The sequence below is a fragment of the Squalius cephalus genome (assembly GCF_949319135.1).
Source record: "Squalius cephalus genome assembly, chromosome: 15".
Taxonomy (NCBI): Eukaryota; Metazoa; Chordata; class Actinopteri; order Cypriniformes; family Leuciscidae; genus Squalius; species Squalius cephalus.
Genome location: NC_137136.1, coordinates 12,191,857 through 12,321,519, shown reverse-complemented (window position 1 = coordinate 12,321,519; position 129,663 = coordinate 12,191,857). Strand labels below are relative to the sequence as shown.

The following is a 129,663-nucleotide window of genomic DNA, read 5'->3' as shown; positions in this document are numbered from 1 at the left end:
CAACTACACATTCTCTCACAACTGTTGAGACCAACGGGTCAAGGTTTGGCTGGTTAGCATGTTACCTTGGCTGTTGCTGGTTGATGTTGTCAACAAGTGTATTTCTTCACTGACAGCCATTAAAAAGTAGCTTCTTTTATCATTTGTTTTCTTTTTTTTACTCTATTCTGATTGGCTGGAAGGTGTGCAATAAAACAGTGTAATGCACAGTTAGTTCCAAGTCAGTCACAATCATGCTCTGTTTTCGTTGAAGCACACACTCAAATGTCACTCACACAGAGATTGGAGATCGCGCTGTGCTCACACAGAAACATTCAGGAGCACAGAAACTTATCAACGCTGCCCTGCGACTTTTAGTAATAAAATAGCTTTGATACTGAATCGCTACATTATATTTCTCAGCATGAGGGGGTAACATCGCTGGTTTTTGAAATAATTAAACTCACAGCTTCATTGTTAATAGAGAGAGGCGCTGAACAGATGCAGGTAATTCACACATGCATCTCTCATCTCTCTCTATCTCTCTCTCTTAATTATTAATTCAAATAAATGGTATATTTCATTAATTCAAATAAATGTCATCTTAAGCACCACTTTATCTCTATAAAGCGGGCAGAATGCTAGATCTAACGAGATGTAACTGATGAAAATAACTGTCATACTTACCCTTTTGAACAAATATTGCGCTGCAAACATCAATAACAGCTTTAAGCTGTCAATTCTGGCAAATTACTATGGTATAAGCGGGATAATCCACGGCTTTATCCATGGCTTTTATCTCCCCTTTGCGTCGTGCGGTTCTTTACCTCCACGTCCTGCACTGAAATCGTTTAATGCGCAGCTAGCCATGGATTATCGATTACATAATTTATTATATTATACCTGCCAAATGCTTAATTCTGATTGGTTGACGAACGTTATAAGGCGTGCAATTATTTTCCAGTAAATGCACAGCTAAAGTAGTTCCAGGCAAGTCTCTCCATATCACTTCGCCAAATTATTTGACTCTAGTTAAGGGGTGTCAAACTCAGTTCCTGGAGGGCCACAGCCCTGCAGAGTTTAGCTTCAACCCTAATTAAACACACCTGATCAGCTAATCAAGTCCTTCAGGCTTATTTGAAAACTGCAGGTGTGTGTGTGTTGAAGCAGGGTTGGAACAAAACTGTGTAGGGCTGTGGCCCTCCAGGAACTGAGTTTGACACCTGTGCTCTAGTTCTTTGAATTATAAGTATACACCATTCAAAAGTTTTGGGGCAGTATGTTTTTTTTTTTTTTTTTTAAATGAATCCTTTTATTAGAGGTACAATATGAAAGAATTTTGTATCAAAATATCCAAAGACCACTTGCACAGTGTTATATATTTTTTTCAATTGTGTACTTCCGTTATCCTAAATGATAAATTCACAATTTTAAAAAGTTCCCGTCCCTGTTCACTTCTGTCGCCTGTCAATGACGTAATATCCGCGTTATCCCTGGTTTCCGCTTGTACTGTCATAGTAACCATGGCGACAGATGTACACAACTGCGTAGTGCGTAACGTCTAGCGGCACGCTGTTGTTGTTTCGTTCAAACATTATGGACCATGGCAAGCAGACTTTGGGACAAAAGGAGAACTAAAACGAGAATCAATATCAGCGTGGCATTTTCGAGATGCCGAGAGCTCCACGTCCGCGACTAACTTGGACTTGACAGAGCTTCACAAGTCACGACTTGACAGGAATGCCGCTCTTGTATGTACTTTATTAGACAGGTGATAAGATGATAAGAAGGTAATATGATCAGTATAATGTTGGTCTAGCTTAATGCTAGTCTCATATAGCAAACAAACTAACAAACTAACACATAGAATAACATTATAACTTTCAACACACTCAAATGCTGTTTAATATGATAGTGTAAAAAAAAAAAAGTTTAATTCGACAAATAAAGTGACCTGTGTGAGTAGTAATTGAGCACTTGCGGGTAATTCGGTAGAATTAAATGTCCTCATTCCTTTATATCCGCGGGACTCGCGTGTGGCTCTGATATCTGTCTCTCATTAGCAATCGTGACCTGCTTCATACCACAGTCATGTTAAAAAACATGAATGTTTTCATTCATCCATAAACATTATTAGATCCATCAGCATGACAGCAAGTCATTCCGCTTCATTCCGAAATCATTCTGCTTATCACTGCGTCATCAACCTACACCTTTGTTATTGTAAGAGGTTAGCGGCGAAAACAAATGACATATTGTACCTTTAAGCAAGGATGCATTCAGTTAATCAAAAGTGATTCAAAATAATTTCACATAAATGTTCTTTGAACTTTTTTTCATCCATCAAAGAATCCTGGGAAAAATAATGTATCATGGTTTGCAGAAAAATTTTAGCAACTGCTATTGAGATGAATGGAAATTCAGGCTTAAAGTGTAGATTGGTGAAGAATGCGGGTTGCATTTTAATGCAGTGTAAGAGTTGAGGACAGTACACCACTGTGGTAATAAATCCCACAGAAACCACATCTCAGACTGTTACACCTCTAAGACGGTCAGGAACAGCACGGACACTGCCGGAGCACTCATCTGATTCCCTGAGAAATGTGGCCTACTCAAGCAGCTTTAAATGGCACAGCACAACTCTTCTGTGCACAGCAGTGCTTTGTTTTTTTGCTGGCCTGTGCTGTGCTAGTTTATGTCTTGACTATGTAACCTTTTTTGTTCAAAATTAACAAGATGTGTTTACACTCATTTCAGGACTAATTGGTGTTTTCACGGAGAAGGAGTTGGATATACATTAAAGTCCACTTGTGGTGAAAATCAAGCTTTTAATGTTGTTCATATGTCTATGTAATGTTGTTAATATGCTAAACAAACCATGTGCAAATTCATAAGTCAGCACCATTGCTGAGTATTTTCTCCTTAAAACTGCAGTGAACCAAAGGCAATCTCAAAAACGTGTTTTGAAATCACTGGTGTTTCTGACATCACAACCTTGTAACCAATCAGGTCAACGTGTGATCGTCAACGAGTGGATCTCTGAGTTGGTGTGAGTGGGGTCATGGAATCACGTATACTAAATGAGGCAAGGGTGTAGAGTTGCATTCAAGCTAAGGCATTACATTTTTTTCAAGAAAAAAAAAATGTAAATATGTAATTTTGGTGATCAAAGATGAGTTTTAAGGGATACAATTATTCTTTTTCACAGTAAAATCATGTAAACACATTGTTTATGTCTTGTAGCTGGACTATTGAAACAATGAGTATTTTAACTTTTACAGATTGGCCTCATTCACTTGCATTTGTAAGTGCTTCACTGTAATATATATATATATATATATATATATATATATATATATATATTTATATATTTATTTATTTTTTAAAGTGGAAATCAAATGGGCTTATTAAATTACAGTAAAAGTAGACTGTTGAAAGGGCCGGGATCGAACCTGCATCCCCAACATGAGCGCCACAGCTCAACATGTCAGGACCCTGTGTCCCAACCATGGCAAATGACAGAAACATTGGTGTTACTCAAATAATCATCCCAAACATTATAATTGAGCATCCAGTTGTGCGAGTGCATGTCAGATCTCCAGCAAACATAGCGTTTTCACTGATGCTCTTTTTGCTGGATTTAAAAGTGATGACTCCCTCTTTTTTTTGTGCGAGATGGTGTTTCCTGCAACTGTCAGGCTTAAGACCTTCGCAGGATGACGAATAGAGAGTGTGAACGACTGTGGAGCAAGAGAAGTGACAGTTGGAGACCTGCTGCTGTGGGCACAGTGTGCGTTTGAGATTGCTTACATAGCAGTGAAGCTGCAAACTAAGCAAGAGCAAAGGACGGAGAGAATTACAGCAAAGACTGCACGAATGAAATATACATCATGGAGAACAAGCGATGCAAACAAGATATGATGTGAGGATAAAAGTATGTACGGAGAGACAGTATGAGTCAAAAGCAGGAGTTCATGAGATGTAGCAGGCTGCACCAAGATGCATTAAACAAAAGATATTTTGGCACAAACTCTGAATGCACTTCCTGCTAGACAGCATTATAGTTGCATCACTTGCTTAGAGAACTTTTTGTGCCGTTTTTTTGTTTCAGTCTGTTTCTTGATCGCACAAACTCTCTCTAAATCAAGTGTCGTTCCACCCGTTACTTATTTGAGCTTTGGATCTAAACCAGTAGATTCCCTTGCAGCAATTCTCATTTAAATCTTCACCATTGTCCAAGAAACATAAACTGAAAAATATAAAACACAAAAGAGCCATTATTCTCTTTAGGTGAAGGTGATGTCTCAAGGATGCTGAATAAACTTGCTGTGTTTTTTTTTTTTTTTTTTGGCTTTTATTTCTATGATTAACACTTCTTGGATTAACCTTTGATGTCAAGCAAAGTTGTGACCTTGTCTTTCAAAGTTTTCTGGTTTTGGAGCCTTTCCGCTGTTTTCTCTTGTCAAGGGCAATCACTGCATTGTGCCAACACCTGTGGTGATGGGGTGGTTTTACTGTGTGAAAACATTTTGTACTAAGAGCAAATCAGACAGGACAAGCACCTCTGGCCATTAGCTTTTAATCCTATGGCCTCGTTTCTCTCTCTCTCGCTCGCTCGCTCTCTCTCTCTTCTTTTGTCTTTATCTCTCGTATTCTTTAGAGTTATGCTGTACTATTTTTGAAATAAATGGATATTCATTTTTTCTTCAGCTCTGTGATATTCAGTGTTTTGTGCTAGAAAGTTAGAAAGTGTGATTCCCCTCAGGTAAAGAACATTACTGGGCTGTGGATGTTCCAATTCAGGCCACACGCCATATTTTGGTTTCATTCATTCTAGTGCTGTATTATCATACCTATCATACCATATCATAAAAAAATGTACACTACCTTTCAAAAGTTTGCAGTCAATAGGATTTGTTTGAATGTTTTTGAGAGAGGTATCTTATGTTTACCAAGGCTGAAAAATGATTACAATTTAAAGGAACTTTTTAAAGGCAATACTAAGGCCTGTTTTCTATTTTGATATATTTTAAGTTGTAAATTATTCCTGTGATGAATTTTCAGCATCATTACTCCAGTCTTCAGTGTCACATGATCCTTCAGAAACCATTCTAATATGCTGATTTGGTGCTTAAGAAACATTTCGCGAAAACAGTTTTGCTACTTATATTTGTGGAAACCGCAATACGTTTTTTTTTTTGATGAATAAAAAAAGCATTTATTTGATATTAAAATCTTTTGTGATAAAATATCTTTACTATCACTTTTGATTAATTTAATACATTATACATTACATACTTAAATATATTGATTTCTTAAAAAAAAGAAAGAAGACTCCTAATGACAAATAAAACACTCTCCTTGCCTATAATGTTAGCAATGCATTAGATCTGTCATGAAAATGTTTTTTTTTTTTATTTCCTGCTGTGCATGACGAGCATCTTTGTTAAAAAATTTCAAGCATATGCTAATTTTTTCAACTATTGTGGTTTTTGTTCTGAATGAAAAGGTCTGTAAACACATTTTTTTGTGGTATGCAGACATGACTTCTGTGCTGCCCTTGCAATATAAAGGCAATTTAATTAAAATTTAGGTTAACTTATTTGTATAATCATATATTTGCCTTTATTTATGGACAATGGTAGATGTGGCACAGAGAAATAACCTAATCCTTTTCATACCCTCTTAATGGAAAAGTAATGGTTAATGTGTTGCTTTCCATAAAGAAAACAATGTTACTTAATTAACAAAAATAATTATAAATGATTACTTTTTTTTAAATAAGAAATGAAATTAATGAATAACTTTTTTTTTTTTTTTTTTGGAGCAGAATGAAATATGTTACTTTTAAAAGTATTCCTCCCTGACACTACTATTTCCCCCATAAAAATAAGAGTTTTGGTGTGTGTTGCTGACTGTAGAGTTCATCCTCTCTTCAGGAGGAAGAAATGTAAGTGTTAGTATTGTGTAATCCACAACTTTTTCTTGCCTATTTTACTCAGATTACCTGTTGCTCAATCAAATGTCTGAATTTTTTGCTGTTATTTGGAACATGAGAAGTCTTCAAATCTTTGATAGACACTCACAAGAGAACATTTCATTCTCTTCCTCTCGGATGCATCTTAAATCTACAGATATAATAGTCCTATGATTTTTTTTCCACACGTAAGCTGTAATTGGTATGCAATTTGCCTTTTGGTTCCTCTCTCAAATTACATCCATTACTCTTCAAGTCACAATGTCAAAAAAAAACATGAATGAAATTCATGCTTATTGCTGCATGATAAGCTTTTAAGTCAGCCTGGTACATGATGTGTACTCTTAAAAACTCTGTCACCTTGCCTGTTCTTTTTCTTTAGTGTATTAAATCAAAAATTGTTCACTAATTCTTTTCTCAACTCCGTCAGACAGAATATTTCTCTGTCATTATTATATGACATGAAAGGAAACGTATTTTAGAAGGAGCGCTGTGTTTGATGTAGACTATATGATGTGTTCTTATATGGCAGACAGTTAATTGTTGTTTCCCGTTCTTTGTGCACCTGACAGCTGTTTTTGAAGAATGCTAGTTGCTTGTTTTGCAGTGATGTCTAATTCGTCCACTGACGGTCTAGTTGGGAGGCACTGGTGGAGACTGTGATTGGCTGATGTCAAGAAAGATCCTTTTTTCATACTTCACAGTCTCAAAGAATGAACTGAGGATGTGTTGAAGGGTTCTGATAAGTGCTTCATCTGTTTTAAATGCCTTTTTTGTCTGCAGGGTTGAGAACAGAACGAGAGAAAAAGAGAGAGAGATATGGATAAAAATATGCAGAGCAGAGTGAATGGACAGAGATGCACAGGGAATGCGGGAGGAAGAGGAGGGTCTGGTTTAGTTTCGTTCAATGAGAAAAGTAGTGATCTGAAGCTGATTTTCAGTCTGAATGTCATAAAAGTGTATATGATTTGAAAACAATATGATTTGTATCAGGTGTTCATTGTTTTTTTTTTTTTGTTTTTTTTTTTTGAATTGGGAAAGATTCAATTACAGCTTAAAGGAATAGTTCACTTAAAAATGAAAATTCTGTCATCATTTACTCACCCTCAATTGTTTCAAACCTGTATGAATTTCTTTCTTCTGCTGAACTCAAAAGAAGATATTTTGAACTGTCATTTTTAAGTGAACTATTCCTTTAAGAAGAGAAGATATATATTCTGTCTCTTGACATGTTTAGAAAAGTGTACAAAAATATTAGGTAACACTTTCAATAGTCTACTTTAGACATTTCTACTAACTAACTTTGCAGCTACATGTCAACTACCAGTCATTTGAGCATTAATAATATAGTCTTCTTAATATCTGCGAACACTTTATTTCGATGGTCCTCCAACAGACTTTTCAAATATATCTCAACTTATTTTACTAACCCTAACTTAAGTCTACTAATACTCTAATAAGAGTGTTGACATGTAGTTTCAATTTAATGATAGTTAGTTGACATGTAGTTGCAAAGTTATTATAGTTAGAATATATATATATAGGCCTATATATATATATAGTTAATAATAATAAAATTAAAGTTCAAGTTAAAACTTCTAGCCATAGCCATTGGATATTCCGCATGTAGACAAGAACATGCAAGAGAGTTTAGTAAGTTTGAGGTCTTGAGGATTTTGTCATTTAGCAGGATTGGTCTGTTAATGAAGTTTTTATTTTATTTTGTGTGTTTATTAACCATGATCACCCTTTACATTATGAAACAGGAAAATAAAGTGTTAAGTGCCCCTATTATGGATTTTTGAAAATGACCTTTCATGTAGGCTAGTGTGTAACATAGATCTAAGTGAATGAAAACATCCTGCAAAGTTTTAAATCTGAAAGTGTACCATATAAAGTTATTGTCTTTCAAAAGTAAGAGTCGACTCTGAGTCAATGAGTCATAAGCCGTTTTTCAAACGAGTCATAAGCCGTATCGTTGTCAAGAGGAAACATTAGCATATTGCCCACCCACTTATTGCGCGCGCAGACACCAGGGATAACTTCAGCCTCAAACAAACAGCTGATTCCTGTGGATACTGGACAGCATCATGTTGAGAAGACGCTGTGCTCTACAATGTGAAGGTAAAGCCAGTTTTTTTCACTGCTCAAGGACGAGCATGTGAAGAATCAGTGGTTAAAATTCATCTTTACCACGATACCACAGCAGTATAATCCTAAACTTTTGCTGTGTTCCCTTTATTTTACTGACGACTGCTTCTCAAATCTCGGAGTTCAATGTAGGATTCTCAAACCGCTTGCTCTTGAAAGATGGTGTTCAAAATACTTAGTTTTGAGTTTTATATTGTGTTGGTCTCCTGCTAACTGTTTAACTCACATTATTACATGTCTTAACTGAAATACTTCTGCTAATCAGTTGTGGGCCACTATTACCTAAAACTGTGTCTATTAATGCAGATTGTCTGTCATTCTCACTACTTGAGGAAAGATTAAGCATGGAGCAATTTTTTTTTACCAACGTTTATGTTACATCAGTCATTCACGCTAGAGCTGGCTAATGTATGCACTGTTATTGATAGTTTCCACATGTTTACCGCAATAAATTAGAAAAAAGTACATGTAAAATAATCAGTTTGTTGATGGACATGCACTTGTTAATGCTGATAGTGAGGAATTACAGTTGCAACATCTCATAATGTACCTCAAACTGAGTAGCGTGTCACTGAGAAACGTCCTGCTCGAGTCGTCCTTGCCATGGAGGTTCAGGTTGAATGACTAGATCTTCCAATGTTTCATCATCGGACTCGCGGTCGATTGATATGGTAAAATCAACGTCATTGTTTGTTACTGTGTTTAGTTTACAGTGTAGGAAGCCTCGGGACAAGCAGAGCTGACGTTTTTATGGCAATGGACGTTTTTGTTTTCGACACGCGATGTACAAAGTAGACCAATCACAACAGACTGTGATCACTGGCCTGATCAAGTGAGGTGTTATTTAATGGCACAAACACACTGTCCACCTCACCTCTCCTCTGTTGAAGTGATGGAGGTATAGGACAGTGGAACTGGGAAGCTATGTGTTGGAGGGGGGTGGGGGGCCTATAGGACGAAGGTCAAAGGGTGCAAAGGGTTTAGTAGGGGGTAGAAGGTAAAATACAATTAAAACCAAGCAGGGAGTCAAGGGGAGTGACCTAGGTGAGAGTACTGTGTGTGTGTGACACATAATGAAAGGTTGAACCCTCCGTCGCAGAGATGGCATACCAAATCAACTCACCCTGGGAGAGAGAAGCCACAGCGAGAGAGGGAGGAAGAGAGAGAAGGAGGGAGGGGGAGCCAGAGAGCGTGGTTGCCACGGGGCTGAGTGACAGAAATTAATAATTAGTGACAATGATTGACAGCGCACTCTCCATCTGCGGCCCGCCGCTGCCTCCGAGCGCTTGCCTCCGCCGGCGACCGCGGGCACAATGAGCTCCAGCGGGATTCTGAGAGACGCTGATGATTGACAACTGCCTCCTGGAGAGATGGGGACAGCCAGTGTGTAGGGGTGACGTGGAGAGGGGAGCGAGAACGAGGAGGAGGAGGAGGAGAAGGAGGAGGAGGGTAGGTTTGGGAGGCTTGTGGTGATGTGTTTGGTCAGGATGGGAAACGAGAAAGCTTACCTCAGTGCCAGCCTGACTCGACCCACCTCCTACCGGTCCACAACAAGACGCAGCCGTTATGCAAAGCAGTTGCGCTTTCTCCGGGGAGGGGGCTAAGAGCGAGAGAAGAAAGAAGTGAAGAAAACAGAAATAGAAGAGTTTGTGTGAAGGAAGGGTCAGTGAAAATTAGCCAGCTGTCTGATGCTGCGTCCCCTCTTTTGACTGATTTGTCTCTCAGAGCTCTCCTCATTCGGTCTCATTATTGGCTATTATTGTGCAATTATTTAGCCTTCATCTTATCGCTAATCTCAGTAATTGTACAAAGCGAGAAAGATTTAAACAAGCTTGCCTTGCATATTTACAGATATTAATATTGTTTCATATTCATGTGAATAGGATGTCGCTCAGATGTAATTTTCTTTCTTTCTTTCTTTCTTTCTTTCTTTCTTTCTTTCTTTCTTTCTTTCTTTCTTTCTTATGCATGCCATTAGCTGGCCTTCAGAGACGGCCACAAACTATTCCCATATTCTGTGTTCATGTTGTTTCATGCATTATACCTTTTAAGACCAGTGTTGGGGAAGTTACTCTAAAAAAGTAATTAATAACTAGCTACTAATTACATATTTAACAGTGTAATTAGATTGCTGTACTAATTACTCTCTCTAAAAAGCGTTGCATTACTTCTTACTAATTACTTTCTAAATCAACATTGACCAGTTGAACTATACAAGGACATGAAACTGTTTTTTTTTTTATTATTCTAATTAAGTAATTTAAAAATTACATAAATTATTCCTGAATTGACCAAGTATTGAAAGGGAGAAGGTTACATTAAAAACCTACATTTTAATATTAGACATTACATTTTAATGTTAAATCCACTATTGTGTTATATTTAATTATTCTATAGTCTATACAGCATAATGCAATTACATCAGAAGTAACTAATTAAATTACAGAAAATGTAAAAGCAATCCCTTACTTTTTTCAAGGGAATAGTAATTAAATTACAGTAAATAATCACTTAGTAATGCATTTCACCCAACTCTGTTTAAGAGAAGTTTGTTTTTATTAAAATCATCAATTTACATTGAGCAAATGTCATTGTCACATTGATGTGATTGCATTTGCATACAAATAAAACAGTGAAAAAAAAAAGAAATAAATAATACTATATAGGCCTATATAAAAATAAAATTATATTTTATTTAAATTCTTACATTTAATTTTTTTTAGTAAGATTTTTAACATTTTACTTTATTTTAATATTCAAAGTTTTTCATTGATCTTTATTTTTTTTTCAATAAATTATTTTATAATTAAATGACAAAACTCTTCCTTATGATGAATCTATATATTAATATTTTGTGAATTCTGTCAGATTTAACTTTTCTTCCCCAGCATTTAGCATTTCTTTAGTGGCTAATCACAAGCAGTGTACATAGAACAAATGTCAATTAATTAAGTATTTCAGTTATGTCTAATAATAGCAGTTTTGTTTTTCTTTGTGGTGCTCCTAAATTTTTTTTTAAAGATAATTTTGAACAAATATAGAACATTTTGTCACGCAATAAGTCAAAAAAAAAAAGAAAAAAAGTTATATATATATATATATATATATATATATATATATATATATATATATATATATATAATATACTGTATATATATATATATATATATATATATATATATATATATATATATATATATATATATGGATGAACGTCTTTAGAATCAAATTTGAGAACTGGAAGTATTGTGTAACTAGTATTAAAAATAGCAGAAAAATAGAAAAAAAGTCTTGTTTTCTATTTTCAACATGTTCACAATTTGATTAGGTCACCATTCGGAATAATTGTGAAAATAATGTTCTGCGATTGTGAGTAGCGGAATGTCAGTTTGAGTGGAGCACTATCTGTTCTGACATCACCATGCAGCAGTTCATATATGCACATCAATTCAGATAAAAGAAAAACAGCCAGACGAACTCTGACCTGTTGCACCTGGCGGGGGCGTACAGGTATCCATGGTGTGTTCTGCAGAGGTCCGGCGTGTGGAGAGAATAGCCCAGTGGAATTTATCCAGTGCCATGCGTGCTTTAGCCTGCTTTGACATGGGCTGCTCTAATACATTCCAGCACAACTCCAGCCTAGAAAGAGGTCTCTAAGGCTTACACACACACACACACACACACACACACACACACACACACACACACACACACACACACACACACACACACACACACACACACACACACACACACACAAACACAAACACAAACACACACACAAACACACACACTTGACCTCAGGGGAAGAAAACCGGATTGCAAAGCAGAGATAGTCCTGCTGGGAAATGATTCATATCAGTGAACATTATTGATTTTTCCAAAACGGGCAATTTTCCCCCCCTCTGCCTTTGTTGTGTCTCTTTCTATCTTCCTCTCTCTCTCTTCCACAGCAGGTTACACATCTGTTGTATTCTGCTGTCAGATGTAGAGAACACCTGTCCATTCTATGATTATCTCCATTTTTCCCTTTTTTCTATAAAGAAATACAATGGCGAAAAATGGACTGAAATGTTTACACTTTTGTACTATTTTAACACTTCACCAGATCATATTTCTTAAGGGGCATTCACACCAAGAACGATAACTATAACGTTAACTATATTAGCGTCCAGACCAGCACACGATATCGTTCTGTTTATTTTAGGCACGTGCTGCAGTTTTAAACGCTCAAGCTCTATCAAGCAGGCTGGATTCTGATTGGCTGTCATTGTTTTAACGTTCATCAGCTGGGAAAAAAATCGTTCTGAAATTGATTCCAACGATATCGTTTCTCTGTGCCGTTATCGTTATAGTTGGTTTGTGGACTACAACGATTTTTATTGTCATTGTTATAGTTATCATTCTTGGTGTGAACGGGCCTTTAGGCATGAAAATATTATTTTATCAGTAGAAACTGGGAAATCATTGACTTTTAATACCTCTGTTCCAAAACCCAGTGAGCTACTTTGCTGTCTACATATGGCAGCTGCCTTCTAGCATCCAAACTATCATGGAATCTCATATGGAAAACCTTGCACGCCACCAAACAGCACTCTGCATGAGAGACTTCACTCAGTTAATTTCAATAGAGTTTGGTGAAACCATTTTGCTAAGCTATTTGTGTTTAAGCATAAAAATGCATAGCATACACAAATGTTTGGCAAGGTTTGGCTCAGGCTCACTTTGTCTGCCATATTAGTGTAGATGATGATGAGTTGTGATCCTCCTTAGTAACATTAAACTCTGCTCAGCTGTCAGATTGGCCCTGGGAGAGCTCAATCAGAAGTGACTGCTGCTGTGTTCTGTAATGGACTGAAATGGTTCAGGGTGAGAAGACCTGAGGTGTGCTGAGAGTCCCTGAGACCCGTCTGTCTCGTGTAGATGAGGGTGTTCACCCATTCCCCATCTCTAGAGGTGAAACACTTTACATGTTACATGTTATTATTACTATAATAACATGTAACATGTAAAGTGTTTCATGTTATTATAGTAATAATAACCAAATTAAGCATAATTACATGCAACTAACCCTAAACCCAACCCTAACCCAATAATAAGTACTTGTAGTTAATTAATATTACTCAGAAAGGGTTAGTTCACCCAAAAATGAAAATTAATTTACTCACCCTCAGGTTGTTCCAAACCAAACCTATGAGTTCCTTTCTACTGCTGAACACAAAAGAATATATTTTGAAGAATATGGGTAACCAAACAGTTGATGGACCCTATTAACTTCCATAGTGAAAAAAAAAATACTATGGGGTCCATCAACTGTTTGGTTACTGATATTCTTTAAAATATCTTCTTTTGTGGTCAGCAGAAGAAAGACATTCATTCAGGTTTTAAACAGCTTAAGATGAGTAAATGATGACAGACTTTTCATTTTTTGGGTGAACTATCCCTTTAAATGTATAATTACACCGTAACAAGGAGACCTTAAAATAAAGTGTAACCTTCTGTTTATTATAAGCGTGCAGTTATGCCGTCTGCTGCTTTAAATGCACAAGCTTTTTAAACTTTAATTGGCTGTCATTTTTTTTATCGTTCATCAGCTGGAAAAAATAGTTTTGAGAATGATTCCAGGGATATTGTTCTTCTGTGTTGTTGTAGTTTAGTGTGGACTTCCCAATTATCATAGAATTAGAATGATTATTAAAACGTTATTAGTTATCGTTAGAGTTATTGTCTTTGTGTGTGACTGTGAACAGGCCTTTGCTCTGATCAATTTACTTTAAGACAGTTAGATCTATCTATCTATCTATCTATCTATCTATCTATCTATCTATCTGTCTGTCTGTCTGTCTGTCTGTCTGTCTGTCTGTCTGTCTGTCTGTCTGTCTGTCTATCTATCTATCTATCTATCTATCTATCTATCTATCTATCTATCTATCTATCTATCTATCTATCTATCTATCTATCTATCTATCTATCTATCTATCTGTCTGTCTGTCTGTCTGTCTGTCTGTCTGTCTGTCTGTCTGTCTGTCTGTCTGTCTGTCTGTCTGTCTGTCTGTCTGTCTGTCTGTCTGTCTGTCGATCTATCAAATATTTTTCTGATCTATCTATCAATCGATCCATCGATCCATATATCCATCTATCATCTATCCATCTATCCATCTATCTGTCTATCTATCAAATATTTTTCTGATCTATCTATCTATCAAACTGTCTGTCCGTCCCGACTTCATATAATTCCTTAGCATTAGTTCTTTCAAACAGGAACTGTTACCATGTAGTTGTATGTGTTTTGTTTACAACAAAAGCAGTTTCTGCCTCTGCTCGCTTCTTCTCCTTCTACAACTGAGTCATGTAGCCTAACTTTCAAGTGAATCTTCTCTTATTTGCATTTTCGCTTTTTCTATCTTTTCGTCCCTCTCTCCCCTGGACATCGTCACCCCTCACCTCTAGAGAAACACACACACACTTACATAGAGTCCGGTGCACATGTGAGCTGACAGCTGGCTTCCGCAGGGCCCAGCAGGTGCGGTGACAAGGCCCCAGAGGCCCCTGACTCACAGAGCCTGTGTGTGTGTGTGTGTGAGAGAGAGTTTGCTTGACTGATAGATAAAAGCCTGGACATATTAGTTGTGATTTTTATCTACAATGCTTTTGTCCTTTAAACAAAGTTATTTATTTTCGTGCAGTTTTTCCCCTTAATTTGCAGTTTATCTCAGTGACACGTGCGTTAGACCCGGGGAGAAATGCGCATAGAGGAAAAAAGTTTACCCCATTGTTCTCTTTGTATTTCCAACTCTCTTGTGTACGTTTTATGCGCTCCTAAATGTAGAATTAACCCTTTTTCCTAACACATGGGAGTTGACACATTATAAATAGATTAATTCGTATATCTATGGAAAGTAGAAAGTAGATGCTTAATTATCTTGATCTTTGCTTTGACGCTCCATTTCTCTCTCTCTCTCTCTCTCTCTCGCTCCGTAACATGGCTGATATTGGTCAGCGTGGGATGTCTGCACAGTATGAAGTTGAAAGGCACCGCGCACACACACACCTGGCTCACCGGCTGCCTCTTTGGTCTGCGTCACCTTTTGTCAGGCTCATGTTAATTAAGCCCCGTCAACGACAAACACACGCACACACATGCACCCTCACCGGGGTGCCTTTTAATGAGCCAGCCATTTGATAGTTATAGACACCAAACCAATGTGCTTGTTTTATGTCTTGATGTGTCTGTGTGTGTGCTTTCTGAAGAAGAAGACGAAGGTGAAAAAGAGGAGGAGGTTTTGGGGAAGATCAGCTGATGAGGGATTGTTTAAGGTAAATAGGGAATATGTCATCTTTCTTTCACTCTCTCTATGTCTCTCGTTCTCTCTCACACTTCTCCTTGTTTTGCGTCCAAGTGAGCCGTGACTCTCGCTTTTCAGCGAGATGAAAGAAACCCGGCACGGGGCTTCCAACAAAAGTGCCGGCAATCACAAACAAACCTTCAAATGAAGAACATCAAAGGCGCTGCCCCAATTGTTAGCCTCTCGTGTCCGGGGAAAATTGGCTCATTAAGGCCAAAAAATGACATTGTTTACATTAACCGAGGCCCCTGATTAGATGCAACCATGTTTGTTATGTTGTGTTGTCCGCCTTCACTGTTGCCGCTACCAACAGGCCACTTCAGCCCGCCGCCCGCACAATCGTTCCTTTGAAGGCTTTCTCTTCGCTGATAAAGAGAGAAAGAATGGGACAACAAAAAAAGAAAGCAAAGGAGAAAAGGATAAACACGGTCACAATTGCAAACGCATACAGAAGGACATGATAGGTCCATTCTCTCTGTTTCTTTATTCCAGCATCAGTTTTCTCTCTTTAGGATTAATTAGCTTGCCCGTGGAAAGAGTGGCGATTTGAGAGGACAGTTCAGGCTGTGATGGATCTGTTTGTGTGGTAATTGCACTGATAAAGAGTGGGGTGTTTTTGGAAGGAGAGAAAGAAAAGGACCAAAGTGGGGTGTTGGGGGGTGGGGGGTTGGACAGATGGGGGGGGGGGGGGGGTACTGTTGTGCCGATGGCCTAGGCTCATCTTGTAAATGAAAATGACCTATTTTGCAAAAAGCCTCTAGACGCATTCACAAGCTGAAATGGTGTCTAATAACTGTACGGTGGGGGTTTGACAAGTTTGTGCTGTCATGAGAGATGTGGTATTGGAATCTTTTTATTAGTTGCATGTATTGATGAAAAGTTTGAAAAAGAATTAAAGAATTACTTAAAGCGATAGTTCACCCAAAATGAAAATCGTCAACATTTACTCAAGTCGTTACAAACTCGTGTGACTTACTTTCTTCCAAAGGCCCTGTTTACACCTAAGATGTGTTGAGGTTGATCGGATCACAAGTGGACGACACTAAATACAGGTGTAAACGGGGTCTAAAACATTTTGAGCTTGTCCACTTTCGACCACTTCCAGAGGCAGTCGAAAACAAATTAGAACGGATTGCTTAGTAGTGTAAACGTTCATGTGGTAGAATGTGTTCGAAAAGCCACAAAAGACCGCCTACTCTCCACCTACTAAATTAATGCGTAAACATTATGGGAAGTGGGGATTTAAACTTTGTCGGCTGAAGACCCAAGTTTGGTTTGAAGATGAAAAACGTACCAAGCACAATGTTCTCTCACCATTCCTGATTTTTAACACGCACACGCCACATTAAGCGTGGTCTTGCGGCTATCAGAGCAGAAATGAAAGCTGGTGCTTTCTGTATATTTTCCGTCGTCTCCGGTCACGTTTCATTTCGTCCAATAGATCGAAAGATTTTAAATTCCACCCATAAAGAAATCAGGACATAAGTAGTTGAAAGTGGACAAAAGAGATGGATTAAAATACCAGGTGTAAACAAGGATGTGTCTGCCTCGTCTACTTGTGATCCGATCGACAAAAACGCATCTAAATACCAGGTGTAAACAGGGCCACAGATATTCAAGCTGCTCTTTTCTATGCAATGAAAACAAATTGGCACATATTCAAACTGTTCATTGATGTCAAATGTGGCATGACGCTTCTTCATGTGCCAAATTTGAATAAAGAACTTTCTACACTTCCTTTATTACAAATATGTGTCTTCTTCATACCTGTCAACCCTCCCGTTTTTACCGGGATTCTCCCGTATTTTACCTTGCTATCCCGTAATCATCCCGTTTAAATATTTTCCCGTATTTTTAATCTTTCTATATAAAAAAAAAAAAAAAAAAAAAAAAAATCCCACTGGGCGCAAACCAGTTAATTTTCAAATCCCAATGTTGACAGGTATCATGGTCTTCTTATGCAGTATAAGTCTGAAAAAATATTCTCAAAATTTCTGCAACACTTTACAATAATGGTTAAATAATGTTTTTTTTTAAAACATCTTTTAACAATTTTCATCATAACAAGAATTTTTTTACAGCATTATTAATCTAGGTTCATATTAGATCAATTATTTTTTTTAATACATACATTTATGAATTATATAATTTTAATTATTTGTGTTATATATTAGGTATATACATATAAAGAATTTATTTAGAATATATAATTCAGTTTGTTAATTGTAACAAATATGTTAATTATATTCATATATATAAAATTATATTCATATAATTTCCGACCCGTGGAACTTCTTGCTGTGAGGCAACAGCGCGACGTGAGCCATAATATACACAATATACAAAAATTAACAAATGATTTAATGTTAGCTATTACATTAACTAATGTTAACAAATAGAACCTAATTGTAATGTTTTATCCAAGTATCACTCGTAACTGCAGTTTATTCTATATGGTATTGTAATGTGAAGCATTTATGAAGCTTACTGTCCTGTCGCTGAGCAGGGGCTGGGACAGGGCTGTGTCTGTGTTTAAGAGAGAGAGAAAAGGGTGAAGAAGAACTGTTCTGCTAACCACACTGTAACCTCCTAACCCTTCCCTCCCTTCCTCTCCAGGCTCCCTCACCTCTGCGTTCTCAGGGAGAGTGACCTAACCTGAAAATAATTACAACTACTGAACTGTCACTGCACCCTTCACCTCATCTCCAGTCCTTATCGCCAAAAACACGCACCCCACAGGTCAGGTCACCACATTAGATCACCCATACACACTCACACACCACCCCTGCTTCACAAAAGTGCCTGACTTCCATTAACATATTTTCACTTTTTCCTGTTTTTCAGTCCACTCTCTTTCTCTCTCTATTCCCGCTCCCCTCCTCAGCGGGGGCCCCAAAACTGTCGTAATTGCCTTTTAAAATAGTTTAGCATCTCCCTCAGAGAGCAGAAAAGTTTCCCCACTATGGCACTGGAGGAAGAGTGAGTTGTTTTGCGGCGCTGCCGTGGAAACAGAGACGAGATGAATTGAAATGATCTTGACTTCTGACCAGCTTCGTCTCCTGGGGGGGAAACAGCACAGGATAGAAGAGCGCACTATGACTTCTCTTCACTGTTTAAGGACTTGTTTTGAAAAGACAAATAGGCTGAGAAAGATGCATTGCCTTTTGGTTTGCCTGTAATTCCAACTCATGAAAGTCTTTTTCTTAGAATATATTTTAAATGCAATTTTGTTTCAAACCTGAATGATTTTGCTTGTTTTTTTATGATTGGGGTTACTTTTTTTCACTGGTGCCCAAAAAGAGGTTTGGAATTAGTCCATCTTTATGCAAACAAAATGACTACCTTTGAGGGATGTTTTTGTGGCATCTGAGTTTTTTCATCCTTTACTAGTAGAAACAGTTGTAAAGGAAAACAAATGCAGATGCAGATTTTTCTTCTTCTTCTTCTTCATTCATTATTCTACAGTCAGTATTTTACAGGCATTATTGTTCAGAGACAAAAAGGTTCAAACTTTTGTACATTGTATAACATTTTAAACATCTAAGTATAACACAGATTCTTTATACTTGGGACAGGACAGGCTACATAAAGGGGAAAAATGATTATGAACCAAGGAATTATACATTTATTTCTAATTCATTTTGTATTTTTTCTATTATTGTTATCATTGATAACACTTTATTTTAATGGTACACTTTATGCCTGGTACACACTGTACGTTTTTGGGCTGTTCCAGAGGACCAATCGTTGCGATTTCTGTGTTCTTGGCTCCTTAAAGTTGGTCCTACGTCGTACAGTGAAATGGGTTCAAATACGGCTGTTGTCACGCTCTTGCGACCAAAGATAGCCTGTGATAATTTTCTGAAAGTGTCAGAAATTCAGCATGATCATCTCACAGTGTGTTTGCTGCTACGACCTACGTCTACTGACTAGCCAATAAAATTGCAACATGGCGTATTGATCAACGCGACATGGAGCTCCATTTGCAAATTGGCATGCCAAATTGGCCTCTATTCCATAGCCATGACCGCGTACATGTTCTCTTCTTTCGTTTCCTCCTCTTTTTTTCAGTGCACATAAAAAACACAATTGCCAAAGTGTGATACATCTTGCTCTATTTGTTTACCACTAGCCCATACTGATGACGTTTTATTCTTCTATTCTAATTTGCATCGTAGCCTACGATTCAATAGGTGTCATCATCGTACAGTTTATGTTGTGCCCAGGTTTATTAGATCTGTGTCTGTAGCAGGCATTAGACATTCTACTAACTATACTTTGCAACTACATGTCATCTAACAGTGGTTAGAGTATTAGTAGACTCTCTGCTTAATATCTGTTAGGAACTTTCTAGTGATTCATTTCATAGTTTTTTGAAAACGAATAAATCACATGTTTTTGACCCATGTTTCAAGATTTACTGACATCTGATTAGTTGTAATGATTTCATAGTATTTGTTTTTAAGGATAATTTGGCAAAATATTATTCCCAAGGCATAGGAAATCTATGGGATGGAGAGGACCAGTGAGCCAGAGAAAAGCATTTACAGACTTATAAAAGCTCCCCAAAGAGTGTTTTATTTATTTAATTGTTTTGCACGGTAGTGTCATGTAGCCCTAGGCATCAAGCATCTTCCACTCCTGGGAAATAAAGGAGAGAGCGTGGTTAGAGGAAGCCCAATTAGGATATTGATAAGAGGCTCAGAATCTGCTCAGAGGAGAGAGCCATATGAATATTTGCATATATACTCCTATTATGAACCACACCTCATAAGCTTATTGATAGAATTTGTATTTACCATAATGCAAACAGTGGAATTTGTTTCTGTGACTTTTACTCAAAATTGCCATGCTAAATTATGGGACAGCCTCCCACCACGCCATACCAACTAGAATTTAAATGCAATTAAAGTTGCATGATAGTAAATGGCTGTCAAATTTACTTATTTTTGTTTTTTTGTTCTTGTCTTAGGGCGGCAGCAACTGCTAAGCCTGTTTCCACCTCAGAGTAAAACCTAAAACAAATAATTACAGTTTAATGTAAGAAATTAAGTCTGACTGTAAGGAATAAAGTTGCATTTATATAAAAAAGGATGCGTTTGTGAGTTACAATTGCCTTTTAATTATTTTTATTCTGAGATGGTAACAAGCTTTCATAGTCACTTCAAAAATTAAAGAGACATTCTTCTTTTGTCAACCCATTAAAGGGTCTGATTCATTTAAAGGCACATGATATGAAATTTCCAATATCACCTGTTTGTACTTTTCCACTTTTACTAAGTTAGCAGAGCAGTGATTGAACAGAGAGAGGAGTGGAGGTGAGAAGAAAAGGCTGCAGTGAGAGTATGTGGACGAAAAAACAGTACAGACAGGCAAGTGTTTTATTGAATCTGTGGTGTCCACAGAATCGGCTAACTCACTTAGAGGGCGTCTCTAAAAGCATTCAGTGTGTGGAGCCCTATGGGCAGTGTCACTCTCAATCTACAAAACAGAGGACCGGAGGGGTTGCTCTTTGAATAAGAAAACTACTTTTACAATACAGACGGATTATTTCATCTCTGACTGGTTCCTCCTGAGACTTCAGCCGCTTATTTCGGGGGAATGAAAAATAGGGCTGTGAATGTGTGTTTGGTCAAATCTGATATCAATATCACTTTAGAGAGATTATTTCCCCATATATGTCTCTCAGAAGCTTTTCACTCTGCTTGGCTCATGAGGATAGAATTTGCTTCTAAATTAAATGCGACGGTCGAGGGCACCACATGGGGTCTGGATTCCAAGGCATATATCTGAAGTTGCTCAAAAAATCTAAACAGGCTAAAAAGTAAAAACGCCACAAACAAATCTGATCTTTCGAAGCAAATCATTAAACTTAATTGCACACTTTAAGATTAAGTTTATTAAGTTAAGATTTTGCAAACTTCAAGGGATGAAAAATGAAAATTCATAATTTACTCACCTTCATGTCATTCCAAGCCTCTATACTTTCTTCTGAGGAACACAAAAAAGTCAATGGGGTCCATTGTTGTTTTTGACCCCATTGACTTTCATTATATGGACAAAAACTTTCCTCAAAACATCTTATATTTGGAATGACATCAGGGTGAGTAAATGGACAAACTTTAATTTTCAGTTGGAATATCTCTTTAAATAACGCCTTCTTTGCACTATATTTACATAATCATCACTTTAGGTCTCTGTTAAGTTTGATTAGCACCTTAGAAAAACAAAGACGGACACTTATCAGATGACGGTTGTAATGCGTTATGCCAGACTTCCCATTGATTATCCCACAGGATCCCCTCAGGGTTTGCTAAATGGTGTCTGTGTATTGCTATTACGGGGGTTACCAATTATTTTCCCCCTGAAATTAAGGGCAATGACCCTAATATGAGGCCACTTAGAGCCTGTAATAAGATGATAATTGAGTTTGATGATAGACCCCCATCCCCTCCCTCACAACTTCACAGCCCTATTCATGCTAACTCTCAGTTCTTAGTAATGGATTACAGTGGCATTACTTACATTTATCATTTCCTGCATGATAGACTGTGTGTAGAATATGATAGCAGGAGGAAAAGATAACACCCAAGATCATCTTATTTCTCTCCGTTTCATTGTTCTGTTTCCTCTTTAGTGCCGTTCCCGAGATCCACTCGAATGAGCTGTAATTGTATATGCACAATTCCCTCAAGACTTTCAAATTAAAAGAAAGTTCCATCCAACCATTCAGCCATTCCTTCTTATTCTTTCCCGGCCTTCTCGCACATAAAACCTGGCCTGGGGACAGCAAGCTTATTTGAACAGAGCCTTACATCTCCCTATCCAGCTTTGTGTTACTAATAAGGAGATGCACATACACTTTCACTGAACTGACTTTCATGCAAGGGTGCCCCTCACTGGATAAGACCGTTGTGAAAGAGAATGTTGTGTTATCAAACCATTATTTAGAGCTATTTGTTTACATGCATTTGGCTGGCACTTAATTTACATTGAATTCAAGGTAGAACTCCATTTACAGCAAATGTGGTTTACAGATGACCTTACTTTTTAGAACTTTCTTTCATCCAAGTAACACAAAAGAAGATGTTTTGAAGAGTGTTCATGCTGCAGTCTTCCATACGATTGGATGGGAACCAAGGGCTGTAAAACTCCAGAAAGGGTTTCAAAAGACATGAGGCTGAAAAAACGATTAATTAATTTTGATTTTTGTGTGAATTATTCCTTTAAGCAACCCAGAGTCAATACTACAGGATAGTGATTACATTTCAATCACAATATGACACCAATCATAAAAGATAATAATCTTCCAAGAATCTATTAAGAATTATATTACTGTTCAAAAGTCTGGGGTTAATTGGTAGGATTATTTAATGTTTCTGAAGTCTCTTATGCTCTCCAAGTCTTCATTTATTACAGTAAAATAGTAATATTGTGAAATATTATTACAATTTAAAATGAGTGCTTTCTGTTTTTATATATTTTCAAATGTAATTTATTGATGGCGAAGCTGAATTTCAATTTTCAGCAGTCATCACTCATCAGTGTCACATGATCCTTCAAAAATCATTCTAATATAAAGATTCTTCTAAATTCTAAATGTCTTTTGAACAGTAGTGTAAATAAAATACTTCTGCTTAAACCAAAAATGTCTTTTTTGGTTTATTTCTTTCCAGTAGGATTTTTCATTGGAAGGGACTTTAAAATACAAAGAACAGGTTGGACATTTCAGTGAATTCTTTAAAAAATATTTTAGGGCTAAACAGTTACATGAATGATTCTTACACTAAAAACAAAAGCTAATTTGAATTAAATACACTCCTGTTGGCCTGTTCTTTGAATTTTGACTATTTTTTTTTTTTTCAGAATTGGCCTTAAAACGGTTTATACAAACTCTAAATCTTGATCACTGTGATTCTTTGCCATGGACCATAAGAAAGTTTTTGATGGTCAGTTTCATGAGCCATTACAAATATTTACATTTCAATCACAATTACTAAACCCCTGGTATAGACTTGGGCAGCTGAATTAGAGTGAACAGAAAAATCTGTGAATCAAATCCCTGAACTTGACATAAGAGGCAATTGTTAGGCGAGACAATACAAATCTGGTCTGCATTGGCTTATCAGGACATATTGCCAGATATAAGCAGAATAAACAGAGCCATAAGACTAGTGAAATCAGTTGTTTTATCAACTATATGTTACTTTATATATTAATACAAAAATGAAGAAGAAGCTAAAATGAATGTGAAATGATGTTTGATGTAAATTTGCCCTATAGTGTGATTTTCATCCTTTGTCATTTGGAAATTATATCTGAATTTCTGGTGCCAATGAGCTTTCCACTGCCATGAAGAAGCCAAAATAAGAGTGGCTTTGAAAATGTGTGGTTAATTAGATCATAATGGCCTCATCAATTAGGAGCAAATCATGGCTTGGCCTTGGCTGGACGTTTTAATGAAAAGTTGAAATGGGTCGCCCCTCAGGGCACCAAGTGTCCAAATCCGCTCTGCCGGTCGTCATTTATCACTGTAGTACGCCACAGACATCTTTACTCGTTAAAACAACTAATTCCACCTGGCCGAAACAGACATGTTTATTAGTCTATACTCTTGCAGTGACTCTTACGTTTTTAACATATCAAGCCACCTTGACGGTTTCCAGAAGCTTCTCTACCCCATGCAACCTTGGAAAAATGCTTGTCAATCCTTGATAAAGTGCTTAAATAAAATCATTATTTGACTGTATTGATGTTTTTTTTGTCCCCATGCAAGGCTCAATAGGTTATTGTGGATTCTGCCAAATGGGTCTGTGAGAAATCATTAGAGTGGGCTGATGTGATTTACGTCCTTGGTAGCGAGGGGCACCCAAATGATCTGCCTCTCAATCGGCATCATCAATCATGCAGAACCAGCGGGCACCTCAGGCAGCCAGAGCTGGCGTTGTGTTGGGTGGGACAGATATGTGTGTGCAGTTGAGGGGTTTGATGACAAATATGAATGTTTGGGTTTGTGGGGCAAGACTGGCAGCATACTTGGCATCGCCCATGTTTGTGTGTGTGAGAGAGAGACTGTGTGTATTGTCTTTGGCAGAGCTCCATCTTGGCTTGATGTTAATGTTTGTGAACTGACTTCCTTAAAAGACATCCTAGCTCCCAATATCAGTGTGTCAATTTCATAAATGCATCAGCAATTAATACCATTTCGTTTTTTTTTTTTGTACACAGGATATCAGCGTTCTACTTTTGTGGAGTTTTACATCCTGCAGCTTCATCAGCATCCTGGCCTCTGCCTATTAAAATGATGGAAGTCAATAGAATAAACAACAAAAGTGCATCAATGAATCAGTGCCAGCAAACAGCAACATTAATCTCTGTAGTCCATCACTGGTTTATAAAGACAAACAGGTAACACTTTACAATAATGTTGTATTTGTTAACATTACTTAATGCAATAGATAACATGAAATAATTAATCTTTTAATGAATTTACAAATATTTATCGACACAAAAACTACTACTTTTTTTCTCCATTTCAAGTTGTATAAATTAACATCAGTTAATTTATTATAAGAAAAAAAAAAGATTAACAGTGAACAATATATTTATAAATTAGAACCTAGATAAATAAATGCTGTAAAAATGTGTTGTGTATGTGTTACCAACATTGACTAGAAAGATAAAGGTCTTCCTGTGAGACTGTAGTTCTGTCTGATTGTAAAAACTGCAATTTGATGTTAGGAAAAGGGAGATACAAATAAAACAAGCACAGGTTGGATGCTTAAATTTTGTCCATTCGTCTCACAACATTATTGTATGGCTGCAGAAGACTTGGAACATAAAGCACAGGTTGTATGGACTATCTTTATAGAGCCTTTTTGTAGCTTGACATCCTGTGCCCCCCATGAACTGCTGTCTTATGGAAAAGATCTGTGAAAATCCACAGAACAAAATAATAGCAGGTTTGGAATGACATTAGGGTGAGTAAATAATGACAGAATTGTTTATCTGAATCAACTTATCTGAACTGTTTCTTTAAGTGGTGTCCTACAGGCCTTGAAGGGATGTTTTTTTTTTTGGAGCTGTCTATGGTGCTGATGTCAGTGGGAACATTTGATGGTGCTGACTGGACAGCTCTGGAAAGCCAAAAATTGCTACATCCACAAATAAATCTTATAGGGCCAAATACCGTATTGTTAGCCAAATGACTGAGCTGGATAGAGCAAGAATAGTGGCCTATAACAAATTCATTATTAAACTGCAGACTTAGGATTACAGGAAACTTATAATGTAGATTAAAATCATGAAGCACATTCATCTTATTGGTACAATCACCAGTGTTAAGAAGACCCGAGAGAACCAACTCTGTAATATAAAGCAGTTTGCATCACGTGACACGTTCAGGATGTCTGTAATTTGATAATATTGAAGCAGTACCAGCTCAGATAAATCTTTGCAATAATGTCAGACGCAATTGTGAAATCCTTGTTCATCTCTCTTTTACACACAGCGTGACAATGGCTCGTGAATTACGTGACCGTGAAAGTGCCGTGAAATCGCTCGAGTGTTGTAATTAATAAAAGCCCTAAAACCTGATAAACTGCAGCTTAATGATTACACGACTAATTATGGAGGGCGGATAAAAGACATCACGGTGCTGCAGAGACCTGATAACCCTTTAAACAAGCCGTCTTTATCCTTGCCGGCGCACTCTCTATATTAACCGCGTGAAATATCACATGAAAAGACAGGAAAGGAGGGGAGTGGTGGAATTAGCTGGGTTGTATAAGCAATTATAGGGGCATGGTATGTAGCTAAGCACACTAATAGGTATGTAGAGGAGGCATTATTCAATTAAAGTGGCGGGATACAGTGCAAAGGAACAGAGATGCGGTGACAGCGCCGGTGTCTTCTCCTTATGAAACAACCTATTTAAGCTAAATCAACTCCCACTTAAGAACAGCTGTAATAAGCACGGAGGAGACGCGCGGTGGCCCGCGGGGCCTCATCCGTCATGCTGTAATACCCAATCAAAATGAGTGATGACACCTTGCACTGTGCCTGCTGCATCCCCTTCTAGCATTACCCTGCTCTTTCTCTGCGCCCAGTTCCTGCTTGAACGCCGTACTTTTTGAACGTGTTCTCAGAAGTCAGTGTCGGGTCCCAAGCGCTAACATGAATCAGCAACTCTGGTATATAAATGCAGCTTTCCGGTAATGCTGAAACCGAAAGTCATCTCTTTTGAGGAATGCTCACTGGTTTATTTCTGTGACTGTATTGTGACCCGTCTACTGTCTAAAGGGAGTATAGATGGCTGTCTGCCAAAAATCACGTTCTGCTGGGCTTCATTTAGCTTTTGAGGAAGAAGTTAATGAGTTACTGTTTCGTTCCGAATGAATCAGTGTTTTGAATGAATCGCTTGAGTGAACAATTCAATGACTTGTGTATGTGTTACGTTCTGAATGAATTAGTGTTTTTGAATGAATCGCTTAAATGAATTATTCAGTGAATCACTGATCGGTCTGGGCAACGCTGCTTCAAGATAAACACACCTAGTCACTTGTTTAGTTTCTGAATAAATCAGTGTTTTGAACAAATCGTTTAAGTTAATTATTTAATGACTCATTTGTAAAATGTCACTTGTTTCCTTTCTAATTGAATCAGTATTTTTGAATGAATTGCTTGAATTAATGTTTCAGTCAATCTTGTTTAGCTTCTGAACGAATCATGTTTCGGAACTAATCGCTTGAGTGAACAATTCAACGACTCACTCATAAAGACAGTCACTGGTCGTCACTTACTGGCGTAACAATGTAACCAGTAGAAAGAGTCACTGAACAATCCCCACCACTTAGACACAGACTGACAGCCTGTTTGGAACATGCAAGAACTTATGCATAAATGAACTTAATTTTAATAATGAAAAAGCACAGCAAAAACAAAATTTCTGATTAACTCAGAAAAGCAGCGGATATGAAATGCAGCTCATCTGGAGTGTTCGAAGAAGATTCAAAGAACTGTTTTACTTCTCTAATTTTCTTGTTTGTTTTTGCCTCCCCCCCTGCCTCCCACTCTCTCTTTCTCCTTCCTTCTTTCTTTCTTTCTTTCTTGCTCCTCATCAGTGCGTTGTGCTCAGTAATGACTCCCACTGTGGCAGCGGTGCCCCTTTAAGGCTGGGCCCCCCTCCCCATGCATTATTCATCAAAATCAAATGAGGGAACAACAGGAGCAAGAGACATGGTGCATGCCACTTCCTCCTCAACTCCCCAAGGTGCCCCCAGCCTGCTGGCCCATCTCTCCCCCTCTCTCCACCCTGGCCTAGGGGTTTTGGGGACCAACTTGGCACCCCTTTCATGGTTAATTCTATGGACAAGACTTTTCTCTACCAACCCGGCCCTCTTCCACCTCTCTTTCACATCTGTTGCACACCTCAAAGGTGCACTTTTCCTCATTAAAAAGTTTTACAGATGAGAAATGAATAGCAGCCTACTTTTTAAAACAGCTGTTTTAAAATCATGTCCACATGAGCTGAAGACTCCAGACATATCAGCAAGCTTTTTTTTATTTTACATGGGGCGCTTCAAGGCGGCGGCCATTTTGAATCACATGATTTGTTGAATTCTACTTGAATTATGTCAGTATAAATCCCCTGTTATTGGACACTTTTGCTTGCGGAATATATTAATTCTGGCTGACTTCTGTATCGGTTAACACTCAGATTAAATGCTTGCCTTTAACCAATGTTTACAGATATGCTTGTCTTTACGTATGATGTACTTTGAGTTCCTAAGGTCCATATGTGATTATGGACATTGCGATTTGGGGCTAAGCCATGTCTTCTTTTTTTATTTTTATGTTTGGCCTCAAGTATAGGGGCGACTCGATAAAGTGAGCACATATTTACATCTTTATCTTTGTCAGCTCATGCTTTTGCCTTAAGGATTACATTAAAAGTGTGTTGAAAGTGTTGTCAGTGACGTCACAGCTTTCACACACAAAACAATTTGTAGAACTTAGAAGATCCGTTCTAATATTTGCATGAACACGGGAGGGGGTTGATAGACTATCCTGGTGCTGTTGCACAATGCCGGTACATTGATTACTTCAGAGAGAGAGAGAAAGAAGGAGGGAGGCATGATTTGATGAGTGTAGTTCTTGTATCCCCTGCTGTTAAAGGCTGGTATGAGAGCTGAACATTACCACCTGGGGCAACCTGAGTTCTCCTCCTAATACAATCAATTCAATCTGCTGCTTTAATCTAAACTCACCTACACCTTTAATAACTTTAGCTGTGTTCAGACTTTTTTCAAGGCAATGCTCTTTACACGTAGCAGTCTAACATCTTGTGTGTTACTGACATCTTGCATATGGATATTCAGTCTCTGAAGAAATGGTGAGTACTGCTAACCTGTGAAAGTTGGCACCACAATTCCAGGATGTTTCTGGGTGGTTGTTTGAGTGTTGTTAGGCCATAGTTGCTGGGGTGTTCTGGGAGGTTGTTATGACGTTTCTAACGTAGGCCCTTGCTAGGCTGTTCTGAATGTTGTTAGGCTGTTTCTAAGTGGTTGCTTGGGCAGTCTCAGTGGTTGTTGGGAAATTGCTTGGGTGTTCTTATTTTTTTTAATAAAGTTTTTATTATTTAACTCATCTTTTAAATTATATTTAGTTAATGATAGTTTTCACTCTATCATTGCTCATTATTATTATTAATATTTATTTATTTTTTATTTTATTTATTTTTCATGTTTACAGGGTTTATTAGTTTTTATTTTAGTTTTAATATTTTAGGAGCGCCAAATTTAATGTGTTAACTGTATCAAATAGATTTTAAATGTTTAAAAGCATTGAATTTCTCAACAGTCTAATGGAAACATATGTATTTTTTATGTTTTTGAAAGAAGTCTCTTATGCTCACCAAGGCTGCATTTATTTATTATTAATAATAATAATAATAATAAAAAAGAAAAACGGTAAAAACAGTAATATTGCGAAATATTATTACAAATTCAAATTTTATATTAAAGTTTTAAATTTTAATATTTTTTAAAATATCATTTATTCTTGTGATGGCAAAGCTGAATTTTCAGCATCATTACTCCAGTCTTCAGTGTCTCATGATCCTTCAGAAGTCTGATTTGGAGTTAAGGTAACATTTCTTCTTCTTGTTATCAATGTTAAAAACAGATTTCCTTTTAAAAACAAATATTTGATAAATAGAAAGTTCAATGAATAGCATTTATTTGCATTTATTAAATATATTTATTACATTTATTAAAGCAATTATTAAGTAGAAATCTTTTATAACATTATACATGTCTTAACTGTCACGTTTGATCAATTTGATGCATCTTCGATTAATAAAAGTATTAGTTTCTCTCTCTTTCACAAATGTTTAAATGGTATCATTGTTTCCACAAAAATGTTAAGCAGCAAAAACTGTTTTCAACATTGATAATAATAAATGTTTCTTTAGCAGCATATTGGAATGATTTCTGAAGGATCGTGTGACACTGAAGACTGGAGTAATGATGCTGAAAATTCAGCTTTGTTTTCACAGGAATACTTTTTTTTTTTTATTAAAAGAGAAAACAATTATTTTAAATTGTAATAATAATACTGTTTTACTGTATTTTTGTATCATTAGTGCAGCCTCGGTGAGCATAAGAGACATCAAAAAATGGTAATGTTTCCAAACAGCTACTGTATAACTGATAGGTTGCTCTGCCTCTACAAGCCATATAAAGTTAAAGTATAAGTTGGTAGAGGATGAGTTATGTGCTGAATTTGAATACTTAAATAAGCGATTCATTCAGATCTCTAAGCCTGAGTATGAGCAGTAGTAAGGATGCTTGTCCACTAATTTTTTCCCCAACTATATTCTAGGTAGGCTACTGAATTCAAGACAAGCCAAACTGTCACAGTTTCTCAAGGCTCCTCACCTGAGTTAGATGTTCTGGGTCACGCACTGAGTTAAGCGTCCTCGCAGATACAGCTCTGTATATGCGGCCCCATAGGCAGGGTGTGGGCTATAAGTGGAGCAGAATTGGGTTAAGATGATGACAGTGGCTTAGACTGAGTGATGTGATGGGTCTGTCAGCAGGCTAATCTGACTCTAATGGGTCTGACCTGTACAGGACCCATCTGGCCCCCAGGACCCCTCTGATTGGCTCTATTTATTATGGGCTAGAGGGACGGGGACGGTTTGCATAGTCATTCCACTTTCAGGTCCAATTCCTGGAGTCCTGATGAGCTCTGCCCCCCTCCGCCTCCTTGTTTCTCCTTCGCTCTTCTCTCCTCCACACCTTTCTCATCATCTTTTGTTTCTTCCTAATGGTTCAATTAAAGAGGTTAATTTCGAGACGGCCCTCCTCAAATCAGCTCTCATCACCTTCCCCTCTTCAGCCTCCTGACCGCAGCACACAGGCTGCATTTATTATTCATCCCAATCAAATAAGAGCAAAGGCGGGCTGGAGCAAGCTGCTTTTCTCCCCGCACCCCCTTCATCCCGCCATCTCTCCTCTCCGCTCTTTCTTTTCCTCTTTGGGAGAATTGCCTTTTATTGAGTGAGTCGGCACGCACTCTCGCACACACACACACACATACACGCACACTCCCGGACCCCCCAGCTTCCCACAGCCCTTCCCTTTCCTGGAAAATGAGCAATTCTCTCATTGTAATAACGCGCCTCTGTCATCGGCCCATTATCGGCATGATAAAAGATGAAATATTCGCGGCGGCTGGCCTCCTAACCTGATCTGGGCGCGATATTGGAGCTTTGGAAAATGAGTTTTATCTGCTTTAATATACTCCTTGGCAGACTGACCCTTGAAATTAAACATTATTACAGAGCGGATATTTAAAAAACCGGGGCCACAAATTACATCAAAATGAAAATATTAAGGAACATTAGGAATATATCAAGTGGCGCCGAGCTGGATGTGGGGAGCGGTGGCAGGGGCGCAGAAGCGTCGCCGGTGTCACGGCAACGGGAGAGGGGAAATAATAACAATTCAGCCAGTGCCGCTGTCATGTGTCGGGATAAACTAATTATCCCCTCCGACACTCTCATCGCCAGGCTTTATTAGGAGACGAGGATCTTGTAGAAGTGTGTGTGAGAGTGCTTTTGTGGAACCCCGTCAGGTGTGGAGTTGTTGACACCCTTTCTGCCTTATCTCTTCACTTCTTAAAAACTTTCAGACAGACACAAGGTCCTTGCGGTTCCCGAGTTTTATCTGTTTAGGTGCTGAAGGACGTAAACAAAGTACATGCCGGTTGGATCCGGAACTCGAGACTGAGTCTTTCTCCAGCCTTACAGGTGATTTGTCATTTGGTGATGGGATGATGTGCAATGCAATAAAATCCCCGAGAAAATGCGATTTGAATAGATTTCTGACAGAGAGCCTCCTCGGGATGAAGGGATAGAGGGATGAGCGAGCATTCGCCCTGGAGGACAGAATTAGAAACTTTTACTTTTGGCCAGGCCTGTTTCTTTCTCTCTTATCTTTTCTCTCGTCTCTTGGTGATAGAAAAAGGTTGCACCAATGTTGAATGTGTATTCTGCACAGCACTGCCGTCTTGGGATGCTTTGCATACTGACAGGCACATGAACTTAAATATACATGCATGTTCCAAGTCCAAAAAGTGTGTGTGTGTGTGTGTGTGTGTGGGGGGGGGATACCTGGATTTGGCTGTTATCATACATAGTAAACATTGCAGAGATGTTTCACAAGTGTTTGGAGAGCAAAGCGATATCAGGCCAAGGGAACCTGCTGTTGAGCCGTCAAGTGAGTGATACGTGGAAGATCTTCCCCAAGTGAGTGATCGCAGAACGCATGGGAGAGCCTGTGATAAGGAGAGGGACAAAATTAGCATTCATCCCAACCAAAGAGAGAAAAATAAAACAGAGAGACCAAATGACTAACTGAAGGAAGACTAACCGCAGGGGTTTGCTACTGGAAGGGGGGGAAAAAGCGGTGGAGAAAAATGGATCTCCTTTCCTCCCACTCTTTTTCTTTTTTTTCTCTCTTTCTCTACCCCGCTCAGGCACTTGATTCATTATGCTGATATGCACAGTATTTGCTTCCTGAACGGGGCTCCTTCTTTCCCTCCCCACTCTTATAAAGACACACACACACACACACACACACACAAAATAGGTGCTGGTGCCATAAATATAGCAAATGACAGAGCCTAGCAGCAGAGCAAGGTCAGCCACAGCCCCTGATGACAGTGCTGTGAGCACTGCAGTGCGTTCTTGTTAGAAATACACACAGATAGCTCATTAGCAAGGGCCCCTGAGGCCCCCAACCTCTTGTACTCACACACACACACATAAGCGTAATATATATTTCAGTACTGTAAATAAACATACTTACCCTTACGCTAGCAATATAACCGCACAACACAGTAATATGCATACGGAAATATAGCCACAGCTTACATTAATGACTTGATGGCTCGCGCAGACTGACTGAGTGTGAGTGAGACAGAGCAAGAGAGAATCAGGGAGTTTTGATTCGACATGGCCACCGCTGTCACTAGATAAGCGTTTTCTCTGTGAGGGTGTCATGTTTACATTGGCACCCAAATACCCTGAAAGGCATTATGTCAGCACACTAATACACACATGCAAACACATTTCTCACTGTCACGGATATGCCCCCCGGCTGGCAGCCTTTTATTTACCTTTTTCTCAAAGACACACACAGAAAGGTGTGCATGCACACATCATTTGCAACTTTTCCTCTTGAACTTTGTAAGTTGGTGGTAAATCAAAGCTATCACATTAAACTGCAGTTTTTTTTTTCAGTTAAATTTGAGTAACAACATTCTGATCTTATAAAATTAAATTTAAATGTATTCACTCTCAATTTTTCTTTTTTAATTCTGTTCATTTTCATACAATGAAAGTGAATGGTGACCAGGGCTGTCAAACTTTAACTGATAAAAGTGGCTCATAAGACTCATGTGCTATATTTTATAATCTTCTGAAGTCATATGATAAGCATATGTAAGCCTGAATTCGATTCGAACTTTAATGGCTTAAATTTGAGGTCTTTTTCTTACACAAAGCAATTACATGGCTTCAGAAGACTCCGAACATAGTGTAATCTGTAAAAGTCAAATTTGTACTTTTGTGGTGCTTTTTTGTCATCTTTGGAACTTTCTGCTCCAAACATCCTGCTAAATGCCCCTTTTTGTGTTCCACAGATCAAAGAAAATCAAATAAGTTTGGAACAACATGAAGGTGAGTAAATTATTAATTAAATTAACCATTTTTTAATTTATTTAGGTGCTGCTACTTGTAAACTGCTAACATCATGCATTGGAATCATCAAAGAAAACAGATGGTTGAGTCTTTATAGGTTATTATAGCTTACATTTTTGGCATATCAAACCTGTTTTTTGGCTATTTTCATTTCTTCGTCTGGTTGCATCGCACAAGGGCTGCTGTACTGCTAACACACTCACTGAGCAGCTGCCCTCAGGCCACTTTGGCACTGTGTGCAATGTCGGGCACTGAGACTTTTACTCTCTCTCTCACTTTCTCTCTCCCCCTCCCACTATCTATGGGTGTCAGTCTGGCCCCTGGCCCGTCAGACAGGCGGTGGGGTGTGACGGGCGGCCCAGGCTCCTTCCTTAACCCCCTCCTCTTCTTTATCCTCCTCACCCCACGTGGCCTGGCACCCACCACTGACCATCCGGCGACTCCTGCCAAAGGCTACCTTACACAAACCCCCTCCTAAAATGTCCTGAATGACTGTGGCCTCTTGTTCTTTATCACTGAACAATTAAGATCATGTGGGTAATTTACCTCTTATTTAGCTGGGAGTTGGTTAATTTTTAGTTTGTGCAGAGATTCAGAACGAATAAATAATATTCACTGATAAAACACCTTTTAGTTGTGACAAAAAAAGGAAAAGACATTCAATGACAGTTTCATATATTCTTTAGATTTTATCCATACGCTGAATTTAGCTATTTGACTGACCCTATTTAACTATTAGATAGACAAAAGAGAATGGGGATGGTTGTAACACTCTTTAACTGTGATTAGTCCCAGATTAGTCCTGGTCCCAGATCAAGGTACATTTGTCTATTACAAATATCAGTAACTTTATGATCATTATAAAGCATACATATAAATATTGATGTTGAATATGAGGAGTTCCTTTGCAAATGCAACAGGCCTTCTGTCTGCTAAAGCAATCCTGTCTGTCTTTCATCTGTAATGTCTACTCTTGATGAAAAATCAAGAATATACCATAAATTATATATAATAAGTTATTTAATGATTATGAGTATTACAACTTCTCTTTTTACTCCTCGCTGACTGTGTTAGAATAGTGGTATAACATTTAAACAAATAAAAAGCATTAAAATGTATTCGAAAGGCCATGCTTTAATTATAAATAAGTTACAATACTAATGCAATGAAAAGTATACCTTTACTGTTAAAAAAAAAAAAAAAAAAAATTAATACTGGTATTTAGAAAGAATACATATAACTGATCAAAAAAGACTGTAAATTCATTAAAGATTTATTTTTTAAACAAACACTGTTCTTTTGAACTTTATGGTCATCCAAAAATCCTGAAAAATGTATCATGGTTTCAAAAATAAATAAATAAATAAAATTAAGCATTTTACCAATAGCTGCTGAAAAGTCAGCGTTGCCATCACAGAAATAAATTACATTTAAAATAGATTAAAATAGAAAAGTTTTTTTAAATTGTAAATAGGCTACATTTCACAATATTGTGTTGTTTTTCCAACCCCAAAACCTTTGAACGATAGTGTAAGTGGAACTAACAAACGTATTATCTGAATTTTACAATGTCATTTACATGACAACGATGTACTAAAAAAGGAAAAGGTTTAACTTGCGTTTTTCGTGTACAGACGACAACGTTGTCAAAACAATCCCCGTTCACACGAATCCGCGAAAACAACTAAAAACGCTGTATTATGCCTGCCAGACCAGTAGTTGGCGATGCCACTTTGTAAAGATCACTACACGCCTATAGACTCAACACGTAATAAGCATACGCATGACGTCACCGTTTTCACAAATTTGCATTTTTGTAGTTTACACAGAGACAATAATATATAGTCTTCAAAAACTTGCACTTTGAAACGTTTTCAAAAGTTTGCGTTTTCAGGCCCCCAAAACGCTGTTGTCGTGTAAATGAACGTCTAAAACGTTCATAAAAAAACATAAAAAGTTGAAAAGTGTCGTGTAAACGGCACTTCACTTCAGGGTCTTCAAATAATTGTGGCAAGATTGTGATAATCAACCTGACTACCTGCATCCGTTCTATTCTCATTTTTTAATTGTATTGCAAAATAGGCTACCACAGTACCTGTACATTTCTTCTTTTGCCAGTTTCACTTCACAATCCCACATTCCCCAGACTATGAGTGAAGGTGGAACTCTCTGTCGTTCCCTGGGAGGATGATGCGATGGGGTGACAGTGTTTAGAAGGAGGAGAATGTTACTGTGTGTGTGTGTGTGTGCGCATGCCCCGCCCTTTCTTTAGCCCCATGGAGATGCATCGTCAGGGTCAGGGGATATAGAGAGATGAACACAGGGAGGCCGCACTCCACAACTTGAAAGGAATTCTAATGAAGCCAGGCAGTCGTGTAGCCTATTCCCCCGACAACAGGCCTCAAACAAATAGCTGCATTTGATGTCCCTCGTTTTATAGTTTGGAAAATTGCATGTTTGTTTGTGCGTGCGTGTGTGTGTGTGTGTGTGTGTGTGTGTTTATTTAGTGTTTCGTTGTTTGTGTGTTCATTTGGAGTTTCTATGAAACTGGAGCAACACACAAGATGATAATGAGCATTTAAAACATACATTGAGATAATTTATTATACTCATATGCATTGAGCTCTAATCCATCTATAAAACAAATATTCTTTTTAATCACATTTGTAGAAACATGATAGGTAACAAAAGAGAATGGCATGTAATTATTAAGGATGCTTGATCTTTGATATGCGTATGACTACATATTTTTACAATTAATATTAGCGCAAGTGCAGTTTCAGTTTTGTCTCCAAATTCTCTTTTAAGACTCGATTAATATCGCACAAAAACCACACTAAGAATCAGTCTCAGTCCTTAGTATCAAAGGTACCTCTGATGCCCATTTTGCTTCTGTGTAAATGAATTCACTTTGCAATTATGTTTCCATAAGTTTATATTTTGTATTAACACATAATTTAATATTTTCATGTTTTTATTGATAATTTCATATTTAGAGCATTAATGCATTTTAACAGCATTAAACAGTCTGTTAATGCAATACAGGCCATTTTAGATGCAGATTTCCTGTTGCCTTTGTGGTGTTGACTTTGCTTTTTTTTAACAGTGATACAACACCTACAGTGTCATCCTGTTTAAATAGAAGTAGTTTGCTTCAAAATTCACAGTGTTGCTCTTGTGAAGACTGTCAAGGGTTGTCTTGATGTAGTGCATCTAGGAAACTTTTTATCTCTCACATTTGTGATACATTATACTTTATAACTTAAGGCATAAAAAGAATTATAAAAATACTCACCGGTCACTTTTTACCCTACTCCATTAATATTAATATCAATACTCAACACCCACATGTTTAGCCCCATTTTTTTTTTGTTTTTTTTTTGACAACCTAGGGGTGCGTGTAGAACAGCTCGTATGAAGCGAGATGTCTTTCATGTTGCAGTCCAGCAGCTTTGGCTTCGCTGGAGCGTGTAGCCTCACTGCGCTCATACAGACTGAGCTTGTCACTCCAACACAGCTTGTGTAAACAGTAAATAATAAACACGCAGTTTAATACATTATTGAGAAAATCACTCTAGGCAAGCAAGATGGTATGAGAACTGATCTGGAGCAGGAGGAGGCTGAATATGACACTGCTGCTTAATTCACAGTCTGTAATCAGTAGTACATATTTGAATAAAAAGAGCGTAACACAATAGACTGAATAGACAGAAATGTGTAATTGTATTTGTAAAACAACATGCACGTGGGAAATGGAAATATTGTAGCCTATCAATAATTAGGCTGTAGCTATCAATAACAGAGTAAAGGTTTTTTTTCTTAATTACAAATTAAGAATTTTGTTCTCAATTGATTCCGGGGAACAACATAGTGTGGAAAATCTGGATCTGAATTACAGGGAGTTTGGAAAAAGTTAAATCCCCTAATTAAAGGTAGGGTAGGCAATGTTTTTAATAAAAGCTTTGTAATACTGGTTGAAACTCTTTTCACATCCTGATAGCAATCAATAATAGAAGTGGTCTAAATATTAAAAATATATACTGTGGAAGTTTAAGGACCAAAAAAATATTCGTCCAATGATTGCATTCGGTCTGATTGCAATGATAGGATGTCCTGCATGTCACTGTGTATACATCCGCGCACCCTGCTTGCTTGTAGACAGACAGTCATCGAGCGCCGCAAACAAACAGCAGCCACCTTTTACAGTTCCTCCTGAACCAAAACAACAAGGTTATGCCGTGTTCACGCCATGTCGTAACTGTAATTGCAAGATAGCTTAAAGGATTACACTAAAAAGTGAAAAGTTGGATCAAATTAAAAAAATTACTTCAATTGGTAACACCTAAAGAATTAAAGTTTTCTCAACTTAAATTATCACGTTTTACGTGATAATTTAAATTTAGAAAACTTAATTTCTTTAGGTGTTACCAATTGAAGTAATTTTTTTAAGTTGATCCAACTGTTCACTTTTTACAGTGGGTCTCCCAAAAAATCTAATTCTGGCATCATTTACGCACCCTCATGTCTTTCCAAACCTGTAAGACTTTCATTCATCTTCGAAACACAAATGAAGATATTTGAATGAAATCTGAGAGATATCTGCCCCTCTTTTGACAGTCTTTTTGAGCTTCCGCAAAAAGAACCAATGAGGTTCATTCTCGTGTGTTATGCAGCACGTTTGAGCTTCCACAAGAACCAGTGAGGTTTGTTCTCACACCTCAAGCAAGTTCGGTTGAACTTCTGTTTGTGTCCGCTGATCGATATTTATATGTAAATAAAAGCCTAATTTCAATCTGTTCATCATATAAAGCGATCAAATCTCTTCAGAAAAATTGGAATAAACCACTCGATTCATTTGGATTAGTTTTACGATCTGTTTATGAACTTTTTGAACCAACAAAGTAGGTTAAGGTGTCATATGCTATATTTATTTTACAATTATTTTATTCTTGTACAACAGCGTTTTCAAACAACATTTCATCGACAGATTCACGAAATGTTTACACTAGCGAAACTTCTCGCGATGTTACCATAGCAACAACAACCACATCACTATATCTCATCAATATTTATCACTTTATTACATTTTACATATCATAAGCACATAGCAAAAACTTCAGTCTAAAATGTAGCCTATTTAAGATTGTTGATGATTAGCTAGGCACGCTAAAAGACAATTTATGTTCCGAAATTTTTGTACAAATTTTATCTTCTTCTAACACTGTGGAGAATATACCTAAGCCTACATAACTAGAATCAAATTTACTTTTTAAAACATAGTTCTTGGACTTGTACGTGCAGACTGCATCATGTAGTTTATTGAGAGAAATAATTGTATTGTTTTCATATTCTCTTCTCTCCCAGTTGTTAAGTAGCCACTGCTTCATCCCAGCAAACCCTCAGGCTCCAGTATAACTCAATTCAACCCGGCTTATTATATTTACAACTAGTATAATATCAGGGACACTCTTTGAGCTTCCCTCATTCTCATGAGCTCATTCTTTGCAACTTTTATTATGTTGCCGCCTAAAGATACATGACGGAGCAAATAAAAGCTATAGCTAATTAAACAAAAACTTATCTTAAAAAAGACAAATATTGTTGTGCATGTTATATCATGCGCTGTCATATTATTTTTGATGACTTTGCAAATATTCATTATACTAGATTAAACAATATCATAATGCATCTAAAGGACCTCTTTTTAAATTTTCATTCCAAAAAGAAGAGCGCCTTTGACGTAGTGCTGCTTTTTTTAAAAAAAATTTAAGATGGCTGCAATCATAAAAACAGCCTGTAGATGGCAGTCAGAACCTTGGCAAGCAGCACAGCTGAAATCCCATTGACTCTCAGTCAGTCCGAGAAGAACGATTATGCGTTCAATTTACATGCACTCCATTCAGAGACAGCCTCAAATATATTCAGATTTGCATCTCTCGATGTGGAGTACTTTAAAAAAAAAACATAATTCAAGATTCATTCACAAGCTACAGGTATGTACAACAAGTTAGAAGTCATGCAAAAGTAATGAGGATAATGGTGATTAGCTAAGCTTTAATTTGGACCTACATTTTGTACTCTTATAGAGTTTCTGAATAATTTGAATTATGCTGTGAAGTTTTATACTTAACAAATAAAAGCAATTTAGGTTTTCTTACCTGCAAATTACTATTCTATGACAATGTTTTGTCACATAACCTAAAAATAGTGCAGCCAAGGGAGTGTTGTAACACATTTTGTTTCAACTTCTGTAGCTGTGTTTTATTGTGGCATGTGTCTCAAATTTTGATATAATCTGCCATTATTTGTCTGCTAAACATTTAAAGTAGTTTAGAAACTCAGCTTATTCCTAAACAGTATAAATTAATGTCAAGTACAAAGTGCTGATGTTACAACCTAGCTCACTACCATGGTAGGTTGGAACAATAATTAAATTCATGCACATTTTAAAATATGTGGAAGAATTTACTGTGGTAATGAAATGTACTTGTTCAAAATGCTTATTTCCAATCTATTTTAATTTACAAGGGTAAACATATAGGAAACATTTGCATATATATTTTTTTCTTTGAAATCTTTGTCGGTCCAGCACATTGGCAAGTATTACAAACATCCCATTCTTTTTTTTTTTTTTCTTTTTTTTTTTTTTTAAATGTAAATGAAAAGCTTGTGTGGATGTTATAAACAAGGGAATCTACTAATGCAGATGATCCAAATTATTACAAATAAAATGTAAAAATAAAATTTTAAATAATATATATAGACTTACGACTTAGGACATATTGTTACGACATTCCCCGGCCTCTTCTACCTTATTTGTTTATTCGGTAAGTAATGTCTATATATCTTTTTATTTTCTCCCCAAGTCAAATATGTTATTTAATATGACTAAATCAGCCTGCCTATATGGGGTTACACTAATGAAAGTGATTTTTAAAGGTCAGGTAAAATAGAAGCAGCTCTTTAAGGTTCAAATTCACTATACATGGTTCAATCCAAATCATGTTTCAGAACCCAAGTGATTCAGTTCAAGGTGAGTTTAGTGCTGATCACAGAAAAGGGCCTCCGTCTGCAGCATGTGAGGGTCGAGTCGCCCTGTTTATCCCCAACTGAGACAATAGAGGGACGGAAGGGGGCAATGAGGGAGAGCGGCTGAAAAGGGAACGGCTGGGGTGCAGGGGCACAGACGGCAGGAGAGAGAGAAAGCAGGGAGGGGGTTGACAGAAGGGTCAGCGATCGGGGTTAGAATGTGTGTTTATGCGTGTGTGTGTGTCTGCGTGTGTGTGTGTATACGCGAGGGGACTCGGTCACGCCCTTCTCTTCACACTCTACTGCCTCATTATTGACGGGCTGAACTGATACCCCAACAATGAGTCCCGGCTCCCACAGATGTCACGGAGACCAAGCGACCCCTTGACATATTTACCCACGCACCCTAACACTGGCTTTCTCTCTCTTTCCCTCTCTCTCTCCCACTCACACACATCCATATGTACTGTGTGGACACCAACTGCTGGTATTTTGCACATATGTGCACCCACACAGGACAGAGCAGGGCGTTGGGTGAAAAGGATCCCAGTGTAGGGGGTGATATCATGACTGAAATCAATAAAAGAGAAGTCATGCAAGTATAACAAAATCATTACTCTTTGGGAGCCTGTGTGTGTGTGTGCGCGAATGCTTGAACGACAGCTGTTATCTTTAAATTTATCTGCTCTTCCTTCCCTAATGAAGCCCCTGACATCAGAAGCCTCTCGTTTCAGGCTTGAAAGATACATTGACAGAGGTGTTGTTTTGACTGACTTATAAATGAGATAAATGTGTGGTCTATATTTCAATATCTTAGAGTGCTGCAGTCATGTTGGATAGAAATTGATGACGTCCTCTGTTAAGAAAAATGTTCCTGAAAGGATACTTGATTTCAAACGACATGTTCTATGTGTGTAATATAATTATATATGTTATAATATTAATATATTTGTACATATGCACTACTATTCAAAAGTTTGGAGCCCGTATGTTTTTTTTAAAGAAGTCTCTTATGCTCACTAAGGCTGCATTTATTTGATGAAAAAATACAGTAATAACAGTAATATTGCGAAATATTATTACAATTTAAAATAACAATTTTCTACTTAATATATTTTAAAATGTCATTTATTCCTGTGATGACAAAGCTGAATTTTCAAGAAGCCATTACTCCAGTCTAAAGTGTCACATGATCCTCAAGAAATGCTCAAGAAGGATTTCATATTATTATCAATATTGAAAACGGTTGTGAAAAAAAAAAATTGTTTTGTGAAACAAAAGAACAGCATTAAATTGTAAATGAAATCTGAAATCAAAACTATAAAAAATAACTTACTGCCACACACACACACACACACACACACACACACACACACACACACACACACACACACACACACACAACACACACACACACACACACACACACACACACACACACACACACACACACACACACACACACACACACACACACACACACACACACACACAAACAATACTTTGAAGTATTATTAAAATTGACAATACGTGTATTAAAAAATGTAAGGTATTTTGCAAATAAGCAGACATTTTTAAAAGATTTGGTTTAACACAACCTTAAAAACTTGTTTTTCAGGAGTGGGACCACAAATCTGTCGTACTGCTCTTCAGAGAGCAGATTCTGCATAATAAACCTGTGACATCAGACTTTTCCTGGAGATCAGCAGGTTCAGAAATTGCTCCCTGTCCGCCACAGAGTGTTCTTGCCTAGGATGCCTGTGCACATCAACCCTGATGCTTTTGTAAAAGTATTCTTTAAAAGATAGCCCCTTCTGGACTGTGGAAACTGGAGTTCAGGTGGGATTTGGATGTATTCTTTGATGATGTCTTAAAAAAAAAGAAAAGGAAAAGTCATTGCAAGCTCAATGAATCATGAAAAAATTCTGCTAGGTGCTTTTTCTAAAAGGCTATGTTATTCCCAAACTCTGCTCAATAGCTGTGGGCGATAACCTGCATCCACCAGAGACTTTGCCCAGCCTCATGCATGGTGTGCATCATTAAATTTAATGGATGAATTACAGTGACTGGTACCATGTGGTTAGTTAATTATTTAATTAATGAAATCTGGTTTCATGTTGCATGTACAAACTACAAAACTCTGATAAAAACATTATTTTAATCCTTTCAAAGATGTTTATAATTGTAGAATGAAAAAAAATATCAACAGACAGTCTAATTCTGAGGTAATGATCAAAAGCATAACTGTTATCACTCCGTTTCCTCAGGCCTATAGTTGCAAGCCTCAACTGTTTTTTCATGGTCTGTTTAAAGATTTAGTGAGGCCCGCAAACCACTACCTTTAATGACCAATTAACAGTAGTAAGGCTGTGTGTGCGGCAAGCTCCAGATCTCGCAGAGGGTTTGTTTAAGTCAACAACAACGCGGCACTGCTAACGGTATGGCTGCTGCCTCACTTCGCCTTTAAACACCTCTCTCCTGTGCTTATTAAAATCTGTGCAAACACGTGCAACCAGTGCTGAAACAGCCTTGAGAGGGAGAGGGAGAGGGAGAGGCGGTCTATTTAAAATGTGGAAGGAGTGTGTGTGTGTAAAGTTGGTAAAATTGTGTTAAAGTTGGTTTAAATGAGTGAAGGCAGGTTATTAGCATGGCTCAATAATGTAGCTGCGGGGCAGGACACGGCTAGTCAAGGCCTCAGTGTTTCCTGAGCTCCTCATTTAGTTTGTTAGTTTGTAGGTGCTGGCCGGGTCCCTGAAATGCTCCGGAGTTGGTTATCTGTGCACAGCTAATGAGCAGCAACTTATACAGACCTTCAACATACGCACAGAAACAAGTACAGAGCTAAATATCAACCAAGTCTAGTGGATTAATTAAAAAAGAAATCTTTCTGGTAACACTTAGAAAGTTTTGTGGTTCAATTCTGACTATTAACTAGTTGCTTATTAGCATGCATATTACTAGGATAATGGTTGTTTATTAGTACATACTGTATTAAAGGTGCTCTAAGCGATGTCACGCGTTTTGTAGGCCAAAAATTTTTTTTGTCACACACAGCAAACATCTCCTCACCATCCGCTAGCTGCCTGTCCCCTGAACACACTGTAAAATAACGCGGTCTCTGTAGACACCCCAGGCTACACAAACGGCAAGAAAAACAAACTGGGCTAACCCGCACCACGAAACTTAGCAAACTGTTCCAGCCAATAACCGACAAGAAGGATTTGGGGGTGGGGTTTGGGGGGGTTAGTGCGCGGATGAGGAGGAGGGAGGGTCTAGATAGCCTCCGTTTTGTTTAAACGTCAACAAGAAGTGACGTCACCCAACATCACTTAGAGCACCTTTAATGCCTTATTCAGCATGACTATATTCTACATCACTTGATCTGACCCAATTCCTAAACTTAAAGGGATAGTTCACCCAAAAAAATGTTTGTCATCATTTACTCACCCTTAAGTTGTTTCAAACCTGTATGAGTTTCTTTCTTCTGTTGAACACAAAAGAAGATATTTTAAAGAATGTTGGTAACCAGACAGTTTTTTTCCTACTATGGAAGTCACTGGCTGCCGTCAACTCTTTGATTACCAACATTCTTAATTATCTTTTGTGTTCAACAGAAGACAAGAAACTCATTCAGGTTTTGAACAACTTGAGGGTGAGTAAGTTTTGGGTGAACTATCCCTTTAAGAACTACCTTACTAACTATTAATAAGCAGCAATTAGGACTTTATTGAGGCAAAAGTTGTAGTTAAAGGTAGGGTAGGTCAGAATTGTCTAAAAAAAACTTTTATTCAAATTTGTTTAAACTGTCTTTATATACCAATACATAATTAAAATGTAAGTACTTTGAAAAAGAGAGCATAAAAATTGAGTGACTATAGTGTATTTAATCTTCAATAAACACAGCTCATTAATTCCATTCACTCCCACCTAAAAACGGGTGCGCGACTGCGCGCACGTGGGCAGAGCCAGTAATAGCGGCGGTAGTCATGGCGACGGAGAGTGACAGTCGCGCAAGCCAATCACTTGTTTCGTCCCGGTAGGAATTAATGAGCTGTGTTTTTTGAAGATTAAATACACTATAGTCACTCAATTTTTATGCTCTCTTTTTCAAAGTACTTACATTTTAATTATGTATTGGTATATAAAGACAGTTTAAGCCAATTTGAAAAAAAGTTCTTTAGACAATTCTTACCTACCCAACCTTTAATTGTTAGTTGATAGTGAGGACCCTAATCTAATATGTGACAATATATTGTGTGTTTTGAAGGGACACCAATGACAAATCTGTAAAACAAAAGAACAGATTTAAAAAACAAACAAAAAAAACCTTTTTTAAATACAAACATTTTTGTAAAATTATTAATGCCTTTACTGTCACTTTAGATCAATTGAATATATTTTAAAATAGTTCATACTTAAAAAATAAATGTATATATATTATACATTTTAAAATATATTAAATAAATAAATATAATATAATATAATTTAATATATACTTAAAAAAAACAACCATAACTTACATAACCTGACATGGGGATGAATGCAAATAATAAATGTGACCCAGGACCACAAAACCAGTCAAATGGATCCCTTTTTTTAATTGAGATATATACATCATAGCTTTCCATTGATGTATGGTATGTTAAGATAGGACAATATTTGGTTGAGATACAACTATCTGAAAATCTGGAATCTGAGGGTTCAAAAAAATCGAAACATTGAGAAAACCGCCTTTAAAGTTGTCCATTTATGTTCGCGATTGTGCTGCATTCACTCACAAAAATAATTTTGTTATATATTTACGTTAGGAAATTTACAAAATATCTTCATGAAACATGATCTTTACTTCATTTCCTAATGATATTTGGTATTAAAAAAAAATCGATAATTTTGTTGGCTATTGCCAAAATATATACCCGTGCGACTTGTTTTGTAATCCAGGGTCACATATATGTAATATATTAATATGATATATAAGTATTATTTAAGAAATGTATAGACTGTCATTGGTGCCTCCTCAAAAAACAACGAGAGACCGCACACTGAACAGACAAAAATAAAATCCCGCCAGTGTAAAGAACAGCTCTCAGATCAAAGAATAGCTAGAGTGTGAACATTGTACTTCCCATGGCATTCACGCATTATACCATCCACAGGTTTACATGCATTGCTATTATAAGCTCAGTAAACCGAATGCACAATGCTGCTGAGCAAAGCAATGAAAAGTATGTATACTCCACACCTCTTCACCGCATTTGAATATAATTAACTACAAAAAAGAAGTGCTAGACAACTAACAGGGCAGTTCACAGCACAGTTTTGAACGAGCAGAGAGACTAAAAAGGGAACAGAAGCTAAGAAAACCCAAAGCACTAATCAGGATTTACCCTTTGTTTTTAGTGAAGCAGAAGAAAGACAAATAAGATGAAGTGTTTTCATTTTTCATCAAATTGTAGCTGGGGTATTTAGCATAATACGGAACCGTTATCACACAAGGAGAGAAAGGTATTATGTACAGATTTGTTAGCGCATATTTGATCGTTATTAAACATGTAAGCATTAGACAGGTTTAGTGCAGACGAGAAAGAATGGGAGGAGAACGACTGAAAAGGAGAGATATTGTTGCTTTGTTTATAATCTAGCTGTGAGGAGGTGTTCACATGAGCTGATACTGCCGTTGCTGAACACACTTTTAGTGTGGTTGATGTGTGCAAAAAGGTTGCAAAAATGTACATTTTCACCTTGTGCTTGATCTCATAACAGTCTCTCCATCACTGTAAAAATGATTCTTAAATCATGTAAATAATGCAGAAAAACAACCAAACATTTTCTTGCTTATTATAGTTTACTTACTATTCTGAAGTTTTAACAACTTGCTTCTTTCAGGAACACGAGTAATGCATCTTAATGCAGCTTTTCTGTTACAATGTGCTCAGATTGTTCATGTCGAACCAACAAGCTCATCGGGGTAAGTAATTATTATTATTATTATTATTATTATTTGTTGTTGTTTATATAGGCCTTCACTGAAATTTCAGCTTTTTTGTGTATTATTATGTGGTTCAGTCCTGTTCACCCTCTTCCCAGCATGCTCAAGGTCATGAATTGTTCGATCGTTTAACAGGTTTTTGTGCATTGTTGTTGATTTGGTTGCATTTAGTAACCTTTCTTGTGTCAGTTTGTCCCTCTGCTCAAAATGATAATTTATTTGATTATGCGTTACATACTTGATCGATCTATCTATCTATCTATCTATCTATCTATCTATCTATCTATCTATCTATCTATCTATCTATCTATCTATCTATCTATCTATCTGTCTATCTGTCTATCCGTCTGTCCGTCTATCTATGTATACAGTATACACTATGTATCACACAGATCACTCCAATAATCATTTACACAAACATTTTGAAGCATCCAGATTAGGTTTGGATTTGCACTTTGTGATATTTTCTGTTCCGATTCATCAGAGCTCACAAAGGCTAGTTTTTTTCTCTCCAGTAATTCTCACTGACTTCTTCCAGCCCACCGCAGAACAGATCATACAAGAGGCCTATAAGCTGAATGCGCCGTTTTCTATTGCGAATCGTGGATTACAGTCGGATTTCTATAGGCTTCACAGAAGTCCATGTATGCTCAAGCTTCCCAGCTTAAATCCAGTGTATGTGTATTAGTTAACATTAGGAAGCAATGTAAGCTTATTTTCTGCTGAAGTGTACATGGACACTCAGACTGGGGTGGATTTGAATATGTTAGATAAGGATAGATGGACCCAGACTGCAGTTACAGCTTGTGGGACTGGTTTGCAATCCCAAGATGCAATGGAGCCATGCAGGTTCTTATTTAGTTTTTACTGAGAATAATCAATCTACCTGAATGATTCAGTTGGAAATGCACTGACTTATATTTTTAATTGGTATTTATTTATTTATTTATTTTTTGGTAACAATTACATAGCATATAGGCATCATGTTTTATCCAGAACTACAAGAACAACATTAATAACTGTACACTCTTAAAATAAAAAGGTTCAGTTGGGTTCTTGACTCAATTTTAAAGAACACTTTATGCCAAAAAAGGTTCTACATAAGGAGAAATTTCTTAAATGATTGAATATTTCATGTTTAACAGGTTAAACATGGTTTATTTTCTAGTGATAGTGTATAAAAACATGTTATAGTATAGTATAGAGTATTATTTATGTATTTGTTTATATAATATAATATAAATGATAATACAGTACATTTCTGCCTATTTTTATGTATATAAAATAAAAAATATTAATTTAATGTAATTAATTTAAATGTTTTTATTTACTTATATAAAATGAACACTACCATTCAAAAGTTCAGGGTCATTAAGATTTTCTTTTAAAGAAGATAATATTCTTATTCAGCAAGGATGCATTAAGTTCATCAAAAGTGACAGTAAAGGCATTGGTACGAAAAACTGTCTTTCAAATAAAAGCTGTTCTTTTGAACTTCCTATTCATAAATCCTATAAAAATATATCACAGTTTCCACAAAAATATTAAGCAGCACAACTGTCTTCAACTGTAATATTTTATAAGAAATGTTTCTTGGATGCCAAATCAGCATATTGGAATGATTTCTGAAGGATCATGTGGCACTGAAGAAGACTGGAGTAATGTATTCACACACGCACGCACGCACACTTACTTTTTGGCATAAAGTGTTCTTTAAAATTGTATTGAACCCAAATAAAACTTTTTTCTAAGAGTAGTACACAGCAAGAGTACATCTCTCTATTAGTGTCGATGATGGGAAGTGTCTGTATGGTACAGACAGTGTTGACAATAATGTGTCGGACTGTGTTCGTGTGCAGCTGTGCAGAGCAGGTTCAGTATTCAGCTCAGGGCGCATCAGTCATGCTAATTGTTCCCAAGGTCAGAGCCTGAGCTGGGCTTTGCTGAGTGTGTATACCTGTGTGTGCGTCTCAGATCTAGCCTGCTTGAATGGCATGTTTTGATCAAGCCTAATTTGATCAGTCAAAAGTGTCAGGTGCGAACAGGGCCTTATATGGCCTGCTGATTCTGATGTGCACAGTCTCGGTGTGAATGTGTGTAGGCATAGGTAAGAAATTTAAGTTCTTACTTCAAACGTCTGTCCGCTGCTTTCTGCATTTCTGTTTTTATGTTCCTATGAAGTGTGAACACACACGAGTTATATCTCTCTGCATATTTGACTATGTGGATGTGTTAAAGCTTAAGAACATGCACAACCAGTCAAAAGTTTGGACGCTTCATTATTTTTTACTATTTTTCCACATTTTAAATTAAGAGTAGGCTATAATTAGTAAAAGTGTGAAATTTTTTAAATAAAATGTATTGCATAAAAACATGTTATAGTATAGTATAGTATAGCATAGATAAGTATTATTTATTTGTTTGTTTATTTATTTCAAATAATTAAAAATGTAAGAACGGTTTATTTTTTTGTTCATTTATATAAAATATAAGATATTCATTTAATTAAATTTATTGAAATTTATTTATATATTTTTTTTCATTTTCTTGAAAATGTACACTACCGTTCAAAAGTTTGGGGTTAATAGGAAAATAATACTTTTTCCCAGCAAGTACGCAAATCAAAAGTGACAGTAAAGGCATTTCTGTCGGGACCACTATCGCTAAATATGATTGACAATTAGCATGCAGTTTGGATTGGCGGTATTGTTCTGTTCTGGGCGAGAACTCCCTGCGCATCCATGCAGCCTATAGCATGGAAAAGAGCAGGGAGAGCAGCAATAACCCCGCTTAGGGTAAACAGAACAGAACCAACATGAGTGTATTGCAGATATCATTAATTCAAGATCTTAAAGTACAACATAATTCAAGAATTTATTCTGATTCAAGGGGAATCAGAATTCCAAATCCTGACTGATGAGAGGAGGAGCTGGGGATGGAGGAGGGTAATTAGCTCCTGAGAAACGCGATAGCTGCTGGTAATACTGAAGGAGCTTACATGAATGTATACTGTATATATATGTATACAGTGAGTGATAGGCGTCGTATTCCTATAGGTAGACGTGGATCAGCTGAGAGTCAGCTGATGCGAGCTTGACTAACGTGACCTGCCAGAACTGACGCTACACTTGATTACAAAAAATATATATATTTCAAACAAATTCTGTTCTTTTGAACTTGCTATTCATCTAAGAATCGAAAAAAATACATCACAGTTTCAGCAAAAATATTAAGCTGCACAACTGTTTTCAACTGTAATAATAATTTTTTGAGTGCAAATCAGCGTATTAGAATGATTTCCGAAGGATCATGTGACACTGAATCACTGCCATCACTCACAAGAATAAATTAGCCTACATTTTAAAATATATTAAAGTAGAAAACAATTATTTAAAAAAATAGTAACAGTATTTAAATTTGTTTGATTAAATAAATGCAGCCTTGGTGAGCAAAGGAGACTTATTTCAAAAACATTAAATAGTCTCACCAATCGCAAACTTTTGAACAATGTATACGTTTGATTTTGATTTTGATTTGATTTTGAATTGCGTAGACACACACGTAGGCACAGTTTATATTTGTTTAAACTTATGCAATTTAACCTTTACTTGTAAAGCATAACAGATAATATAGTCTCTCTATCAATACCAGGACCGTAGAACTGCCAGCACACATAATGCAGGTATCGAAGAGTGTGGTGATATCTGTGACAGCGGCAGTGATGTCAGGCTATGAGTGAGATTGATAGGGTCTATGATCAGGGACACGCTGCTCTCCTGAATAGCCCAGAGATGGATCACATCACACACATACACACTCACACGTCTCCTTGCTTTCCTAGATGAATGAACTAAAGGGGAATTCATCACTCCCTGCTCCAGAAAGAGAGAGTGAGAGGGAGAAAGAGACAGAAAAAAGGCGTACCACCATCTTCTTCTGGGTCAACCAGCTCCCCACTCCTTCTCCTCCTCCCCCTTTCCATGCGTCTCTCCCTCCGCGCTGTGTGACCGGTTCTCCTCACAGGTTAGGTGTCAGGGTACGGGCCCGGTTTTGTGTTGCGGTGTCATCGGATGATTTGTCAACGTGAACGATTTGCCACTCAAGCGAATCAATCAACCTGCAGGAATGCACCAACAGAGGCAGAGAGACAAGCGTATCCTCTCAGCGTGAGCCTTCGTCGTGACCGGCTCTTCGTCTTCCTCAGGCCCGGCCCACAGACATTTTGGGGGGAGCGCTACCTCAGTTTACCTCCTGCTTGAGGATCATTCCTCATGTCAAGTCTTCGTCACAGTTTCTTAGTCACCGCTAGTTTCCCCTCTCTGTTTCGTTTGCGTACGTTCTCTTTGCTCAAATTAGTCTTTGTCATGGCTGATTTGAAATAAGCACCCTATTGCATTAGCCTATGCTTTATTAAGCAAACACTTAGAGGAAAGACCTTGCTTAACTGGTAGACAACCTCACAATTAAGTCCTCTCTGTGCAAAAATACCAAACTTATTGCCCTTGCAAATGACCTGCTAAGAACTTTAATGCCTGATGTTATTTTCCTGATGATGATGATAATATGTTCATTGATGAATAATTAATGTACCTAAAAATGAAAATACTGTCATAGTCACCCTCATGTCTTCAAAACGTGTATGGTTTTCTTTCTGCTGTAGAGCACAAAGCAGATTTTCCAAAATGCTGGTTTGCATATAATGAAAGTGAATGGGGACCACAGCTGTCAAGCAATATTGTCATTAAATAGGACTTACATTTCAGTATGTTCTTCACACAAAACTATTAAATGACTTCAAAAGTCTTGGAACATAGTGCATAAGTTGCATTGACTATACACTTATGGTGCTTTTATGGTGTTTTTACAGCCTCTTTTATGTTAATTGAAATAAAATGTAAATATTAGATGAAAAAAAATTAACTAAACAAATGAGAAATATTGCCTTGGTAATTAACTGAAATAAGTATAGTTTAATTCACTAAAATTGCTAAAACTGAAATAAAATGTATATATAAAGTTCAAACCTACATAAAAAATTACAAAGCTTATAACAAAATTGCTACAAAATTAAACTAAAATTAAAATGAGAATGTTGGCTTGACAAGTTAAAGCACTAACAATACTAACTGGAAATAAATCAAATAAAAATAAGGTAAACCTAAACTGTAATATAAGTAATAAAAATGACAAAAGCATGTAACTGTAACGGTCACCAGCTGGAGAGCTATACCCTATATAAGCCTGGTTCTTTTTGTCATTCCCTGCGATGTCTTGTTTAGTGTTTATATTGCATTTCTGAGCATTCTCCCTGGTTTCATTGTCTCTTGGTTCTTGGATTTTTGCCTGTTTCTTGGATTCCCTTTTTGCCCGTTTCTTGGATTCCCTTTTTGCCTCTGACCCCTGCTTGTTTGTTTGTTTGTTTGGACTGCCTTCCTGTGCTTGACCCTTTGCCTGTGTTTGATTACGATTCTGGATTACTCAAATAAGCTGCATTTGGATCCTCAACCTTTGTGTCTCATAGCAGTTCTACCAGAAAGACTCGGGAGGCAAAATAACGTTACAAGTATGCATTTATTAACAGTATTATGATATAAAGTTCTTTGGCGTAGGCCCTGTCCGTAGCTCGCAATCCGAGGGTACGGATTCTGCATTTCCTGCCTGAAGACGAAGGCAGGGGCGCAACCGACCCCCTGGGAGGTATGGGAAGGGACCATCCTGGTGGTGGTGGGGAGGATGGAGGTAATTGATGGCTTTAGCATCTGCGAACTCAGACATGTGTAAGTACCGATCTTTTATACTACAAGTATTAGAACACGATTGGATAGATGAGAAGGTAATAAGTAATGTAACAATTGAGTCTTCCCGGCAGAACTTACGCTAAAGCTTTCATTTCGTGACAGTAACAAATTCCAAATAAATAAACTATTGACATGCCTGATGAAGATCATGAGCCCGAAACGTTGCTAGTAAATATTTTTTTATACTTTTTGCAAGTATTGATAGTAGGGCTGTTAACCGATGACCGTTTGACCGATGGTTGACCGTATCAACGTTAACCGATCAAAGTTGTCGGTAGTCGGTAAAAAAAAAAAAAAAAGTGATCTCTAAATAGGCTATAGACAGTGGACTAAACGCTACTACAGTTAGCCATCTCATTCCAAGATCTTTTTGTGTGAAGTGAACAAATCCCTCACACTCAATTTTTCATAACTCGCCTGTTTGTAGGCTACTTTAAACCAATAAAAAGATTTGGCGCGAGGTCACAGCGTTTGGGTTCGCGCGCTCACAAGATTTGCGAAAAGTAAAGGCTACAGGCTAAAACACTCGAGGTTAGAGCCAGGGCAGACGACAGGAATCATCATCTTTCTTTATTATTGTTAGCACTACCTCAAACTAAAGCGGCGTCTCTTCGGAGCTGTCATTTTCTTAAATGAGCCGCGGCAATGTTTCAAATGAGCTTCTAACGCTAGACAAACGCCTTTATTTTCAACGCGATCACCTTGTACCCAAACCATATCGAAACTAAGGAGCCATTTGTCCTCCGATTACATACAAGCTCCTCGGCGCCGCGTTTGTGGGACTCATGTTTTGCGCTGTAGGGGATTTTAAAAAAGTGACGTGAGCGGGAGGCAGAGCGGCAGAGAGATGCGTCAGAGTTGCGAAATTGCAGGCGCGGCTCGAAATGGCTGTTATTTCAAATAGCGTAGCATATTTTAAACTAATCGGTTAACCGGTTTCAACCGGCTAATGAGGCTCAGTGGTCGGTCAAGAAAATTTTTAGTTTTCGCCATCCCTAATTGATAGTGTGCGGGATTTCCTTTTGTTTTTTAAATAAATAAACTATAAACTATATAAAATAAAGCCAATTCAAAAGTCAAAATATGGTAACCGTTTACGATAAGGTTTCATTTGTTATTAGTTAACGAGTTAACATGAACTAACAATGAACTTCTAAAGCATTTATTAATCTTAGTTAATGTTAATCTCAACATTTACTAATACATTTTTAGAATCAAAAAGTTACTTGTGTTACCGAAAATATTAATAAAAACTGTAATAGTATAATTAATGCTAAAATAACACTGTCTTGAACATTCTTCAAACTTGAAGAAAGTAAGTCATAGTGATTTTAATGACATAGTGAGTAAATAATGACAGAATTTTTCATTTTTGAGTGAACTATTCCTTTTAACAGTGGCGTAATGATCCTTATATGAAATGATATTTTATGAAACAGGTTACATGATTGTTGAACATGTTTAAATTTCTATTTGACTATTACAGTCCAACACTACTAATATTACCAATGTTTATATTAAACATCAGTGTTGTTCCAAGAAACTCACCGTGATTTGCAACTAAATATGAAGGTAAAAACTCTGTTAAAGAGCTTTAACTGCTTACTGGTCAAACAAATGTCAAGACTGTTTACTTTACCAATTTAACTTTGCTTGTCAAGGACCTCAGGCCTGCCTGCTGAAGTGCCAGAACCATTTTTGATTGTGCACTCTGCAGAGAGGCAATAGTGTCATTATGAAGTGGCAATTTGTCGGGAACCCAACAAAGAAATGTTGTAACAATTAATCACAGGGAGAATGGGAAATAACGTGTAATTATGTTCATTAGGCAGCAAGTGCAAGGGCAATTATCTTCGCCTACCGTAGCCTGTCAGAGGCATGTCGGGAGTGATGCAGTAATAATTCACAACTCGCTGTGTTTTATAAGTGTTTTATTAGTGCTTGTGGAGATGGACTAGGGACCAGCGGTTCACCAGGTTGAAAACACACGGTTCACAAGGCCATTCTTCTCCTGTGTCCTTGACCCGCAATCGAGGTCTGTAGAGCTGTTTAAAGGTAAAGAACTGTGCATAATGTTTCACTGCAGAGAAAACATCATCGCTACAATTCATGCACATTCTATGACACTAATGTTATTATGTATTCCAGACCAGATTAATGTCTGCAAGATATCAAATTGTCATTTTATTGGATCCAAAATATCAAACCAAGATGTATCTGCAAACAAATTTATTATCAGTTTTTTTATTCTTATCGTGTAGAAGCACAATCGATCAAATAAACATCAAATTCTTTTTTGTATCAGGTAAAAACTGTGGCTCTTTGTCTGAGATGGTTAAACCGGACTATAGCACTGTCTCTTTTGTGTCAGCATTTGTTTTAAACGGTTAAACTCGATTCTCGCTCTCTCTTCCCTGGACTGAGTCGTACTGCCCCGGGCTTCTTGTTTCAATTGGCTCATCAATTAATTGCTCCAGCAGTTCAAAACAAGCCTCACCTGCCAGTCAGAGGACCTTGTTTCTTCTGTAACAAACTGAGCAAGTCTTCGTCTTCTTCACTCGGTATGAATCTAAAACGAAACTTGACCTGCCAGTTTGGTGCATTGTGGGAAGAGGCTTGCCCATATGTGTCAATCAGTCAATGGGAGAGTGAAGAAATTTTTACATTTACATGGCAGGTGTAGAGTGTGAAAACAAGACTCTTGTGGGATGAGAAGTTCAGCCATAATTAGCCTTTTTTTCTCTCTTTGTTTGAAACAAACTCTGTGAAATGACTGATGAACCCTTACTTAAAGAATTGTGTTAAAAATACATTTAAATACTTATTTGAGTGGATCATGAATTGCATTTTTTGCTCCATGGAAGTACTGGCGAATTCTAGTAGAAAGTTGCAAGTATATTTGCACTTTTTTTTTTAATTGTTAGAAAATATGTTCTACATATGTTTGTAATACTAGAAAAAATACCTTCATTTAGAAATCAATCAATCAATCAATCTTTAGATATCTATTTGAACATATTTTACTTATTTATTTATAATATAAAATGTAAGATTTTTGTTTCATTTTATTTGAAATAAAATGGAAGTTTTAATTTTTTTATTTTATTTTTGAAATACTTTTTGGGAGACAGAGTATTTTGATTCCAAACTGTGACATAACCTCTGGCATGCTAAGTTGTGGACACATAATATTCAACAATATTAGTGATCTGACTGTACTGTGTCTATGAGAGCTGGATGATGATAACATTTTTTTTTTTAGAACTGATTTAGATTAAATCAACTAATTTAATAAATGATAATTTTTACAACAAGACTGACTCTCCACTGAACTGACTTCAGCTGAACAACAGCTGAAATGCATAATTTTCCTATTATTACTGTAAAGATTCTTTGAAACAATCTGTATTGTATAAAGCACTATATAAATAAAGGTGACGACATTACAAGTCAATTTTAATTAGGACCACTCGATTGTTTGACTTCATGTATAGCTGAACTTGAAGTAAATCTAAGAATAGCTGTTAGTATACAGTCTCGAAAACAAAATTAGGAACAAATGAATGATGCATATATTTTTCCTGTGTGGCCCTCTGCAAATTTTTTTTTTTTTTCATCACTTTTTTGTTTGTCGCTGCTGTCGTGGCAGGCATCTTTTCAAGCTCCATCCTTCCTTTATTTCTTCTTTTCTCCTCAGGCATCTGTCTCTTTCTCCATCTCTGTCTCTCCGCTCACCCTCTGTAAATTGCAAGCCTATTTGGTTTAGGTTTGTTTTACCCCCTCTCATCCCTCTCAATGTCTCTCATTTTCTCTCACCCTCCCGCTCTTCTGCATGTGTGTGTGTGTGTGTGTGTGAGTGTGTGTGTGCCCAAGCAGCTGCTTGCGTATAACCGCAGGTAATCTCGGCAAAGCGTCCTCATGAGCCTGTGTCTGTGGGAGGCTTCGCCTCATCTCCCTTTTGCCTCCCCGCAGCTTTAATCTGTGACAGACCATTTCTTAATCGCTGCTAAGGGGGTTCTCTCTCTCTCCCTCTCTCTCTCTTCGTCCTCTCGTTCTCCTCTTCCTCATCTCCTCCTTTTCTCTTTTTCCTTATGCTCAATCATTCACAAGCACGTATACCCTCCCACAGTAAGATTAGCACCCTTCGTGTTCGTCCTACATAATCGCTACACAATGGACCCCGCATATCGCCACGGCCCACAGCGCCGCCGAGGGTGGGGGTGCTATTCGGCACCTCACCCCCCCCCCATCACCCCCACACCTCATTCCCCAGAAGGCCTCTCACTTGTCTCCAGGACCACCACCACCATCATCATCATCATCATCATCATTAGTCCCAGCGATAAGACCATCATCTCTTTGAATCCTTCCTTTTCACTGTTGACGGGCCGCTCTGAGAGTTTCGGGCGTGAATTTTGGAGGAAAATGGAATGTCCGAGCTGTAGGCTGGGGGCTGTCTGCAGGGGCGCAGTGGGATGGCATGGACCAGAATATTAATCATGCAAAAGCAGACAAACAGAGCAAACAGCAGAGATGGGCGAAAATCTCTCGCCTTTCAGTTCTTCTTCTTCCCTCCACTGCCTCTGGAAACACGGCTGCTCGGCTTTCAGATCTGATACCTTTGACATTTTTTTGTACATTAAACTCATTCTTTTAAATCCCCTTTGATTTTTTTTCCCTCCTACATCTAATCAAATTTTATAACAAATTTCATTGTAATGACTTTCGGATTATTGTTCTTATCCCTCCTGTCTGATGGATTTGAATGCAATCCGATTCCTTGCATAAGTACTTGCGTGATTGACATTAACACTGTAGATTTTTGAAAAGCTGATAAATATTACAGCTGCAGCTACCAAAGAGCATTATTAGGCTCTTTCGCATGCACAAGCCGATGACTATTGAGCAATTATAATCATCTTCAGCACTTCATTCAGAAAATCTATACAAGCAGTAGTATAGCAGTTGTGTATTTGCATGATACTGATAAGTGGCAATTGATGCAAATGGGATTAGACCGGGCGGATATACTTAGCCATTCTCGTGTGTTAGAATGGCTTAAATACAATAATGTAATGTGATAGTGCCGATTGTTAGTATTACTTTAATTTTTGCATGTACACTACTGGTCTAAAGTTTGGGGTCGGTTAGATTTTTGTAATGCTTGTAAAGAAGTCTCTTATTCTCACGAGCCTGCATTTATTTGATGAAAAATACACTATAAACTGTAATATTGTGTAATATTATTACAATTTAGTTTTCTATTTGAATATAGTTTAAAATGTAATTTATTCCACTGTTGGCGAAGCTGAATTTTCAGCATCATTACTCAAGTCTTCAGTCAAGATGTTAAACTGACCAGAGTTATATTTAATCTCAAGAGAGTTGAATTTATCCCAGAGGCAAAAAAAAAACCACACAAAAAAAACAGGCTTTAATCGATGCTTTTTTTCGATGCATCTAATGGTTTTTGAAAGCCTTTAATTGACATAAATGCATATGAACATGTGAAGCAGTAAAGGAACTTTAAAGGAATAGTTCACCCCAAAAAATGACATTGATGTCATCATTCTAGTGCTATATTTATACTTTATTGCATTAGATTAACTTATTTTATGCTTAAGTACCATAAAAGAATCAGTTGACCTGGTTCACAAAACTGAATGATTAATTTTCGAATGAGATTGATCCAATTCTCAAAATTATCCCAGACACTCAAAGACACACTGACTGTAGGTTTGAAATGACATGAGGGTGTATAAATGATGATAGATTTTTCATTTTTGGCTAAACTATCTCTTAAGTTGTCAGCAATGAGAGTAGCGATGTCTAATCAGTGCACAATTCTTCATTTTTACCTAGAACCTGTTTCCTCTCATATATAGCAAACATGTTGAGATGTTATTTGTCTGTTGTTCTTGCACAAGGCCGCTTTGCCCTTGCTTTTCCTCACACTGACCTTACGTCCTCTCCGGGCGGTGAACTGTGGTTGATGGCGGGGTGCTGGGCGGATCGGCGTCCTCGGAGAGACTCTCAGAGGACACGTGAGGGCGTAATGTATGCAGGGCCAAATGAAAGCGAGGGGCAGTGGTGTGAATTCGGATGGGGGTTAACATGGCCGTGGCATTTGGTTGTGAGCCCAAGGGAAGCGCTGTGTACTTTACTTAGGGTGGGGGGAGACTACGAAGACGAGAGAGAGAGAGAGAGTGATGGAGGTACGTGAGGAAAAGAGCTTATAGTTATTAACTTTTAACCCAGAGAAGAGCGACTGCAAAGGAGGGAGGAAGGCTAATGCGTCTGAGATATTGCATTTTAAAAGGTGTGTAAACAAAGTACCAGGATGAGGAGAGGAAGGTGAAGCAACAAAAATGAGGAAAACTGAAAACATTGAAAATGAGCTGAGGCAATTTTAAGTTTAGGCTCTCTCTCTCTCTCTCTCTTTCTTTCTTTCTCTCTCTCCTTCTCTATGTCAGTGCTCTGATTTATGACTCAGTTTAAACGAAGGCCACATGTCTCTCCCAATGCTGCGATTTGTCCCCGCACCCCTTCGTCTCAGCTTCCTCACAAAACAACTGCACACACACAATCAAAATAATATACCATTCCTAAAACGGGGCTTCAGTTTTTTGGGGTACTGTGTTAGGTCGTTCATTTCACCCTAAGGGACTGTTTGGTTTCTCACACAGAGTTTGATAGAGCTGATCTGTGGCCTGTGTGGTGGTGGTGCTGCTTAGAGAACGGAGGAAAATGCAAGATGAGGGGAGTGAAAAAGATGACAGCTTACAAGGGAGCCATTAATAATTCTCAAAAGCAAGGTTGTCCTGACACAGAGAAAATAGGATATGCAGAGGAAGGCCCTTTTATTTCCCACATAGAATACTGTAAGAGGACTGTATTTTATTTATTTATTTTCACAATTGTGTTTTTAAAAGCCTGTTTCTGGTGTATTGTCGTGCATTTAAGTATGTTCACCTAGAATGTCATGTGTGCTTCAGTCTGTATTGTTGCAATAGTTCACTCAAAAATAAATAAATGTTTTCCTATTATGAAGTAAATTATTGAAATATCTAAATAGTACTTGAACTTGAAGCATAAGCATAACTACTTTTTGTTATATATATTTATAAAACTAGAAATAAAAACAATAAGCCAGTGGGAGAAAAATATATATTTGCTGTAAACAAACCTTATTATCTTATGCGATTTTAGATAAATTATAAGTTTATATATTTCTTTCAGGAAAACAAGACAAAATGTACCATCCATCCATCCATCCATCCATCCAGTAAAACAATTATTAAGAAATGTAATGTCATAATTTACCTGATAGAATAGAATGTCATTGTCGGATCTGCAGCCACATGCTCAATTACTGTGATCTCCTAGGGGTTTGAAAAAGGGGGTTTGACCTCAACCGGATTTGATTTTCAGTCCCTCTATGTTTTTTGTCATTCAACTGCCGGTCTAAAGTGTCCTCACCCAGATCCTAGTCCTAAACCTGAGATTTATTCGTCCGATCTCATGCTTGTTCTCAGATAAGATTTTATTCCTCTGACACTGTGTTACTATTCCTCCCTCCCAGTTAGCTTGATCTCCTCTCCCAGTTGATCCTAACCACAGCTTTCTGCATTTGAAATGGAGAAAAGCCATATTTGTTTACTCTCATAACCTGTCCATTGTTCAGGGTGGAGACTCCCTGTGGGACACGGCACACATGAACCAGTGGTGCTGTAGCAGGAGACACCACAGGAGTCTTAACAGCTTTCTGCAGTCTCCAGAGGGACCAGTCAACTGAGAGAGAACCCCTGGAGAACACAGGAGAGAAGTAAGTGTTTACGTGCATGCACAGTAAAATGAAACAAATGTGTACAAAACACATGGTAACACTTTACAATAAGGTTCATTAGTTAGTTAACTACCTTAGTTAACATGAACTAAGACTGAACAATACTTCAGCATTTATTAATCTTAGTTAATATTAATTTCAACATTTACTAATACGTTATTAAAATCAAAGGCTGTAACATTAGTTAAAGGGATACTCCACCGTTTTTTCATATTAAACTGTTATTCCCTTAACTAAGACTAATACGAACTAAGAGAGGTATGTATCAACTCGTCTTAGTTAAGGGAATAACAGTTTAATATAAAAAAACGGTGGAGTATCCCTTTAATGCACTGTGAACTAACATGAACAAACAATGAACAGCTGTATTTTTATTAACTAACATTAACAAACATTAATAAATACTGTAACAAATGTTTTGCTCATTGTTAGTTCATGTTAGTTAATGCATTAACTAATGTTATCTAATGAACCTTATTGTAGTTACCATTTTAATTTATAATAAGAATACGACTTTACAGAGTCATATGGATGTCTTTTGCAGTTGCATACTTTATTTTATCTCAATCCATTTTAAAGATTTAAAAATAATGAAATCTTTAAAAAAAAAAACTAATCCCCTGCAATCTGTTCCATTTCTCTCCATCTATCTATTTTTAACACAAGAGCATGTCATGTGTGGACCTTGAAATTCTAACAAATCCTGACCCAAAACACCTGGGTCACAAAAACACAATACTAAACTTTAATTTCCTTCACCCCAGAACAATCCTGACGCCCTTGCAGCCGATGAGTCCATCCAGATCCGTCGCTAGGCCCGGCCGTGCCCGAAGCTGGTTTTGAGGTGTGTTGCTGCCTGGGTCAGGCGCTGCCACTGTAGGTTAGGCTGCTGGTCTGATCCGTGTTGACAGTGCAGAAACCTGTCAAGCCCAAGGAGACAGGTAATGCTTCCAGCTAGAGAGTGAACCTTTCGCACTGACCGCTGCTGGAAGGATGGGTGAGTCACATCTCGAGTCTTCCGTTCGATCGGTTCATGTCATGTCAGGTACATACAGGTACATACGCATCAGTGATGGAAAAAGAAAGACATTTAAATGTTTGCCTCAAGTTTACCACCGTTTATCTGAAGCTGATACAGAAGCTCCGCTTGTTTTGCTGCCATCGCCAGTCCTAGAAAGTGGAAAACCAGAGGCTAGACAGTAGCAAATTAAAAAGAAGGCTGTAAAGTTCAAAAGCCCAGTGCCTAATGGCTTTTTAAGGTGAACTGTTTCCCCATCACATTTGTAAACGGGCCCTTATTTACCCACACACACGTGTGTGTGTGTGTCTTGTTGGGGGGGAGGGGTTGGGTAGTTGACCTTTGCGAGCAGAGACAGTGTCTGAGAATGAACGCCACTCGCTGCATCTTAATGGCCACCAAACAGCTACACTGCTATCCTCTGATATTTGCTTAAACATGAGCACAATACATATCAAAGATATTTACAAAGAGAGCACAGTCAGCAGTTACCCAGCAGAGAGAGACAGCCAAGATGGAAAACAAGCAGCCGTCGGGGTTAGTGCAGGGATATTACACACAGCGCTAGGTCTTTTCAGAGCAGGAAATACAGCGCATTAGATGCAAATGCTTTTGATAAACCGAAAAGACAGACAGATAAAAAGATATAAAAAAGAACACTGCACCAATGAAATACTTCTAATGGTTCAGTGCAATGTAAGGCAATAGGTTAACAGGGTGCAAAATCAGACCTGAAACTCTTAAAAATTCATAGTCATCAACGGATGTGTTTTTACTGTTTTATATTAATTTAACATGAGGTTTGCATTTTTTGCAACTTTGTTACCATAATGCCAATTACCATAATTTGTAAACCTAGTAAATATTTGATTTTAATTTCTGATTTTAGTCATATAAATTATAAACATAAATGTAAATACCCTAAAATAATATATGGAATTACAGTGATATATTTATATGATATTACAGTCTGCAGTGTCACATGATCATTCAGAAATCATTCTAATATACTGATTTGGTGTTCAAGAAATAAACAAACAAAAAATCCTTTGAACAAAAAAACATGACTACAGAATTGCAAATTTAGCCAAGAGTATTTTTTTTCTTACATGTTTGGGACTAAATCTGGGACTCATTTTGCGAAATATGTTTTTATTCATTAAAATGATAGAAATGTTGCTTTGATGCAATTAATTGACTTATTATGTAAAAAAAAATGTTGTCAAAAAGATTACATTAATTGATTTCAATTACTGGATAGATGATTTTTATATATAATTGGATCCAGTGGAGGTGGTCTCGACCTCTGAGGGTGGAACAGGCCAAAGGCACCATTTTTGACAGACATGTGATGCATTTATCTAACATATTTAACAGTTATTAAATAGTTACACAATAGTATTTGTGTCCTGAATGCTTTAAAATAAGTAAAAAGTGTACCATATTCATGGAAAGTGCCAAATATGTCATTTCATGTTCCTGGGAGTTTTTGAGCACAGACTTACATATTGTATTTTTGTCTTTAAAACATTACAGGCGAGAGTAGAAACTCATCCTCTTGTGCTTTAACAGTGGTGATAGATTGAGGGGCAGAGGTGTGCTGTTGAGAGGGGTGGATTCTGTCATGTGGCCATAGAAATCAAGAGCGTAACAGATAATAATGGAGCTCCAGAACTGAAGGGGAAGTTTGTCTCTTTAGGCTACGGTTACGAGATTAGCCTCTGCTGCCTCTTTCATATACCTGTCTTACTCTCTTCCTGCCTGCAGCCAAGCCGCATCTAATGTTCCCCTTACTTCTCTGTACACCAGAGCGGGGATGGATCACAAATGCATGAATTTGTCTAGTTTCCTCTCTGCATAACTTCTGAATGTATCAAACTCTGACAGCTGATTCTAGGTCAGTTAATCTATTCCTGGGGGGGATGCGTGTACCTTTGGAGGGATGGGGAAAAAAACACCTCCCTTTAGCGAGCAAATATGCAGTTACCCCTTTTCTTACTTTTTCTTTTTCTGTCCCTTTTTTATGGCCAGTTGTCTTCATGAAGGCAAATAGCTTGCGAGGATTTTAAAAGCACATCACGCTCTCACGGATAAAGACTGCACAGAAAGGTCGAGAAAATTACAGCTGAAACAATTGATGTCAGAGAAACAAATGCGAGTTTCTTCTTGCGTCTGCTCAAAGGGAGTTTGTGTTTATGTCTGAGCAGGAAGGATTTATCATGAGGTTGTTTTAAGTGACAGAACGAGTGACTGTGTATTATAAACGGTCATTGTTAGACAAAAAATTAGAGCATTTAGCTGTTAGATATCGTTTGCTGTTTTTAATGGCTGTTTGCTCTTGCAATATAATCCGGTTCACGTCCATCCATAAGATTACAGAACAAAATGCAACAAGATATATAATGTCTACTATTTTTATTTTGCTATTGTTTTCACAAAAGAATACAAAACAGAAAAAGAAAGTTAAAAAAATAAAAACCCCTGTCTTTTCACCACTTTTTATTTGGCAACACAAACAAATTCACACTCCTTTTTTTTTTGCTCATTAATTATGCAGTTAAGAAAAAGCTGCAATGTAGAGAACGGAGGAAAGGTGAAAATGAAGGATTCAGTTTTCCCTCCTCGCTGAATATTCATAATATATCCCTTTTATGATGCTTTCTGCCGTTGTTTGTTCCAGTTTGGTGCAACGACTTCCCATTTCGAGAAGCTGTTAGCTACCAGGAAATCGTTGAATCCGCATCAGCGAGAGGAAGAAGGTGTCTCAACTCCTCGCAAACAGGTGTTATGTGTCTGCCACACGCTGCGTATGATATTTAAAGCGTGGCTTGATCTTCACCCCCAGCCAACCCCCTGTCAAAACCCTCCATATTGTGTGAAGTTGGTTGTTTTAAGCCAACAATGTGCTATGCTCTTGACACGCTCTGCAAAGTGCATTGCATTTTTTCTAGTCGAAGTCATTAACATTATTTAACTGCGGACACCACCACCATTTTTCATTTTCAGCGTAACTCTGAAAGCACTTAGGCATAATTATTTCACCACGAGCCTCTGTGAGGAGAACTACTGTCCTAAATCCTCTGGCAAATCAGCAGGCATGCTAACCCACTCTTCCTGAAGTCTGAGGTGTACCTATTTATTTATTATTTTTTTATTTGGTATATTTTGTTTTTTATTCCTTGACAATTTGAGTTTCTGGAACTGTTGCCTCTCCACGTTGCACGCCACAATAATTGGTCGGCAGAGTGGGATGCAAATTGCAGCTGATGTTAAAATGCATCTTAAAAGGGGATGGAGATGTCTCTTTGGAAGTCAAAGTATAATTTTTTTAACCACTTTCTCTTACACGTTCTCTCTCTTTTTTGTCAATAAAAATCTTCAGGCTTAGAATGAGGTCAGACACCAGCTTTTTATTCATCTTGTGAGGATTTGCAGCTCTTGTAAACCACTTAAAACTATCCGAAAGGGGGTCAGGGACCCCTTAGTTAATTTAGTTTTATCTTTCTCTCTGTTCTGCCTGACCTCAAGCGCATTGCTTTGCCAAACCGCAGCCTGCTTGTTTCGCAGTAGTTTGTGTTCTTGTGTTTTTTTCAAAATTTTTTTTTACTGTGAAACATGATGGTAGAAAGCACTTAGGAATGCTTTAAGTAATTTCTTTAGTTTCCCCTTAAGATCTTATTTGGATTATAGTGAAACAGAGTTCTTTCAAACAGTTCAATGTTCAATTCTCCTGTTAAAAAAAAATATTCAGCGGTTTTGTGAACTGGTTCAAATGATTCATTGAAGCCATTAAAAAGTAAAAAGGCATTCAGATTGGTGATTTTATAAATCGGTTCAATCGATTTATTGAAAACATCCAACTAAAAAAGAATGAACCAGTAAACTAATCAATCACACTGCTTTTATAACCAATTCAAATGATTAATTGAAACCATCTGACTCAAAAGACTGATTTGTTAGCAATAACCAGTGAACGAATCATTCAGGGGTGCGTTTCCCAAAAGCATTGTTAGCCAACTATGGTCGTAAGTTTCTTTGAACTCTATTGGTAACGACAGAACTTGCGACCATAGTTGGCTTTGGGGAAAAAAAGATCTGGGGAAGATCATTTTTGTGAATCATTGTCAGTTATTGAAAATCTGATTCAAAGAATCATTTGTTAGCAATAATGAGCGAACAAAACTTTTTGTGAACTGGTTCAGTCAAATCATTGAAAACGTCAATGAAAAATTTGAAAGCAACAAAAAGTTGTTAGCAATTGGTTCTATTAATTAGTTCAATCGATTCATTGAAATGCATCCAACTCAAAATAATGATTTGATAGCATTAACAAGTGAGTGGTTTTGTGAACTGATTAATATGTTTTACTGAAACCAACTCAAAAGAATGATTTGTTAGCAATAACCAGTGAATGAAACATTTAGGTTTTGTGAATTGGTTTAATCAATTGACTAAAAGCATCCAACTCAAAGAATCATTTGTAGGTAATAATTAGTTTATCAGACATAAAAGTCTATATTTATTCATATAACTTAAACACTATAACTATATCTGTATTTATAGAAAAAAAGATCCAAGGCACTTCTTAACCAGTTAACAAAGCCTTTATTCAAACCATGGCTCACTCTAGAAACATTAAAAATAACTAAAACATTGCACACTGATGCATTTCAGCCGTTCAGCCTTCCTCAGAGTGTGTCAGGTACCAGGTACTATAACTATATTGTTTGTTGTTGTGGTGGTGTTTGGTGATTGATTATATTGATTGCCTCTGCAATTCCATCTCATGGATTTTTGTTAGGATTAGCTTTGGTTGCTAGGGTGAACACATTGGTCATCTCTCATTTCCTCTCACAGAATCCAGCAGTGTGAGCTTGAAACCCCTCTCTGTAAATCCACCTCAGGGCTTCAACCCCCTCTTCCTCATGCAAACACATCTCTGGTAATCCCGAAACCAAGACTCGTGTGCAGGGGACCAGAACTAATGAAGACAACTGTTCAATTACTAGCTCAATTAATACAAGTGCCTGGGAGCTCAGAGCTCCAAGGAAAGACGTTACGCAGTAGATGCTGTGGCCAAGCATAAACTAAACCGCCGATGGCGATCCCACATCCAATCTCAGGGCTTAACCGCTAATGCTGTGTCCTGTTTAAAGTGCAGTTTGTGTATGTGAGGAGGATTTTATGAACATACAAACAAAGGCTCTCAAGCCCACTATGGCCACTACTAAGAACTGAGATGTGTTTTAGATTTGTTTTGTGCCACAGTGTGAAGTATTTTGTTGCATTAACACTTAGTGTATGTTTCTTAAGATTTGCTTCTTAACTTAATATTCATGTATTTGGACAATCGTTCTTGAATTGCCCTGCTCTTTTTGTATCCCTTTGTTGCCATTGACCTTTGTTTTCCATATAAATTTGGCTGTTTAAAATATGCAATGGCCCATGAGGCTAAATGAGGTTATTCTTACTCTTGCTCTATTGAGATTTTTGCTACGTCAATAGTCGGAGAGGGCTGTATATAATTAATATTTCTCTTGCCACAAAAGGGACTTCCTCTGAACCTTATGGCCCAATTAAGCAAAGGCTTCCAAGCACTGGTACATGATGCCTGGTCAGCTCCAGCATTGGTATGCATCCCTCATATTCAAGCCAATTTTTTGGCACTCCGCATGGACATTCAGCGAAAATACAAGTGTTCCAAAAAAAATAGGTGTAGCGTAACACCTTGCCGCCCAAAGGGGTGCTGCCTCCCAGTGATTAAAGATTAAAGATGCAACACACACACATAATTACAAAAAAACTAATTATTTCCTTGAAAATGAATTTTAAAAAGTGCTTCCACAGGGGAGTTGGCTCTAATTATTTCATTTAACTGTAAAAAAGGCCCTTGGGGATAGTTTTTGCTGTTCGTCTAATTTCAGTTTTTCTTTCTCCCTTGCTCTCTTCGCACTGAAATACGAGCAGGTCATCATGATTAGATTTTCGTCATCATTAAGTATTCATAGTCCAACAAACGTACAGAAATATGGACTTAGTGGCCAGAGTATAAATCTGTCTTAGAGTACCATAATATTTCAAGGTTCATTTTAAAATCCTCCCTGGATTATAAGTTTTGGGGTGTCTGACTCTCTTAATAGCTGTGGCCCCCCAAACAAAGTCAAAGAACAAGGTCCTTAACAGTATTTTCAACACTGTTGAAAAATATAAATATGTTTTAATAGTTAATAGTTTTTAATAAATGTGTATATACTGTATGACTTTTCAGCAGATGGTAAATTGTGTGTTATCTGAGGAGCAGGGTTGGGCAAAAGCATTCTGGGAAATATGTTTTTCTATTTTAATATATTTAAAAAAAATTTTTTTTTCCTGTGATGGCAAAAAAAAAAAAAAATAAATAAATTAAAGTCTTTACTGTCACGTTTGATCAATTTAATGCATTCTTGCTGAATAAAATGATTAAATTATATATATTATATTATATATTTGTTTTTACATAATATATGTGTGTGTACGGTGTATAATTATTTTCTATATATAAATACACACACATGCATGTATATATTTAAGAAATATTTGCATGTATATACTGTGTATATATATTTATATTATATATAATTTATATTAAATATAAATATTTTATATATAAATAACACATTTTTCTTAAATATATATGCATGTGTGTGTATTTATATATAGAAAATAATTATACTCCATACACACACATATATATTATGTAAACACAAACTTTTATTTTGGATGCGATTAATCGCGATTAATCGTTTGACAGCCCTAATATATATATATATATATATATATATATATATATATATATATATATATATATATATATATATATTAAAAAAGTACTAACCTCAAACTTGTAGTGTTGTGTATATAAAAAAATCTATAATTTGCACAGTGATTTTAATGGCAATTTTTCTCTGTAGTTTCTGTAACGTGTAGTGTGTTGTTTTGCGTTCAGTTGTGTGAGCTGCCACAACAAAACAAACCTGCACGGGGGGAGATGGCGGCTGCACTGACATTGTTGGCAATGATGACGGTAATATGTGTTTGTGGTGTAGTGTTTTATCACCTGTCCACCGCTGTGGCTTGTTAGAGGACAAATGAGTCTTAATAAAGCAGATTCCCTCCATGACTCCACAGGGCCCAGCGCAACAAAGCTGTTCGCTGGACCGGGCGGCCTGGGGAGTAGATTGATTACCCGCAGAATCAGGGTACCACCAGCATGTCTGTGGGGTGAGAGCTCTTATTGGCCTCCCCCACCATCGATCCCTATACACGGCCCTCCACTTCAATCCCTTCATTCCTCACAGCCCGGCTGCTGGAGGTGGCGGCGGGTGACAGTAAATCAGGGTTGCACATGGACCGCTCTGCATACTTGTTCTGTGGCGCATCAGTCTTTTATACAAATATAGTGGTCTGGAAAACCCCTGTGGCACATATGAGCTGCAAGTTTATCGTTAATAAATAATTTTTGCAAGAAACTGATATTGGTGAGTACGGGCTGAACCCAGCAAACACAAAACATTTTTACAACCATTCACAATGTTGTATTTTGGTTGCAATATATAATGTTGCAGTACATTGTTTTAAAAACGTTTTAGAAACCACATCTAAAATAAAAGTAACCAAAATAAAATGTTTCCTGTTATGTTTTCAAGTAGTCAAAAAAACTTAAATACTAGACCGAACTGCAACTTAGATGTTTAAAGTAATTTGCACATTGGAATAAGACGTTCAAAAATATCATATCCAGGACCAAAACATAAAACCAGGCTAAATCAGCTTTGGCACATTCTGTTTGTTTAAAAAGGTCTAAAAATGTTTTTTTTTTGTTTTTTTTACATTTTCAAATTTCTTTAATGTGAAATGTTGCTGTTTGAGCATGAAACAAGTTACAAAGCACAAATTCCTCTCCAAAGGGAGTTATCAGTAAGCATTGTTTCTGAATTCCCTGAAACGCCTCGTTTCGTCACGTCACAATATCCCTCATTTAAATAATTCCCGCCCAAGGCACACACACACACACACACACACATACACACACAAAAGGGGTGAGGCCTGGGTGTGTTGAAACTCGTGGTTATGGTAAGGGGCGTGACATTTCCGAAACAAAGCGGTTGACCAATCACAACACACTGGTCCAGCCGACCAATCAGAGCACATTGCACACTTTTCGGAAGGAGGAGCTTCATAGAGACCATGAATAAACAGAGTTACAGACAGACTGGGAAGAGAGGTGCTGTAAAAGTCAAAATCAAGATTTTGTAATGAAGGGCATAATATGGCCTCTTTAAAGAAAATAACATAGTCAGTAAAAATATCAGTAACATTTAAGCGATTCAGTAAATGAGTAACGCATGAGACAATTGGCAGGCTGCCATATCAAAAATGACTTCTGTGAATTCTTGTCTCTGCTTATTTAACTGATGGGAGAAAACATTCAAATTGAATAATCTTATAAAAAACTGAATTTTATATACTTTCTTTGCTGTTTCATAGTTAACTTGACATTACAATTTAACATAGATCAAGCCTCTGATCTCCCATTTGAGCTGCTTTATTTTAACCTGAGGTCTCTTGTTTTTTTCAAGTAGTATATGTCTTCTGGCTGGGCATGAGCGTGTGATAGTCTGACTTAACGGATAGAGTGTGATGATTATACTCATCACAGGCGCTGCAGTGCACGAGCGGCTGCGAACTGTAAGAACAGTGACGGTGATGATGGGTTGATGTCATCGACCCACTGTGAACTGTACTCTCAGTCAGACACCTCATACCAAACTGGCGTTGACATCCATACACGCTGTCACTTCAGCCCCCGAGGTGATAGCACCACTCTCCCCATTATGAGGGTCCCTCAGGAGGCTGCACTTTACTTCCCATGAAGCGGGAACACACTGATAGCCCTGTGACAGTGTAATTAGCAACTTCCCAATCAGACCTGCTTTTCTGAAACAAAGAACTTTGGTGTCAAATAATAAATGACGATGATGCCGTTGGCAAAGACTATTGACTAGCAATTACTCATGACGGACTTAAAAGAGAGTAACATTGTGAGGAAATGCTATTGGATGGTGTAATACTTCTGGAAAGAGTGCAGGTTTTTTTTTCTCAGTCTTTCTGTCTTTTCCAACCAGTCTCCATTACTGACCTCTGTCTTCTGAGCACTAGTATATCACTATACTAGATAGAAGAGGTCTGGTCTGATTTATTTTGCTGCCACTTTCCAGGTCTTCATGGCTGAGCAATTGAAGAAGAATTAAAGTGCTTATATGTACCTATATTAAAATATGATATTTAGTATGTACAAATTTCAGAAATTAAAATGATAGTTAGTATAATTAATTTTATGTAAATGTTATGTTTTAAATTTATTATAAAGTACTGTGTATATATACATATATACACATATACACTGTGTATATATACTGTGTGTATATATATATATATATATATATATATATATATATATATATATATATATATATATATATATATATATATATAATATTGTTTATACTTGTTATAGTGTTAACAAGTATAAACTATATAAAATAATAAAATAACTATTGTTAGCACTTTATTTAAGGCAATTCTAGTCAGTCTGAATTTGCCAGCATAAGGTCTGAGCGGTCATGGTCTGAGCATGTTTTTGGTGCACTTTTTCTGCAGTTCTGGTGGAGTAGTGCATGGGGTAGAAGTGATGAAAGAGGAGAGAGAGCTCTCTGAGATCTGGGCAGTTCAGTCAGCATCTCAGCAGGCCTTATGGAGACTATTGAGGACTCCACTGGCTTTTTAGGTCCCTTTGAACAGGTGCTTTTCTCCCAGTGCTGCTGGCTTCGCTTTGGATTTCCAAACACAAAGAGCTGCTATATCCCATACATATAAAGCCCCCACTTGTTTGTGCGTGGACACACACACACATGCACTTATGAGCACACGTGGAAGCAAATGCACAAGCTCACAAACACTTTTGGGGGTTCTCTCAGAGGGATTTCCTTTGCACCTGTTTATTTGTTCTTTCCCCCCCTCTATATATATATATGAGTGGATCTAACTCACCCATAACAGTGTGGGTGAATTTGAGTGGCAAAATATCCTCTGGGTTCTCCCTATTTCCCACTCTGACTGTCTTTCTCTCTCTCTCTCTCTCTTAAAGACTCCTCCGGATCTCATGATTTATGTATGAGGCTGAGGCGTGATTCTTCTTGGCATGGGGAGAGAAGTTGTCCTTTGTCTTCTGCTCTGTTGGCCAGTAAGAGGTTTTTCTGAGGTCTGGAGAAGGGTCTCAGAGTTCTTCTGGACTCAAACAGGTGTGTGTGTGTGTGTGTGTGTGTGTGTGTGTGTGTGTGTGTGTGTGTATGTGTGTGAAAGAGAGAGAAGTGAGAGTCTTTCTGGAGGTGTGGGAGTTTGCCCCACAGTTATTACCCGACTGGAACTGCTTTAGTATGGTGCTAGAGCCAGATTGCGACAGAGACACCATGTAAACAAATAAACAAACAACCCTAGACTGTCAGATACGCAGCAAGAGGCTTAATCTTATTATTGCTTAAACAGGACCCCGCTGGGAAATATAAAGATCTAACTAATCTAAAAAATTGGAATCCGCTCACATTACAATTTTGTGAATGTTACCTTCTTGCAATAAATATAAGTCAAATTAAAGGGGTTGTCCCAGATTTTTTTTTACCAACCAGACAAGCTTTTAACATGGGTTACACATTGACATAAGGTAGTCAATTGAAATAAAAGATTAGCATGAAATCTTGAATGAAAAGTCTTTGACAAGTAGTAGTTTTAGTAATATGTGAAAGGTGAATAAATGCAGTTTATTTCATTTTATAAAAAATATAGATATGTGTTATGTAATATGTGAAAGTTTTAAATACATGAACAGATTATTCGTTTTTTTCTATTAAAATATATGCAGATTTGTATATATGTATACTTATGACCATTTTATATATTGCGTGTATATGTATCTATTTGCACTGCTGTATAAAATATATAATTGTACAAAAATATTTTTATTTTAGGAGAATTAATTAAGAATTAAGTATGATTTTTTATGACAAATTAAACAATTGTTGACATCCATTATGAGCAGTGTTGGGCAATAATTTATTACATGTAATCTGGATGTATTTGGATTCCAAAATTTAGTACTTGTAATTAGATTATATTTTACGTTTTTAAATGCTCATAATCATATTAGTTACATTTTTTTATGAATTACACGATTAGCACATGTTATTCATACATTGGAAGTAAATTATTCACAATTTATTGATTCTCCCTAATTCTCCGTTTTCCTCTTTTAAATTTTCCTTTCTAAAAAATCGGGGGACAAAAACACCTCTCAATTACACCATGTTTGAGATGAACAATTATGCAAGTTACTAAACACTGCTGATATATTCTGTAGCTGTGGAACGCTTCTAAGTGAATTTTTTAATAATTGAACAACACATTTGCCTGTCACAGTTCTCTGATATCGGATAATAGTCACAATGACATGCAGGTAAACAAATAAAACATTTTTTTTTTTACCATTAAAAGACTGTTTTTATTTTCCAATAATTTTTTTCATTTTACAGTTTTATGATTTAATTAAGAACTTCGCTGTTCTTTCATTAACCCCAGTTTGGGAAACCCTGACATAATGTAATGTTTAATGCATTTCATGTTGTTGATAAAGAATGTCACACACAGCGCTACGCTGTTACACTACGTGAACTCACTCAGAGCCCCCCCCCCCCCCACACACACACACACACACTATATGGTACACAATAATCCCATTCAAATCTAAGTGATAAACAAGTGAGGCCAAAAGTAATCTAAAAGTAATCAAAAAGTGAATACATTACCTAAAATGTGTAATCTATATTACATTACTAACAACTATTTTCTCATGTAATATGTAATCAGTAACAGACTACAATTAACAAGTAATCTGCCCAGCAATGATTATAAGTATAAATGTATAAAATTAAGATCAAATTAATAATATGTATTCCTCATTACAAACATTTGAAAAGCAGGATAAACAAATGTCTCCATTTAATCACATTGCTGTCTGAGAGAAACAATTAAGATATTAAATAAATCTTTTTTGCTTTTTTTAATGGAATGTGTAATCAAGAAGATATGGAAGCCTATAGACATGCTCACTGAAGTTAGGGAAAGAAAAAAACAAACATTTCCGCAAACAAACAAGTGCAGGAGGGAGGTGTGTGTTCCTGTCTTTTTTAACATGACGGGGGATGGACGGATGCTGAGAGGATGATAGCGCACACTTCCTGGGGGTTTTTCCCTTTCTACATCACTCGCTCCAGCCTTTAGAATCTCCAATAGACACATACACACACACACACACACACACACACACAAAAAAAATAGCGAAATCTTGTCAAAGCAAGAAACGAGTACAGATTAGAGATCCCTGTCCGCCTTCACAGGCAAAACAGCGTGGTCATTCCTGGGGGGATTTGAGACATTGGAAGGGAGGAAGACTGGTACAAAACCACCAATTTCATACTACACATGTGGATTAAGTCTCTCCTCATTCAACATCTCCGAAATGCCCATGTAACAAATTACAATCCTGTGACTGCAGCAGGGGCGCCGGGCCTGTATTCAGATGCTCTTGTGCCTGGCAGTGCCCGGCCCGTGCCAGATTGTCTGCAGGCGGCGTTCGCTCCGGCTTTGATCGCGTGCCAGAGCGGCCTCACAGGCGTTTGGCTCCCCGATCACTCCCCCATCAATTCGCTGGCACGCCGTCCTCATATCAAAAATGACCCAATTAGTAGACATCGATGTGTTCTGACAGGCACTACCTGCTGGAGCGAAGCAGGCAGCGCGAGCCGCTTTTCTCTCTCTGCGCCGTTCGCAACCCTCCTGCGCGCTTTGAAAACGGCGAGAGGTGAAAATGCAGTTGTTTGTTTCCCTCTTTCCTACCTGTCTTGGTGTTGACTACCCCCCCTCCACCTCCCCACCCTCAGGGTAGTCTTTGAACAGCGGTTTGGGTGTCAGAGGCGCGTGTGCAGAAAGCAGTTTAACTAAAACTGTAGTGAGGTGATTAGAGTACTTACTGACAGGAAACATTGTTCTCCCACTGACTGATTGTCAGCACTCATCTTGGCAACTGACAGCCCGAATCCTTCTACATACCCACCTCCACGCCCCCTCCCGATGGCTCTGAGCGCTCCGCGTGTGTGCGCGCGTGAGGGTATTTCATCGTCCTTCTTATGCATGCCTATCAAAACCTCTGCCTGAGCACTCAATCTTGCGCGTGTGGGGAGGCTCCAGCAAAGATGGTGGTAGATTCATCAAACATTCATACATCACCCACCTCAGGAATCGGTGCTCAGTGAAGTACTACACCAGATTCCCTTTGATTTCGCTCCGTTCAGACGCCTTGCTATCATTTCTCATGCGCCGCTCTCTGCTTCATCCGCAGACTCGAGATGGAGCTGCCCTGCTAACTCAACAGGCAGTCCTCCGAGCTATACGTTGGCAAATAAAACAGCCCTGCCTTAATGAAAGCCAGTCTGGATATTTCACGCGGCCACCATTAGCTAAATGAACTTACAAGATATCTGGCTGCTCCTGGGAGTTTCTCTCCCCATCTAACGCTCATCGGGTGGGACTACTACAGTTTTGTGTTTCACTAACTTTTAAGAAATGGGTTTCACTTTATTTTGATGGTCCCTTTAACACATTCTGTTGTCTACAAGTAACATTGCACTTACATGTCTACTAACTCTCATTAGAGTATTAGTAGAGTATTAGTAGACTGGTAGGGTTAGGGTTAGAATATGTTGACGTAGTTGCAAAGTTACTTATAGTCAGTAGAGTGTCTGTTGGAGGAGCATCACAATAAAGAGTTTGCCGATATTAAGCACAGTCTACTAATACTCTAATGAGAGTTAGTTGACATGTAGTTGCAAAGTAAGTCAACAGAATGTTCAAAAGGGACCATCAAAATAAAGTGTTACCAAGAAGTGTTGTCAGACAAGAATGTCAGTTTAATGTTACACATCTCATCGTTTTTTAATCATTTGAATTAAGATCTAATAATTTTAAGACTTATGAGGGTCCCCTGGAAGTTTGCTGAGGCCCCCTAGTGGGTTCCACCGCCCTGGTTGACAACCACTGTGCTGAAGTGATGGTTTGACATTGACATATGAAATTTTTTTTTTTTTTACAATTTAAAGTACTGTACAGCTTGTCACTGGTAATAATACCCTCACATGGACACCCTTGTACCTTATCTACACCAAAAGGGGACAATAATAATAATACAAATATGCACTCTTTAAAGGTACAATATGTAAGAATTTTGCATATCCCATAATCTCAAGGCCAGTGTTATATATTTTGTTAAGTTGATTACTTACAATATCCCAAATGTTTCCAACTATTTTTAAATCGTGAGAAAATTGCGATTTTAACCAAGGAAACGGGGCGTTAGAGCAGGGGGGAGCTGGGAGTCGCCAGTCAATTGCGTCATATCCGCGTTACCCTCGGTTTCCGCTCGTACTGCGTGGAGTCCTGGACAAAGGCGGAAGTTGTAGTTGTAGCGTCTATCAAGCAACAAACGTTAGCTTGTTTCTTGCAGTCGTTATGGAACACAATTATTCTTTACCGATTGCAGCTGGTTCTGTCGACAAAGCATGCTTAATTTTATATTTTCCAAATGTAGCATTCGGTAATAGTTATGTTTATGTAAGGGAAGTATTATTGCTTTAGATTTGTGTTTAGTTTATTGACATTGTTTATGGCCATGTAAATAAATATAGCATGTGTTATACACAAAGATTAATCAGTATTTCGGATCACAGCAATAAGACACAGGTGTTCGTCATTTGCACTTGACCTACCGCTCGTCTCTTCTCCCATTACAGACCGCGCTGAACCCACTGATCTATATAGAATGTCATAACACGCCCCCCTCGCCACAAAAAGCATGTCATTATAAAAATAGAACTTAGCCTCATCCATGAACATGATTTTTCGATTCCCGTCTGACTGATTTACATCCACGGTGGAGTTTAAAACGACAGTTCCCATCATTCCACGCTCATTCACATCGTCATCAAGCTACGCCGTTGTTGTTGTTTGGAATGTAGCGCCCTCTAGCGGCAAAAATTCTTGCATATTGTACCTTTAAGGGTAGGAAAGGTACAAAGGTAAAATTTTTTAATTCTGATGATGTACACAATACATCTACATATACTGCATAATATAACAGTCATATAATATTAAGATTGTCATGGTTTATAGTTATGGTCAAGAGAATTAATGTAATCTTTAATTTACTGTATTACAGAAGCCATTTATGCATTTATGATGTGCTTAAGCCTGGTTTAGCATCTTTTTGAGGCTGTCTTTGGTTTTAACAAAGTGGTGCAAACCAAAGGCAGCACAGTCTTAGTACCGGGAACTCACACAGACATTCCTCATGTCTTTGTTAAAGCTCTTTTTTTCTTCTACTATATTTAATGCCTGTATGAGTCCATCTGGGCAGTGAGTGAGTATCTGGGTTCAGCAGCTGATGGCCTGTATAGCTTTGAGCTGGTCGTTGCGAAGGCCTTGCAGGTCTCTACTGCCATGTTTCGGCAAGCTGCTCGCATCGACAAACATTTGGCACAGACATCTCTACCAGCTGGAGCGGGCATCTCTGCCATTCTCAACGTCCCCTAATGTCACTCTCTCTCTCATCTGTCGCACAAGGCTCATGTTAACACACACAGACTTCTCGCCCCATTGGCTTGTACGCAGGCAAGTAAGTGAACTTTAAGAGTCGGTCCTTGGATAAGATCTTGTGTAATTAGCCATAATGGGGGTAGTTAAAGAACTCGGAAGCAGATGTTTGGCAGGGAAATTGAGACGCTGGTACATAAAACAGGTATTTTAAGGTGAGGCGGCCACCTGAGGCTGTACTGTTTCCAGACCAGTCTTACAGATAGCATTCAGTGAGCAACATCCATTCTGTCAAGCTCGATCTGATCTCAGATTAGTCCTACCACTTTAAAGCAGCTTTAAGGAAGCATCTACAGCTGTGAAAGTGAGTTCCTGTGGACTGGAAGGAGTGTTGCAGCTGTGTTTTGGAGCAGGTGTGTGAAAGTGGATGAACTCGGATGTGGATGTTGTCCACTGCGTGGCTTTTAGCTATAGCTACAGGCTACAGACAGTCTAATCTACCCTATATGAGACATGATATCATAAAACATATCTCCTGTGTGTTACTTTACAGTATTATGACTGTTGCTAAAGGAGATCTGAATATATGAGATGCCACCTGATGAGCACTGAGCTTGGCAAATGTGCATATTTTGTATCATTCATGGTAAATTGCGATGATTTGAATGAGTTTTGTAAGGAATTTTGGAGAGTAAATGAATTACATACAGTAGCAATAGTTTTCAATTATTGATGAATGCTGCTTTACGAAGTTGTTTATCTCCTGTTCATTAGCATTCTCGCAAAACAAATACACAGAGTATAGCACTAGACGAATTATATACTTTCTCACCTTGGGCTTATTTCCTTTGCTATTTTTGTCAAGATAATATTTCAAACTCTTAGAAAGAGGCTTTTTAAGGACATTGTTTATCTACGAGTAAAACAGCTGAAAAAAACCGAGGCTAATTTGTACACCTTGCCACATCTTGCCTGCTAGTGGAAGGAGACTCCAATAAAAAATAAAAAAGATTTTCCAGCTTTTACCATTATCTTTTGATATATGTCAGGCTTGCAGGTGCTCATGGCCTGAGGGGAGAGGAGGTGTTTAAGATAAAAGACAGGTTATTACAATGTGACAGAGATTCAACAGGACCTGCAGGTCAGGACACTAATGCAGGAGAGCTCTGTTTGGGCTGTTTATAAACTGAAGTCTTCTTGCATAGTCCTACTACCTATATTACAAAAATATATATTGGCCTCCGAGTGAGTTCACGTAGTGTAACAGCGCAGCGTTTCTGGGTTGTAGGCCTACGTCAGAACGTATAGGCTCACTATTGGCCGACGCTGGTCATGTGTGTGATGCGTGTGATGTACAACTCAGAAGCGCTGCGCTGTTACACTACGTGAACTCACTCAGAGGAAGAAGAAAATGAATAGTTGAATAAAGTTGTTATTTTTGGGGTCCCTTGGACTATTTTAAACATGGTCTTTACTAACTTTTCTGGGATGGCAGATATTGATTACCTAGCAGCCTATGAAGGAGTGAGCCAGCTCTCAGATTTCATCAAAAATATCTTAATTTGTGTCCTGAAGATGAACGAAAGTCTTACGGGGTTGGAACAACATGAGGGTGAGTAATTACTGACAGAAATTTCATTTTTGGGTGAACTAACCCTTTAATCCAGTCCTGGAACAAGAACATAATCCAAACAGAGAAACCAGGAGCGCAACAAATTAGAACAAAATTATCATTATTACTTCCAAGACATGTTAAGAAGCTAACAAAATGTACTGTTGATTAAAATGCTAAATTTGTTATTACATTAGGGGTGGGCTTGAATAGGCTTGGACTTGGACTTTAAATGGAGGGACAGAAATCCAGAAATCTCTCAGGTTTCATAAAAAATAATTTCATTTGCGTTTGGAAGATGAACGAAAATCTTTTAGGTTTGAAACAACATAAGGGTGAGAATTTTCATTTTTTTGGGTGAACTAGGCTACCTTATAAATACAGTAAGCTGAGTCTTGGATAAAAAAAACCCCTCTTTATCACGATAGGCCTACACATCATTCACATCACGATACATATTGTCGCATTTTTATATCACAATATATTGACATAACGATACAGATTGGCAGATTAGCATTAAAAAGGCAAACTCTTTGTGAGGCCTATATATTCAGAACATTTTATCTGCAAAATGCTGGAAAAGTTTTGTTTTAGAATACCTAATGTGGTGTATCATCAGGTGAGCCATGCACCGTCTCTGTACGTACCTTTCGGGAGGAAACATGGCTTGTTTGTTTTTGTGTGGCATGGGAAAAAAATCACTTTCAAAAGTCATCCAGAGAAGCAAAAAAGTAAAACACCTTTCTAGTTAATTAACCCAAATCCTTTCAGCATGGTTTCACCCTGTTTTAAAAGCTTGAAACTTGACCATTAACCTCAAAATGGATGAGAGAGCGCTCTCTCTTCGACTTTTTTCTTCTCCAGCAAAATGTGACATAAAAAGCCTGTGAAATGAAATGATGAGTTTAAAACGTCTTTTTGAGGCAAACCCAATTAGGGCTCGCACAGGTTTTTTTTTTTCACCTCACAAAAAGCCTTACATTAGGACGAGGGCTAGTTATTAGTTCCGCAGTCGTTATTTTACAAATCATTTCTGTTTGCCTTCCGCACGCTGTGGCAGAGAGTGGGCTCCAATTAGAAAGGCATTAAAACAGCAACCAGGACTTAGCTGCATTACACCCAGCAATGACATTCCACCTGCCATTATGTTATTAGCAAAGAGCTGGATCGAGAGAGGAAAAAAGGCTTTTAATTGAAAATAAAGAAAAAATAAAGGCATTTTGAAAGTAGCAGCTGTTAGCTTGCAGATCTCTCAGCAGCTGTTGCTGTCAAATCTGAATCTGGGCCTATTCACCTCAAATCTCGCTCTCCTGAATGACCATATAACGCTGGTTGGCCCTTCGCTTTGTTCAGCCTGGGAGACAGAAATGCTGTTTTTCAAAATGAGCTCTATAGTAATGCGGATTGTTTTTTCAGACTGGACTAAGAGCATGTTACATAAGTGAAATCTTCACTGAAACTCACATTTCATTGTTATGTTGACATTAGTGTGCATACATGAACAATAAACTTTGATTTAACTCTTCAGTGGCTTTGCAACTTGCAGTCTGACAGATGGTCCAAGAAGGACCCTCTGTGCATACTATGTGCACTGATGGGTTGTTTGTCATTGGATTTGGGTCATTGTTTGTGGCGGCATGAGGTACTGGGCCAAAGCCAGTAAATTCTTACAGACACCCCACATTCAACCCCTATTATCCCACTCTGCATTCAGTATATATGCGCAAATGGACATAAGCATCCTTCATTTTTTTTTGTTTGTTTTTTATCTGCCTGTGCAACATGTATCATCAAAGTTATCATGGTAAATATTAATTGATTTTTTTATGATAATAATTCATAACAAGCTGCATTATGATGTTTTTTCTGTGACCCTTTTGCAGGTTACATCGCTCCAGTAGGTGGCAACAAGTGTCTTTTTTGAGCAAGTCGATTTGATTAATTTATGAACAAACTAGAGGTGAGTGAGGTATTGAATCGTTCACTAATTATATTAGTTCAAACACACAAACATGTGATCCTCTGCGTCTCAATGTCCATACTATCCATCCTAAACAGTATGTGAGATTAAAATAAGTGTGTCCCAAAGCATAGTATGTTGAAAAGAGTATGCCAGAAGTCCCCGGATGGTCTACTATTTCCGGTGGGTTTTCGAAGTATGGATCCGTGCACACTCTAAAGGCTAATATTGCCCACAACCCACTGCGCATTGGAGGAGGAACTACAAACACGAGTAAAAAGTGTTAAAAAACTACAAAACATGGCGGATACGCATGACCGACAGTGAGAGGTTTAGATAAAGGTTTGAGTGACTAATCAAAGTTTAACCTGATAGGAAAGTATTTATTTAATGTTATCCGTGTTATATTTCATCTGCAATAACAATGTGGACTTTTATAAAGTTCCATTTGGCCATTGACTTTTAAATGCATCATTATGCATTTACTGCATATTACTGCATTTCTCTGCGATACAGGAGGAAATGAAAGTAAATGAAATGTGGAGGATTTTATCTTTGACAAGATGATTGACAGGCCAGTTTGCGTGACAGGATGCGTGTAACTAAGCGACAGAGAGCACCCGTTAAAGACGCAGTTTTATGACTTGATAGTATGTCCCAAAGCTTGTCTACTCTTCTGCTACACACTCAAAAGTGTGCACTTTTTCTTCACAAAAAGAGTACATACTTTTAGGGTGTAGTATAAGTAGGCGAATTGAGACGCAGCAATCATTGAATCATTCACTCACCCGATTCCGAAACACTGATTCATTCAAGTTCTGCTGTGTGTTTGCTCAGAGACGCGCAAATGCTGTGGATTTGTTTGGAATTATCTTGATTGGCAGAGCAAAAACTAACAAATTGCCAGGAAGTATTGCATATAAGTTAATCAACATTAACTTCTTGTTTATTGAACTGTTGTATAAAAGCAAAATCACTATCATGCTGTTGGTGTGTGCGCCGCGTGGCTGTTTACCTGCTGAAATTCTGAACAACAGCATTCTTGCTCATGTAGAAGTAGTAACATTTTAATTATATAAATAATATTCTTGCATTGTAACATGTTCTTGTACTACCTGGGTTGATTTGTGTCCGTCTCCATGTGCTGTATCGTATAACCAGAATGATTAAGAATGAGATTGGGTGTGTTGTGTATTGGGCGCGCGTTGTAGACTGTAATGATGAACTGTGAGCCTGCGTTCCTCCATCCAGCCTTGCTACTGACCTGAGGTCAGGGCTACAGCAGCGGTGGGAGAGGAGGACTGTGCATAAATCTGCTTAGCTGCATACATGCAATGAAATAGTGTCTCATTAAATTGGTGGTTTAGATAGTGTTGGTATATATGCGCATTTGGGGTTGATCTGTATAGTTTATGCCTTTTACATTTCCAACCACGGTATTCGCATAATCCTCTCTATGCATTTATTTACTGTGACTAAGGCTAAAAGGCGCTGATCATGATTATAAGCTATATAGAGTAGACCCAAACGATTGAGTCTAGTCTCTCATAACAGTCAGTCATAAAAATGATAAATAAACATACAGAGTCCAATTCCCTTTGGCCCAGGGTTTCACCCTTTCTCATTTTCCCTGTGGTTAAGGGTTAGCATCACTTTAGGTCATTTCCTTCATTTGCCTAGACAAGAAATGGTACCACATTAGTTCACCTCCATGGCCCTTAGCCCCTCCCCCCCCTCACAATTTCCTGTCAGAGAGTTGTGTGTTGCCATTTGGCCACGAGGCATTGTGTGTTTTGCAGCCTTGCCAGCAACTGCCATTTGGAGTCTTAAGAGGCAAAGGACCCTCCCCCTTTGAACTGCAGCCAGCTTTCTATGCTCTCTATTTTTCTTTTTAATAACTTCCCCAGAAGGCACTTCCCTCTTTTTTCTCTCCACTTCACACCCCCTTCCTTTTAATTTGACCATGGCTTTCTCTGGAAAAGCTGTGATGCCGATAAGAAAGGTATGGCTGCGTTCAACTGACAGCTCACCGTCTTCCTGATTGTATGTGTATGTGCAAATGCGTTTGTGTGCATTTAGATCTGAATTCAATGCCACTCAGTGAGCTCTGCTCTTAAACACATCCCGTAGGGGGTTTCGGTCTGTAATATTGCGTAAAAACGAGACGCTAGACTGGGGACGTGAAAGCATGATAAGTCCCAGACGAACCATCTGAATTTGATACGGTGCTTCCAAAAAGCAATGCTTTCAAAATGTTTCAGTTCAAAGTCTGCCCACCTCCACACACATACTCCCATATGCAGACTTCAGAGTCAAACAATGACATAATTGACTTTGTTACTAAACCTGAGCGCATATAATAGCACATTGTGGTCGTTGTTTAATCTTTTCACATGTTTTGTCGTATAGCGCAATTTCGTGTCTTTATACCAGTGGTTTTCAACCCCCCCCCCCCCCCCCCCCCATATGAAGTAAGATATTTCTGCTGTAACTAAAACAAGGCTTCTTGTTTTCAAACTTTTTTATTAACAGAAACTGAGAGTATTGATATATTAAATTAATTAACCATGATTCATCACAGAAGTTTCAAGAACCGGATGTTCTGTAAAAACGAGTTAGTTATTTAAGTCATTTTAAGTTGTTTTAAAATGCCAACAATAATTGGATAATTTAAACATGTTTAAATCAACCCGTGGCCCCTTGGAAGTTTGATGAGGCCCCCTTTAATTTCATTTATATTAATATTAATATAAACATTTAAAGCAAAATGAAAAAGACTTACTTAGAGCTATTTTAACATCGAAAGTTATTTGATTCAGCAAATTTATACCATCACGTGATGCAAACATCAGAAGTATGTTTTTCTGAAACCTTTACTTGGTGCACACATTATCTGTTTTTCTGGTCCTGAAACACCTTTTTCAGTGTAAATGTGAGGAAAGGTTCTAGACTGAGCTCCAGCACCAGTACCAGGATCCTGTTGGTGGAAAAGGGGCAAGTGAGGCCTGGGATTCAGTGACAGATGTGTGAGGAGATAGGCAATGTAGACTATCAGCTTGCCCAGGGGGCTTGCTCTCACTTGTCATGGGATGGAGAGAAAAAGACCCCTAGACACCTGTCTGACACCTCTCATCAGCGCAGTTTCCTGAATCCTGCAGAGGGCTACTGATGGTCTGAAATCTCACACCTTTAAGCTACTGTTTGCACTCAGCACCTGTCATATCCACTTTACAGAACAACAGCCTCGGGGTGCGCGAAACAGGCAGCTATTGTAAAACGAAGAGCTGAAAAAAGCGAAATCTTTCATATTATGGCATCATAATACATTATGTCATCCACAATGCAATGCCAAGCATTAAAGAAATAGCCTTCCATGCTTTACCCTAACCCAGCATTTATTTTGTCATGTGATATTATTTCTAACGGACTGTTACCTGTTTGTTTTGTCGCTGCGGAAGTGCAAGAGACGTTGGTCACGACTCACGTGTCAGTGTTTGTAATTAAGGCTGTGTTCAAAAACATGGTGTCTTTAAGCATAAATGTAAAAAACATGCGTGAGTGCTCCCTCTCTCTCTCTTTGCCATCTCTCTGTACTCCTTGAGACTGAGGGTGAGCGGGGAGGGAGGTGACCTTGCCGGCTGTAATTAAAGTGAAACACCTTGACTTGTCACCATTGGCTCAGACAGCTTAAATCTCCCTAATGTAAATCGGCCCGCTGCTGACGCGCTGCTAGGCATGGCCACGGAGAAGATAGAGGCGGTGGTGATCCATCTCTGTACACACACGTAGACGCACACACACACACGCAAGGTCTCCCACCCAATTGTGTTAGCATACGTTTTTATTTATTTTACACACAAGGCACCATGTTGCAAAGCTTCATAGCCACAAAACCTCCTGGGATTTGGGTGTGTTTGCTCATGAAAAGGGTCTGAAATGTCACAGAGTGGTGAGAATATGTGAGCTTCATTAAAGGAATGGCCCAGGTTCAATGCAATTTAAGCTCAATTGACAGCACTTGTGGCATAATGTTGATTACCACAAAAGTTAATTTTGACTTTCCCCCCTTTTACAGTGGTAGGTTAGAGTGAGACACTTACAGTGGAAGTGAACAATGTTAACATGCACGATTTTAGTGTGAAAAATCGCTAATACACAGTAAATCAATATCCTATTAAATTTACAAAGTGACAAAAAGTGACAATATTTCAAGTATTATAGGATGGTATATTGGTGCCTGTATTTTACGACTTATAATGATATTTCATTAATTGATATAATATACCAATCTACTACCAAAAAACAGCTTTTTACCTTAATATGTACTGATAATCACCATAATAATACAGGTGGTAAAATAGAAAGCCATATTGATGGCACACATGATGAATCAGAGTTTATAGAAATTGGCCTCCCAATAAACAGACAAAACATCAGGATAACACACGAAACTAAAATAATGCAAAAACATAAAAAAACACGCATATATATATATATATATATATATATATATGTATATATATATATATATATATATATATATATATATATATTAGATTATCCAAAAATTGGTCCAATTTATGTCCATTTTTATTGCCTCATCGTGGCTTCCATTATTGTTTTTGTTTTTTTTAAGAACATAAGAGACGTTATGCTGAAAATGCTGTCGATTGAGCTGAACTTGTTTTGAACCCATGTTCCTTTAAATCATCTGATGTATTTGATAGACACTGTAAAACACTGATTTGGCACAAAAAGCAAGTCTGTCTATTACTGAACAGACAAAATCTACAATCAAATATAAAGAAAAAATTCAAACAGCACATTTACAGAAACAAGTTAAACAAGTGTATTTCACATGAAAAAGGATCAAAATACAAACTATTTAATGATTAGGGAATGAGAGGCCGTCTCAGACAGAATCGGGGGAGTAATGTATGCCAAACAGCTCTGGGCTGAATAGATGGCATGTAGAAGAATGTTTCTGGGTCTGTGTGCCAACATTACCAGTTGTCGATGGGCCATGCCAGGGTGTTACTGCCTGGGCTATGGGAACCGTGACAGGAGTCAGATGCCCAGTCTGTGTCAGTGCTAGGCACTATGCCCAATACCTCTGACCTACAGGGCAACTGAGCACATGCCGCATGCTGAGAGGGCACAGAGGGCATGCACAAACATATACCCACATGTACTCAGTACTATACGGGCCTCTGAGTTGGCAGGGTTATGTAAGCAGCGAGTCCTCCTGGCATGAAACTCATGTCTCTAGGTCTCCAGTGGGTATACAGCATTTACCAGAGCTATTTTAGTGCCAACTAAGGCCTTGGAGTCTCTTAGAGCGACAGCTTTGAGTTTTTGGCATTGTCTCAATCTGAGCGCTTGTCTTGGCAAATTGCTTAAGATTTATTTTTTCTTTTGTGTGTGTGTGTGTGTGTGTAATAATTTGAAATAGCATTCATGTTGATATGTGCTTGTAATGTGAGCATGTTAAGATGTTGTATTGAGTGTTTGTAAATACAAGCATTTATTTAGTTCAGTGTTTATTTTACGAGAAATGAGATGTTGCAGATATTTTTGTGAGTCTGTTATTCATTTCAGATATGGTCTGTGATATTCTACATACTTCAGAACACTCACTTAATCTTTAAAACACTCATTTATTAACACGGTTAAACTTGGTCTTTAGCAAATCTTGAAATGAATGTCCATTTTTTTTATACAGTACATTATAATGTTGTGATGCCTAAATTCACTTGCAGCATTAACAATTATTCATTTACATTTTAGGTTAGTGTTTTTTTTTTGTTTTTTTTTATAGTATTGAATTGTAATGTCTGCCATCCATAATAACATGAAAATAATTATTGGCTTATCAGTAGGCTATAGGCCAGAATGGTTGTATCTGACAGATACCAATAAATCAGTACCAAATATACACCTATACACCAATCCAAACTTTTTGTAAAATAGAAACAAAATCTTTGTAAAATCTTTTGTGGAACCCCATTTTTACCTTAATTGTAAGATAATGGTTAAAATTAGAATTAAAACCACATTTCTTTCTACTTATTTATTTATCTTTTTACTATTGTTTCAGGGTTCAGTTTTTTTTTTTCTTAAAAGCACTGTATTTGTACATTGTCCCTGTCGATATAGTGTACTGAAGGCTATACTTTCGACACAGGAAAAAGACTTAAAGCACCTAAAGTAAAGCTTAGCCCACCATGTTTCTGATCTCAGCAGAGCCTGAGCATCTGCAACGTTCTATTCAGAATCTGAAGGTGAAGTGGGTTCTCTGCAAGAGCAGCTTACAGAGCACTCCCTGTGTGGCCAGTTGAACAAAAAGTCAGCTCGAGAGGGATTGTGGGGTCCTGTGAACAGTGCATCTGGAGAAATGTAGAAGAAAGAGACATTAAACTAACAAAAGACAGAGAAAGACGCATATGTGGCAGCAAACGGCAATTAAATAGTAGTTCAAAACCCCAGAAACAATTTTGGTCGTGTAATGTAGCATGCAGATGTTTGCCTGTTCACCATCTGTAAACTCTGTGTGGACACTGCACAGACTAATAGTGTGAAAAAGTGACGGGATGTCACACGCATGTCTTCCAGCTTCCTGTGTCATTGTCAATGCTTATCAGGAGGACCTAGAGTTAGAAAATTCTACCTGTTTTAATAAAAGCTCTATCTGAAGCAACCCCCCATCCCCCCCCCAAACACACACACTTCTGTATGTAAAGAGCCATGAATGCACAGCAAAGGAAAATGCATTTAATGCCGCAAATTTCTTATTGCCTGTCAGTCTCTTTAATTTGATCTGACGAAGGACAGTTACCATTTCGGGCAGTGAAGTCAAGGAACATATTGGCAGCGAGACTGGCAGCTAATAAAGCCAGCTGGAATTCACTTGTCCCGAGTATCTGCCTTCAACACACCACCCCCCCCCCCCCATTTATAAATCTCAATATTGTTATTATGAAGATATCATAGGTGTATTAAGGTTCACCTATCTCTTTTCATGCCCCCCAAACTAATAATGTGTTATTGATTTGGCAGACTTCCTGTCTGCTTCCCTCCCATGAGGCATCACCTTTCAGTTCTTTCTTCCTCTATGTTGAATCATGTCTTTGTTCACTTCCAGAGGTAGGATGGGTCCATTTCCTTTATTGCTCTCGATAAAGATGCCAACAAATACCCTGAGGAAAATCGTGGCTGATTATTTTCAATGTCTTTTCAAAGACGTCTATGAACATGTAGATTTTTCTTAATCAAGTTGTCAAAACTGGACTTTCATTGGCTCATTTAAAGCTGAAGAGTGTAATTTTTAAAATACTGTCTCCTGCCCCAGCTTTTTGTGCACAGACAACACATCTAAACCATTTGTAGGTTGATTTACCCTGGTTGTTCTGATTGTGGCTCTGTGGCTATTCAAAATATTGCACTGTTTATTTTAGCATCCCGACTCAACACTGGCTCAACCAATGGTGTTCATTTGGGGTGGGGCAGCCTGTTTTTTTCTTCTTCTTTTTTTCAGCCAAAGAGTGCAACAGTCGGGTTCTGGAAGTAAAATCTCATTAATTTTCTCCATTGGGTAACTGAGTTTGAATGATAACGTATATACAAAATTAAAGACTATGAGGTTGTTAATCAATGTTATCATCTTTTGTTGAAGCAATACATTTCATTATTTTAACTCATTTTTATTTTAACATCATGCTCAAGAGTGAAATTCCTGGTGAAAAACTACATTACCCATGATTCTATGGAGAAATCTCTACCAATCAAAGAACTGTGACAAGCTAATCGCCTAAAAAGAACACTTTAGAGTCAGTCTCTTTACACTCTCAAACTACTTAAAGGTGAAGTTTGTAAGTTTAAAAAAAACAACAACATTCTCTTAATCCAGTTTATTGTTCATTGACTACTTACAAGTCAAGGTAGCCTGCACTTATTGCAAGATTACAGTATGTTCAAAACTCAGCAGCAAGAGTTCTCACCTCCACCAGGCATTCTTCTCACATTACTCCTCTGCTTCATGACCTACACTGACTACCTGTGGCATCACATATTTACTTTAAGGTATTACTTCTAACGTTTAAGGCATTAAATGGTCTTGCACCTCCATATCTGTCTGATCTACTTTACTCTTACCGCCCTGCCAGTCCCTTAGATCAGTTGAACTTGGTTTATTGTCCATCCCTCGTTTCCGGTTGTCTACAGTAGGTGGAAGGACATTTAGTGTTAATGCTCCTAAATTATGGAATTCACTACCCCTTACACTTCATAATATCTCATCTGTGGCTACATTCAAGACTCATCTAAAAACATATCTATTTAACATGTATTTTGGATGATGTGACTATATGTGTCCTAGTGTACAATGTAAAGTGACCTTGAGCTATGGACGCTATAAGGCGCTATATACAGTAAATAAAACTTCTTCTTCTTCTACTATCCATGGGTTTATCTCCCCCAAAAGTGTAAACATTGAGCCTCCCAGGCACCATCAAAACCTTCGCATACTGTTTAAGTACTACATTTGAATTTAAATTTAGTTTGTGACCGCTAAAAAGTATGTTCTATATATGAATATGGGTAGAATGAAGGAAATTCAGTCATACTACATTTGCCGTTGTTAATGTCACGTGACCTACCAGCGTCAGTTGCATCACTTCACTGCCATTTACAAATCCTCTCCCGTGGCCTCATGGGATAGTAAAGTATGCACTTCAGAATCTCTGCGGAAGTAGTGAGTCATCCGGGTACTTTTCTTCACCTACTGTTTTTCGAATATGTATTCGGACATACTACTCTTTTGGTGTATACTGTTTTACACATACTATATAGTAGGGAAGTTTTCGATTTCGGGCGCAGCTATTGATAGTGGCCCTCTCAGATCTTACTATCAATCTCTTTTCAGCTCAACCTATAACGAGTGTTTGGGGCATGGCTACTGCACCGGGCTGGATCAGAGGGTGTTCAACCTGTGTGGGACCATGGCTGACGTGTTACATTGGAAAAGAAATTCAGCCAAAATTCGCTGCATCTAGACCTCATGACATTAGCAACACAGCTAAAAGTATTCCTAATATGTTGTAACTTTTTTTTTTTTTAAATCCCTATAAGAAAAATGTATGGGAAAGATATTTCCAGAACCGATGCTGCTGACAAAGTTTTGCAATTTATTGGTAGACAGGGGGTGTGTTATGAAAACTTGTTTAAACTATCATTATTTTTGCAGTTCCATTTGGTTACACTAAAAGCTAGAAATTATACACTTCCCCTTTAAATTGATGTATTGCTCAGCAAATCTGCATTTTAAACTTTAGTTAGAGCTCAAACTGCAAGTTCACTGCACCACTAACCATTGCCTTGGCCTTCGTCCCACAACTTGCTAGGAAAGAAAAAAAGAGAGGTGAAGAATAAGAGAAGGGTTAGAAAGAAAGAAGCAGAAATAAGCAGCACATGTATATATGCGAATATATGCACCATCAGCACAAAATTTGGCTGACTCAGCTGACGGTGGTGCTTTGCTGCATGTTAAAACACATAGTGGCAAAGCCCATTAAAAATGAATGCGGCACGATAATCACATTCGCACTTAAAATTTAATGCCACTACAGTGAGGATGACAAAGAGGAGCCAGGCCAGGGCGCCGTGATTACAGTTCCGCTTGTGAAGTTATGTGACGGCGTGACGGTGTACAGTGGCCTTCCTGAACCACAACTGATTGAGGGTCTATGATGAGTCAAAGCTGATTGTAGTAGTAATAGTACTAAAAGAAACTGCACTCAAGCTGACCTTTGACCTCCAACCCTGGCACCCACAAAAGTCAACAAAGACTTAAAAATGGTTGTGTACATACAGAAAATATAATGTATGTTGTAATTGCTTAAAAATAAGTGTCATTTTGCAACATTTTGCTTTATTACAACTAGGCTTGCTGCGGTAGTTGGTGTTACCGTACACCAGGGGTCGACAACAGGCGGCCCCCGCGGGCCAAAACTGGCCCGCCAGCAATAATATCTGGCCCGCACCCAGATTATTTTGATAGCGGTTGGTTCTGAAATAAATCTGTCATGACAGCAACAGTTACTCACAATCACTTAGTCTTCAAAACATTATGCCGTCACATTCACATTTTGCTTTCAAAATAAAAGCACGAGAACATGTTTGCAGCAATGTTTTATTTTGAGATGAATTGAGAGCTTTTCATTTGAAAAGTTCTGAAAGACATTCAAAAGAGTCTGTGGATCGCTTCATTGCAGATAAGACACACCGGCTTTGCTTTCACAAATCTAGGTAGGATGAACGCATACAGTAGTTGTCTTTCCATTCTTCTTTGTATGCCCTGTTTTCGCTGTCAACTTTCCTCTTTAGATTCTTTGATAGAGCCATTTTCTCTCACCAGCTACTGTAGCTCTACACACAACGTAATAGCGTACCTCCAGCACGCAAACAATTAAACAAATGCAGTTTAGTATGTGATGATGCCAAGGAATAATTCTGAGTGTAAAAGTAGGCTACGTCAAATAACTATTACAATAAGTTAGGCTCCATTGTGTTACAAGCAAATTAAAATGATACACATTTATTATTCACAATATGGAAAGAGGAAATAAAACGCATGACTCAAACATGCCATTAATGGGCTTAGTCAAGTCCTCTTTTATGTTTTGAGTTCTGCATCTCCCATATAGGCCTATGTGTGTTTTAGCAAGGCGGTCTGTGGTGCAAGTTGGTGAATGAAGATACTTGCCAGGTTACGTGTCACTCACTACTGCTTTATTAATTTATCCAGTGTAAAACCTGGACACTGCCACACAAATGCGGCTTTTTGTTAATGACTGTCCTACTACAGGAGTAACAGCTCACTACCAGTTACAAAAGACACTGTAACAGTCTGTCACAGGCAATTCTAGTTGCATTTTTCATCAATTAATTTCTTAAATTATCCTTTGACCATGTTCTGGAGGTTTTTTTGGCCCGATGCCAAACTTACTTGCCGACCCCTGCTGTACACGATTACATTACTTTTGACCACAGCACTGCCCCCACTGTCGTTTTACTTTTTTTATAGAATTTTTTTTTTTTATTCAGTTGGACGACAGACGCTACAATTATAAACTGAAAGCATCAGCTCCACTCCATACAACTTAAATTTTAATTACTTTGAGTGCGAGCCCTGAAGTCTGATTTGCAAACAAAAGATTCTTGCTTGTGATTTAGTGGTTTTAATTCTTGCTTGTGATTTAGTGGTTTGTATTAGTGGTTGACTCACTCTGTTAGTGAATTGTTCAGAGCCGTTACTGGGTTTGCATTTGACACTTTCAATGAATTGCGAATCATTTTGATTCAGGATTCTGTAATTTGTCAACTAGCCTAAAAGTAATTTGTCTCTTAAATTTTTGATCTTAGAAGCCAATGTCTCCCTAGTAATTTTTTAGCGTTGGTAAAATTCACAGGTCAGAGTTCAGCAAAGCTGAACTTTGCTACAGGCAAAGATACACGTATTTGAATGAAAAGTGTGTGAGCTTGGGCAGTTGAAAATGCGTGCGTCCGTTCACACATATGCCCCCTCAGATGTGAGGATCGGACAAGGGGCTCTCCAGCCCACCCCCTTGTGAAGTGGCCTTTCGACTGCGAATAAGGACTCTTTATAGAAAAAGGCAAATTAATTTTCCTCTGTTTCAAGCATAATACTGCCAGCTACAATGGGCACTTTGGAGGATGTCTCTTGCCTGTGTCTCTGTGCATTTACAGAGGTAAAGTGATTGGAGGGGGGGGCTCTTTTGCAACTCCTAGTCCTTAACCCCACCTTCCCCCTACATACACATGCACCCCACTTACCCTTCCAGTGTTCTAGAACTTTCTCTTGGTGCCTCCGAGGTCAGGTGGGCCTGAAAAGGTGCCTTCATAAACAGAACAGCTCCTTCATTAGGAGCTAGAGATATCACTTTCTCTCCCATACACCTCAGCCCCTCACCCGGAGCACAGTCCTCTGGACTCGCACAAAAGACCTCCGTCTTTGGAACGAGCAAAGAAAAGAGAGCAAAATAAAAGCAACATTTTTAATAATGAGAAAGTGGGGCCAAAAAGGAACAGCGGGCTGATGGGTGGGCAATTGTGCGCCTTGCGGTTTCAGAGAGTCAGTTTGTTCACGTTTTTGGTCGGTCTTTTCACTAGACAGAGACTTTTCTCAAAGAAAGTGACAGCAGAGTGAACCGAGAGCATTCTTAGCAAACAAATGTGTTTGTTGAAACATTCATTTCAACTCTTGCCTGCATCATTAGGGTAGCGTCTTACCGTCTGCATTCTCAAATTATGCAAAAGCCCTCGCTATTTTAAGACATCTAGTTCAGAGACATAAATCGATATGTGTCCAATGCTTAGACGCATTACTAGATCTACCTATGAAGCTCAAGTATGCCCTATTATCTAGGTCACAATATGCGGAGCGGTTTCAACAGATGGGTCAGCGCCAATTCCCCAGGCGAACAGAAGTTTTTCTCTCTTTCGTTCTGCTTGTCATTTCTTTCTGGAGTTGCGCTCTAGGATTGTCTGTGTTATTGTGTCATTTCAGGTATTGTCTGAGCATACACACACGTTCATGCATGCATGCACTAACATTCTGCTTTCCCTGTCACTCTCAGAAAACATTTATACAGAAGAAAGCCATCTGGGTCACATACAGTTTTAAAAGCCTTTTTTTATTCTCTATTGATTCATTAATGCTACGGTAACTGCAAATACACCATGTTTGCCAGTGTTGCCATATAGCAGTAGGGTGCCTTATTAGTGTTAATGCATGAATGCTATGAAAGAGGAAATCTCTTTTGGTGTAAAGTTAAAGCTGCATGTGTTCTCTCTATATAAATACTAGCCTACTGTAGGTTTGAATTATATAAAGTTAATGTTTTTGAAAGAAGTCTCTTATGCTCACCAAGGCTGCATTTATTTGAAACAGATGATTTTTAGCAGCCATTATAAAAATCATATATTCCATATATTCTCCAGTGTCAGATGATCTTTCAGAAATCATTATGCTGATTTAATGTTCAAGTAACATTAATAGTTGTGCTGCTTACTATTTTTGTGGAAACTGTAAAACAGAGCATTTATTTAAAATAGAAATCTTTTGTAATATAAGTGATAACTTTAATGGATTTTTGCTGATTAAAAGTACTTGTTCTTTTTTTTAAATCTTACTTTTGAACAATAGTGTGTATGTGTATGCTAAGTTATTTATAGAATTTTTAAAACTTTGATAATTCAGACTGATTTCTGTCATTTTTTGTTTCCTTTCGTTGCATCAACATTACATATTGCTTGCATAATTGAATGCAGATAATAAAAATGTATATACAAAATCGATTCCAGACCAACTCCCAGTGTGAGCCAGTGATTCCAGTCACTGAAAACATATGCTAATGCCAGGTGTAAAGGGGGCCATTATGCATATTTTCTTTTGCCGCTAAAAAGACGCTTATGAATAAAAGCCACCTGAAGAGGCAACCATAGGAATTGCAAAACGAGTGCATTCTGTTACAATGTATATCAAATGTGGAAATGTTAACTATATTATTAACCCTGTAAAGCCTGACATATGAAAATAATTCAGAAAGATATATTTTGTTAGGTACAGTTTATTGAATCTTTTATTTACAAAGTCTAAAAGAAAAAACAAAAAATTATGGAGTTCCAACTCGAGGAGGAACAAAAACACCTCAGTTTTATTCAGAGTCCAAACTGAGTAAATTTATGCAATTTGATGCAGTTGCTGATATTTATATGGCAAAAGTAAGATGAAATTCTTTGTAAAAAAACAGACTACTTTCATATAAATATCAGTTGTCACTTCTTACTACTTCCTAATAATCTTCCTAATAGTCTTATGCTGGGTTCAGACTACGCAATATTTTATGATAGTCACTGTGTCAGATTATGCGATTTTGACTCCTATGTCGTGTCGTGGACAAGAAACATGTCAGACTTCACATTGCTTTCTGACCATTCATCGTTTGCCATTCATCAGAACGCCGGCTCATTATTGGCCGACGCTGTCCACGTAAGCACCGCGACGCAGGAGTTGGCCAATAATGAGCCGGCGCTCTGATGTAGAATCCAGAAGCGCTGCACTGTGTTTACTATGTGATCGGCATAGGAGACTGAACAGAAGAGAAGAAATTGTTGAATAAAGTTGTTTGTGTTTGTTTTTTGTGCACAAAAAGTATTCTCGTCACTTCATAACATTAAGGCTGAACCACTGTAGTCACATGGACTATTTTAACAATATCTTCACTACCTTTCTGGGCCTTCAAAATTGCAATGACGTTGCTGCCTATGGCTGGTCCAGAAACCTCTCAGATTTAATCAAAAGTATCTTGATGAACAAAAGTCTTACGTGTTTGGAACAACACAAGGGTGAGTAATTAATGACAGAAATTTCATTTTTGGGTGAACTAACCCTTTAAAAATACGATACAGTAGGCTTTATAGCGTTAAGATGGTACACGTTGACTCCAATGGGCTCCGAATGTTATTAGGCTACTTTAACAATTAACCCTGTTGAAAGTAATAATTCACACACTGCATACAGGTTCATATCTTGTAATGCTTTCTGGGAGCATGAAAATAGCAATGCCAGTCCTTTTGTGTCACCAAGGCATGGATCCAGTCAAGACCCTATCTTTCCCCCTCAAACCATGTCTCAAAGATTGCCAAGGGAGAGACCCACCTCTGACAGCAGGGGGGTCCGCTGGGAGTTTGTGGCCCAACAAGAGCACAAAAGGCTGCTTTTGGGACGGTGGGGACTGAATAAAAAGTGGGAGGAAGAAAAAAGGCCAAAACAATAACTGACAGTGGGTGGATGGAGGAATGTTGAGTGTGTGTGTGCGCGCGCGCAATACGGGAAACTGTGCGGAGCTGCACAATAGAGATCTCCACCTGTTTACACTTCTGCTCTGGCCGAATTCTTCTGAGGCCTCTCTGGAGGGCTCTCACTCAACTCAGTCAGCTAACTGCCTCAGAGCGCCATCCGCCAGCGCACAAAGGGCCTCCACGACCCTCAGCAGAGCCATGAAAAGGAGCGAAGAGCAAGACAAGAAAGAGTATCGGGCGAGGAGCAATGAAGAAAGAGAAAGCAAAAAAGCCAGGGAGTGAAATAAAAAGGAAGGAGAGAGGATTTTTTCCCAACGATCGTGTTAAAAGGAAGGCCGCTTTTTAAAAGGGAAAGAGCGGAGGGTGAGAAGAAAGACAAGACAAGAAAAAAAGAAGCTTTCTTTGTTGTACCGGACAAGAACATGGGTCAAAATGAAGGGATGTGCGAGGTGAGAAAGAGCAGACTGGAGCATAGGATGGAGAGATGAGGGGAGGAGAGGCCAGACACCGGCCCTTTGTGTGCAAATTTCCCACCACGGTCCTCACAGTTTCTTAGCAGTTAATTAAAGAGGCGGGAGGCGGAGGAGAGGGGATGGGGTCGAGGGTCTTGCAAGCGTTCCTCGCCGCATGAATGAAGGATTTGTCCTAAACTGGGCGGCAAGAGGCCAAACAATGTCAAAAGCAATTAGCGCTGGCACTGGGCAGCAAGAGTTTCCACTAGTGAACAAGACAAGGCTACAACAGACACGCACACTGATATTTTAGGACAGAGAAACAGTATGTTTGTGTCACAGGATGAGGCTCTAGTGGCCTGAGAAGGTGTTGAATGGACGACCACCCGACAGCACGCCCCATTCACAGTAACGTGTGTGCTAGTGCTATGATTTCTGCGTACGCGATCCACCTACTTAATATACAGTGGGAGTATATGTACACTTTAAGGCACTTCACATCCAGTCCCAAAGTAATTTTTAGTCAGTGTATGAATTAAAATAGCATGAATTGTGAATATATATACAAATATTAGAAAATGTATCATGTCCAAATACATTTGACGGCCACTGTATGTGTCGCAAAAACGGTACGCACATACAGGAATACCATTTAGCTGTAATTCAAATTATGTTCTTTTAAGTCCATTTGCCTCCCAAGAACAGAAAAGTCTTCCATGTCCACTTTTTGTCCACAAGCCATCCAGTGCCAAGTCTGTTCTTCACCCTCAGCCTCTACAACTGGCGCCTCTGCTATGTTTGGCCCTTTTCCCTAGTTCCTGTCTTTATCCTCAGGGGTTGAAGTGCCACTCTAATGCCTCAGTCTTGGCAGAGACATAACTGGCAATTTTTTGTGGACACCAGAGCAAAGACATGTGCCCTTCCCACTTTCAGAAGTTTGTTTTTGGGAAATAATCATATTTGATCAGTTTTGAACAAAAATAAGCAATCTGGGCCATCTTTCCCCACTGTTCAAATCATTTCCATGCCCCTGTATATTCAAATATTTGTCTGTTCAGAATGATGAGAATTTAGGTAAAAACAAAAAAAAGTATTTCTTAACTGTCTCGCTTCATAATTAAGCTCTTTTTCTCCTATCTCATGCTATATACCTTCTGTCTGGATTCACTGTATTTCCTCTCTGTGTAAATATCTAACAAATGCTGTGTGAATCTCCCTCTTCCTCATCCTCTATCTCTGTTTCAGCTTCTCCGGCTCATAAATCCATTAGATTCCACAGCTAGAGACAGTGAGAGAGGAGTCCATCCCATCCTTTTCTCTGATAAATCATGGTTGTGTGTGTGTGTAATCTCCCTCAGGCAGGCCGGAAGAAGTGATCAGTGACAGAAGAGACGCGCGTCGACACAAACCACCTTTAGTGGAGGGGGGCTGAGGGTGGGGGGCAGGTAATCAGAGGGAGATTGAGAGACTGGCAAAAATTGCAATGCAGATTTAGAGCCCATAAACATGGAACTGGGTTTTTCCACCCCCCCTTTTTCTTTTTCTCTTTCTCTTTTTCTCTGCGTCTCTATGGGTTGCTAATTAGAGGCAGGTAGCCTAAGATGAGAGCCCAGGTTACTGTAACCTTGGTGGTGGCGTGGCCGCTCTCCTCCACATGGCCAGCTATTCATCACGGCGGCGAGGCGGAGGAAAGAATGCGCGGCATGGGGAAATGAGCGGCCTAAGACGAGTAACAAATCACCCCCTCACTCCAGTATACCAAGGGACCAAAATGGCTAAGCTGACTACACCATCGGCAGGTCTGGGATCAGACAATTCAGGCTCCATGCAAAATCTCATGTATAAAGCTACAGTGTTGAACCGACCCGAGAGCAGGATTCTTTACTCACATTTACTATTCACGTCTTGTAGGTTTAGGTTAATTTATAGTGTATACCAGTTTTTTAAGGCAGTGTAATGTACTGTGAAATTTCCTTTTCGCCCTTTCAGGAACTCAAATTTTTGAATTGATGAACGGTCAAGATCATGGCACTCCACAGTGAATTCATTCAATGCTCATTAAAGGAGTTTATATCTACCACAAATTCAGCTTTATTATAAAAACCTATAAACAAAACTGTCGATCGGGTTTTGCTTAAACCGTTTAAGGTGATAAAAGTAGGACAATAGGACTTTTGCATGACCTGAGAGTCATACATAAGAAATACACTTATTAATAATGCCGCATAAGTAGTTTATTTACTGCAAATATATTGTGGTTTCTATTACATAAATATTATTTTTATGACAATATAAATTCTAATTTATCAAACAAAAACCAAAACAACAAAAAAAGTATAATAATACATTTTAATGTTTGTACATTTATGTGTATTTGTCTTTCTGCAAATAATGTTGTGTATCTTCTAAATATTTCAGGTGAAATATAATATAATAACCTTGTGAAGAATGTGCTGTGCATGAGCAAGATTAATTTATACATGTATGAAGACATATGCAGAGTGCTCCAGTGGCCTCTGACCCCTCAGACACACTGAAGGCCAGGGTGTATTGTTCCTTTAAGAGCACACAGGACCATATATTAATACTTGGCAGGTAACGGCAGCTACAGCATGGCAGCTCTGCACAGGGCCATAATCTTGCCTGCATATGTGTATGTATGTGTGTGCTGCAATTCCCTTGTGAAACTCACTACACCAATTTTCAGCCCTTGGCAATCACTCACTCACCACACATCTACATACAGGCTGATGAGCTCCTCTGAGGACTCGCTCACATGACCACGCCAGTCACATGACTTTGTTTGTGCGCTCACTGGGCTTGTGGATGCAATAAAGGTGTGTGTTTGTGTGCTAATAGACTGGTATAGCAGCCTCCATTACAAATCATTTTTTAATAAGTCAGTTGCCTTGCAATTGATTTGCATTTGTAAGTTTAGATTTTTGATGCAGATGTGCTTCTTTAGGTACTGGGTACTGCTTTTTTCCCCCCTTTCATTTCCACACCTTGTATTTGTTTACCGTTATTTGCACTTTTTTTTCACCATATGGACTCAACGGAAAAAAAAGGGAGGTATTTCCCCAACATAACGTTTGTCATCACCACTTCCACCCCCCACCCTCAGTCCAAACTCATCTACTCACATGCTGATGCAAGCACATATCTCAGGTTGTTGTTTGCCACACAAAAGATGAAACTCTGCACTTTGTAAGCTGCTTGATTAGGTGAACCTTCTGTAAAGTTTGCTGCAAACATATGTCATATTATGTCTTTGATGTTACTCATTTTCAGTATAAGCAGTCCTCTACAGGTTTTTTTTTTTTTCATGAAAATTATATACAGCGGGGGAAATAAGTATTGAACACGTCATCATTTTTCTCAGTAAATATATTTCCAAAGGTGCTATTGACATGAAATTTTCACCAGATGTTGGTAACAACCCAAGTAAGCCATACATACAAAGAAACAAACAAAAATAAGTTCAGAAATTAAGTTATGTGTAATAATGTGAAATGACAGGGGGCTGGATTGCTTTTTAATTACTGTAAGTTTTCAGCAGTTGTCTTGGCTTTCCATGCCTTTTTGCGCCTCTCTTTCTTCATGTGTTCAATACTTTTTCCCTGTGTCATTTCACATTATTACACATAACTTAATTTCTGAACTTATTTTTGTTTGTTTCTTTGTATGTATAGCTTACTTGGGTTGTTACCAACATCTGGTGAAAATTTCATGTCAAAATTTCATGTCTTATTTCCCCCGCTGTAAATAATAAAATAACATGTATAAAATAAAATAATATAAAAGTATCTAAGAGTAGATATTTTATGTTTCCACAAGCTTTTTATCAGGTTAGCTTAATGACTATGTAAGCTTTTTGAAGAAATTGTCATTTTGGTAATCTCAAAGTAAAAGTAAGACTACTGTGCTGTACAGTAGAGCCCTTTTTAATTTTTGTCTTTCTTTCTGTCTTTTTTTGTGGATTATTTCAAGTATATGAAAATTAATTGGCATATCTTTATCAAGACCTTGCGACCTGCAGGCTAGTTTCAATTTGTTTGATTTCCGGTGTCACATTCTTTACTGCAGTGGCACAAATGTTGCATTTTGGTATACCGTACTGTATATAACATCATTTTGGCTGTTTGTATTCCATAGATGTTGTGCAAAGGTCACCCAGTCATAGGAGCCTGCAAGGAAAATGTGCAATAGCATTAGCATCCCGCCGGAACTTTTTTTGTCGTGTCTGTAACATAATCAATCAAGTTCTTGCAAGTCAGATGAGCGAATCACTAGACATGATGGGAGAGGTCGGTGAGCCTTAACCACACTGAAATAACAGGATCAATAATATCTATCCAGATATACAACCGTAGTCCCACCATACTGAGATCCGACACTCAAGGGAGTCAAGAGTTGGAGAGGTGAATATCTCGCACAGAGAAGCCCAAAACCCAAACAGCTCAAGCATCATCCATATTTTGTCCAAAATCCCTTTTTTTAAGAGGTATTGATCTGACCTTCAGTTTCCACCGTTAAAATAACATCCATCAAATGTGATGGTAAACATGCAAACTTGGATATTATTGATGTGGCATTGGTGTACAACACTCAAATCACCAGAACTTTCTAGGAGCCTTTGATCCTTGTAACTGTTTTTTTTTTTTCTCCACATTTAAAAATTCAGCATAGTCAGCTATGTGCATATGTTGTCCGATTGATTTCTGACTGCCTCTTACAGGTAAATCTTAGTAAGATATAATCATATTACATGAAAGAAGAACAGGCAGTTGTTTAAATTGGGTTAGTGGGAAAATTAATAATTTTTTTAATTAATTTTTGTGGCACACATTGCTCCCACGTTGCTCTTTTTATTCCAGAATAGATTTCAAGCTGTAAAAAAATAAAAAATTTGCATCTGTTACTTGCTTGCACACTTCAGCGCAGTAGGCTCACACCATCCACTGGTCATCTGGTGTTTGGAGGTCTCAGGAGAACTGACCAGACACTGGGGAAATCTATTGCTTGTTCTGTACTGTATCCAAGGGGCAGAGAGAGAGAGAGCAAGGGAGAGTGCCAGCCACGGGGCCTGACCGTTAATCAGTGGCTGTAAGAAGCAGATAGGCCGTAATTGAGGATTTATCTGGGGTCTTCACAGCACTTAGTGCCCAATCGACAGCAGCACACAGACACAGGAATGAGCGCTTAGCCCCCTGAGAGACAGAGTCACAGCTGAGAGAGGGAAAATGAGAAAAATGGAGGAAAGGGGACGCAGAGAGGTTAGATTTAGGGGTATGAAAGGGACAGTGTCTGATCATGGTGAGTGGAGCGGGATTGAGAAAGAGTTGGACTAATTTGCCTAGAAGATCTGTTTTATATGCTTTTTGTATAATGAGTGCTGATTGGTTGAGTTTGCCAATGAGAAACAAGTATTTGGGACTAAGCTATTTTATCTTATAATGTTTCCTGAGGTGAACTTATGTTAGTATGTTTTTTTCATCAAAAATGGTCATAATTTTGAAATAAATGTTCTACCCTGATTTTAGCCCTCCGATTTGAACCCTCTGTTGGAAGGGTACTGTAAACCACCACTGCTATGATTAGCTATCATCTATTACAGATGTTGAGATCAACTAATTGATAAGTGTTGATTATAGCATTATATTTAGATCTACTCCCGTAGCATAAAAGGTTGCAGCGATGAGCATTGTAGCCGATGGCAGACATTGAGTCTGTTGAGTACATGAAGGCAGTGATCTCATCATTGCAACTTGATTTCTGCACTCTCACAAATGCTTTCATCATAACTAACAGTGCAAACATGATGTAAATAAGAGATTGATTGTGCAGTGTAGATAGCACAGGAGTTTTGGTGAGAGTCCAGAACTCACTCACTGATCAATTGACAGCTTCAGTACATGAACAACATCTGACTGTACATGAATCATTACATATCAAAGTCACTGATCACAGATTAGGCATTGACATTAACACGGTTACTTACATGTTGTGGACCACAACTTGTCTTGCAGTAAAAGTCTGTTTGCAAAGCCTGTGCCGAAATTGCGACTGATTTACCAAAGAGTCCACAGTGAAATGTACCGAACAAACAAATCATGCTCTACTGAGAAATTCACATAGTTGAAAATAAATAAGGTGATGTTATTTTTATTTGAATTCATGACCCCTTTAAAGTAGTTAAACTATACGGTCAGGCTAGTGTATAGACGTCTGGATTCATTGGTTGTAGGGAGTCAAATGAATCAGTGAACTGTTTTTGAACCAGTTCATTTGAACAAAATGACTGAATGAAAAGATTCACTAAAATGAATCAGAATAAGTCTGAAAAATAGCAATGCTGTGTTTTGTTATGCTATCTGCTCATGGTACGCTAGGACTATTGTTGGAAAAGGTAGCTTGTTACTGAAAAGCTACTCTGTTCGCTAATGTCATGCTTGGCTAGTTAAGCTAGTAGCATTGCTACATTTATAGTTAGTTACCATTGTTGTTTTATGGAAAAGGTAGTTTTGTTACTAGAAAACATTTGCTGATGTCATGCTAATTAAAAATTTTGTTAAGCTAGTAGAATCACTACTTTTAGTTTGTTGGAAAAAGTAGCTTGCTACTGGTAAAGCTAGTTTGTTTAGATTTGCACTAATTTCATGTGAGTTCAAATGCAGTAATGCTACCTGGGAGACTCGTTCCTCTGATTTGGGGCATTCGTTATTACGATGTCACATTCAAGTCAGAAACACAACATGGAAGTAGTCTATACAAAAAATTATAATAATATTTTATGAACAATAAACCCAAATAACTACATCTGAATTCAAAATTTTAAAATATTATCACTTATGTATCCATGGTTTCAAAACTAAATGTGAAAAAAGTTGAGTTATTAATGGCATTCGCTACAGACTTGCTTTCCACTTACTGATCTGATAAAGATCATAAATATATTATATGATATTATCTAGGGGTGAATTCAAGTTGATTGGGACAGTTTTTCCCTTTGAGATGACTGGGAAAATGTGTCCCAATCAACCTGAATTCACCCTGTTTAATAGATTCCACAATGTGTCAAATCGACACTCCCCTTCGAACATCACAACTCCTCAACTCTTGTATCATCTAGAATCCAATTGTAAATACAACTTTGCTTGGTCAATTAAATGCTCAGAAATCGTAATCTAAGCTAGTATTTATTACATTAAGCTAGTAGCATTGCTACATTTAGTTAGCTACAGTGAAGCTATATATAGAGTGAAACAACACAATATTTGTTTCTTGTGTTAAAATTGTGATAGAAAATGTGCACACTTTATCAGTATATTTCATGCTAACACCGCTAAAATGCTACAGTATTCATCAGATGAAAGTCGTAGTTAACATTTTTTTGCAAAATGTTTAGTAAGTACACTGGACACATCACTTAAAATGGCCGTACACACACTGCGTCTTAACATTATTGATCTAGATACCCACCATCAAAACCCAGTGGCCCACGTACCAATTTACATCATGCATTCAGGACACACCAGCATCTTAACCCTGTATGTTCATGCATCACCGTCATATTGAGCGTGCATTTGTGTATATGATCTTATTGGATGCAAATGTGTGTTTAAATGTACATACGCCTGGCCGTGCATAGGGATGCTTGGCGTGGGGGGGTCGGTGGCTGCGGTGGTAGGCGGTGACAGAAATTGAGGGGGACGGGGTGGCAGCTGTGGGCTGCTCAGAGCACTGTCAGAGCAGAATGATTAATGAACGGCAGCCCCAGCTGAGCCTAACCTTTGGAGAACCGCGCAGGACATCTGCAGAACTGTCAGCGCTCTGACAAGGACAGAGCTGAACAACCAATTATTTCGCCATCACTAAGGTGGGCTGTCAGCTTAATCCTAGCCATTCACTTAGGCAAGGACAGGCAAATTTCTCCTTTACATACACATAGAGGCAGGGCGCTACACGGACACACACACAAACACACACACAGCCACATACAAACTGAAACACATAGGCCCAGACAAAATAGGATTAACCCCTCCTGTGCCAGAGGTGGCAATGAACAGGTAACTCCTGCTAGGAAAGACATGCCTTACAAAAATGGACTGGAGTGGTACCAAGGTACAATGTTGGCATCAGATGGTAGTACCATACTTTGAGATGGTAGGCTACATCAGTGCTCGATGATCATCAGTTACCATGGTACTTTTAAAAATACCATGGTATTTTCAGTACATGTTAAAAAATGCATGATATTACTATGTTAAAATGAATGGTAGTACCATGATACTTCGATATATTCAGTGGTACACTGAATAATTACCATAATTAAATATACAAAGGTGCTTGATAATGCGCTATTACAATGAAAAAAACGTTAGTGCCATGGTACTTTGATATATATGTTCATTTCAAGGAAACCTGGTATTACCATCATACCATGCCAAGAAACTAATCTTTTTTTTTTTGGTATGTGATAGCAGAAATGGCTGAATATTTTTGGAGTAGACAGGAATTGAGTAAAATATGATATGAGAAATACAGTTTATCATTTAATCATAGCTGTATTTTTTTAGGCACTAAAGATAGTTTTTGAGTGAATGAATGTGTGAAGAAGTCGCTTTTCAGAAGTCTTCTAGGACATGGTAAGTGTCCGTGATGTAGGGAAAAAAATGGCTCAACTCAAAAATGCACTTTGGTGCAAGATGATGTTTCTTTACAGTGAGGATTTTGGTAATCCACAGGTGTGCAATACTCACAAAGTAAAAAAAAAAAAAAAAAACAACAACAAAAAAAAACCTTGTAACGTTATAGGCTAAAAATAAACCAAACACTGCCACTGGCAAAAGGCACTATCCCGTTTTATTCTACGACATAAAATACATAAATATTTCCCCAATCGTGATTTTTTTTAAAGCTGTTATGTGTCTTGAAAAAGGTGGTTGCTAACAATTGACTAAATGGGACTACAGAGGCTGTCGAGGAGATTAAACGTCATCATCCCTAAAAGGTAAGATCAGTCTGCATTTACAGCATCGTTATGGTTATATCAATTTGTGCTCTTACAAACTATTCTAACTCAAACGTTCTAGGAAAATGTTTTTAGATAAAAACTGAAAGACTTGTCCGAACTTGTTGGAAACTAGTGATGGTGACTTAGCATTCGTGGGTCCGTGGTGTAGTTCGTTTATAGCCTACCTTTAGCTTTTTAATTCTGGCGACTGCATTTAGGCTTCAAAATTCATAAAAGTTGTGTTAATCTGTGATAATTATCTTGATGGACAAAACGTGCAAGTATAAAACTTTTCTTGATCACCGCTTGTTTTTAATGATTGGATAGCCTACGTGAAAATCCTTGGGTTTCTGTCAAGAGAAAGCAGCTTGATGCTAACTGCCCTACAAAGTGACATCATACCTACACCATTTGAGCAAATGCTCCTTTTATAATGGTCACATGACCTCACATGGTCTCCTTTCGGGTGACTCTCGCGAGACCGGAAAAGCGAGGCTTTTTCAACATAAAAGACCGTCTCCGGCAGTGCTCTGGTTCGCCGCCGCCTCCTCCGACCCAGGACAACATCACACACATAACACAGGTAAAACATACATTTAAAACCTCTAACACACAGGTGTCAAACTCAGTTCCTGGAGGGCCACAGCCCTACACAGTTTTGTTCCAACCCTGCTTCAACACACACACACCTGCAGTTTTGAAATAAGCCTGAAGGACTTGATTAGCTGATCAGGTGTGTTTAGGGTTGAAGCTAAACTCTGCAGGGCTGTGGCCCTCCAGGAACTGAGTTTGACACCCCTGCTCTAACATTACATTTCAATGTAATTCAGGTATAATGCAAGTGCAAGGTATGTATGCAAGTAGGATCATTTTGTATGTAAGTGCGAATAATGTGTTAGATAGACGGGAGGGAAAGGACTGGCAATCGCCTGATTAATGACTAGCTATGTGCCGTAAAGTAGCGTGTGCACTACCAATGTGGAAAAAAGACAGTGTTATTATTTAATTTTTTATAATTGTTTTCACTACTACCGCCACTTGTTGAAAAAGCTTGTTACTGGATAATCTACCCTATATATCACTCTAAAAACAGCTGATCTACTGTTACACTAATGTAGCACTGTTATAGTTGCTTAACGTTAGTCCTCGACACCGGTGGTCACAGTTGCCCTGAAGTAAGTTAGACTGCTGAAAATTCAGCTTTGCCATCACTGGAATAATTTACATTTGAAAATAAAATAACATTTATTTTAAATCGTAATATTTCACAAAAGTACTGATTTTACTGTATTTTGATAGAAATGCAGCCTTGGTGAGCGTGAGACTCAAAAACAGTAAAACAAAAAAATCTTACGGTCACAAAATTTTGAATGGTAGTGTACATCTATTAATTATATGCATGTATGTTTAGGCCTATATATTTAAATAATACATAATTATTTTCTGTTTTAATTTGAATTATTCATTTGATCTTTGTGTGTGTGTGTGTGTGTGTGTGTGTGTGTGTGTGTGTGTGTGTGCTTGTGCGTGTACGCGCGCGCTGTTGCCCAGGAATTTCGAGTCAGTGTCTGGTCTTCAATCTGAGTCTAGTTTTAGGGGCCAGGTTTAGGTTTCAATATAAAGTTATAGTTATTCCATTAAAATTAAAAATTAAAAAGAGGGTGAATATTCATCACAAAATATAAATTTTTGGGTGAACTATTGGCTGAATTCTCTTTTTTGAATAGTTGAGATCTCATAAGTAATGTAGTGTTTTGGCAGGTCAGTGTAAAGTTGCTCAAGTCTTGTGTCAGTCAATCAGGCCTGAAGACTCACAGTGACATGATTGCCCATCTTCACTGCAGCCTCTATTAACACACGCTAATCAACCAGTGATTAGCTGCAAGCATTGATTTACTCTCCAGCGTTGTGTGTGTACACGCATCCGTATGTGTGCACATGTGTATGTACAGTAGTTCTAATGAGCCTGTACCTTGTGTTTGTGTGTATGACAGCACTTCTGTATTTCTGAGTATTTGAACTCTGCTGCAGGGTTTCCGCAAGGGTGCTGTGTGTGTGTGTGTGTGTGTGTGTGTGTGTGTGTGTGTGTGTGTGTGTGTGTGTGTGTGTGTGTGTGTGTGTGTGTGAGAGAGAGAGAGAGAGAGTGTGTGTGTGAGTGATGGTGATCTGATTGAGGCGTTTCCTTGGCACTAATGAATGAAGCTTGGCCGGCAAGCCTATTGACAGACTGCTGATGAAGCTCCAGGGAGAGAGAAGGGGAAATTAGGCGGGGATAAAATCAATTACCTTTAAAGCTGTCCCTCATCGCTGGCTGACTCAGAGAGTGTGTGTGTGTGTGGAGGTTTTGATTGTGACACATTTGTGTCATTTGAGTGTGTTTTGTTGTGTCTAGTTTGTTTAGTGCACTCCACTGCAATTGTTCTTGTATTTTTGTCTTGTTACCAGGTACACTCTCGTTAAGCCAAGAAATAATGAGGAAAACGATATGTCTTGTGATTTTTTTTTTTTTTTTTTTTTGGTGTAAATTTTTACTCTGACTAGTTCATTTCTTTTATGATGCTGCAAGTGACAAAATGACCAGCAGTGTTTGTCACAAATATGCAATGAAAAGAATAAAATAATTCAGTTGTCATAAAGACTATATATATATATATATATATATATATATATATACAGTGCTATGCATAAGTTTAGACAACCATGCTAAAGTTGACTAAAAAGAGGAATAAAAAATCATATTTTGCAAATTGAACTTAATGCCTTATTTGAAAAAATTAGGAAAAATCTAACCTTTAAGGACACCAATTTTCTTTGTGAATGAATAATGTATCGTAAATAAATAAATGTTCTTCCTTAAAAAACAGGGTGCATAAGTTTGGGCACCACTATGTTAAATTCCCATAGAGGCAGGCAGATTTTTATTTTTAAGTATTTTTTTAATTTTTTTTTTAGGATACTATGCATCCTGATAGCATTCACCATACCTAGAGATTGGCATGGTTTTATTTCAGTTAGCCTAAAAGCTAGTTTGATTTGCATTGCTCTCAATGCAAATCAAACTAGCTTTTAGGCTAACTGAAATAAAACCATGCCAATCTCTAGGTATGGTGAATGCTATGTGATGATGTGGGGCTATTTTAATTCCAAAGGCCAAGGGAACTTTATCAGGATGCATAGTATCCTAAAAAAAATTTTTTTTAAATACTTAAAAATAAAAATCTGCCTGCCTCTATGGGAATTTAACATAGTGGTGCCCAAACTTATGCACCCTGTTTTTTAAGGAAGAACATTTATTTATTTACGATACATTATTCATTCACAAAGAAAATTGGTGTCCTTAAAGGTTGGATTTTTCCTAATTTTTTCAAATAAGGCATTAAGTTCAATTTGCAAAATATGATTTTTTATTCCTCTTTTTAGTCAACTTTAGCATGGTTGTCTAAACTTATGCATAGCACTATATATATACACATACATACATACATACATACAGTGGGGAGAACAAGTATTTGATACACTGCCGATTTTGCAGGTTTTCCTACTTACAAAGCATGTAGAGGTCTGTAATTTTTTATCATAGGTACACTTCAACTGTGAGAGACGGAATCTAAAAAATCCAGAAAATCACATTGTATGATTTTTAAATAATTAATTTGCATTTTATTGCATGACATAAGTATTTGAGTATTTATTGAGTATATAAGTATTTGGGCTACAGGACAATAGGCAAGCAGCTTGGTGAGAATGCAACAACTGTTGGCGCAATTATTAGAAAATGGAAGAAGTTCAAGATGACGGTCAATCTCCCTCGGTCTGGGGCACCATGCAAGATCTCAACTCGTGGGGCATCAATGATCATGAGGAAGGTGAGGGATCAGCCCAGAACTACATGGCAGGGCCTGGTCAATGACCTGAAGAGAGCTGGGACCACAGTCTCAAAGAAAACCATTAGTAACACACTACGCCGTCATGGATTAAAATCCTGCAGCGCACGCAAGGTCCCCCTGCTCAAGCCAGCGGATGTCCAGGCCCGTCTGAAGTTTGCCAATGATCATCTGGATGATCCAGAGGGGGAATGGGAGAAGGTCATGTGGTCTGATGAGACAAAAATAGAGCTTTTTGGTCTAAACTCCACTCGCCGTGTTTGGAGGAAGAAGAAGGATGAGTACAACCCCAAGAACACCATCCCAACCGTGAAGCATGGAGGTGGAAACATCATTCTTTGGGGATGCTTTTCTGCAAAGGGGACAGGACGACTGCACCGTATTGAGGGGAGGATGGATGGGGCCATGTGTCGCGAGATTTTGGCCAACAACCTCCTTCCCTCAGTAAGAGCATTGAAGATGGGTCGTGGCTGGGTCTTCCAGCATGACAACGACCCGAAACACACAGCCAGGGCAACTAAGGAGTGGCTCTGTAAGAAGCATCTCAAGGTCCTGGAGTGGCCTAGCCAGTCTCCAGACCTGAACCCAATAGAAAATCTTTGGAGGGAGCTGAAAGTCCGTATTGCCCAGCGACAGCCCCGAAACCTGAAGGATCTGGAGAAGGTCTGTATGGAGGAGTGGGCCAAAATCTCTGCTGCAGTGTGTGCAAACCTGGTCAAGAACTACAGAAAACGTATGATCTCTGTAATTGCAAACAAAGGTTTCTGTACCAAATATTAAGTTCTGCTTTTCTTTTTTTTTCTTTTTTTTTCTTCTTAGATTTTCAATTTTTGACAATAAACATGCCAAAAAGAAACACAACAAACAACAACCCATCTACCAATCCCTCCCACCCCACCCCGTGGTCTCTTTACAATGGGGTACAAAATGGACAGATAAGTCAACGGAAAAACAGTCACAGGAATGATAAAACATTCAAGTTCTGCTTTTCTGATGTATCAAATACTTATGTCATGCAATAAAATGCAAAAAAAAAAAAAAAAAAAAAATCATACAATGTGATTTTCTGGATTTTTGCTTTAGATTCCGTCACTCACAGTTGAAGAGTACCTATGATAAAAATTCTTCTACATGCTTTGTAAGTGGGAAAACCTGCAAAATCGGCAGTGTATAAAATACTTGTTCTCCTCACTGTATATATATATATATATATATATGTATATAGCCTATATAGAATTTTTATTTAATAAAAAAAAAATCCTATCCCATTGACACATTGTTCCTCATTCACAAATCAAGCTACGTATGAACGTTGTTATGAACAATGATTCACCAATAACTTTCATACTAAAATGTACTCAACATTTCAAAAAAAGTGTAGGAACAACCGAAACCAAATGTACGCAAAAGTCACATACCACTTGGGTGGCCTTATAACCCAAGATGAAATTTTGCACATAGATACTTGATCTTTAATGTATTTTATCATATACAGTAAAAGAGTAAAAAAAAAAAAAGGTGCATTATACAGTAGCTTGAGCGGTGAAGTTACTATGCAGAAATGAGAGGTTTGCAATCTTGGTCTGTAAAAAAGTGTTTATTGTGTTTGAACCGGTTTTGAGGATAACACACTTGCCATTGCTTGAGGATCTTGCTGTGCTCTCAGTTGAGGTTGTCATATGTTTTCTGAGCATGACGAAAGGCTGTAAAGGGAGGGTTTTGTGGAAAGTCCTTGTATGGTTTGGGTGCGTACCATGCAAATGACTAATTTCAGGCATGCAGTCACTCATTTAGAATACTCCAAAAGCCATTAACATTACAACGAGGTAAACAACAAATTCATGTCTGGATGCAATTTGGTAGAAATTTTTGGTGAGTTGTCCTGTGTGTATTAATATGAGCAATCAATGCAATTATTAGTGAATGAGACCCATTGTTTTTTCTTGTTTTAATCATAAACCTTAGCCTACTGAATTTTGTAAAATTAATGCTTAAAAAAAAGAAAGAAAAAACTATGGCTAAAAACACAATATCCACATGGAGTTAATAAGAAAAAAACATAAAAAAACAAGAATTAAACTAAAATTAAATGTATCTAAAGCTGTTAAAGGGTACATAACATGCACAGTTTCACCTAATCTCATGTTAATCTTGAGTACCTATAGAGTAGTAGTGCATCCTTAATATCTCAAAAAAGTGTTTAGTTTTATTATATTTAGAAAAGAAAAATACAGCTTTCCGATTCTCTCCGGAAAAAGCCGAGGTCCTGGAGGCGGAGCTAGAGTCAAGCGGTAGTGCTTGATTTCCAGCAAAAGACAGAAATCTGATCCAGTTGTACTTACATGAATGGGGTCTTTTATCACTGGGACTGCTCCACGTTTTAATAGCAAACGATTTGCAAATCCAGCGTCGAGGCCTTGTTAATAAAACATTCGTCACTGAAACGACCAGAACACACAACCGCACTTCCTCCTACACTCCGTTGCTGCCCCGGAAAAACAAACTGCATCCACTGTTCCTGTAACACTGGGTTCTTTGGAAAACTGAACACGGTAAGCTTTCCCTCACATCCAAATACACACTTTTTTGGAGACATTCTTGAACAAATCCTATGCAGCGCTGCCGATGATTTCCTGTTGAAGCGCGTTGATGTGCGCGGTCTCGCTCTCCTCTAGTCGACGTGCTCGCGGGCGAGCTTTTCCGAGAGAAATGCTCATATAAGGAGTTGCACTCTGATCTACGTCATTAGATCCACGATCTAAAAAAAAACAGCCGAAACTTGTACCAACCCGGAAGTAAGATTTTCAGCATAGAAATTCTCCGTTATTCGTCCAAAATATTTTTTTAAAACTTTGCCCATGTTTAGCATGAGAATCTATCTCTTTAACACTGTAAACAACTCTGAATACATGAAACACCATTGTACCCCCCCTTTAAGGTATTTTTTTCCGCATATGTGTCACCACATGGAGTTAATAGATTTTCCACTTAGAGAAAAGAAGACATAAGTTTCTTATTCTCTTTAGTAGATAGTTTGATTTGAATCACTCACATCAGTGAGGGTCAGATGATTTTTTTTCTACAAACTGATTTAAACCATGTCTAACTATGGTCTGGGAAAGTGGGCAATGAGTCTATGTTAGCATGACTGTATTCTAGCTTGTTTGTCGTATGATGTCCGTATGATTTGTTGATCTGCACTGTTGGCATGACTAACACAGTAAATTGCTGACATCAAAAGTACAAAGTATGTTTCAGATTCACCCTATTTGCTGTGTTTCCTATTATGGTAAATTCTCACCAAAGCTAGTTCCCTTTCGAGGGAACTCGCACTGCGTGGCCAATCAACACAATGGCCAATCAGAGGTGTTTACGATTCCACTCAATTAAGTTCCACTCATTAGCCGCGTTTCCATTACCCTTCAAATTCCGCAATTTGAAATTGCGAATTGAAAATACGCCCAATGGAAACATGTCAATTTCGCAAAAACTCCCATTTATCACAAAAAAGTTTTTATGCTCTCATGAGGTGGTTTTTCAGGCAATTCGAAAAAGTAATATTTCGCAAAACTGCAATGGAAACAGTTTTTGCGCACTTACAGTCACCTGACTGTACGAGACGGAGTTCTTTATTAAATTCATAAAAGACAAAAGAATGACAAGAAATACTGGATTCTAAACTTCAAAGAAACGCCACAATCAAGACCTCAGAGCAGAAATGAGGGAGAAAAACCCAGAAACACCTCATGTGCCGCTCACAGGTATAAGGGACTTTCCTTGCCATTAATGCTTGGATAACACACCTACGTTTCCTTCCATTAATAATAATAATGTCTAGTGCGGTACGTGGCTGTGATATATATATAAACTTACCAACGTCGGTTGCCATCATTTTTGATATGACTTATCGCGAGAGGAAAAAATGACGTTTTAGTCGCATAACATCGGTTAATGGAAACGCCGTCATTTCGCAATAGTTTTTTATCGATATTTAGAAAAAATCGCAAAAGTTTTGCGCAAATCTTTAATGGAAACACGCCTATTGAGTCAACCGACTTGGTACCGAAGTCAGGACTTTTATTCTCCACCACATATGTTGGCTGATCAGAAAAGTCTACGCCTACTAGGCTATGTCCTGTCCAGGCCTTGAGGGCCTACTCTCTTCAGACGCCATCACGCTGGAGGCGTTCCCCAAAGTGGTGTCTTAGACGCAGCGTCTCGTTCCCTTCTCAGGGAACAAGGGTTACAGTTCTAACCCGAGATGTTTTCACTTGCATTTACTGTTTACAGGATGTTGATTTTGGACCCTAAGTGTGTGTGTGTGTGTGTGTGTGTGTGTGTCTCTCTGTCGTTTTTTATATGTATTTCCCTATTTGTGTAAGTGACAGAGCTTCAGTGTTAAAATTTGCTCTTTGTCCTGCCTTTGAAGTTGAGGTCAATCATGCATTCCTTTCCTGAGGAAAGAAAAAAGAAAGCAATGGGGAAAAAAAATAACGTGCTAGCTTTTAGGGAAAAGGTTTTCAGTGAGACAGTTGAAGGATGAAATGCCAAGTCAAGCCATGTGAATCCTCTCTGTGATTTGGCTTGTGTATATTCATGAATGAACCTCATGTTACTGTGATGCATGAGATGCCTCAACTGACACTCCTCAGTAGATTTGATCTCCTGAACCGGTTCTTCTCCTTTGTGTTTAGACAAATCGGCTCAGCCTTTTGAATTCATGAATTTTCACAGACTGAGCGCACAGTCGTCTCGTTCTGTGGAAAGAATCTCTCGTAGCTGAGGGGGGAATTTTATTTTTCAGGGATTCTGTGATTAAGAGCTCATTAAAAGCTTGAGTTACCTCAAACGACAGTCGAGACAGGAAGACCTGAGAGGATGTGTTGACGTGGTTCTAAAGTAGGTTAGTGGACCACAAGCCGTGTGGAGAGACAGACTCCAGCAGGAACGGTAAAAGTGGGACAGCAAATAAAAAATATAAAAAGCTGTCGGATAGAATTCTTTGTGATGGTTCAGTATATGAGTTCATCTAGCCTATACAATGGGTCCAAAACCTGAATTAAATAAGTCATAATTGTTTCTAACTGGCCATGTTAGAGGATTTTGCTAATTATTGTTGTCCCTATTATTTAGTCCTTTTTTTTTTCTCCTTTAGACCCCTTTAGCTCCTGCTGATAGATGCTGTAACCACACTGTCTGGTTCCAGAAAGCATATTTCTGCATTGACAGCCATATAAATTGTTATTGTACTGTAGATACCTGGTAATTGACTTATGTAAACTGTTAAGGTCTACACAATACTCATTTTTAAATGAATTTATTCAGAAAAGCATACAAAATTGCCACACTATAAACCCAAATAAGTTGGCAAAACTCAAAAAATTTAAGGCAATCGTTTGCCTTAGAATTTTTAAGTTAAGAAAATTTTGTTTTAGTGATGCGCCACATTTTCAGGTAATGAAAATAAATAAATATTAGGTTTTTAAAAAAATCTTAAATCTAGTTTAAAACACACACACACACACACACACACACACACACACACACACACACACACACACACACACACATATATATATATATATATATATATATATATATATATACTCACCTAAAGGATTATTAGGAACACCATACTAATACTGTGTTTGACCCCCTTTCGCCTTCAGAACTGCTTTAATTCTACGTGGCATTGATTCAACAAGGTGCTGAAAGCATTCTTTAGAAATGTTGGCCCATATTGATAACATCTTGCAGTTGATGGAGATTTGTGGGATGCACATCCAGGGCACGAAGCTCCCGTTCCACCACATCCCAAAGGTGCTCTATTGGGTTGAGATCTGGTGACTGTGGGGCCATTTTAGTACAGTGAACTCATTGTCATGTTCAAGAAACCAATTTGAAATGATTCGAGCTTTGTGACATGGTGCATTATCCTGCTGGAAGTAGCCATCAGAGGATGGGTACATGGTGGTCATAAAGGGATGGACATGGTCAGAAACAATGCTCAGGTAGGCCGTGGCATTTAAACGATGCCCAATTGGCACTAAGGGGCCTAAAGTGTGCCAAGAAAACATCCCCCACACCATTACACCACCACCACCAGCCTGCACAGTGGTAACAAGGCATGATGGATCCATGTTCTCATTCTGTTTACGCCAAATTCTGACCCTACCATCTGAATGTCTCAACAGAAATCGAGACTCATCAGACCAGGCAACATTTTTCCAGTCTTCAACTGTCCAATTTTGGTGAGCTCGTGCAAATTGTAGCCTCTTTTTCCTATTTGAAGTGGAGATGAGTGGTACCCGGTAGGGTCTTCTGATGTTTTAGCCCATCCGCCTCAAGGTTGTGCGTGTTGTGGCTTCACAAATGCTTTGCTGCATAACTCGGTTGTAACGAGTGGTTATTTCAGTCAAAGTTGCTCTTCTATCAGCTTGAATCAGTCGGCCCATTCTCCTCTGACCTCTAGCATCAACAAGGCATTTTCGCCCACAGGACTGCCGCATACTGGATGTTTTTCCCTTTTCACACCATTCTTTGTAAACTCTAGAAATGGTTGTGTGTGAAAATCCCAGTAACTGAGCAGATTGTGAAATACTCAGACCGGCCCGTCTGGCACCAACAACCATGCCACGCTCAAAATTGATTAAATCACCTTTCTTTCCCATTCTGACATTCAGTTTGGAGTTCAGGAGATTGTCTTGACCAGGACCACACCCCTAAATGCATTGAAGCAACTGCCATGTGATTGGTTGATTAGATAATTGCATTAATGAGAAATTAAACAGGTGTTCCTAATAACCCTTTAGGTGAGTGTGTGTGTATATATATATATATATATATATATGTGTGTGTGTGTGTATGTGTGTGTGTGTGTGTGTGTGTGTGTGTTTTAAACTAGATTTAAGATTTTTTCCTTGTCTTTATTGTGGACACTATTATTTGTCATTGACCCTTAAGGCCCTTGCACACTGAGTCCGAAATTCGCGTCCGAAATTTTCGCACGTTAAAAAATAAATACGACCTCACGTTATGTCAATCACACTTGTACACTGCCTCCGAAACTTTCGTCCGTCAAAAAAAAATCGAATCGGGTTCGATTTTTGTCTTTTTTCGCATCCGTAACAAGGGTTTGAATGGTGTTTTGACAGTTTAGAGCCACAGAATGACGGATACGAAAAAACACATGCGAAAATTTCGGATTCAGTGTGCAAGGACCTTTAAAGGAGCTGTATGTAAGATTGTGGCCAAAACTGGTACTGCAATCACTTTCAAATTACTGTAGAGCAGTGTATCCGCTCCCCCTCCCCCCTGACTCGAGGTTGCCAGATATGCTGCAGGATCCAGCAGGAACGTAGGCTGCTACAAGGAGCTGCAGCTGTGGTAAGAGCAGCAGAGCTGGCAACCCGGATACCGAAACACTTCTGACTTCGTGATTGGTAGATAGGTGGAGGGTGGGGCTTCAGGCCAAAACACAAGATGACAACATCAACATCAGTTGAGGGCTGCAAGTTCACTTTTTAAATGACAATATCCTGGCCGTACTACTGTTGTCAGCGATATAAGTATTTGAAATGAACATGATTTCTTAATGTCTAGTGACATATCAGGGCCATTTTATGATTAATTGAAATACATTTCTTACATACAGCTCCTTTAACCTTGCTATTTTGAAGTGAAATCAGTGTTATATATTTTCCACTTGGCTCCAGAGTTATTAGTCACATTGCATTAATGGCATTTCCCATAAACAACAGAAGCTTTGGTAGATTTCAAATCGTATAGGCTACATGCAGGGATTCCTGAACCAGCTGGACAACTGCAACTCAGTGCTAATGGATAGCTTTCTCAGGTAGACTTCATTGGTTTTCTTATTTAATAAACAATTACAACATCTTTTGCTGAAGTGCAACCTGACATTAAAACCATCTTGATTTTGTTCTGTGTATTATGTTATAGTTGCTTAATGGCAATATACAGTCATAGGCTTAAGGCTTAACGCGATAAAGGGACAAACTATTTTGGCCCACCAGAAATGCAAAATTTTCCATAGAGGTTAATTATATTAGAAGACGTGAGAGTCACAGAGCTTGTCTTTAATAAATGTATTTAGAAACCCACTAAAATCCATTTTTGCATGCATTTAGCACTTGCCAACTGTTAATTCTGGACCGTCTGTGTGTAAGAGCAGGAGATTTGAGAATGCACACTAAGTCAGTGGGCTTGAAAGCACTCACCAAATCTCCCATGACTTTATTCAAGCATCTTCAGATGTAAGAGTGCCCAGTAACTCTGACTTTAACAGGTGTCAGCTGACTAAAATATGTTTCTCCTTCTCCTGGTCTCTGGAGCGGTACAAGAGCTAGCTCCCCATTTAGCTTCAAAGCGGTGGGATACCCCTCTCTGTCTCCCTCGCGCTGTCTATTCCTTCTCTCTGTCTCTCAGTGTCTCCGCTATTGCCTCTAGGTTCACCCTCTGCAATTAGCTTTTCCTTTCTCCTGGCCCGCCAGCTCTGGTGAATGAGGTGGCGAGGTGACATGGGTCAAAGAGAATCTTCTCTTTCGTGTAGATGATTATGTCTTAACCTACCGTTATTCAAAGGCACTTGCCTCTGGGCATGGATCCTACTCTCTGTGTGCCAGAGACACACTGTGACATCTCTACACATACACATACACACACACACACACACACACACACACACACACACACACACACACACACACACACACACACACACACACACACACACACATATATTTGTACTCCTCATTGGGCGATAATGACAGGAAAATAGAGGTGGGACAGTGGAAATGACTGCCAGGTCAAATGCGTGTTCCTTGCTTATTTCGGAAAAAATGACAGCTGTGTGTGTGTGTTTGTGTGTGTGTCTGTGTTTGTGTGAGTGCAGTGTACAGCTTGAAAACCTAATGATGTACACGCAATTATTTGTGTTTTTATGTGTGCTGCTGTTCTACGCTAAATAGATGCTAATGAATCTTACGGGGATGTAGTTTTAGGCATAATATGCAACTCATATTGATGTGTATTGATGTGTATAGTAGAAGACATACGAAAATGCAACCAATTCCAAAGCAAATGAGAATGCTGAAGGATGAGAATCCTGTCAGAAGGATTATGGTGAAATAATGATTTCCAACATAGACCACTGTGGGAAAGGTGTCTGAATGAACAACACATTTTAATTTGAAAGATTCTGAATGTTAACCCCAGCCAACACAAAACGTTCCCCTTACGTTAGTGGATGGTTCTCATTTGGGAACACATTCCTACAGTTTTAATTTTATGACTGGAAACCAGTGGTTCTCAAATGGTTTGGCTCACTAAGCCATGACCCAAATTTTTAGGAATTTGAAGCAAGCAAATTGATTTCTCAAAAATGTTTGACACAAACACAAGTACCACTTTACTTAACATACACATAAAATTGTAAGAATATCATTAACACAGATGAAAATACAGTGTAAGGTAAGGCTATTAAATAGCAGTCCCAAACTAGTTTTAGTTACTATAAAGTTAGTAAGTTGGTATGACTCCACAATCATCAAAAATATAGAAAATCACACAAATCGAAATAAAGTGGTATTTTGGGTTACGGTTATCGAAACTACCGTTACCATTACACAATAATAACATGCACTGTTAATAAAACATATGGGCACTGATCCTGATAAGTAGAATGAACAGCTAACCTTCTCAGCTAATTAACATTTATTGGTACGTTTTGGTAATTTCATGACTTACCAACTGACAACAAAGCTACGATGTTGCATGTTCGTAATTTTATTCACTCTTTATACAGTGATGTGACCCCAGTTTAACATCTGACAGGACAGGAACGTTTTGTTTTTCTGAGGTGAGAGACTTTTTACTTCGTAACGATTTACGAAAATAATGTTAGAATAATGACACTGACATACCGGTATAGCCTGACAACATCTCGTCTGAGTGACCACAGATATTGAATCAGCAACACATTTATTTTACTTAAACTGCATCTGATCGAAGAGTCAACAGCACTCACGCATGTATTTCAAAATAAAAGTCAGAAAAACAAAACAAAAAAAACATTTAGAATTAAGTTTTTTTGCTGTTGTTGTTTGACTACACGCTCCACGACCCACTCAAAACGGTCACGTCTCACCAGCTGATTAACACTACTTTAAACCATAATGATTATTTTATTATTATTATTTAAAATTAAAATATAAAATATTAATATTAAAATATTACTGCTGCTTTTACTACTACTACTAATATAATATTATTGTTGTAATATAGCCTAGAAGCCTGTGGTATGATTATTATATTAAAATAATAATTTGAAATAATTTTATATAAACAAAAGTAGTAATAATAATATTAATAACAATGATAGCAATACATTTTATTTTATTTTATTTATTTTTTATTACTTTTTACAACGTTCCTGGAACATTCGGAGAACCAAAATGTCTTAGTTGAGAATGTGTTGGCTGCTGTGAATGTCTTTCCAAACTTGATATAGGCTACTCTCTTCTATTCGCATTATTTAGATCTTGTCTTGAAATGGCTCTTTAAGAATCAGAGTTTACATACATTTCACCAACAGCTGATGAGGATGCATTAATCTATAATTGATATATTTAACTCTACTGGGTTACACATACAGTTGCGCTTTTGTTTTTGAAGCCCCCATTTTACTTTCAATATCACTATTTAATCAGTGATTATAAAAATAACATGCTGAGACAAGGTACTTTGACATAAATAAACATAATTTCCCTTTTTTCCTCAGAACAAAGCAAATCGAAGATTACTCGCTGTGTCTTATCCAAAGCTCGTTCACACATGGTTTTAACATTTTAAACCATATTTGGTTTGCTAAAAAATCTTTTTCTGTAGAGTTCTAGCTTCGTATATCCCGTTTCTTAGTATAAGCCTAGACAAAGATAGGGGCTGAAAATAACACAGGAGACAAGGGAATTTTGGCTCCTTATAGGGTCACAGTGGGGTGGAGCCTCTCAAGGACATCCAATGTCTCAACCGAAAGTCTTTAGAGCTTCAAAGGGAAGTGGCCAGAACCCCAGAGCAGTGGTCACCCAGGGGGAAGGAGGGCGATGTGGGCAGCTGAGATCAGTTCTACCCGCTTCGGATCTCCCGTGCCCAGTGGAGAGAGCGGAGCGAAGCTTAAAGAGTAGGCCTCGGCTCCAGCGCTGCTCCTGTGGGACAAGAAACTCTGTCTTGACCTTGAGGAGCAGCTGAGGAGACTGAGAAAACTTTAGTATATGGTTAAAACATGAATTACATTGGCACATTTTATTTCTTAACCTATGATCTATTATAGCTTTGATATTGGATTTGTGAACCAATTCACAACATTCCGGGAATGTTATTTTTTGGTTTTAATTTTACCTATAAACCATAACAATTATTTTATTATAATAATAATGAGGAAAAAATGATAATAATTAAAAAAGTTATCAAATATCTTTATATTTAAGTCCATCTAGAATAATTTTTAGAGATTTCATTTTTTTTAAATAAAATGATTTATGTTTGGGATCAGTTTGACCCCAACAAAACCACAGTAAATAAAAAATGTGAAAATTGTTTTAGGTCTATGTGTAGGATTTCTGAGACTCCAAACATAGTTCATGCAAAATTCATGAAGCATGTTAAGTTTAAACTTTTGTTTACAATCAGCTCTCATAAGATAAAATAATGGAGCATTATTCTAATACTTCAATGTTATTTTCAAGCTGGTCCAAAGGTCTCTGAGACCCCAAACAGACTAAAAACACTCTTTTTGTTATGAATGTGATTGTACAATATGCATGTACTTGTATACATATATTGCTTTTGTAAGAAATCTGTCAAGCGAGGCAACCTAACATGAAAAGTGTATAGTTTGCCTTTTCGAAGTAAGGGTACAGTGGCTTACGTCTCAGCCCAGACTGAGGTTTGAGAGAGCCAGAGTAAACACGTTGATCTCCATTCAAACACCACATATATCGACCACCTTTATTACTCATGCACAGCCTTTCTCCTAGTGTTTACTGGATCCCGATGTGCTTCTACTGCGTGTACAGTCTACTGTTGTATAAATCTCACATAAATGTATCCGACATTAAAATTTGCCCCCAAAATATGTAAATCACCGCAGACTGTAAATTGATTTTAATTGCTAAACTTAATTAAGTAATCAGTCGATCAATGAATCTGTTACTCTATTTCCAATTAATCTGTTAGCCCAATCAATACCCATTATAATGCTACAGCATTACGTATCGGAGCTTTCTCATATGCATAATTAGAACACGTGGAAACGTTTAAAGCACTAAAGGAAACATTTGTTATGAATGCTGGCAGATGCATAATATAATGCATAATTACAGTAGGAAACAAAAAAGGTAAACAGAAAAGTTATTTGCAAGCAAGATGATTCCATCTCTCCACTCCGCAGGTTTATTTACTTGCTCCCGGCCTCTGTTTACTTGTTTGTGTATTCATCCCTCCATTATAAGTGACTCTCACTTCCTCCTAGATGGAAGCCTTTTTCAGTGTTGAATGGGGATATGCAAAGGCAATTTGGTGGTAGTAACTTTCAGCTGGGCAGCGTGTTTGTGTGTGTGTGTTGTGGAAAAGGCAGTGAAGCGTAGAGGGCAGCCTCATTCCATCCCCTTATTTTGGCCCATTACGCTGTGTATAGGAGGCCTTTTCTCACTCTCTGCATTGTAATTATTTTCCACCCCAAAGGCAGCTGGAGGCGACGGCAGGTTCCTACGTTTGGGACCACTGCATTAGGTGTACATTGCATTATTTATTTGTATGCCGGCCACGGACGGACGGATGCCCCGCATCCACCGAGACCGCAGGTATGCTCAATGTCACCTCTTGCGCCGTCTCCAGTCTCAGTTGCACTGGTTCCACAGGGATGCAGAGGCCTAGAGAATGGCTGAAGATCTGGGTGTGCAGAATACAGTGTGTGGAGGTCTGATTCCCTGATCTGAGGTCAAAACGATTGTCATTTGCTTCTTTTATAGTGCTCAATAGACCCTTTTTAGATTCTTTAAATACAGCGTAATGCATAGTCATGAACATTAAAATCTACATGAAATGCTGTTTACCACTCATTTCATAGAAATAATTGTGCAGGGCTCTACTGTAGAGCATGGCACTAGAAACGCCAAGGTCATGGTTCCATTCCCAATGTATAAAAAATGTATTGCTTGAATTCCTTGTAAGTCTCTTTGGATAAAAGCGTGAGAAAAATGCATAAATGTTGTTTTTTTCTGTCGGGATTTGGATAATGAAAAATTGCCTCTATATTTATTTGGTCCTACATTTAACTATTTAAGGGATACTCCACTCAGAAATTAAAATTATGTTATCATTTACTTACCCTCATGTCGCTCCAAACCTGGTTGACTATTTTTTTTCTGTAGAACACACACAAAAAAGATGTTTTAAAAATGTCTAAAAAAATAAGTGAAATGGAAAATGAACGTCAAAGGAGTCCAGTGTTGTTTCGTACCCCACTGACCTTAAATGGACGGGCAAAAACATTCTTCAAATCATCTGCTTTTGTGTTCCACAGAAGAAAGAAAATCATACCGGCTTTGAACGCCATGAGAGTGAGTAAATGATGACAGAATTTTCATTTTGAGTGGCCTATCCCTTTTGACATCATTAAAGAACCTCTTTTTAGAGTGCCGAAAATATTATATTTGAACTATATCTGTTGTCGAAGTTTACTGAAGACTGCATGGGGCCACTATGGCCTGGCCGTTTTATGGCCAGAAGGGAAGGTGGGCATTGTGGGCTGTTGTTTGGGATATCACACAGCAGAGTGTGTCAGATAGTTTTAGCCCTGTCCAAACAGTATGACATGTTTGCTGTGTAACGCGCTGCCGCGGGATGCAGTTACATGTGCTGCGCCTCACGTGTCCGAGCTGACAGTACACTGGGCATTGTAGACAGTGGCTGGTGTGTTAGTTAGGCTGATCCGGTGTCAGTAGGTCAGCGATCCTGCCGTCCCAAGGGGGATAATGGCCATGTAGTGTGCGCACGGCCGGCTGTGTATCTCTCGTGGCCTCGCTGACCTGTCAGATCAGAGGCTGCGGTCCTCACTAAGCTCTTCTGTGACATCCTCACCCCTGTCCCTTTCAGCATGTCTTCACCGTCCCACACATGCACGCGTACACAATATGGCAACATCAACGGAATCAGCCAGGCTTCCTGAGACTCTGACATGACAGGCCCGACTGGGGGAAAAAAAGCAAATCTTCCCCCTTCTGTTTTTTTCCCTTCCACTCTCTGAATTTCTCTATATCTTTGCCCTCCAGAGAAAAGGTGGGCGATAGGGTGAGTTCAGGCCGCTCTTTTCATCCTAGTGGACCTGAGAGAGAGGTTGGGAGGGAAATGGATAGATAGGCAGTGTGGAAAGGAATGTGTTCTCCACTGGCCTCCACACCCTAATCGAAGCTGACACTATTGAAGCCACCCGGATGGACAGAGAGTGGGGGCAGCATATTGCGGGCGGCAGCCTCCAATTATTTTTCTGGCTCATAAGTGTGGCTTGTTTAACGGGGGCCTGCATGGCTGACAGGAGCCTGATCTGCCAGCAGCCTGTCACACCGCCACGGCCACGAGTCCTCCCCAGGGCAAGCACAGCTAACTTCAGTCTACTCCTCGCCAAACACACACACACACATGTGAATGTGGGAGAGAGAGAAAAAGCATTTGCTCTCCCAACCATTTTTGTGTGGAAGAATGTTCCTGTGTATTAGCCAGGATGTTTGTGCCCCGCTTGGCACACTTCTTCCCCCCTTAGCGCACTTATTTAAAGCTCTCGTTTGGGTCTTAGCAATGCTTAAATGCCTGGCTGGATGGGCACGAGCTGACATGGAGCGTGAGCGGTGAGCGTGTACGCGTAGCATATGGTTAGCCGAAACGGTGTTTTGCGCCACTTTGCAGGGCAACGCTTTCTGATTGACGCTTCGGGTGTGACTGAAGTATAATAAGCGGAGTCAGTCGGCGAGAAAGGCACAGGCTCATTTACACTTGCAAAATCTGAACCACCGAGTGTACGTGCGCGTGAACGTGAGACCGTGTCCGGGCATGTGTTACTAAGAGTGTGAGTGTAAGTGTGTGAAAAAGAAACATGAAATGTTGCCGTGGAATTTACATCAGCGGCAAGATGTGTAAAAAGGTTTTTTTAATTGAATTAGTTGGAATCGAAAAATAATAAGTAAATCTATGGGAAGATGAGTCGGGGTGTAAATCAATAAAGCGTGCAGGGCCGATGTTTTTGGCGAGGAGCAAATTAAACAGATCTTTCCCCAAGGTTTCTGTTTCATATTATTTCTCTCTCTCTCTCTCTCTCTCCCTCACTCTGTCTCAGCCTCTGTAAATCCTTGCACTGGGAATTACAGATCAAGCTGGAATAATTAACACATTAAATAAAAGAGCCATACATCAATGGGAGGTCCAAGAGTAGGGCAGTGAGTTATTGTTTAAATTAAGGAAATACCCAATCTCCTCAGCCAGCCATAATTTGCACAGCCGTTCGCGGTGTTGTGATGCAATAATCAGGGTTACACAGTCTGTTGAGTGTCTTAATGGGCTCTGGAGAGGTGGGGTTTCCCTTGTCATCAGCTGGCTGGCCACGCTAGCCACCGCTGCCAGCCAGGAGAGGGTGTAAATTGAGAGTTAATCTATTTCCCACATGCACTGGATTTGGCATGGGCCCTGCTTTGAGTAACACAGTCACAGAGGTACTCCACAGTACAGAGGTAGATTTGATTCATTATTTCATTACGTCTCCTTCTCTACTCCATAATCTACTTAAAGATCTGATCCACTTACTAATTTTCAGACTTTGTTAAAATTCCTCTAACATCACATTTTCTGTTATTGAGTGAAGCGATGTCTGTTGGTGCAGCACTTCTGATCTAAAATAATGGAAACCAGGATTTGTAAGCAAAGTGTTCTATCTATATGTAAAAATGTTTAATAATGTTTTTTAATTTATTGTAAAAAATAACAATAAATTGGCTGAAATTGGCATTTCTGTGTCCTAAACTATATACCATCATCATTTATTTTTGCTTATTTTATGTATATAATTGTACTTAGTAATTATATTGTTTCAAACTGTAATTGTAATTGCAAAAAAAAATATATATATATTATTTAATTGTTTATTTAAGATACAAAATGAAAGACAACGAGTCAGACGTTTTATTCCATAAATTATTAAAATGCCATTTCCATCATAGAATGTTTTTTAAAGCAGTACATAACTTGACATTTTAAACACGTGGTGGGTTAAGAAGAATGATGGTTCAGAAAAAAATACAAAATCCTCTTTTTGATGCATGTTTCCACTGATGGACATTGTTAGACTAATTAAATAAACCAGTGTAAAAATGGGACTGGTTTAAAAAAATATATATTTTTTTTAATTTAATATAAATTATAAATATTATTATATAACATAAAAATCATAATATATTTTTACATTAAGCTCACTGGGCCAAACATATGAAGAAACACCCAAATAATATCCAATATTAATCCCTATGTTGTCTTACATCCCTATCCCTGTGTTGTCTTACAAATTTCACAAAAAAATTGAAATTCAATGTGTATGAGAGAGATAGTGTTTGATTCAATGTCGATGTATTTCAAAACTTTTGTTTCAACCAGTTTTCAATTAGCCTGTCATCATGCTCATGTGAATGAGAAAGCATGACTAGTTTTGTTGATGTTGTTGTTATTGTAGCACACAGTGGTAGTGTTCAGGACACATATACTACTATTAAATAGTCTACTTGTGAATTTGTGCACTATTTTTGAAAAATCAAATACACTCAGGCGAGAGCTCTGGCACGTACAAACCTCTACATGCGTAAGAACACACACAAGCACACATTCACACACTCATTGAGTCTTATACTGCTGTTGAGGTGCAATGCAGAACAGGAGCTTGTAATGCATTACATGTTGCTGGCCCTGGCTGAAGTGCGAGGGAAGCAAGATCAATACTATTGACCTGTTTACCTTAGTGCCGACCACACAACCCTGCGCTCCCGTTTACCACTTGAAACATTAAACCAGACTATTAGTAATACTTTGGTCTTGCTCTTTAGCAATTGACCACCGCAACACAGAGTCCCTTACCTGCCCGATGCCCAGGAGAATCTGTGGAAAAGGGCCTACCCTTAATTCTCTGCGTTAACCCCCACAGGTTTACCTTGTTTGCCTGTTGACGCTAATATGGTCACTCAACCCTGTCAGGCTGCAGGGCATTGTGGGCCGACTGCCTCATCCAAAGCTCCCTGGAGCTCTTCTGTCTTCATACCCGCAACCACCCCCCTCCATGTACAGCCTCATCTCCATCCCCGTCCAAAGGAGTGGAATTTCTTTAAATGCTTATTTTTCCTGCTTCCCTTTCCATTGCTTGTTTGTCTATTGATTTTTGTAAACCCCTCCAGCCAGCCCCGCGTTCACCTCATCCCTCCACCCCTCTGCGCCCCTGATCACCCACCACACACACACATACACTTATTTACTTCAGTCTTTTAGCCAGGGTAATTTATTGGGGGTATTGACTTTGAAAATTTAACTCTCCACACCTTTCCTTGTCATGCCTTTTAGGAACAGTGCTTTCATAACCTCCTAGTCCCCCAGAAAATAAAAGATGCCAGGGGGCAAAGATTGTGGAGGGTCCCGGTATTCTGCTGACAGAAATGATTGACATCTGGCTGTCTGTTGTGGACTTCTCTCAGCCTCTTTGCCCAAGTAACCTCTCTTTTTCAATTTATGGGACGTACTGGAAGATGCAGGCAGACGGGTGGCATGAGTCAGATGTGTCAAGAGAAAAATCTTACTGACAGGACAAATAACAGGATAGAAGGGAAACCTAATGTTAATAAAAGAGTGGATGAGGAGTCTTATTAGTGAAACACGTTCACGAACAGGGAGGGCAGTAGAAAGGCATATCCCATTAGGTATTGCTTTGAATCTTTGACTCTTACAATAGCCGCGTCTCCATTACCCTTCAAATTGCGGAAATTGAAATTGCGAATTGAAAATACGCTCAATGGAAACACGTCAATTTCGCAAAAACTCGCTTTTATCGCAAAAAAGTTTTTACGCTCGCATGAGGTGGTTTTTCAGGCAATTCGAAAAATAAATATTTCGCAAAACTGCAATGGAAACAGCTTTTGCGCATTTACAGGTCACCTGACTTAGAAGGCGCGGTGTGTTTGGACAGAATACGAGACGGAGTTCTTTATTTAATTCATAAAAGACAAAAGAATGACAGAAATACTGGATTCTAAACATCAAAGAAATGCCACAATCAAGACCCCGGAGCAGAAATGAGTGAGAAAAACCCAGAAACACTTCATATGTGCCGCTCACAGACACAGTATAAGGTCTTTCCTTGCCATTAATGCTTGGATAACACGCCTACGTTTCCTTCCATTAATAATAATAACGTCTAGTGCGGTACGTGGCTGTGATATATATATAAACTTACCAACGTCCGTTGCCATGATTTTTGGAATGACTTATCGCGAGAGGAAACAATGATGTTTTAGTCGCATAACATCGGTTAATGGAAACGCCGTCATTTCGCAATAGTTTTTTTTATCGATATTTAGAAAAAATCGCAAAAGTTTTGCGCGAATCTTTAATGGAAACGCGGCTAATGTTACAAATATTCCTATTTCAGATAAATGTTCTTTTGAACATTCTATTCATCAAAGTGATACAAAGAAAATGTATCACTGTTTCCACAAAAATATTAAGCAGCACAACTGTTTTTCAACATTGATTATAATAAGAAATGTTTCTTGAGCACAGAATCAGCATAGAGCCTATTAAAATGATTTCTGAAGGATCATGTGACCCTAAAGACTGCAGTAATGGCTTTGCCATCAGGAATAAATTACATTTAAAAATGTAATAAAACTGTTATTTTTAAATTGGAACAATATTTTACAATATTATTGTTTTTACTGTATTTTTGATCAAATCAGTGCAGCCTTTGTAAGCACAAGAGATTTCTTTTTAAAAACATTAAAAATCGTACCGGCCCCAAACTTTTGAACAGGAGTGTATAATAAATCCAAAGTGAGTTTTTGTATTCTCCGTTCTGAGTTTCCATTTTTTGCCAAACTTGATTGACAGCTGTCAGTCATATGACCATAGAGTAATGGCTTATTTGAAGCCTGTCACCAGAAGGGGACAGTACAGAGACTTGTCACACTAAACATCAAAGGGGAATTCACAGTGATGGTTATAGCAGGGTTAAAGTTCAGGGGATGTACATTACAACACCACACAAAATACATAACTAAACTTTAACATCTTCTGAAGAAAATGTTAGTGGTGTTTCCCATGTCAAACTCTTTGCTAGGGTGCTAAATATGGTTTGGTTGTGGTTGCTTATATATCCTCGGTAGTTAAGAAGTTTGAAGGTTTGCACGCCTTACAGACAGAGAGAACATGGAACGATAGACAGACTGACAGAACAGATTCAATAGATGGATAGATGGATGGATGGATGGATGGATGGATGCTCTGAGATCAGCACCAAATGTATCTTCCTTACATATGCGTAAGTTGACCTTGCTTATCACTGCACCTAGTACACTTTGTATCTCTGATTGCGTCCTGTCCCTTTGTGCCATTATCCTCATTACCTAGAGTCACCACAATTTTAAAGAGGCTGGAGCATGTATAATTTCCAAGAACTTTAAAAGCCTCTTTTGGAAATCAGCATAACTCAGAACATGAGTAATACGGGTCAGAACTAGAAAAACAACGTCCTAAGAGCGAACTCTTGTAGAGTGCTAGAGGCAATTACCATATGTGTGTCCACACAGAGTGGCAGATGCCCATTGGATATTCCTAAATGAAGGCTTTGACCTTGGCTCAGCCCTCGCTTAGTTCATTAGCTCCTGGGCTCTTATCCGCAATAACGCCAGCCAAAAACCAATATACTCACTTTGCGCAGAGTGGGAGTCTACAAAATATTACCATAGAAAATGACCGCCATTGGAATCCACCAAGGGCAATTCTCCCTAGCCCTTACTACATTCACAGAGACACAGAGAAACAGAAAAACAGGGATAATGCCAGGTTAACCATCTCATATAGAGTGACCCCTGTGTATGTGCAAAAGCTAGCCTTAGGGGTCATGGAGGTGCGGGGGGAGCTAAATAAATGAATAAATCTGAAAGGGAGGAGAGAAGAGAGACAGTGTGTGGTCGATAGCGTCAAAAGCAGATGACAGATCTAAAAGAATGAATATTGATCTGAGAAGGGCCTGCGCAGGGCGACCGGTGGGAGGTCAGGCTGTGTAATTAGAGTGGTGGAAAGGCAAAAGCACTTCTCTCCTCCTCCCGAACACAACTTCTCCTGTACAGGCATGTGTGTACCTCTATTGTTTAATGACCGTTCTGGGGAGTCGTAAATAGCTGTTTTTTGTGTGTTGACATTTTTACAGAAAAAGAGAAAGAATATACTGGTCATTTTTTTACATGCTATCATAAGGAATGGGGGAGCTTTTTAAGCTTAAAAACATATCATAAAAATACAAGATAAAGACTTAAATGCATGTTGTAATGCAAGTCATCTAATATCATTATACATTAATTCCAGTAGAAGTAGGGCTGCACGATTCTTGCTAAAATGTGAATCAC

The 129,663-nt window shown here is 38.2% G+C and overlaps 2 long non-coding RNA genes across 5 annotated transcripts; both read left to right on the top strand.

The window, feature by feature from the left end:
- Positions 1 to 8,001: 8,001 nt before the first annotated feature.
- On the top strand, positions 8,002 to 18,540 carry LOC307172665. The gene is made up of 3 exons (XR_013823744.1): positions 8,002 to 8,080; positions 18,070 to 18,192; positions 18,298 to 18,540. It is a non-coding gene; the product is annotated as an uncharacterized lncRNA (long non-coding RNA).
- Positions 18,541 to 24,694: 6,154 nt separating this feature from the next.
- On the top strand, positions 24,695 to 68,739 carry LOC307172667. 4 transcript variants are annotated; one of them, XR_013823745.1, is made up of 6 exons: positions 24,695 to 24,861; positions 33,664 to 33,700; positions 42,369 to 42,589; positions 46,637 to 46,718; positions 68,387 to 68,464; positions 68,569 to 68,739. It is a non-coding gene; the product is annotated as an uncharacterized lncRNA (long non-coding RNA). The 4 variants fall into 4 exon arrangements; XR_013823747.1 differs by lacking the exons at positions 68,387 to 68,464; positions 68,569 to 68,739 and adding an exon at positions 59,224 to 59,386; XR_013823748.1 differs by lacking the exons at positions 68,387 to 68,464; positions 68,569 to 68,739 and adding an exon at positions 50,581 to 51,511.
- The last annotated feature ends 60,924 nt before the right edge of the window (positions 68,740 to 129,663 follow it).